At 41.0% G+C, this 144,179-nt stretch overlaps 2 protein-coding genes across 2 annotated transcripts; both read left to right on the forward strand.

Annotated features, from left to right (window-relative positions):
* Positions 1-18,997: 18,997 nt before the first annotated feature.
* Positions 18,998-59,850, forward strand: PTPRE (protein tyrosine phosphatase receptor type E; the record flags this gene model as incomplete). The annotated part of the gene is made up of 19 exons (XM_082002564.1): positions 18,998-19,100; positions 26,829-26,931; positions 27,194-27,267; positions 28,999-29,135; positions 33,454-33,544; positions 34,081-34,157; positions 34,281-34,317; positions 35,109-35,206; positions 36,693-36,812; positions 38,439-38,599; positions 41,698-41,833; positions 42,243-42,392; positions 44,657-44,750; positions 45,611-45,687; positions 46,664-46,798; positions 47,590-47,715; positions 49,539-49,699; positions 58,173-58,308; positions 59,776-59,850. 19 exons carry the CDS (start codon positions 18,998-19,000, stop codon positions 59,848-59,850), a joined length of 2,091 nt encoding a protein of 696 aa, XP_081858690.1.
* Positions 59,851-72,977: 13,127 nt separating this feature from the next.
* On the forward strand, positions 72,978-95,973 carry MKI67 (marker of proliferation Ki-67; the record flags this gene model as incomplete). Its single annotated transcript, XM_082002202.1, has 15 exons — positions 72,978-73,069; positions 74,703-74,784; positions 74,867-74,982; positions 75,481-75,550; positions 76,424-76,502; positions 78,467-79,981; positions 80,308-80,546; positions 81,266-81,689; positions 83,718-83,833; positions 84,066-84,237; positions 84,326-84,460; positions 88,375-89,651; positions 90,599-90,674; positions 91,242-94,280; positions 95,822-95,973. 15 exons carry the CDS (start codon positions 72,978-72,980, stop codon positions 95,971-95,973), a joined length of 7,584 nt encoding a protein of 2,527 aa, XP_081858328.1.
* Positions 95,974-144,179: the final 48,206 nt, after the last annotated feature.

The raw sequence follows: 144,179 nt of genomic DNA on the forward strand, positions 1-144,179 counted from the left end.
CATTAATTGAAAAAAAAAAAAATTGTTTTTAGATATCTTTTTTAGGATGGTTACTGCCATTGTGCTGTACTTGAACTGCTATACTTATGTACTTCTTAGATTACCTATACAAAACTGAAGAATGTCACCCGTTCCTTGCAGCGCTGTGGCATTTCTTGGCTGAGCCACAGGCTGGTGTGTGGGGAAGCCCTGCAGGTCTGCCTTGGCGGGGCTAGTTCCTGGGGGGGTTATCAGCAAGACCTGATGGCTTTTCACTTGCTGCCTGCACAGAAATCACCTCTTGGCTTGGGGTTTTCTTGCTGGTCATTCTTTTCTTTGAAGTGATTGATAGATTTTTAAAGGTATAATACTACATTAAAAAGCAGAATTTTAAGACTTGACTCCTGGTAATGATTCATGTTAATATAAGCAGCTGCAGGCTATGTGCTTCCCCTCAGAGATGTTGAAGTACTTTTTTTATTGGACTCTATTTTCTTTTTTTATCTTAACGGGGTTTATTTTTTATTTCCTTTTAAAACAGAGTTGACTTGATTTGTCCAGTGAGCTGAATCTGGAAAATATTCTCTGAGGTCCCACTTACTGAAATTTTTTTTTAAGAATGTGTGGCCAGCGTTATTAATTTTGAATGGTATGCAGGTGTTTTAAATGGAAATTCTAACATTTAAGTTGTGCCTTCCTGCCCTGTCCTTACTCCCTCATTTTTCTCATTCTATGAAAAAGATTAATTTTTGGCAGAGTGCTGGAGGGGAGCAGCTGCCCGGGCTCTGAGTATCACTCATGTCTCTGAGAGGATATCTTTCCAAAGAGATGAAAGTAATTTTATTTTCTATTTCAATATCTGTTTTAATACCTGTTTTAATAAATCATTAGATTTCTATTTTTCCAAATCCAGGCAAACTTAAAAGTTTGACAAGGCATCAGACTTTGAAGGATGCTCCAAGGACTTAGCCCAGGCCATACTGTTATATTGGGTTTCGTGTATTTTACCAGTCCAGTGCTAATCTGTGCTGAAAGGATGGAAAATTCACTGCATTCCTGCAGAGATGGTTTCAGTGGTGAATTGCCCTCGCGGTCTAGCGTCAGTGTTTTGCCATCAGAGTTGGCATTACGGGGAGGAGGTAGTTCTTGCTGTATCTAACCTCCCCAACTGCTGCAGGGCACAGGGTGTTAGAGAGCTTGTTACTAATGTAATTTTTCTATCTGGTGGCTTTTCCAGCCTGCATCAGCATTTTTCTCTTGGGATTAACTTTTTTTTTCCTAGTTGTGGTTCCTCTTTTACAGTACTAATTCTTCTTTTTCAGACTTGAGCAAAGATAAGTCTTCTCCTCCCTGCCAAGAAACCTTAATCCTCTGTATGCCCTGAAAAGTTGGAGATAGCTTATTCAGGAGGGATTTTCTCAGTGCAGAAGAAGGGCATGTGTTAACGCTTTCAGCACTGTTCGTGGCTGTGCTGAAGCTGTACCCGGGGCAGCGACCTGTGCTGCCGCAGCGACTCATTGGGGGATAAGGGGGAGTCCCAGGGATGCAGGCACTCAGCATCCCAGGGATGCTCCCCATGGCTTCTATGGACAGGCTTGAGCGCCTGCATCCCTGGGACTCAACATGGGCTCCGAGAGCTGCCTGCACAAACTGTGCTGCTGGCTTGGATTTTACATTTCTAATAACTCAGAGGCTTGCTAGGTTAATTTGAATGGTAAATGAATAGTTTCTGTTTATTTTTTGAATATCAAGGCTGTAAAGAACTTTACTATCCCTAGAAATTTGCATTGTTAACCATCTTTTTTTGAGATAAACGGCTTAGTAGCAGGCCTACAACTTAATAATGGATAAGAAAATCAGATGCATTTCATATCCCAAAGCCTTATTTCGAATTAAAGCTGCTGCTGTTGATATCATAAATTTAGTTATATAACGTAAATATATCTTCTAACTTAGTGAATGTCACAGGAAAAGAGAAACACCGAGCACTGCTGACGGGTGCCCCAGTATCTGTGTAACGCAGGCCCTGCTGTTGCTTTAGTTCCTAGTGCAGGGGAGCTGGAAGAGCAGAGAGCTGCCGTCTGTCCCTGAGACAGCAATGTCTTTCAAATAAATAGTGGGAGTATCAGGGTTTTGATGAATGCACAGCAAGCAACTAATATAAAAACAGATGTTACCCTTGATTCTCTCTGTGCGTTTCCGCATGCTGTTACTACGACACGACACCACTCACAAAACAGGTGTTACATGATATTAAGTGGGGTGTGAGTTCAACATCTGGCATAGCTTGCTTCATTAGTTTTGTAATTGTTTCTTAAGTGTTTAATTTGCCGTGTAGCCTGGCTGGGCAATGGGAAGTGCTTTTGGTTGGAAGGTGCAGGTTTTCACAGTAGCATGTGGCCATCTATTTCATTAACCTTTGATTTGGTTGCTGTTTTGCTGTGACTGCTGTTAGTCTCAGGAGACCATTAGATTTCAGGAAGGATAAATGTTGTGGGGTAAATTTAGTGGTTAAAATTTTAGTGCTTCTTTGTAAAAAAATTAGGTAGAGATATATATTCACACACATAAGTGGAAGCTGCAGAGGGAAAAAGGTTTGTAAACTGCAGTGTGTGCTGTTTTGAAGCTGATGCTTTCTGTGAGCCCCTGGGATGTACGAGGTGAGCATGGTCCTCTGCTTGCCTCGCGTGATGAGTGGCTTAGTTTGAACATCAAGAACTCCGTTGCTTTAGCTTTAAAAATAATCCCCAAAGTGACATTTACCGTGTTGCTCTCTTGTATTTTGAAAGATTCTGATTCATGCTCTTGTCAGTTTTTGGATACAGCTGGCTCAGCATGAGGAAGCTGTATCCAAACACCCCCATAGAGGGGTGCTTTCCTGGGACAGTGGGGGCTCCCGGCCGCGGGGGGTGCCCATGGCTCGGTGGCAGTCACTCTTGCCTGGCTGGCAGCTCGGGGTGTGGATGGTGTCTCGGTGCTGCTGACGCGGGGGTCTGCGTTGGCCAGGTCAGAGATATGGAGGATGTAGGTCATAACAGGAGTTGAGTATTTGCCACTGCTGCTCTGCGGTCCCTTGCCTGTGCCCGCTTTGTGGTACGTGGGCACTTCAGTTTCACTGGCTCAGCTGTTGGTTGGGCCCTGCTTGTGAGTTTGGTCATTACACTGGTTCAGATTTATGAAAGAAATAAGCCTTCCTTCCTTCTCCCCCCCCATTTTAGCCTGATTGGTTGGCAGTACGGTGTGTGGTTGTGTTGGTGTAAGTAGGAGCAAGCAGGGCAGTAGGAAGACAAAAGGTATAAGAACCTGTAAAGCCTTGTGCTGCCAAACCCTTTGTATTTTAGAGCAGCGTTATTAGTCAGAGGCTGATCCAGCCCCTCTGGCATTGCCTCTGAGCTGTGCCTGCGTGTGCTGGGAGGAGGAGGTTTCATAGAACGGTTTGGATTGGAAGGGACCTTTCAAGTCCATCTAGTTCAACCCTCCTGCACTGAGCAGGGACATGATCAGGTTGCTCAGAGCCCCATCCAGCCTGACCTGGGATGTTTCCAGGGATGGGGCATCTCCCACCTCTCTGGGCAACCTGGGCCAGGGTTTCACCACCCTTGTATGAAAAATTCCTTCATTTTGGTCGTGGCAGCTCTGTGTGCCAGTGAACCTGCTGGAGGAGGGTGTCAGCCACATGGAGATGTGGTGCAGAGCTGATGAGAGTAATTGTAAACCTTGAAACACATTGGTACCATTACTATTTCTCCAGTTTTACAGTTGCTAAAAATTTATATTGCTGTACATGGGAAACAGCAGAAGACTTAAAACCAAGAACTTACTCTACTCAAAGCACACAGCAGATGTGTTAACTGCAGAGCAGGGGAATCCCGGGAAAGTTGCTGAGCAGGGAGGAGGAGAGGAGGATGAGCAGGTTACCTGCAGCAGCTGGTCTGAGCAGCTCTGGAGCTATCTCCAGCAGTAAATCAGGGGAAGGAGCAGTTCTGAGCTGTCTTGAGCCATGGCAGCTTTGTGGTGGGTCTGGAGCTCCTGGCCTGTCTCACCAGTGAGTTGACCTGCCACACCAGCCAAGGAGAACCTTTACTATTAACTTTAATGTTGATAGTGTCCATTTCAATCTTCAGTTTTGAAAAAATATTTATATCTTTAAATTTTGCCAAGCGATGGAGTTGACCCTGAATAACATGCCCAAGGCTTGGTTGCTTACCTGTTCTTCATGGATAACAACTGGTCTGCCAGATCAGCTCTGAAGAGTGCCTCGTGTGCTGCCTCCTACCCGGAGGAGCTGTGGGGTTCACAGTGGGACACGGAACTCTTGGCCACCAAGCTACGAGGACCTGGTGTGGAGAGAGCTCAGGTCACGGTAGAGTTAGAGAAGCAGAAGGATCAGGAGTCGGCTTGTACACTGGCCATGTGTCATGGCCAATACTAATGATGGCACCGAAAGCAGTGTCTGAGTTCCCTGTGTCTGGACACACTGTCAAATCCACCTTTTAACTTGGGAGCTTGAGCATTGCTTTCACTGCAGGGACATTGTTTGGGTTTGAATTTCTGGCGTGCAAAGCCATGCTAGGACTTCAGGTATACCCATAAGGTTTCCTAGCCCTGCTGGGCTGAACAGCTGAAAGCTGTAACACTGCTACCTTCCTTTCAGTATTACACCTTCTTGATGTGTTACAAATGAATCCTCAAACATCCAGACGTCATGTTCTCCTTTTCTGCTTTGTCTGAATATGTAGACAGGGCACACACTTGTGCTTTAGTTTTTTCCCTTCCTCCCTTTTTCTCCTTCAGAATGAAATACTTTGCTGCTGAAACACAAGCGTCTAATCTGGCCATTGTGCAGCATATAATTCTGCTGTATGTATTTTCCATTGTGTATAATTAGCTTTCATTTTCAAGAAGCAATTTTAAATATTCATATAGATCTGTTACAAGGAAGCATCTGTATGATGATATGTTTTCTGCAACTGAAGAATAAAGGACCATTGGGACAGAACAAAAGGCAACTTCTCAAGTTAATTGTGAGATTTTATTGGTGTTTCACTCTGCTGCTCGAGGGTTTCTCCTGCGAATCAATCGCAGACTGCCTAATTTATGTATGGGCCCTGGTTGAAAGGCATCACAGATTGATTTGCTGACAATGCACAGGGAAAGGTGACCCTAATTTGTGACTTCAGTCTCCAGCACAAGCCTGTTGGGAGAGGGGGATACTGGAAACTTGCAAAAATGTAAATACAAATTCTTGTGTTTGCTTGAAAGGTTCTCCATACATATTCAGTAAAACGTAATTAATTTGGGGTATGGGTAGCAATTGGTTAGTATTATAAAGGATATTAACGAGACTTTAAAATCAGTCCAGGTGTTTTTCCCAAAATGTTTGTTCCTGAAAGATTTTATATAAGGAAGTCCTGGACTTTTTTGTTGGCCAGTGTTAAACTGTTTGATTAGTGCCCTGAAAATACTAGTCTGTTTGATAAGGCTCTTTTCGTTCTTCATGTTTCTGTGTTAATGAACTCACTCCTTTGGTGAGCTTGCAGGTAAAACAGTAAATAATTAAAAATAGAGCCTTGCTGCAGAGATCTTTCTTTATCTAAAATGAGACCAAGAAGGATAGGCAATGAATATTTATGCAGTGAGAGACACATTTGGATATGAAATGCAAATGTAAAATGGCTGTGACATAGACCTAATGATAGACAACATGTACTTTTAAAATAATCCTATGTTTTATCTTTCATTTTCACCATAATAATTTTCTGTGCTTTAATCTCAACTCAGCCTTTCATGGCTTGATCCTCCCCTTGGGAGTTGGGCAACTCTTCACGCTGGGGCTGCTGCGAGCATCCCCCAGGGACTGTGGCCACGCTGCGGCGGGCAGGGGCGTGGGTCTGCGGTTGTGGCACCCGTGGCCAGGAGTCACAGCTGCCCTGCGAGGTGGGCCACTGCCAACCCAGGGGTCACAACCGCTTCCTTTCTGCCTGCCTCTGCGGGCCACCGTGCCACGGGGGCGGTGGCAGTGGCTGGAGCGAGGGCTTCCTGCTGACTCAGCACCGGCATCCCGCCTGCGCTGCCCGTGCCACCACTGTCCCCCACCATGAGTTACAGCTTGTCCTTGTGACAGATTTGCCCAGGGCTTTTGACTTTGAAGTTGTAACTTACTATCTGGATGTAATTTCTGCTGTGCTGAGTATCAGTCTCTAAAGTGTCTTTTAGGATTTAGCCTCTGATCTAGAATTTCTAGAGATTTGGGATGGGAAGGGGATTGACGGGGCAAGTTGAGGTTAGCAGTGAGAGCCCGGGCAATTTATAAACCTCCTCTGCCAGGAATCAGATGAGGCCTTTTCTCCCGCACTTTCTTTGAATAAATTGGCTCCAGTTTGTGCACTCCAAAAGCTGGGGCTATTCAAGTGTTCGTCAAAACGCTGATGTAATGGTCTCCTGTGCCGGGGAACGGGGGCCAGGGGAGGGCTGGCTCCTCACTGATTGTAAGCTTTTCTATATATAAAATTGCGTGACTGGCTCATGATACCACTAACACGGTATGAAATATTCTACTGACTGCCATCAGCAGTGGTTAAAGCATATATTGCTTGCTTTCCGTAAGTTGTTTCGCTAATGACTAAGAGCAAGGCGTAGTTCTTAATTTTCACGCACGCAGCTCTGCATTGCAGAAACCGCTGCTGCAACTGGGCATGTTAGCAAAAAGGAAATGGTGAAAGTGGTCATAAAAAAAGGGAATAAGTCCAAGCCCAACTGCATGGTAGAAATAAGAAAACGGCAATAAACTGAAAATCGTTTGTTCTTCCTGTAAAAATGTCATACAGCAGAGATTAGAGCATTATCTGACGAGCCTGCAGAAATATTGCAATTTAAATACTACAGACAATTAATCAGCAATTCCGTTAGCTCAAGAAATACTTTTGCAGCAGCTTTGGGGCTTTGCGTGGAAGCGGTTAGTTGAGAATCGTGCCTGCGTATGGAGTCACCTGCCAGCGGCTGGTGTGTGACGCTGAGCATGGACCGCGGGTATGATGAGGTCATCGGGGTGGTGACACCGGCCCGTGTACAGGTGGAGTGATGGTGGCATTGAGCTCCAGGATCTGCTGTTCTGGTTTCCAGTTTCTGCCTCTTCTGCTCTGGCTGAAGCTGTTGTGCGCTGGAATTTGGGCTCAGACCTGGCATTTCAAGTCAAGGCTGTTACTGCAGCGAGGAGCGCTCTCCCCAGAGCTGCGCTTTGCTGTTCGGGGGCAAGACCGTGCATTGCAGTTGAGACACGAGGGAGAAGCGTCTCTTCCTGGGACCGAAAAGAGAAGAAACAACTTCTCGTGAATTTTCTGGCTTCTGAAGAGACTTCTGGTTTTGCGGAGTTGCTGTTGTTCTGCTCCTTTACAGCTCTACCTTCACGAGATGATGGCTAGTGGTTGGGCTTAAGTATCACTGAAAGACATGGTCCTTCAGGGGCTGCGTATGTGAATGCTAAAGGTAGGTGAAAGAACGTATGGAAGACAGGTGGCTTAGCTCTCCTCCCCGGCAGAGGATGCTCAGGGTGTCGGGCGCCTGCTCTGCCTGGGGACGAGCGGGGAACAGGCAACCAAAGCCACCAGGTGCCAGCGCCGCGTGGTAATGGGTGCAGGGCTGGGAACTCGGGCAGCGACAAGGACAGGACAGATTTGCATTCAGATGAAGTTCGGTATTTTCAAATTGGGTGGCCTGTGTAAAATCCTTGTCTGAGAACAGGCTGGAGCGATCTCCGGGTGGTTTGTGTTCGGGAGCTTGCGGGGACCCGGGGACACTGTGTGAGCGGGCAGAGGGCATTACGTGAGGCCACTTTTGGAAGGAGGTGAGGAGGAGCTGGAGATTTCGCAGACTGGTTAGCTTAACTCCGTTTTCAGGGAAAATACCAAGACTATTAAATATCAGTAACCCCTGGAAACTGTTGGAAAGATGTGTGAGGAGTGACGTGTCCCGCCAAATCAGGCTTTTTCCCATTGACAGTGTAACACGTTGCCTTACGGATTTCAGCAGAACCTGTAGATGTTGCAGTGGCGTTTTGATTCTGTCTCAAAGAGACGATGCTTTCTCAGAAGCATGTTAGGAAAAGATGGCTGTGATGAAACTGATGCTTTCAGAGCAGCTATTAATTGGAAAAACTCTACCCTGAAGAGTGCAGGCGTGTGGCCTTCACGGTAGCCTGGATGTTGTTATGTATTGTGTCTATGAATGGCTTGGCTTGCGTGGGAAGTATTGTAGTAATGGCATTCAAAGCAATCTTGACTAATCAGGGAAACTCTGCGGAGGGGACGGCACGCAGACTCAAAGCAGTTGCAAAGACTGAAGCAGGAGTCATCAGCTGCACCCTGCGAGTTGCTGAAGTAGTTTACCTCCACAGGAGAACTTAGGAAAGGACCTGTCTGATCCTTCCCATGTCACGATGCCTAAAATACATGAAACTATGAGAGAGTGAACTGGTCGTACCCCTGGTACGATCATCATTTTGGGCTGATGAGGCCTTATCCAGAGCACCAGGACTTCGGGAAGGATGTTGGGCTGAGAGAGTCCAGAAGACAGTAATGTGAATTGCTGGGGTGTAGAAGTGGTCTGTTGGGAGAGGCTGAAAGAACTGCTGCTGTTAATGAGTTTACAGAAGAGATGAAAGGGAGATGCCTGTCGTCAAGCATAGCAACCTCAAATGGGAATAGTTTGTAATCTGTCTCTCCGGATGGGGGGAGAAGGAGTGGTGGGCTTACTCTACATGGGGAAAATAAATTCAAAAAGTAAAAAGAAAATGCGAAGGACTGGAACACAGAGCTGAGGGATGCTGAAGAACTGGAGATTTGGATGCACACTTCAGACTAACATGTCAAGAGCGGGGTAGGTGTAGTCGGTCCAGCCTGTGGTGAGGGAATGGTCTCGGTGTCTTGTGAACGACCTTTTGCAAAGACGGCCCTTTTTGCTCCGCTGTATTATTGAGCACTTTACAGCTATATGGTTGGGTTTAGAATTAATCCTCTTGCCATTGTGTAAACACCTAAATAAAACATGACTCAATTAATTACACTGAAATCATGGGACTTTACACGTAGCTTTAGAGAGGAGTTATTTTAACTTCCTCCTTAACGAGTAAAGTCTCAGTTCATGACCTAACAGATATGACTCTTCTAAAAATACATTATTAAGGGACTTTTTAAATTAACATAAGTATTGGTGTTTGGGTGTTTTCTTGTAATGGAAGGAACAACAGGAATTTTGTTTAAATTTTCATGAATATTTAAACACTTTTCTGTACATCAGGTAAGAAAGTTGTGAAATAGTGTCCTCCATGCATTGACTTTGGAACTATAGCTCCCAGTGATAGCAGTCTGGGCTCGACAGACATCCATAGTGGTATTCATCACATCTGAAAATAATGCTGCATCTACAAATAGTGTTAGTCATTGCATCATCAGGTATGGGGCTATTTTATAAATTGTAATTTGCTTGATGGCTTCATTCCTGATTAATTATATTTCATTTATTCTGATTAGTGTGGACTGGCTTACCCTAGCTCAGTTTAAATCAGCATTGCTCTGAGCACTAGCCAGTGGAGGTGGATTATGACTGCTTCAGAAATGCACCTGCTGAGGTTGTGTTTTCCAGCAAAAGCTGGTCAGACAACTGCAAAAACTGGCAAGAGAGTTCTTTAAAAAGTGTTTGAGAATAAATGTACATCTGTGAGAGAGAGAAAGTATTAATCATCCTAACCTTTTTTATTGCCGCATGGAAATGCAGTTTTGAATTTGAAAATAATTTTAATGTCTCTTTCTTTCTTTCTGAAGTTGTAGTTCCTTCTCTTTTTTTGTGTGCTGTGTTCCTAATTTTGAATTTTTGTGGTATGAAAGCTAACTATTCCAAGTCTGACCCGTGTAGTTTTAGATACGCTGTCCCAAAATCTTCACAGCTATTGTATTGCTTCATTGAAAGCCACTCAGCACAGCATGGAAAAAATCTTTTTTTTTTTATTTTTTTTTTTTAATCCTTCATTTCCAGAACTACAGGGCTGCAGATGAGCCATATATGTAATACATGAGAGGGAAATATATATTTTTCAAAAATTAAGGCTGCAGTCAAAGTTTATTATGGTCCTGGTTTTAAACACATCTAGACCAATCCTTGGTTTGATACAATTTATCACATAACATGTCTTCATAACTGCTTTGAATCTAGTCCTGGTGAGCAATAGTACCGAAGAACCCAAGCAAATAGAAGAAAACAAATCACTGCTGCCTCCTGGTCCTGGGTGCATTTGTAGAATCAGATTGATTGAAAAAATCCTCACCGGTTTTAATGTGACAGATGTCACTTTGCAATGGTGGCATGTCAACCCCACTGTCAACACTGTCATTTAATCCTTTCAGAGCAGACCTGCTAATGCAGTGCTTAATCTGCTGGTGACAACCGGTGATTTATAATCACCGGAGGTCCCAGCATTGCTAATTGAAATGGATTTGAACTAGTGTTAGCCATGGTAGGCTGGGTTTTGAGACTTGCTGTGATGCTGAGAAAGACAGGTAGCACCAGCCATACCAGGTCAGTAGAACTTAAAAATTAGTGTTACAAAAGTGGTAATTTTTGCCTGTATTAAGGTATGTATCTTTAAACAGAACTTTTTTGAAACAGATAACGTATTTTCTCTGTAAACCCATGTTAAGCTGCAGGTAGTCCATGAATGCGTGTGCCGTGCAGGTCGCTAGTGTGCTTACCCGAGAAACTGCCCTCCGGCAGATCCGAAATCATCATTTCTCAACCCTGCTGTAACTTGTGGTCACAGACGTACTCTACGCTGCATATGTGGGCCTCTTATATGAAAGTGAAAGCAAATGTAATAATTTGTCTACCTGAATTAGAGACGAAGTGACTAAGCAAGTACGACAGTCTGTCAAGCTTGATTATTCTAAATGGGAATTCATTTTATTTGGTTGATGGGTACTTTACCTCACTCAATCTCTGATGTGTAAGTGATTATTCTAATTTGTATATCTTTAATCTATTTATTTCCATCTCCTTTAAATTATCTTTATGGCAGGTATTTGTCTGTAGTACATGAGGAATTGTTATTGTCAGACATAATTTTGTGAGTGGTTACATTAAATTATACATTATTTTAAATATTAGATATTTATGCCTTAAATTCTCTTGCTGTTCCTGAAGAGGTCAGAAACAAAGCTTGTATTTATATGTACAAAAAACCCAACAGTGAGTGTGCTGTAGACAGTCCCATAAAAAACACGTTTTTATGGTTAAATTTAACTTTTCATCATGGGGTGTTTTCTAGCTTGCCTCTGAGGAATGGCCGTGCATTAGACGGCATGGCTGACTTTTGAGGAACATTTCCCAAGCAGAGGGGTCCTTGCCCGAGTTTCTTGCTGCTTGCTGGGCTGCACGCTGAATGTATTCTCAATGAATATCTCGAGTCCTTTTCTTTTTTCCCCTCTGGATTTTAGGACATCCCAAGTCTCTGAGGCAGAATTACAGGGATTCACAAAAACAAAAAGGAAAGATACCTGATATATTAATTTTTTCTAAAGCTTCTAAATTTTAAAGCGGGTCAAAACATGTAACTCCTACCAAACTTCTCAAAATTTGATTTGGAGCTTAAGGTGTAACTCCAAGTAAAAAATTGTTGTTGAATGGTTACCCTGAATGAGAGGAACACCCAAGAGCTGTTTCCAGGTGATGCCCTGTGGAGCGGTGGGGTGCCGGGAGGGATGCGCATGCCCGTGGAGCTGAGTGCTGGAGCCTGAGGTCCTGCTGCTCTACAAGCTTTGATGCCAACTGCCCAAGGTGGGGATGGCAGCGGAGACCCTGGCCTTGCGGTTGGTGGCTGTGCCGGGACTCGGCGCTACCCTCCACTGTTTATTGAGCAGCCCAGAAGCCACCCGTGTCCTGGGCTGCCCCCCAAGCCGTGTGGCCAGCAGAGCGAGGGGGAGGGGGTTCTGTCCCTCTGCCCCGCTCTGGGGAGACCCCCCTGCAGTGCCGCGTCCAGCTCCGGAGCCCTCGGCACAGGAGAGACATGGACCTGCTGGAGCGGGGCCGGAGGAGGCCCCAGCAACGCTCCGAGGGCTGGAACCCCTCTGCTGGGAGGCCAGGCCGGGAGAGCTGGGGGGGCTCAGCCTGGAGCAGGGAAGGCTCCGGGGAGACCTTCCTGCAGCTGCCAGGGCTGAGGGGGGCTGAGGGGAAAGGTGGGGAGAGACTGTTTAGCAGGGCCTGTAGCGACAGGACAAGGGGTGATGGTTTTAAACTGTTAAAAAATCCAGGCAGATTTAGACTGGATCTAAGAAAGAAGTTTTTGGCAATGAGGGTGGTGAAACCCTGGCCCAGGTTGCCCAGAGAGGTGGGAGATGCCCCATCCCTGGAAACGCCCCAGGTCAGGTTGGACGGGGCTCTGAGCAACCTGCTCGAGTTGGGGATGTCCCTGCTCGCTACAGGGGGTTGGACTAGGTGACCTTTAAAGGTCCCTTCTGACCCAAAGGTTCTACGATTCTGTAAGTGTCTTTAATTCATCTTCATGCAAACTCCCCTTTCCCACTCATGGCTTTGGAATGGAAAGAAGCACTTTTTTTTTCTATTTATTGTGTAAAAACACAATTCAAATGAATAATTTTCTTTGAAATGCTGCGGTAATGCTTTCTTACCCGCCTTATGGCATAATAGTGCAATAAAGTCCAATCCAAAAATGAAGTCACGCAAGAGCTAGTCCAGTTAAACTATAACTCGGTGCTGCCTGGTGTGCTCAGGTGGGTCGACAGAGATGTAGTGGGGATGCCAGAGCCTCAGGAAGGAGAAAGTAGCTGTGGTCAGCCCGATGGGAGCTGAGAGCTGCTCCCGGTGGGGATGCCACCGCCCGGCTCGCCTGCTCCGGGTAGGGCAACCCCCCAGCCAGATGGAGAAAACAGGCGCTGAGGCTTAAGACTCTTCAGCGGGACCAACGGTGTTTTGGGGTTTTATGGCTGAAAAGCAGGAAGAGCAAAAGGAGAAAAGGTAAAGAAGGAGAGAGGGTGGTTTCCTCCTTTCCCTTTCTGGAGGCTGGGGTTGTTTGTGTTTTTTTTTTTTTTTAAACTATCAATCTTTCTGGGCAGGCACTTGCTCTTGGCATGGCCAACGTCCCAGGTGCCAACGCGTTTGTCAACCTACAGTGACGATGCTTTCATGTCTGTCACTTTTAATTATGTTTTCTGAATTGATGGTGCTTATCCTTTAGAATATTACTTTTTTAGCACTAAAAATCTGGGGCATAACCTGAGGTGCATGATAATAAAGCCCCGGGAGGGAAAAATGAACAAAACCCAACAGTCTGTCCACCATCCTGTGTGTTAGATGGGATGTTTTGCTCTTTCCTTTACACTTTAGGAGGATGCAGGGAATGGGTATCTATTAACCAGCTCTGAAGTAGCTTGTGCATCAGGCTTCGTGAAAAAAGCTGTAGCAACGCGGCGCAGCAGGACAAAGGTTTTATTAGCGTATTTTCTTAAAACCCAGGTTTTATTCTTAAGCTGTGGGGTCAGATGAGGATTCAGTTCTGCAGCAAAAGTAGAAATTAATCATGTGTACTAATCCAGTAATCCCTGAAAATAATGCCTTTTTCTCACGTTTTGTGGAGCTGGGCCATCCCCCGGTGGCGTCTCCTTGGGGCGTGCGGGAAGCGGTGGCAGCGATCCCAACACTGGGAATTGCTGTACAGGGGCCTCACGCGCTCCCCTGGTTGCTGAGCCGATCCTTACTGGATTGCATTTAGATTTCAAGTCTTCTGCCTCCTTGGCAGGGTTTGAGTTAGCTGTGCAATTTTACAGTGATTTTTTTTCTTTTTTTTGGTCACGGTATCAATTTCTCTGTTGGACACAGGAGCATTTATCTATAATGACGTAGACTTTTAAAACTGTGGTGGTAACAGGAATCTCTGGCACCTTTTTAAGGCTTCAGATAATCAGAAATAGCTAAGAACCTTCACTACAAAAAATAGTACTCCATGGAGTTAAAGTGCCTGAGCCATTTACCCTGAAATAAAGGCTGGAGGTAGTAGGATATATGTAGATAAAAACGCATTGTATGACTGTGCAGTTATGAAAGCAGTTCCTGTTTCTTTTTCCAGGTGAGGCAGCCGTTGCCTTACAGCAAAGCCATGTAATAATGACAGCGTATGTCTTTACCTGCATCTCTTCCTTTCCGATTTTGTCAACGAGAGGCTGCTTTTGCAGTACGCGGTTGTTCTTTCTTGTTCAGCAATGCTTTTCTACCTTGCCTTTTTAAAAAAACAAACAACCCAAACGAAAACCCGTATCATAACATTGTACCTTCTTGAGGGTGGAAAATGCTGCTGTGTCTATGGCAGTGGGGTTTTTTGCTTCCAAAAAATTATATCGTTGAGGTCCTGTATGTGAAGTACATAAATATACGGTAAAGCTTACAGTGTTTTTATGTTTTTGCAACTTGCTCACCTCCCCGTCCACCCCACTCTGCAGAGGAGTGCTGGCGACTTAGTCGTAGGTCGCGCTCAGTCGTGCTGAGCTCAGCCGCTTGCATTTGCCTCCGTGCTGCGGCACCTCCATTTGATATAAGTTTTAATCTGTCTTTAGCAAGCAGAAATACAAAGTGCTTCGGACAAAAACGAGATCCCAGAATTTGCCTGCTCTTCGTAGATGTGTTTATTTCTGACAAATTGTGGGGCATCGACTGCATACTCCAGTTACACTTGATCACGTTCAAGAGGACAGATATAAGATGCCTGGCGTGGTGTTCATAAAACCCTCGTAACAGTAATTTTGTGAGAAACGGTGGTGTTCCTTACGCTTCCCAGTCTTTCGGAAACCCGCCAGCAACTTTAAATTTTTTTTTTTTTTTTTTTCTCTAAAGAGCTGGATATATTTTAATGGTGAGCCAGTGAACTCAACGCTGCTCTGTAAAATCGTTCAGCAAAGCAGCTCGCTGTGACTGCCAGAATTGATCACCCTGAAGTCCAGTGGATTTTAGCAGCCTCTGCCGAGGGTGTAAAGCATTTAATTCAGTGGAGCGCAGCATTCAGCACCTCATTCCTGGCAATGCCAGCCTGTTCCCTATCGATTCCACTTCTCTTCTGGCTTTATTCCAGATTTTCAAATCCTCTTCCTTCCTTTCCCCTCCTCCCTTCAGTCTCCGTGAACTGCTGCTGTGTGTTTTGAGCTTCCAGCATACTATTGCTTCACAATTCTAACTTGTTAAAGTTTGGAAGTTTATGTATCTTGCGAAATACAATGTAGCCTTTCTGGATTTTTATAATACGGATTGCTTCCAAAATTACACCAAATTCCATTGGGAGAGTTTGTTTTGCTGAACAGAAAAATTCACGATGACTTGCAGGTTTTTAGGGCAGGTGATTGTCTTAAATTTGTTGTTATGTTTTTTAAATACAGCTTGGGTTTTTTTTCCTACAGCATCTAAATATTAACTTCTTGCATTTTCTCAGTCTTGTCTATCCATTGGAAGAGTCAAGTATTTGTTTAACACAGCCTGAGGAGCCTAGGTATAAAACTTCATATAGTTGATAGCAGTATGGAGCCTTACTATGGTGACTGTCGTACAAAACTATAAATGTTTTTGATTTTTATCTAGTTAGACCTGGCTAAAGTGATTTCTCAAAGCTGGAGGGTTTTGGAGTAAGAGGACAGGTCTCCTGCCGACAAAGCTGGGTCGCAGTTGTCAGACCAGGTCTGCATGCGATGGTAACGCTGATACGTTTTGCAATAAGCTATTATGCATAATTAGTTGTCTAATCCTAAAAATGGCTAGTTCAAGGTTAACCTGGCTCTTGACTGAGCCTGTTAATGTAAGACATCTAGTCTGCTTGAATTATAAACAATAGTAGAAGGAATTGAATGAGTAAATGTCAGCAGCAGGCTGGACCGGGGAGAGGGGGAGACATTTAAGGAAATAAAGTTTGATGCTAATAATATTTTGTATTATTCTTTCTTTACTCATTACGCTTGAGAAAAAAAATCAGCTAGATACATTGAGCTTCCGAACTGTAAGAAGGGGAGCAAGAATAAAGAAATGCTGTTAAGTGTGTGCTCCTATGTAAAAAAAGTTTTATACTTTAAAAAAAAAAAGTATATTTCATGTTAAATTTTTTTTTTTACTCCTATACTGTCATAACACTTGGAAGAATGTAACATAGCATCCTAGAGGCAATGGATGGAAAGCATCCTGCAGGCGGTGTTCCGGGGCCGGCCTGGTTCAATATCTTTGTCGATGACCTGGACGAGGGGACCGAGTGCTCCCTCAGTAAGTTTGCAGATGACACCAAGCTGGGTGGGAGTGTTGATCTGCTGGAGGGCAGGAGGGCTCTGCAGAGGGATCTAGACAGGCTGGATCGATGGGCCGAGGTCAACTGTATGAGGTTTAACAAGGCCAAGTGCCAGGTCCTGCACTTGGATCACAACAACCCCACGCAACGCTACAGGCTTGGGGAGGAGTGGCGGGAGAGCTGCCCGACGGAAAGGGACCTGGGGGTGCTGGTTGACAGCCGGCTGAACATGAGCCGGCAGTGTGCCCAGGTGGCCAAGAAAGCCAACAGCGTCCTGGCCTGTATCAGCAATGGTGTGGCCAGCAGGAGCAGGGCAGGGATCGTGCCCCTGTACTGGGCACTGGTGAGACCGCACCTCAAATCCTGTGTTCAGTGTTGGGCCCCTCACTAGAAGAAGGACGTTGAGGTGCTGGAGCGTGTCCAGAGAAGGGCGACGGAGCTGGGGAGGGGGCTGGAGCACAAGTCTGATGAGGAGCGGCTGAGGGAACTGGGGGTGTTCAGTCTGGAGAAGAGGAGGCTGAGGGGAGCCCTCATCGCTCTCTACAACTACCTGAAAGGGGGTTGTGGTGAGGTGGGGGTTGGTCTCTTCTCCCAAGTAACCAGCGATAGGACGAGAGGAAATGGCCTCAAGTTGCGCCAGGGGAGGTTTAGATTGGTTATTAGGAAAAATGTCTTTACGGAGAGAGTGGCCAAGCATTGGACCAGGCTGCCCAGGGAGATGGTGGAGTCACCATCACCGGAAGTGTTCAAAAAACGTATGGACATGGCAGTTGGGGACATGGTTTAGTGGGCATGGTGGTGTTAGGTTGATGGTTGGACTTGATGATCTTGAAGGTCTTTTCCAACCTTAATGATTCTGTGATTCTGTAATCCCTTCTGGAAGAGGTTACCTTGGTAAACTGGGCATGCTTTAAGTGCTTTCAGCAGGCAGAAGGGCTGCTCTGTACCTAACAGAGCCTTGGAAAAGAAAATAAGTAACAACCGGTAATACCGGTGGGATTAGGTGATGTCCTTCCTCAAGGGCTGCGTGCCCCCTGAGGCAGCCGCAGCTCCTGGTGCCCTCCGCTGTGCAGTGCCCGTGCTGGTAGCTCCTGTGCCCGGCGTGGCGAGAGCCGTGCTGCTGCTGTGACATCCCTTCAAAGCGCGAGAGAGTTCATTTTTGGGTCTGTTTCTTTTTTTTTTTAAAGAATACCAGCTGTGTGCTGAGTTTGAGTTTAGCCCAAGGTATAGAGGAGAGGCTGGGAACAAGGTTTGCTTCTGAGTAACACATGGGAGAGTGGTGAAAAGGTGGTGTGAAAGTTGTTGTTACAGAAGGGTTTTTTTATACCTTCGAACTTGGTGGATTACCCATTTTACATTGAAAGGAAGGATTTTCTAATGGTTATTCTAATGACTGCCAAGTTCCTGGATTTTTTTTGTCTGTTGTTAGACAGTACTATATAATATCCTGTGGAAACTGTAATATTAAATATATTATACTGAAACATTGGGTAGCTTTGTTGTGCAATATTATGTTGGTTATAATTTTAGTAATGGATGTAGAGCCACCATCTGGATGTGTTCTGCCATTTGTGAAACACAGAAAGTAATGTTTGTGTATTATGCCAAAGAAAATATTTTTAAATCGGGCAAGACTGGCTATTGGCTGAGATGGCAGCTTCTTTTGACTAATATGTTCATTAGGGACTGGGTAAATGTGCAGCAAATTAATAACAACGTTTATTTTTTCCACATAAACCGCGATTTAGAGGACTAGAGTATGTCTAGACCAGCTCATTTGTCTACAACTATCAGGTTCCCTGAATTTCTCTGTAGTCTTCAAAGCAGCAGCATGTTCTCATCACACCTTTTCTCTAACCTTCTCTACATTGGAAATTATTTTCTCATCTCACGACAGCTGAAATCCTCTGTGTTTGGAAGGCTTTGGTGAAATGCTTTATAGCTCGCAGGCTCATAGGTGTGGCACACAGGTTCTCCAAAGGGATGTATCTCTGAAGGACGGTATGTGTGTCTACAGGAAATGGAGGCGGGGTAAGGAAACTCTGAAAAGTGCGTGTTACAGGTACTTTAAACTTCATGGTTGTTAACAGGCCTGCTTGGTGGTAAAAGCTTTTCCTTTTTGTTTCGGTCTTCCGCCATCTGTGATGCCACAATTGTGTGTCGAAGTTCAACGGTGTATTGGTCTCATGGAGGAAGGTCACTTGGACCCTTAAGTCGGGCTCTGGCCCCGCTGGGGTTTTGGGCTGCTTTCCCCTCCCTGCAGCCCACACTGCTCCTACTGGTGCTCTTTGCAGAAGGAGATAATACATGCAATTCTGGCAGGAACCACTATAAATACGTGATTTTTGCATTTATTCTGAAGATCTGCCGTTATTCTCAGGATCCCAGCTGTTGGTACTGAGGAGTTTTCTTCTTACCTATAGAAAGTATTTCCAGACTCCTTGCCCCAGTGTCCTCAGCTGCTGTGTTTTACTGATGTAGAGAAGCTTTTCTGGCCTCATGTCTGTTGTCGTCTTTGAACACTGGCTGAGCATTATGTTCCTGTTCTTGGATTTAAAACGTTCTTGATAAATTAAAACTTTCCTCATCTAAAGTAAACACTGCTTTTTCTTTTAGCTTTGTTCTGACCTGAAGGGGAAAAAAGGTAATAGTAATTTCACCTGAAAATTTATCTTCTGCTTTCGTTTTTCTTTTAGGTCCAGGATGGAACATTCCTGCTCGCTCCTGCTGCTCTGTGTTAGTTTTCTGTTTGCACAAGCTTTACCACCCAATGGAACTGAGTTGCCAAAACCAACAACAACAACAAGTAAGGACATCACTTAATTTGTGGGGATGGGAGTGGCTGTGGAAAGGGACTTCTGTGAGGTCCCCCTGCTGACAAAACCTGGATGTTTTTCCAGGACTTTGACCCCACTAATGTGCTTCTGATCTTGCCAGATGACCTCTGTATTTGGTCTCCATGTGACTGGTGCTGTACACTTTACTTTCTCTTTCCCATCTGTCGGAAATGCACAGGATAGCTTCAGGAGAGGTGGAGAAGCACAGGATATCTCCTGCCTGGGCTGCAAGCTCTCCATGCCCCAGGAGCTGTCACTGTGGATCTGCAACGCGATGGGACCTGGACACCGATAATATGAAATAAAGAAATTATCAATTAGACAATAGGATGAACGTATTTAAACATCATGAGAAACTGCGGTCTTTATATGTGTTCTGTGTTTTCTAATGATACGAGGTGTCTAAAGCAAGACTTGAGGAGATGGATAATAGTGCAGGTGTCCTGCATAAGATGGGGGTCAGACGGAAAATAGAAAAGCCTTTTTCAAAGACTGGAGAGCAATCTTCTGCTCACCACAGCATCTTTTAATCATCCTTATTTCTGTTTTCGGAATTTCTTCCTGTTGCTTCAGGCCCTCCCACAACTACATCCTAACACATTACAGTCCTGGAGAGGGGCTCGTTCAGGTCAAATAAGGGTTTGTTGGGTTTTTGAATTTAAGGTACTGATTCTATTTTTATGTCCTGTGATGGGACAATGCGTTTTACTTGCACATTGCCCTTACCCTTCATAATCCTAGCTGGCTCTCTTCAAAATCCCTGCGCCGGTGAGTGGTGTTTGTCAGGCAGTGGTTCGCTGTTCGGGTGGTGGCAGTGAGTGACGTTGTGCTCACGTCAGAGAGGGATTTCCCAAGGGAGAGCTGCTCTGTGGACTTGGTTGAAGGGAAATAAAGCTGGTGATGTTCCATGTAAACAGTGTGGTGAAATCTCGATAAATTCTCAGGCGACTGTTGTTGACACCCAGTCTTTATGGGAGGGTGCTTTTGTGGTTTGGTTGGTTGGTTTTTAATCTGCCTGTGGACTTTACACCTGTACAGAAGGAGAGCCAAGCAAGAGCCAAATGCCAGACATGGCTGATGGCCACTTTGATCGTTTTGGTGCTTAGTTGCAGTAATTTAGGTGTTAGGCGTTTGCTTTCACCAAAATCTGAGCCTGGAGAGCAGCGGGGGTGCAGCTGAGCGCTGCGCTGCCTGGGCGCTCACAGACCTCCGCAGGGGAAGGGGAGGGTTAGGGCAGCAAGGGGCTCTACCATTAGAAAAGGCAATCTTAGTGTTGGTTTTGCTTAGGGCTTTCAAAATAAATAAACGGCTAATATAACTAAAAATTTAGCTAAGTATAAAATTGCTAATAAATGTCTCTGCTGAAATATTGTCAGGTAGTTGCCAGTGCCCTGTGTCTTGTCTGGCACTCGGAGCAGTAGAAGAACGAATTACTAATATTGTCTGAATATGTGAGAATATAGGAATTGGGAAAGGGAAGCAACTTGTTAATTGTATCACTTCCCAGAATTTTAATAAAATTAGTAAAAAGGGAGTTTCTTCATAGATGCTGTTCATGTTCAAAGCTTAATTCAAAATTGTGTTGAATTTAAGTATGATAATATGGGTAAGAGTAGTCTTACCATGTTTTAATTAAATCTTCTTCATTTCAGTGATACAATTTAGAAATTATTAGTTTTTAAAAAGCTAAAAACAGTAAACTGTTTTTTCCTAAATATCAAAGCCTTCATTACTTTGCAGTGAAAAGCAAAGAAGAGTTTTGTCTGGTAGACAAGAACAGGCACACTGAAAATACATTGCTGTATAGGAAGTTCCAAGGTAATAGGATTATCTAATACATTTTATAGCCATTGAACTAATACAATATTTTTTAATACAAAAATAAAGATTTTTGATTGAAGTATCAAGAACCCTCCATTTAAAAGAATATGGAAAGAACTGAAGGATGCTAAAAATAATCCAGCATTCCTTTTGCATGCTAATTTGATGAATGATCCAAAAAGATAAAATGCTTTTGATTCTGAAAGGAATGGTTAATATTTTATTGCATGTCGTTAGTTTAGCTGGCTTGATTTCTAAAACATTTGTTGAATTAAAATGTTGGGTTTATTCTTATTTTAAACATGGATACCTAGTGCGTATGGCTCGTTTTTTTGGTACTACTGCCATTTTGCTTCCTATGCGAGTACCATGAAATTCCCCTTTCATAAAATCAGGATATTCTGGGGTTTATTGCACTGCCATTTACTCAGAGTATTCCAATGTATTAAATAAATACAAACCAGTATTTATTTATTTGGATTTGCATAAATAAATCTATATTTCAAGTAGAAAAAACTTCATGCTATCAGATATGTGTGACAGACTGTACGTGATAGTGTCTATAGCATTCAAATAATTCCTGATTTCTCAAATATTAGTTATCCAGTATTAATCATAGTCAGGATTCTTTTAGTTCGTCTTTTATTTTTACTTTTTATGTAGTTTAAATGTGAAAGCAGCCTGGGAGTTGCAGTGGTAAAGCTTTTAAGTCCTTTCCAAATGTTTAAATTTCTTTAGTGTTTACTCGATGAATATTTCATGGGTTTCATGCCCATGTTTACAATTTCTTTCCGCTACCGATCTATTAACATGCAGAGGTAATGAATTTATCAGATATGAGTAGGAGGTTGAAAGGCAGCAAATGGTGCAGCTTCTGATGCCCTATTTATTGCTGGTTTAAACTGTCAAGAAGTTATTGGGTGTCTTTGAAGAGAACTGAAGCAATGTATAGAAAGAATGAAGCCTTGCTATACGGTAGCCAAAACGGGACCCAGAGATGGGGATTTTCACGCTAGACTCGTGGTGCTTCTTTCATGTAGAAGATAAAGCGTCATCAGAAAATTGGGTTTTGAAGAAGGAGGCTGGCTCAATTTACTTTAAAAAGTATTTTTAAATTTAAAAAAATTTTAAAAGCCAAAGGGTTGCTTTGCTGGTAGATACTCAATTTCAAGAGTTAGTTTGAAAAGCAGAACTTCAGAAATCGGTGGGTTTGGATTGGGGGTTGGACTAGATGACCTTTGAAAATCCCTTCCAACCCAAACTACTGTAGAATTCTATGATTGCGGTGGCAGGCGGGGCTGTGCTCGCTCCGGCTGTGTGGCATTCGGCTCTGGGATGGTCATTCCTGCGTTTGCTGCTGCTTGCCGCCTTGTATCCCGCAGGCTGTGGGCACTGGTTTGTCTTCCCTACCTGTGTTTTCCCTTTGCCCTTCTTTTATTTATTTATTTTTAATTTGAATTTGTTTTTCATACGTACCAAACACATCTCCTGGTTATCAGCTGCATATCTTCTTCTTCTCTGCAGTCAAGGCACGGTGAAACCCAGCGATTCTCTGCAGGGTTGGGGTTTTCTCTTCCAAAAATAGCATGAGAGGGTTTAGTCTGGACTTCGTGATATCCCTGTTGGCATGGGTGGACTTCTTCTGCCCAGTCATCGCAGCAGAAGTTCAGCCAGACCTCAAGGAGACAGGGTGGCTGGTGGCTAGATGAAAACTGACAGCAGAGGAGAGTTCTCCTTTTATTGAGTTAACTTGCGGGTTTTCAGTGTATAGAAAGCACGCACTGATATGTAAGAGGCTTAATTACAATAAATCAGTCACTATTAAATCTGAACAGAAAGTTCAGCTTACAGAAGTTTAGCACTTGCGGAACTTTTTACAGCAACAAAAAATAATTTAAATACTCTGCTATTAGCCCAATCTAGACGTTTCAAAAATGCTTACGTCCACAGAAAGTACTAAGGACTACCCAAAATATGTCACTTGAGTGTGTCTTCACCTTAGGATCAGCCCAGATGATGGCATGAGGACAGCCTGCACCACATGCGCATCTGCACGGTGAGTAGCATCCCGGTACCCCCAGCAAGACGATAACTGCTCCCTGCAGTTGTTCTTGGTGAATTTTGGGAGAGTTACCTGCTCCGAGGGGCACGTGAGGAGCATTGAAAGACTGTGGTAAAAACTGGAGCTGTTGCGTTGTCCTTTGAAATGTGAATGGATGAAGGAGTAATGTGGAAGATACTCAACACTCTCATGCATAATAGATTACCCGGTCTGAAATATCCCCTAAATTAATGTGGGAGGCCTTGCATGGCCACCAGGCAAGTTGGCTGCAGAAGTTGATGCAAGCTGGACTGAGCTCTTCAGCAGAGACACGTCTAAGAGCTCCTGTATCCTGCACGTGGGGGATGCTTTACTCTGACAGAAGTTTTAAGTACCAACATTGTGGTAAACTGGGAAGCATTGGGTTTTGTGCCTGCAGGTGATAAAACTAAAATTAAAATTTGACCCTCCAGAGGTGGAGGGTTAATTTCTCTTTTTTTTGAAAAGAGGTTCAGACCTGTGAATAAATAGAGCCTGTTGTGGGATTTCTCCTGTGCTCAGATAAACAACATTTGTCTCTTCTTTGTCAATTGTCAGAATAATTTCAGGTACCTGACTTGCTATCCAGGGCAAACCACGCTTTTATGGAGGGAGAAAAAAATGTTTTAATCACACTTTTATTCGTGGGCCATTTTACCATTCAGGTCCTACTTGCAAAGGGACTGATCCAGGGATGAAGAACACCAAAGCTTGGGCAAGAGTGTGGAGGGAGGATCACGGGGCAGCTACTGATGTGCATACACTGCTGTTAGTTCCCTTTTTTCTTGTGGGTGGTTTTGGTTTTGACACATACGGAAACTGGGAACATCATAACCCTGAAGGAAATGGTGATACATTTCCAGAAAGAGCCGTTGAGATGCCTGGGCCAGCAGCACAGGGAATGAAGCTGGGAAGAACCCGTGAGTCAACCTCGGTGGGTGGCAGGGGAAGCACGAGGGGTTGCCACAATCCTCCTGGCAATAATCATCCTCTCTTGTCAAGATGAAAGTCACTATTTCATTGTCTCTCTAAAAAAAAAAATACCCTCAGGATGATCTTTTTTGTGTGTCTGCGAACAGAAAGCCCTGTGGTTTTGGACCACAGCTCTCCTTGTGTTGGAACAGTGGAAATTTTCCCTGGCAGCGGCTGCAGTAGAGATGTGCTTTAGAGGGCATCAGCCTCTTCTACATGCATTTACTCATATTTCAGTTGCCAATTTTTGAAGGAGCACTGCTTAAAAATATTTCAGGTCTGTCTTTCAGTGTCCTCTTAAAATCCCACTTAATATGTAGACAGTTGTGTTGGCCAAAGATCTTTGAGCCTCAGAGTCCTCAACGGCCTAAGCCCAGTCGTAACATTTTCTTACAATTTTTGGGCTACGCTTATAAAATTACCAATGCCGATATTGAAGAAAATACAGGTAATAAATGAAGCTGTTTAAAACCACACCGTGCCTTACGCACGGGCTCTGCAAGCGGTGAAGCCATTGGTGTGACACTGCAAGGCTTCAAAAATAGATGTGCCCATGTACAAGGAAGAAGGGACTGTTCGTGGTTTGCGACCTAATTTCCTTCTGAAATGGTAGGAGGAGAGGTGAGATCTCGATGCAGAGAATTGCATCGGGCATGGCATGGCCGCTCTGTATGCGGTATGTCAGTTCTTCCGAAAGGAAGAGATGGGTGATTTTTTTGTGTGTGTGTAATGAACTGAAGGAAATTTTCATTCCCTCGTGACTCGAACTTGTTTTTCCCCCTCGTGTCATGAGTCTTGACACAGAGCCAGTGCTGAGAACTGACACAAAACTCCTAAATCCTGGAGGACTCCGAGATACTGAGTCTGAAATTTCTAAACTTTAAAAGCGGGATAAAGTGGCTCCTTTGTGCCTGTGAGGAGGAAAAAATAGATATTGTTAGTTTGTTTGTTTCTCTGTCAGACCTTGGTTTCAGTACAGGGTGCGGTATTGATAAATACCACACAGAAATGGTTAAGCTCTTTCTGGTGACGCACGTTCATCCTGACACTCTTCCAGTAGTGATTTTCTGAAACGCTGATCTGATGGTTTCTGATTGCAACTTTGTCATGCACTTTTATATACCATTTAAATGTCAGGTTTCATGCATTTTATTGCCTTCCCTTTCTTCCTACTACTGTGTTGACTTGAGATACCTTCTTGCCTTGTACGCCCCTAGTGCATCTATGCCTCCAAAGGAGGTTTTTCTGTGCCCTGATACCCTGTTTGAGCATCCAGAGAGTTGCCAGCTGCTCACAAGATACAAACCAACACTCCAGTGGTTTTGCAGCGATCGGTTCTGGACAGTTGGTTTATTCATATGAACTCTCTTCTTTAATATTGCAGGTGTTATAGGTATACTCCTATATATTTACTGTAATCCTGTGCTTTTATGATATTTTGTGTTGAGGATTGTGGCAAGATCGTTTCAAAAAGCCCTTGCTGCAAGTAAGTAAAAAGAAAGAATTTAGGGAATTGTGAACGCAAGAGGTGTTTGGAGAACCACTGTAGGAGTGGCGGAGGACTCTTTAAAAGTGTGTAAATGTCGTTTAAAAAGAAAAAACCCACACCAGCAGGAACAAAAATTGCCTTAATTTTGGAAGCATGTCTCTTGGTAAGATCTGTGAACAGTACAAATGAAGGAGGCTGAGCAAGGCTGGCGTAACGATGGAGAAACTGGGGGGTCCAGACCCCCAAGGAACGGTCCTGGTAGATGCCCGAAGTGAGTGCTGCTGCCTCGGGTGGCTCCTTTGGCTGTAACCAAGGAAAGATCGATCTCTTTCTGCATCCTATGGCGTAGGCAATTAATTCCAGGTGTGAACGCCTCATCCTTCCCACTTAGCGCGGTCTCTACCACTGCTGTTACACTGACTTGGATCTATTCGTCTGGTTGGAAAGAAAAACAGGTCGCAGGGTTGTATTTTGCTTGCTGAAGGCTAAGGCTAAGAGTTTCGCTTTCTTGAATAAAACGTGTTGGGTTTTTAGTGATGTATAATAGATTGAATTGTTCAGTAAAATAATGAAACTGAGCGTAAAGAGTCACAAACATAAAAACACCGTTAGCGGAAGGATGAGACTCGCAATTTATACTAGCTATAACAAAGATACATATTTTTTTTCATCTCCATTCTGAGTATTTGTTAAAAGTCTCACCATTCCTACTTGTTCTTATATTTATAAATAATATAATAAATATATTATATACAACATAAGCCGTAGAAGATGCTGCAGTTTGCAGTGTCCCCTGCCTTCCCCCTCCGTCAGGCTCAGCATGTGCTTTACAGCCTAGCCCAACCAGCAGCAGTGTTTTGGACTGTTAAATGAGATGTGTTTAAAACACACGTTGTGTCTCTCGAGTCAATGAAATCTGTAGAAAAGGTGTCATTCTTGGGTGATTTCTGTCTGGCTGAGAAAGAGCTGATGCACGTAAGGGTGCTACAGCAAACCTTTTGAATGGGCTTCAAATTTAGCTTAATGCCTCAGACCCATTAAACTTACTCTTAACTACAAGTAAATTCTTTTCTTAACCAGTCGTTCCAAAAAATATCCTTGATATTCTCAGCAGCAGGTAGTTTTGTTGTGCTTTTGAAGGGGAATAAAGAAAAATTAAAAACCTGAACTTTCAGTTTCAACTTTGCATATATTAAATAATTTGTGATGCTTTTGATAAGTACAAGCAGCTTATTGCATAGAGCCACAGATTTTTGGTGCACCAAGCACAGTTTCTGTACCAGATTAGGCAGTCCGTGCCTATAATGTTTTACATTTGCTGTGTTCAATCCGCAGACTCTACAGAGGAAAACAATTTACACAAGGACCTACTGACTTCAATGCTTATTCTGCTCCTGGTCTTCATCATTTTCATTCTGTTGGCTGGCTATTTTTTCAGGTAGGTCTGTGTGGAGCTCTGCATGCAGAACTAGCTTGGTCTTGTTTCGATATGATCTAACAAGGAAATGAAACGCGTACTTATGGTGAGGCAGGAGCCTCCATCGCGGCGTAGAGGAGGGTGCGCGGCAGTGGTGGCTCTCGCGCTGAAGATGAACAGAAAGAGTTCCTCCAGAATTACGTGGTTGGTAAAGACGGCTTTGGGAGAATGCTTGTTTCCTCTCAGCGTAGTTCCTCAGGTAAACCTGGTGTGTGTATTTCAGGTTCAGAAGACATAGGAAAGCTGTTGTGAACTCTGGGGACAAAAAGATGCCAAATGGGATCTTAGAAGAACAAGGTATGGAGAGATTTGCTTTCCTTCTCACTGTGAATTTTGTTTGTGTATGCACATGCTCGTTTGCTAATTAAGAATTCAGCTTTTCAGTTGTTGGCTTTTTATTTACAATATAAGTTACAGGATTGCTATTAAAGAGAAAATAGTTTTTTTTTTAAAAAAAGGTCCGTATTTAAGTGTGTGTCTATATAATCTTAACTTCCAGTTGTTGGTTTTAAAGAATTTTCACTTTCAAGTTGGGATACAGCAAATGTTTCTTTGAAAATATTTCTCATGCTCTTTATATGTGTTTTATTAGAATGCTAGCTGAAAGCCAGGCACTGTGATCTTTGTATTTAGAGAAAGAATTGCAATATTTCTTCTTAAAAGGGGAAAGAAGAGGGTCCTTAACTCGTTGTGAAATTATGGGCTGGTTCCTGAACGTAAAGAGAAACCAGGAAGGGGATGAGACAGGGCAGTATTGTAAGCCAGCGGCACTAAAATAAAACACTCTCGGGAGCTGAAGATGTTTTCCACTGGCTTTTTCAGTGTGCTGAGTTTCTTTCCGTTAGCGGGGAGCCCTTCGAGTGGGTTGCTCTGTGGGGCTCAGCTCAAACCTAGCAAACATGGAACGGGCTGTTCGTTTCTGGCTTACAAATTATTTTCGCCATAACAAAGAGAGAAACTTAATGATAAAAAGAATTACATCCTTCTGCCAGTTCCACATCGCTACGTATGAACTGAAGAGTGGGTTAACAAACACGGTGGCAGTCACAGAGAAAACCAAATCTCTAAATATACCCGGCAGCTTCCTGTTCGGTCAGTGCCCGTGCACAGGAGCCCCGGCGAGCGCGATTTGGGGATCCCCGCGGTGACCCGGCGCCGGGTAGCGCCCTTGGGCGATGAATGGTTGGTGCAGCCACCGGTGAGGTTTGGTTTGCAAGTGGAAATCACCCTGTCGTTATCGGAGCGTAGGGAAGTGGTCTGCCTTTCTGTTTGCCTTTGGTCATAAATAAAATGCGTCTTCACCAAACCGTGGGCTTCATCCCTCCCCTTCTTCCAGCCGTCCTGCCGGGTGGCCTGCGGGGATGCTCATTTCAGTTGCCAGGTGGCCAGTTGTGCTCCCGAGGGGCTACGAAGGCAGCAGGTGAAGGAGTCCTGGGGCTTTATTTCCCGAAGCGAGATGAGATCTGGGTGGCAAGAAGCACCGCAGCAATCCCCGTACCAAACGTGCTGCCGCAGAGCGATTGCGTCCCGGGGCTGGGCTGATGCTGGCGTGATCTGGGGCAACTGAGAGCAGCAGCAGCAGCTCATCTTGGGTGCCGAGTTTCTGTTATCTGCCAAGTTAAAGATGAATTAATCTAGCAGCATCTCTTTGGTGATAGATGCTAAAAGCTGTCCCTGCAGTCCCTGCCCTGTGGTAGAGCAGCTCTGGGTTGATAAGCTCTTTGTCATCAGAAGGAGCTTTCTCTTTTTCTAAATAAAATTTAGTCACATTTTAATCTGGTGTAAATACAGAAGTCGTTAATTTTACTAATAGTGGTTCTATTTGAATTTATTATGTTCTCAAGGCAACTACTTGGCCTGTGGTTTTGGTTTTTTATTTCATTTTAATCAGCTTTATCACCAACTGAAGTCTCATGCGAGAAGTATGTTTTGGCATCTTCCAGCATAAAAATTAATTTGTAGCTGGAAATGGCTTGTTATCTGTTGCCCTGGACATGCCTTTAACACGTACTTTCCTTGTACTGACAGAACAGCAACGGGTGATGCTGCTCAGTAGGTCTCCCTCGGGCCCAAAGAAGTATTTCCCTATTCCAGTAGAAAATCTGGAAGAGGAAATACGGATGCGATCAGCAGATGAAGGGAAGCTCTTCCGGGAGGAGTTTAATGTAAGTTCTCGGGTGTGGAGTGGACGGCTGCACGGCAAAAACCGGGGGGCACATCAAAACATCTGCAAGTGTTAATTCTTTTAAAAGTGTCTGGTGCATGAAGCTGGTATCTCAGAGCCTTAGCACTTGTTGTGCGAGTGTGCTCGTAACCCTTTATCTGGACAAAATCTGGAACGTTAACTGCTTTATGATCCGGTGATGCCAAATTGGTTATATATAAACTGTTTGACGCTTGCTAATATTTAAAGGAGGTCTATAGTGTTTTCCTGAAAGCTGGAGGAGAGGAAGACTGAATGTGAATCTCTTCAGCATTCATTTTCTTGGTGGTGGTGGAGGGTTTTTTGGGGAGTCTGAGTGTTTCACCGCTATGGGAAGTACTTGGAGGAGATGACAGTGTGGCCTTTAATACTGCCCTAGTGAGGTTTGACTTTTTTTTTTGGTAATTTGGCTTTTTGCTGTTTGCCATCCCATTGCTTCCCTATTTGCAGCAACCTGTGCCCTAGCACATATGTTTCTATGAAGTATCTCAGCTTTAAGGGATTTTGTTTAAAATGTTGCCTTGGTCAGAAAGGAGATCTTAATTTCTGCTCATAAGCCGAGTTTCAGTTGCATGTGGTCATATAGATGGAAGTTTGTGGCGAGCCGCTGCAAAGCTGGTTTGTACCGAGAAACCCAGCACCATGAGTCTGCTCTCACACGTCTGTGTTCGCAGGTCTTTTCCATACTTTTATTATTTCTTTTCACTTCCCTTAACAGCAGAAGCAGGTTGCACAGAGCAGCAGCTTAAATGTCAAATGCAGAGTTGTCAAAGCCGATGCACGTGTTGATGAGCCAGTCTGTTAAAGTTACCTTCTTAATTGGTAGCATATTTATATCTGCAATTTGTTTGATGATATATTTAAAACACATGATTTCTTTGCCTTATCAGAGAGCAAGCATTGTGGAGATATTTATCAAAGTCAACAAAATGAATGTGAAAACTAATTTGACAAGATGTGCGCTTGTGATTTTTGACTCTTCTGATTAATTGGTTCTGCAGTTAGGAGCAAAACAAGCCATCTATTTTTATTTTTAAAACCTGCTTTGCTTAGATCATTTTCTGCATCGTGCTGTGAGCATGTGAGTTTCTGTCTGCACACAAGTGCTGAGTCTGAAGACTGGGGTCCGGTGCCCGTAAGGGAGCAGTCTGAGCAGTGGTGGGGGGTGATGGTACAGAAAATTTACCTGATGCTTTATGTGGTTTGTTTTTTCCCCCCCCGCTGTATCTCCTGTGACTGCTTGCATGGATATATGAGCTGTTTGCTCGAGCCAGAGAGTGGAAGAAAGGCAGAAAGACAGCTGAAAATCAGAGTGATTGATACTGTAGCATAAACCAGGCAAGCTGACAAACAGGAGTCTGTTATTGCAGCACTGGAAGGAAAGGGGTTGAGCAATCGGGATTCTTCAGCACGAAGACATCTGTGTGGCAACCTCGCCCTCAGACCATCCCCCAGCATCACCTCCATCCTCCCACCAGCTGAGGTTACACCTGTACCTGCCCCTTGAAGCTGTAGCTGCCAAATCCTGCAGTTTTTGGATGGGTCAAAGCCATCCCCTCTGTGCAAGCTGTTGGGTGGGCGAGGCTGCGGGAGCTGCTGAGCCACGGACCCTGCCTGCAGCCCGGGGCTGGGGATGCTCAGCTGATGGGGATCTCTGCCTGCTGCAGTATTTCCTTCCCACAGCCTAACGTAACATGTCAGGGCCAAGAATCTCCAGGAACGCAGATACAGGGTCTCCATTGTGAATTTGAAATGGGTTTAGGCTTAAAAACAGCGTTTCGGCAGTCCTGTGAGCCAGCGGTGGCCAGCCATGTGCACCAGCCAAAGAAGTTACGTCCCAAGTGATTTTTCTGGTGAAAAGAAAACAAAGAAAATGCCAATAGAAGAAGACACGCGGTGGATAGAAAGGATTTTTGAGGACAGTTCTCTTAGGTTTCTGTGCCTAACAGTGTTCTTCAATATTTGTGATATTATCCTTAAATCCTGCATGACCCTTGAGAAGTACCTTACACTTGCTGCACTTACACACTAACTGAAATAGCAGAGGCTCCTTGTACCCTCAGCTGCTTCATTTTTTTTATTATTTGATTTCTTTGTTAGGGTAGAGCACTAGGAAGAGTGTGCTCTTTCAAAACAGAAGAAAAAGAATTAAAAAGCCCAAACAGACTCCATTCTGTATGGGCCCTTACCTCTATTTATCATCCATAACACAAGATGTGCTGGATGTTTGAAGTTGATAACGGCTGGTTTCTTGCCTTCATTTTCAGTTTAATGTCTGAAAACCTTCCTCTAAGAATTTACTTTTAAAATTTTAATTTCGACTTGATTAAGACATCCCTGTGGTTCATGCAGTGGAAAAAAGAGAGAAGATGCACCGATGCTGGGGGAGATCGAGCCCCTCGAAAGCGTCGGAGAGATTTTAGCATTCCTGTGAAGTGGGAGCAGATAAGACTGCGGTGGCAGCAGATGACCCAGCACCACCAAGACTCGTCAGCTCCTCGTGATGCACGGGGTGATGGAGAGGACATGGTGAAGTGCATCCTCCATGAATCACATCCTCCCTCTGAAGATGGGTGGGAGCAGCGAAATGGGCCGTGTCCTTTCAGCAGGTCCAGGACCCGCTCCAAGCAGGGCAGCGTGACATTAGGAGGTTTCTAGGGAGATGTCAGGGCCTTGCAGGGAGCAGGGAATGGAGAGATAATTTTGCCAGATATAATTACTTTCCATGTGTTTTTCACGTGAAGATGCAGAACTTATACGGCTGTTTATTGGGAATTTGTTGCCTGACTTTTGAAGTTTGAAGAAATTGTGTTTGAAGTGCTAATGATTTCTTTTTATGCAAAACATAAATTAAGTTTCTGTGTTTTCTAAATTGTAAATGTATTTTAATTAGCAAAAACATGGTCTTCATTCAAATAAGGAATTAAGCAGTTTGCTAAAAGCAGCTTTCTTTTTCAATTCTCTTTTTTTAACCTTCTCTCTCCTTTTTTTACTTACATTCGCAAATTGTAAGTTATATTAAAAAAACCCCACACCTAAACTCACAAATGCTTGTTGCTCTTTCTTCTGTGGTGGTGGTGAGGTCCTCCCCATACTCCCCTTTTATCCTATGTCACCCTGACAACACGAGTTGCTGCTTTTAAGGGCAAATTCCAAGCCCTGCTCTCTGCCAGGTAAGTGGGGATAGTTGCTTTAAGCTGTACAGTCACTTACCATTTTTTTTTTCCCTTCCCCTGCAAGATTCAGACTGGGCTGTGGGAGGTAGGAGGAGGGTGGGAGAAGGTGGTTGTGTGTTCCCAAAGCGCTGGGATTTTACCTCGGTGGGGTCCAACATGCTGTCGCTGGGTTTTTTAAGGGTTCAATACAAGAAACTTACTGAAACTCAGTTCTCACTCACAGCGTTTGCAGAGAGGGGGCAGCTAAAAGCGCAGGGCAGGAGCCTCGTGCCGCGTCCCTTGGTGAAGGGTGCCTGTTCTGACCCTCCCCTTGCCCCGGGCTCTCTGCCACAGCCCGAGCTTGGCCGCTTGGCCACGCTGGGGGTATCTCAGCAGCTTCTGCCGCGGCCATGGAGGGGCTGCACCGTGGGCACCTCCTTGTTTTCATCTTCACCCTTTTCCTCTCCACTGCTTCCTTCCATTTGATTGCTCTCAAGACTGGGGGGTATTTTTTCAAGCTTGACTAAATTTATTCACAGTCTTAGATCCTGCCGATCCTGTGCAGAATTTGACTTGTGCTCGTAGAGTGACTTTCAGCATAAGAGAATTGGGTTGGTTTTTTTCTTCCTCCGTTTCTGCCAGTATTGGCCCCTCACCTGTGGATCTCGGCAAGACATTTGATATTTAATGTTCTTAGCAGTGAGCTATTAACAATCAAACTCTATTCATGTTATTGAACCAACTGTTATTGCTAAAAGGAGCTGTCGGAGCCGAGCTCGAGGGAGAGGCGCATCCGCGCGGCTGGGTCACGGCGCTGTGAATCACCGCGGCAGATGGCAGCTTAAAGCAGCAGCTCGGAGTTGAACAATTTTCTAAATAACTGCGATCTCTGGTGGAAAAATTACTTATTTTTCCAAAACTGCTGAACTCATTTTCTGTAGTGAAATCTGCCAGGATGTGGTTTCCTGTTACAGAGTAATGAAAGTTATTGCAGAAGAAAATAAAATATGTTTAATTCTGTTGGATGCAAAGCAGTATGTATAAATGCAGATTTTTCCCTAAGCCATGTGCAGTCAACAGTTAGCTGTTTTCTAACACATTGATTTTCGCATCTTTTTTTTTCAGTCATTAACACCTGGATATGTGCAGGGAACATTTGAAATGGCAAATAAGGAAGAAAACAGGGAGAAAAACAGATATCCTAACATCCTGCCATGTAAGACATTACCTTTTCTTTCAAATCGGACAATTAACTCTGGCACTGAGCATGCTGGTAGTAGTCTACATTTGCTGAAAATATTCCAGTAGTATAATTTCACTGAGCGCAAATGTTCTTCATACGTTGTATGTGCAAAACCTGTCTATTTTGTGGCACGTTTCTAGTATTGATCTTCTCCTGTTGGGTTTTTCTGTGGCAGTTATCAGGTGCTGTGCTATAAAGCCTTACCTCTCACAGGGTTCTACCAAATTACGCTACATCAAGTGGATATTTTAGTGTCTCGGGTTAGTTTTGGGCAACCAAATATGGTGAAGTTTGGTCTTCCAGTATTGTAGAGCTGCAGTGACGGTGACCTTCAGGTGTGGGAGCAAAGCAAGACGTTTGTGGAGAAAGTTTCTTGATGAGAACTAGGAGCAATATGGGAGACTGCTGGTTTGGGAAGTGTGTGCTTAGCCTGGCCTCCTGCTTGCAAGAGCGTAACATATATCAGGTTGATTCATGTGCAAATGTGCTTGTAATGTGTTTTCTTCCAGATGATCACTCCAGAGTTATTTTGACCCAAATCGATGGAGTCCCACCTTCAGACTACATTAATGCATCATATATAGATGTAAGTTGACAGTCTTCCACTGTTGGCCAAACTATGAACTTTGACTGTGAATTAAATAAGTATTTTTCCGCTAGCATACATCGGCATTTCATCTTTTAACTGCTGTGGTATTTATTTCCATAGGGTTATAAAGAAAAGAATAAATTCATAGCAGCACAAGGTAATTTATTCTCATTTCTCTATTCTGTAATTCTTATGGCCGAATGTATTCAATTTTAGACATGTTGTAAAGGTTATTTTCAGCTGCAGATGGTAGCCAAATGTGAGGTGGGATTTTGAGGTTACAGTTTAAATGAAATTAAAGTGAGCGTGAGGTAACCCACTGCCTTTAGACCCGCAGATAGACCCGCAGGTAGTGCTTTGAGCGAAGAGACTCGCCTTCCCCCCGCCTCCACCCCTACTTTACTTCTCTTTTCTTTTTTTAATCTGCTTACTCAGGGGTTTGAAAAATTATGTTTCCTGATAATACAGTCTGTCTAAGTGATCTTGATACAGAAATTAGCATTTTCACTTGAATTCTTAGGCTGTAATCACAAATTTGGAGAACTTTGTCACTGCAATACCAGACACAACTCCTGTGCTGTAATGGCACGATGAGCAGCTCTCTGGCAGTTGTTAATTGTGGGCACAGGTAATGTTGGCCCTTGGCATGGAGGAGAGATGCAAAGTAGAAATCCTAAACAATGCTCCCGCTATAGCCCACTTAAAAGAGCATTAATAATATTTCAAGAGAGGAGGTATCTGCTAGAAATGTAGATTGGAGTGCATATGACTGTGTAAAAGAAAATACGATTTTTTTTAAGAAATACGTGTATATTCAAAACCTGAGCAGTCTGTAGAAAACACAGATCTGGGTGGGCACCCGGCGCACAGGGGCGAGGGGTTTTCCTGCGTACTGCAATATGCTGGTCTCTGTCCCCCCTCTTGAGCAGACCTGTATTCTGTCTGCAGGACCCAAGCAAGAAACAGTTAATGATTTCTGGAGGATGATATGGGAGCAGAAGTCGGCTGTGATCGTCATGTTAACCAACCTCAAAGAAAGAAAAGAGGTAACGAGCTTTCAGTTTGCTCTGGGATGTTTCTGTGAGAGCGTGCTTCAAAAGCAGTCGTGGCTGCTCAGCGTCTGGCCAGTCACCTTTCTGACCTCTTCCTTCTCCGGTCCCTGTTAGCATATCTGAGTTTCTGCTCATAAATGTACTTTTAGTTTCCAAAATACAAATCTATATGCGTAGATCTCAAAGAAAAATTTCTGATAGCTAATTTTGTCCTGCGTAGCCCACAGCCAAAGGCAAATTCTCGTGCCTGTGTTTTTATCGCAGCATAAGGCTGGGCGTGTGGGTGGGTTTGGTTAGAAATGAAGATAAAAGCTTTATTCATTTTTCTGAGAGTTAGGTTTCAAAATTCGTTCTGGCACATGCACCTAACAATTAAAAAAGCAACGCTTCTTTCTTGTGAGAGTGATGCTGTTCCTTCCTTTCCCCCATTCCTCCTCGTACGCGTCTTGCTCCTCTTGTTGTGTGAGACTTCCTGCGTGTACTGGCTGAACGCTGAGACACACACGACAAGTGTGAAACATTGAACTTCCAGCCCTGCTTCTCAGACTTGAGAAGCTAAGTTAAAACATGAAGGAAATGTGCCATCAGAAGCATAAAAGATGCTTTTTAATTCTTTGCTTTTCCCCAGGGGACAGTTTGCCACACTGAGCATGCTACATCCTTATTTGAAATACATATAAAGTCCTGAAAAACTTAGGCCTGAGGAAAAAAAAACCTTATTTCCCCAGTGGCTGGAGGAGAGGGAGGAGGCAGAAGCCACCCAGGGCCAGAGAGCTGGGCTTTTCTTGCCCACCGAGGGTGACGTCTCCTGCCAGTGGGGAAATACGGGGATAAGCAGCAATAGTTGGCCTTGGGAAGGTGGTGAGGATGCACTTGTGAGACATGATGTGCCGTATCACTGTGTGAAAGTTGGCCTTCGTACCTATTTTGTGCATTTTTTACAAAACCAAAAAGATAATTCAGATACTGTCAGCTCACCCCAGTTATTGAGGACGGGCATTCCTTGTCTGCCTCTTCACAGTGGTACTTAGGCTTTATTTTACTGCAATTGTAGTATTGCTTGATGAAGCTCAAACAGCAAAGGCACTCCCTAAGAAGAGCCCATTCCCAATATGAGAAGCCAGAACTGTTAAATCTGGTTGTTCGTGGTGACTCCAAATGAGGACTGCTTCACGTTTCTCACCGACTTCACCTAAAGCTTAGAAATAGTCAAGACGTCACAGTCCCAGCAGTTAGGCACCCCCTAACAAAAAAAACCAAACCAAAGCTGTTTAGGTCTGGCTAGGTTAAAAAACAACTTCAAAGCTGTTCTCACCTTCTCTGCATAAATTTAAGCATCAACAGCACTAGCAAAGTGTTAAAGCTGTGCTGTGCCAGATGAGAAGCTCTGCATACTCGTATGCATACCTACGTAGACTATTTTCAAGTAACTTCACTGCTTTATGAGCAGTGTTTTAAAGCTCACTGTATGTTTGTACAGGAAAAATGTTACCAGTATTGGCCTGACCAAGGGTGCTGGACTTACGGAAATATCCGTGTGTCAGTGGAAGATTGCATAGTTCTGGTGGACTACACCATCCGCAAGTTCTGCGTTCAGTCAGTAAGTAACAATAATGCTCTTGCTGGGTCTTCATTTTAATTTTTAAAGCAAATTGTTGCCATGTCAAATATTTGCTTAAAAGAAATTCAGGAAATTAATTAAATGTATTTGCAAATCAAGAAAGGTGTGGCACCTCTCCTAGGCAGGGAAGCAAGCTCTGCAGGTCAGCACGTACAGCGTGCTTTAATGGATTGCAAGAGGTCCTGCCCCGTTTCTTCTTGTCTGTAGCCAAGGGCCACAGAAAATCATTCCTTGTGACTGTCAGGGAGGGAGCATAGGAGCAGTGTCTTGTCCCTTTTTTGGGACAAATTGCATAGATAAATAAATGAGTGAATTTGGATATTTTGGGGCATTTCCAGTAGTGGATATTAGCTGGCCAACGTCAGCCAGCATTGCAGCTTGATTGCTTTTGTATCCTTGGTCTCTGGCACGAGTTAAAGGTTTAGATCACAAGAGAGGTGGTGGGGATGACTTCGCTCTTGTGCGCAGTGTGTAGCCGTGTATGGGAGCAAATTGCTAGAGATCCTCACCCCCTAAAGGGAGGGCTGCTGTGTTTGTAATGCAATCACTGTCTAATTCAGATTGAAGAATGAAGACAGTATGGGCTGGTGAGAGGTGATAAACCGCGTATGACTCTGTAGAACTACATGGAGAGCTCAGAACCCCTCAAAATATGGGTGGGTTCATTCAGCATTAGTGACAGATTCTGAACTGTGAAGCAGTCTCTGCTGATTTAGCATGGAGATCACTTTGGTATGACTAGTGATCGCTGATAAGGCATCGCTGATAAAAACGCTCAGAGGAACTGCGCAGAAAGCACAATGGGAGAGAAGGAACGGTGCAGAGTTGTACGTGCTGTGGATAAGCTGAAGGGCTGGGAAGTTAATGGACCCAGCGGCCTTTCACTTGTTGATCTCTGCCGAGTATGTGTTTGTAGGGTTTGGTTATCCATTGATGGAGACAAGGCAACCTTACAAAACCAGTTGGCTTTCTCCAGTGTGAAAGAAATGGCCTTGACCCTGGCTAACAGGCTGAAGGCTTGTGAGACAGATACGCTTTCTAATCTTAAGGGTAGGTTGTGGTTAGTGAATGCAGGTGAAACGATGCTGAGCGCTGCTGTCGTTGCTTCTGCAGTGTCTTCTCTTTTATTCTCGAGGAGTAGGCCAGATCATGAACCTGTCAGTGGTTGGCCTTTAGAGGTGCAGCTCTTCTTTCATTATTTGTATGTGATATGGCAAAAACTGGCATTTGGCGTCTGGGAGCGATGCAGATCCTGAATGTTTTGGATGAATTTTGTGAGTTTTGTCTGAGGCTGCTAAAAGAAGTGTGAAGATTTTGTAAGTGAAAAAGGACTTAGGATTTAATCCATTATCAACATAAGTTGGGAGTCTTACTCTTTGCAATTCTATCCTGGGATTATCCCAGTTTTCACTGCAAAGATGCATTTTAATAATATATGGTAATTTTACTCTGTGTTTGTATTTTATGTACAGTGTAAACTTCTAATCCTTGAGTCAGGCTCTAAGTGTTGCAGGAATTAAAGTTATTTATAACCAGAGCAGCTTGTTTATAAATCTTTACATGAAAAATGAAATGTCAGGCTCAGAGTCTGTGTGTTCCCCGCAGCTTCATGACGGTTGTAAAGCTCCGAGGCTCGTTACGCAGCTTCACTTCACCAGCTGGCCTGATTTCGGCGTGCCTTTCACACCTATCGGGATGCTGAAATTCCTGAAAAAAGTCAAAACATTGAATCCTGCCCATGCTGGACCAATTGTAGTTCACTGTAGGTATGTATGTGCTCTTCAAGCCATTCTCTTAGCTTGGCCTGATGTTACATGTAGAATATCGAGGCTAAATTTTATTCTGTTCATAAGCTACGAAGTTTGTGTGTGTGTGTGTGCGTGTGTGTGTGTGTGTGTGTGTATCTATATATGTAAAGGGCAATAATATGCTGAGGTTTTTGAGAGCCCAGGGTAAAAAGATTTCAAAAGATCTGTCTTCACTGTCACTTTAATAATTAAACATAAGTTGTTGTTTTGTTTTGTTTTGTTTTTATCCCTGAGTGATACCCAGTGTTCGGTATAAATATGTTCTTTGTCAGAAAAACAGACATGTAATACAAATCTGCAATCTTTGCCGCTAAATGCTCCTCTGAGAGTTCAACCCCCACTTCTCCCACAATAAAATTGCAGTTTGCTATGTAAATTACCTGTTAAATGCCCAGAAAGTTTTGAATAAAGGCTTGCATTTAAAAGACTTAAATGCTACAATTTTAAAAATGTACTACATACCAATACAGAGCGTAGTCCCACTCATTCGGTCACACACACATGAACTTCCTGCTATTAAAGGCTTGTGCTAAACTGTTTGAAATCTTATGTTAATGAAACCACAAACAAACTCCAAATCAGTTTTAAAAGAATAATTGCAATCTCCGTAGCAACTGTAAGCTGAGAACTGAGTAAGAAGTGTCTTTTCAGGAGCAATTATCATAGTGAGGTTAGAAAAAAAAGAATAGCAGCTTTGTCTTTCTGGGTTTTGTTTTTACGGAAATGCTTGTAGATTCATGTATTTGTTTCTTTTTCTCTTGCTTGTGTCAGACAACTAGAAATATTCTCCAAGAGTCCTTGAAGTGTGTACTATTGAAAAAGAGCGTGTTTGTCCTGACCAAACCAGCTTTTTTGTTTCTTCATTTCCATCCAGACCTTGCCTTGCTAGGATTCATCTCTTCCAGGTGTCATACACAGGAGGCTTAAAGAAAAGCATGAAATAGAAAAATAAGATTTGAATAGTCTCACGTAGTCTTTCCTTTGAGAAACCCACATTATTTTTGTAGCCTTTTGCCATGATGTTCTGTGGAGACTCTTATTGGTTTTGAGCTTCATTTTGTCCCAGCAGGAAATTCTGTACTTAGTTTAATCAGCAGAAGTAGAGATGAAATAAAGGACAATATAAAATATCGTAATAAAAATCTGCAGAGATTCAAATATAATGGTCCAACGGAACACAGTAACACTGTTATGTGTCAGTGCTGGGGGCTAGAGCAGTACTCCAGTCTGCATTAGAATTAAAGAGCAAGAGAAGTGACACTTAATTTCCGTTACAGTTCAGGATATGACACTATTGAATTGTTAAAAAAAGGAAAGGGAAACTCATCGATAGTGAGTAACCATCCACTTTTAGCGAGCTTTTGTAAAAACATCACCCAGTCATTCTGACAAAAACTGCTCAATCGGACTCTTTTGGAAGTTAATAAAACACTAATTTAGCATTTGGAAGTAAAGAAGAGCAGATAAATGGGGAGGGGGGAGCAGGATTTTCTGCCAATCCTTTTTCTTCAGAAGTTTTCAGAAATACACTTTTTTGGTGAGCAGAGCGCTGTGTTGAGAAATAGCTGAGTAAGGGATACCCCAGAGGAGGTTAAGGATGGATAAAAACAGGGAACTTCCAAGGCGCAAATGTGAAGGTTGATGGAATTACCAGCTTTAGCAGGAACGCGCAAGGATTGAATGAAGTGCTGATCTGAAGTAAGGTAACCTTGGGGCAGAGGCACGGGGAGGGAACAAGGACGTGTAAAAAGGGATTGTCTCTGCAAAGGGAAGAGACGTGAGGAAGCTGAGCGCGGGGCTCGATGGGTAAAAGCTCAGAGGACTGAGCGAAGAAGGACAAGCGTGACCTGGCGATGAGCAGCCCACGGTCAGAGGTGGTTTCCAGGCCACGTCAGGAAGAGGAAGGTCTCTCTAAACTGAGAGTCGAGACAGCAGGACTCGAGGTGGACTCGTCCGTGGTGGCAGAGGTCAAACACCAGTGAAAGGAAGCGAGAGGGCAGGGAGCCTTGGCCACCGTGGGGTGGAAGCTGCGGTGGCCAGTGGTCAATGGCCGCAGAGGGGCCAAGGGGACTGGGGGTGGGAGCACTGGACCGGGACGCGGCTGGGCACGGGGAGAGGGGTGCCTGCCAAACCGATGATTAAAGGCAAAGGCATTTGGAGACAGAAGGTTATAGTGGGCTTGTTGGCTGTGAAGGAAGTGGGTGAAGTTTTGGAGGAGGGCTGTGGTGCTCCATGGGTCTGCTGGTCTCGGTCATCCCATAGGAGGGTTTGGGGGCTTTGGTTACGTTTGGTGGCATTTGCTGTTGAAAGAATGTGTCTATGTATGAACTAAGTTGTATTACGCACGCAATATTTTTTTTTTTTCTGGCGTTACTTAATATCTAGTGTTTCCTGGCTGAAAATTGATCTGTATCTTTGGGCACGTCGGGATGGGGGGAGAGGTTTTTGTCGCGTTTCAGAAGGTGCTTGCAGACACCATGGCAGTTGCTGTAGAAAGTAAGCTCACAGAAGGCTAAAGGAGAGCTATTAGCGCTTAGCACAGGATGCCATGCCCTTTTCCTCTGAAAGGAAGAGCTGAAAGTCGCCGGAGTAGGTAATTTATAATGATCGTGCTCCCTCTCGCGGCTGTCGAATGATATAAAAAAAATACTTGGGCATGGCAGTGTTAAAAAGCGTAGAACTTGCAACAAGTAACTATTATCTAATTGGTATGCGACAGCAACCACGCAAAAAAAGAGCTAAAAACTAAGAAAAAAAAATTTTAAATGTTATCTTAGACTGAATTACTATAGCTGGCTAAGCACAATTTTTTTCCAAAGGTCTTTTCTAAGATAATCTTGATCTCATAATTTCTTGAGCTGTGAAGAGGTGACTTCTCATGTTAAGAACTTAGACTGCTTTTTGTTGCTATCATTGCTAAAATAAAAATTGAAATTTTGTGTTTCACGGTATTTCAGTCCAGTATAAACAGCATAAGTTCTACCTGTGTCATTGCTGTAGCAATTACTGTAATTCAACTGAGCTTTGTTTTGTTTGTTTTTTGTTTCCTTTTCAAGTGCTGGTGTGGGTCGCACGGGCACGTTTATCGTTATAGATGCCATAATAGACATGATGCACGCGGAACAGAAGGTTGATGTTTTTGAGTTTGTTTCAAGAATCCGTAATCAGCGTCCACAGATGGTTCAGACTGACGTAAGCAGACTTTAATCGGTTGAAATTACAACTTTTCGCAGTCAAAGAAGAATATGCTTCTGTATTTCCACTCTGATATGCAGCCCATTCTGTTGCACACCTGGATAATTGGCAAATGAACAAAGCCCAGTAGAAGGATGGGGTTGGGGAAGAGGATAGAGGCAAGTTAGGGCTGTGAAGACCACTGTAAGGCACGTTATCTTTGGGTATCATGTCCAGGTTTCCCCATGCACAAGAGAGTGGAGTTTTAGAGAATGTGAGTGATAGAACAGGAAAACTCTGTTTTAGCTTAAGGTATATTTTGATAATTAGTAAATTGTAGACCAAATGAGAGAGATGAAAGTGCCAGAATTCATAGTTGCACTTCCTTGCTTTGCAGTATGCTTACCTGCCTCTTTGGTCGTTGCAGATGCAATACTCCTTCATTTATCAAGCCTTACTTGAATACTACCTCTACGGTGACACGGAGCTAGATGTGTCATCCTTAGAAAAACATCTACAAACATCATACAACGCAGCACCAAACCTTGTCAAAATAGGGCTGGAAGAAGAATTTAAAGTAAGTATGAAAGTCCTTTGCCATAGGGTTTCTAAGTGTGGAAATGCTTAGGCCAAAAAGATACTTCAAAAGCGGGAAGAATATAGCCTTAAAAGAAAAGGTCCATCAAAACGGAACGACTTGTTTTATTTTGTGCTTGTTGTGAATGGGTCCTGCGGAGTCGGTGAATGGGGCCTTGCTTAACATCCTGTTCTGAAAACGCTCATTCAAAGCTACATCGTCTTACGGACCTTTTCCTATATGCGTTCTGTTTGTTTATAAAAGAAAAATGGAATTATTCTTTCGGTCTGGTACTAGATGCCAGATCTGATAATGCTGGAAGAGGGCACTGGATGACGTGCACCTAATTTTCATCTCAAGAGTGTTGTTAACTCTGTCACGACTGATGGCAGAGAGAATTGCAGAGAATTTCCACATCTTGTGCTGAATATCCAGACCTGTCAGGAACAAAAAAGGAAACAAAGCATTTCTGTTTAGTGGAGAAACCCCAAATGCAGAAAGCAACAACACGAGCTGTTTGTGATCATTGTTTAAAATAGGCGTTATTGTCCTGAGGAAACAGAACTTTTCTATGACTTTTGCTATGCTAAAATATTTATGCTATGTATAGGTCTGAAGCATTGAATGATGTATAAGCGTTAGAGTGGAGTTCTCTCTTTCCTTTAAAGGATTACTTTAATTAGAAATTGGTAACTGGGAAAAGAAAATGATGTAAAAATAAGTCTGATATAGCAATAAGTTCAGAAATCAAAAGTATTGGTCTGTTTGAGAGAAGGAAGCGAAGGAAAACATCGGGTAGTCTACTTTTTCTGGAATTCCTAAGGGTTTTTTTTGCTGTCTACCATGCCAGCAAGACTGCATTACAGTGCAGAGAGCGATGTTTAGTTCTGCCATGTATTCTGAAAAGCATTTAGATGGCCCGGGAGCACTGAGCCCACCTGCAGCAAGAAGAGAGTAGAGCTATGTTGTAACTGGTATGGGAGTCTCTGACAGAAAGCCTATTGAACACAGCATTACAGAGTAGCTGAAAAGTGATTTCTCAGAGGTTGGGGTTTCTTTTTAATAGTTTGTTGCCAATACTAGAAATTTTATTGGAATTGAGAACTGCTCCTGAATTTCAGTACCTGGCAAATACAGCTAAGTGCCTGAAAATGCGCTTGTAGTTTGAAAATTAAATTAATTGTGATGTAAACTGAATTTATATTAAAATGTTGCTGAAATGCAACCGTGTAACTATGATCATTATCCGGTAAGTCCCACCCTGGCAGAAGCAGCTTATTGTTCTTGTGTTGTCTTGCGCAGTCTTGAGGGGGTGTAAATAAAATGTTGGGGAAAGCGCAGTGTTTGTCTTCTGTGTCCCGGGAATGCTGTCAGCACAAACTTAATAAATAATAAGGGATATTGGTCCCTTCATTAGCAAAAGCTTGAAAATGTATAGAGCCAAGTTGCAGGATCTCTTGGCGTGCCGCAGGGAGAGCACGGGCCAGAACTAAAGGACCAGGGTTTTAATACTCTGAACAGGATTGTAGTAATAGTAATATGAGTGAAGTTAATATGAATATGAATTCCGGTCATGTTTTGATCATAAAGGAAGTTAAATCTATAAAAGAGAAGTTTTTCAGTACTTGAGAGCAATGTGGAAATGAAAAGCCTGTTACTGGAGTGCCCGTTGGCAGCGCTCCTCGTCGGGCGCTGCTGCTGGAGATAAATGGTGGCCGGTGTGCTGGTCAGTCTGCCTCTGCTTACCTGGAGGCTGGAAAGAGGAAAAGAAAATTAATTTTGATAAAATGGTATGCAGATCTTTTTATTAAAAGGTATTTTCAAAAGTGGCTAATTTTATGAAACTAAATTTCCAAATGTCAAATTTAAGAAACTTAGAGCTTTTCAAAGGGAATAGGTACTCTGTGCTTCTGAAAGCCACACCCAGACCGTCCAAAAGTGTTTTAAAAGAATACAAAACCCAGACCCAAAAGGTTAAAATCTGCTGTTGTTTTACAGCCCTCTAATCTTTATTGATGTGCCTTGGGAGTATGTTCGGATTCTTAAATATTTATCAGTATGAAAAAATGACATTACTGTTGCTCTTAATTCATTTTTATAGATGGGACAATGAAATGGCCTTTGTGAAAAGCCAGTCTTGCTTCGACTGTTGGTGTTTTGTACCTGATAAAGGCACTTAGGAACCCTCTGAGTACAGGATATGGTGAGCGAGAACCGCTTCTCTTCCAATGAGTTCTCATCCTCCTTCGTGTGTTTTATTACAGAAGTTAACAAATGTTCGAATAATGAAAGAAAACATGAGAACTGGCAATCTTCCAGCAAACATGAAGAAAGCTAGAGTCATCCAGATTATCCCATGTAAGAGATCATCTTTTTACATAGAGAAACAAGTGCTAGAAATAACGTGATTATCCTAAGGCTGTCGTGAGTGCACGCTACGTCTATATGTTGACAGCAACCCAGCTCATACCAGAATACAGCTCTGTTGGGATAACTCAAGAATAGAGGTCCTGCCCGAATTTGGAAAATGGAATTGTGCAAATAATTACTGCCTGTGTCTTAGAGGAAAATTTTATCTTCTCTGTCTGTGAAATTCAAATGCTCTCAAAGCCTATTGTACTGTTTGGAGTGGTAGTTTTTGGGTTTGCTTCCTTTTTAGCTAGAACACATTTTTTTGGGTCTTTCTGTTAGCCATCCCCTCAGTTTTGTCATCCTTTTTGCAGGTATGTCTGCTCTTAAGTTTCTAAAGAAGTTACTGATACGATCAGCACTATCCTTTCCTTATGAAGTGTAATGCCTTTATGAAGTGTCTGCAAACAATTTAATGAATTGTTTTTTACTTTATCAATGTAAAATATATTACAACCAGATATTTTTCAGAACTGAATTAAATAATTGAGCAGTTCCACCTTTTAAACCAACACACTTTCTGTGTGATTCTTTGCATAGTCTGGAGCAGCACTGTAATGTCTGCACCTGAAAGTGAGAGTTTCAGACCTCGCTGGCCACGTCCTGTGTGAGTGGCAAAACAACAGCATGAAAACTGGTGCCTTACTCCACACACTTACTGAATCCTGGATAAGGATTTATAGTATCTTTATTAGCCCTAAATAGAATCTTTGAGACACTCTTTGGCTTTCAGAGAAAAAATTTAGTTGGTTTTGTTCATTCAATGTGCAGTTAGCAAAAGTAAGACTAGACTTTTTTTTTTTCCCCAGATGATTTTAACAGAGTGATTCTTTCCATGAAAAGAGGGCAAGAGTATACAGACTACATCAATGCTTCCTTCATAGATGTATGTATAAAAACTTTTCCTGTATTTAAATTGCAAGTCAAATATTTTGCTGTTGCTGATACATCTTTTTAAAGAGATGCAATCAACTTGGCTTATGAAGAACATTAGCTTTTTTGTTTGGCTTCGGCTTATGAGAGTTTCCAAATACATTTCTTATCTGATGTTTTCAATTTCAGTTTAAATGGTTGTGTAATTTAAACATTCTGGTGGTCGTTAGACTTATAAATTAAGGTTTTTATTAAATTCTAATGAACAGGCAGCGAAACAAACTGGCTGTACAACTAACATCCAACAGTTCCATTATCTGTGTTCAGGTTAACGGATGTACGTATGTGCTCTTCTGAGGCAAGGAAAAAGAGAAGTCCATAGTTAGCATGGGGAAAGGCTGTCATAGTGTTTGGGAGCCAGGATTTACCTGAGCAGACCTGTGTTACTTCCTAACTTTGTCCCTGGCTTCCTACTGGAAACTGGACAACACCTTCCACCATGTCTTATTTTTATTTAACTATGACAATTAATTAATATTCTTAAGCAGTAAAACCCCATTAGTGATTGAGGATTGTGGATACTACAGCTGTGAAGATCACCTCAGTTTGTAAATAGAACTGTAGCTCAAAAATTGAGTTAAAAGTTAACAACTGCAGCTATCAGCATTACTACAGAACTACGATAATCTCATTGTGAAATCCTTCAGTTACTTGCAGAGTTTCATCCCTTCAGTCATAACTGCAAGAAAGTCTTAAAATACAACTCGGGATTGTGAATTTGGGGGATTTTTTCCTGTGTTTCTGGCAACGAGCAAGAATCAGGTGGTCTCAGTGTCGCCGGATTTGCAGTACCCATCACATTGTCAAGCAGCAGGGCTCACGGGAAGCCCCAGATGAAGTAGTGATCTCCTCTCCGACCGTCACCTGCCGTCCCTCTTCCCTTGTACTCGCGTGTCACGACATAAGCGGATCCTGGTCTTTCTCCGCAGGGCTATCGCCAGAAGGATTACTTCATTGCCACCCAGGGTCCGCTTCAGCACACGGTGGAGGATTTCTGGCGGATGGTGTGGGAGTGGAAGTGCCACACCATCGTTATGCTCACAGAAGTTCAGGAGAGGGAGCAGGTATGTGTCCCGCAGCTGCCAGCTCCACAGCAAAGCAGTTGCTGTTCGCACCTGTAAAATAATGAGCATTACTATTAGATAAACTATTTGTTGCCTACAAATCGTAGCGATACGAGATTTTTTTGCCTTTCCTGAGATGAGCTCTTGCTTCACGGTTTGGTGTGGGACGCTGTTGCTGCTTTTGCTTGAATTGTCGGAAAACCCACCAAAACTATGGAAACTATGGTTTGTGGAAGCGCCCAGGTCACACTAAAAGCACAAAACGTACAGGGATGCCTGACATGGAAGAGCAGTTGGGATTTGAAACAGCTGGACAAAGCTTTTGTGAAAGCTTCCCTCCCTGTTCTGCCAGTATGAGCCCCAGTGGCTTATTCTGACCCTCTCCTAGTACATCATTCATTAATGAAGAGAGTCCCATATACCTTCGTGTGCTGCAGTTTGAAGACTCGGTGTTCAGTGCTGCAACCGGGGTGTTTTGGTGCTGTGAAATGTTTTTTGTTGGTGGTTTTGGGAGGCTTTTTAACAGCGTTGCATTGCTTCCAGGAGTCACTTTATTCTGATTTGTTTTAAAGTAATATTTGCCATCTATGACTTCTAAGTCCTTTTCATCTTAATAGTTTGTATTATAGAAATACTTTATTATGTATTCTTGGTTATTAGACTTTCCATTACAAAGAGTTTAGAACACGTTTCTTATGCTGTATGTCATATCCTATAGGAGAGATTCATGATGGTGTAGGTAACTGGAAAGAATTTCAAAGAACATTTATAATTCTCTCTCAATTTTGCAGGAAAAATGCTGCCAGTACTGGCCATCAGAGGGCTCTGTAACTCACGGAGAGATAACCGTAGAAATAAAGAATGACAGTCTGTTAGATGCCATAAGTGTAAGGGACTTCATAGTTACATACAATCAGGTAATGTTTTTAAAGTACATGAGGGGTTTATTTTGCATTTGAAGGCATTTACAAATCTGATTATGTAACTTAAATGCTGGAATTTCTATCTAAAGATGAAGGTGGTTGGTTAATCATTCCACAGTGTATAAGTCAAGAGGATGCTTATATGAGATGTTTTTGCATAAAGCCGTATGAAAATACTGGTCAGTAAAACATGTCCTTGGTCAAAGTGGGGTGTGAGGTTTTAGTTTTTGGGTTTTTAATGTGCTGTTGTTGTTGCTCTTATTCTTGTATTTTCTCCCATCTCCCACATTTCTATGAAAGAGTATTTGATTCAGTATTTTTGAATCTTATGAAGCATGTTAACAGCACATGTACTCGCCTCTGCCTACCAGCTCTTCCTCTTTTCCTGTTGCTCTGCTACAGGCACTCAGAACCTGATTTTGATCTTTTGGGCATGCATCTCTTCACTGACAGCATCATTTCTTTAGGATCTGATTTGCATTGCTGCTTTTGAAAAACAACAAAAAGAAAAATCTTCAGGATATGGTTTAGTGGTCATGGTGGTGTTGGGTTGATGGTTGGACTTAATCATCTTAAAGGTCTTTTCCAACCTTAATGATTCTGTGGTTCTGTGAATTACTTGCCGTTAAGAATATAATTCATTTAACTACTTATTGCATTGCATGTAATTTATGCACTTAAATAGTTGGCACCTGCAAAGCAAAAGGACTTTAGGCTGTATTTCCTTAAGGAGGAGAGTGGTGGATTAGGCGTGAATACACACCGTGCTTCACAAAGCAGAAAGCCCTCGTCAATGTGTTGACGTCTGTCACATTGGAAAGTATTTAAAACTCGAGTAACAGCGTTTTAGGTAATACCCAAACAGCAACGTTCTTGCGCTACAATCCAGCGTCTTTACAAGTGTTTGCTGTGGCAGATCTAAGAAATCTGAGCAACTCCTGTGTTGTGCCTGAGTCCAGCTAGACTACATCGATGATATTTGAAGCAGTGTTATGTTAAAAGATCTCCCGCAGAGCTGGGAGGAAAGAGGATTGACCAAGCTTTTTTCCTCATAATAGAGAAGCTTCCAGGCTTCCAATCCAAAACAGGGTCCTGAGACTTTCCATCAAACTCATTCACCAGGTGTCCCCTATAGTGGACACGTTGAAAGCACCTAGCATCAGCAGAGACCTAGTGTTTTCAACTCCCTGTGGCTTGCAAGAGTTGATGATATGCAATAAAATAGCCAGAATATTAATGCTGCATCCATGTGCTACAATAATGCGTCATGGGAAAGAGCAAGCAAAAATTTCAGGGTAGTTAAAGTGAAGAGCTTTTGTGCATCCAAACCTGCCTGGAGCTAACTGCCTTAGCATGGTATTAATACCTGTTTGAACTTCTAGTGTGCTTTTAATCAGCGAGCATAAAGACAAGGCAAATAATTGTTAAGTTTCAAGGTAGCAGGTAGCGTTGTGCAAAGATGAGTGCATTTCATGAATTATTGGGTTGTTTTAATGACACTTTGGATTTGGCCTGTGCATGATGAAAGCTTTCGACCATTGGTACTCAGGATGAATAATCTTTAAGTGTATCCTTAGTACTACCCAGGTGAAGCAGCTGTGCAAATCAAAAGGAAAATTCTAGGGGTAAATTATCAGCATAGTAAATGGGGAATTTAGAAACTATCAGGTCTGCATGACCAATATATTTTGGACCAGGTTGCAAATAGCCCCCTCCACTATAGTGGTACAAAATTGATGCTATGAATATTTAAGGTGAGAAGTGTGTTTCCATTTTGAAGTAACAACCGGATAAATCTGTTGGTTTCCTGCATGCAGGGTAACCAGGAGAAGCAAAGCAGGCTTGTTCGGCAGTTCCATTTCCATGGGTGGCCAGAAATCGGGATTCCTGCAGAAGGAAAAGGGATGATCGACCTGATTGCAGCTGTCCAAAAGCAGCAGCAGCAAACAGGCAATCACCCGATTACGGTGCACTGCAGGTAAGACTCACCTCTTCTTCCCACCATTAGCTAAGGAACCGGCTGGCTTTTTCTCCAGTCTGGTTGCTGCTACAGCAGCTTTCCTTCGTGAGGGAGTAGACTGCATCCTTTAAAAGAATAAATAAAGAACTACGAGAAAAAGATAGGCAAAAAGAAAATGTAGGATTACATAAAGGATTTGTCTTTTGCTGAATTAGCAACGTGGATACCTTAATGGTATCCTTAATGGCTGGAATTAAGCAAGTGCATTATTAAATTGTGTTATTGTAGTCTTGCAGCTGAGTTTTGTGAAACACTGTGATTAGGAAAGTAAAGCTGTAGGTTTATCGTAGTGGTGTGTAATACACCCCACCGATATAATAGTGCTCAAAATGCTTCTGGTTTTTTACAGACTATCAGGAGAATAAAGTACATCCCTAATCTAAGTGGAAGGCAAAATGTACTCCTGTCCTTGAAAGCAGATATGAGTGGTGGGAGGACAGAGAAAACAATGTTTACATTAAAGCTAAGAGGTAGCTTGTGTATGACTTGAGACATGATAATGAGAATTTATCTTTGTCCTGTGCCAGATATTCACTTTGTGGTGGGTTTTTTTTTTTCATTGTAAATTTTTATTGCAGCATCTTTTTTGTTTTTTCTTTTTAAAAGGTATACATTGGGCTTTTCCTCTGTTTTTTCAAATTATATTTTTTAGAGTGTGGGTTTTTTATCAGTCTTTTAAACTTGTCTTTTCTCTTTCTGTATGACATCTCTGATTTAAAAAAAAAAAGTAGTAAAACTAGTATTCTGCCTTTTCCTAATTCAGAAATCTTACCTTGCTTTTAAAATATTTTAAATGTTATAAATCAATTAAGTCTTTTCTGTTTTCTGGTCAATACAAAGTCAAGCTCACAGGGACAGGGTCAGCAGGGCTTCAGAGCCCCTAGAAGAGAAGTTCCTATGTTTTCTTTTGTTCTTTTTAAATAAGAAGCTATTAACCTTAAGAGGTCACCCTTTGACGCTACACCTCAAATACTGTGTTCAATTTTGTGCTCCTCACTGCAAGAAGGACGTTGAGGTGCTGGAGCGTGTTCAGAGAAGGGCAATGAAGCTGGTGAGGTGTCTGGAGCACAAGTCTGATGAGGAGCGGCTGAGGGAACTGGGGTTGTTCAATCTGGAGAAGAGGAGGCTGAGGGGAGCCCTCATCGCTCTCTACAACTGCCTGAAAGGGGGTTGTGGTGAGGTGGGGGTTGGTCTCTTCTCCCAAGTAACCAGCGATAGGACGAGAGGAAATGGCCTCAAGTTGCGCCAGGGGAGGTTTAGATTGGATATTGGGAAAAATGTCTTTATGGAGAGAGTGGTCAAACATTGGCACAGGCTGCCCAGGGAGGTGGTGGAGTCACCATCACTGGAGGTGTTCAAAAAACATGTAGACGTTGCACTTCAGGACATGGTTTAGGGGACATGGTGGTGTTGGGTTGACGGTTGGCTTGATGATCTTGAAGGTCTTTTCCAACCTTAATGATTCTGTGATTCTATGACATGAACCTCTTTACTGCTGTGGACTGCTCCAACCTATTCTGAGAGATGCACTGACTGACTCCCAGCTGCTCTTACCCAGCATGAACGTTTTCAGAGGCCACGTCGCTCTGTAGCGTGTTCATGTAAGACCCGTGCAGAAGAGTGTCTCTTCTGATTGAAGCTCGCAGGCTCAACCACAACATAAAAAACAATCGCTGTGTTGTCTCTGACTACCCTGAAAATCCATTATTTAATTCTTGCTAAATACTGGCCTTTTAAATCTCTTGGGCAAGGTAAACTGGTTTTGCTGGACCATTTTTTGATTGAACCCAAATTTTGAATTTTGGGTTTTTTGACCACGGAGCGGTTTACATGGCACCGGGCCTCCTCGCAGCTGATGGAGTGCAACTGACGCCAAGGGGCAAAAGGATTCTTGCTCAGGAGCTGGCAGGCCTCACTGAGAGGGCTTTAAACTAGATTTGGAGGGGGGAGGGGATAAAACCGGGCTCGCTAGAGTTGAACCTAGGGGTAGGTTCAACGTGCCAGAGTTGAAATCGATAGCCCGGCTCAGGTGCATCTACACCAATGCACGCAGCATGGGCACCAAACAGGAGGAGCTGGAAGCCATTGTGCAGCGCGACAGCTATGACGTGGTTGCCATCACAGAAACATGGTGGGGTGCTTCTCATGACTGGAGTGCTGCAATGGATGTCTATAAGCTCTTCCGAAGGGATAGGCAGGGAAGGAGAGGTGGTGGGGTGGCTCTGTATGGTAGGGAGTGTTTTGATTGCATAGAAATCGAAGATTGTGAAGACCAAGTAGAGTGCTTATGGGTAAGGATGAGGGGGAAGGCCAACGAGGCAGATATCCTGCTGGGAGTCTGTTACAGACCACCCAACCAGGATGAAGACACAGATGAGACATTCTATAAGCGACTGGCGGAGGTCTCGCATTTGCTGGCCCTTGTTCTTGTGGGGGACTTCAACCTACCGGACATCTGCTGGAAGTATAACACGGCAGAGAGGAAACAGTCTAGGAGGTTCCTGGAGTGTGTGGAGGAGAACTTCCTGACGCAGCTCGTGAGTGAGCCCACCAGGGGAGGTGCCTTACTGGACCTGCTGTTTACAAACAGAGAAGGACTGGTGAGAGATGTGGTGGTCGGAGGCCGTCTTGGGCTTAGCGACCACGACATGATAGAATTCTCGGTTGTGAGGGAAGTAAGGAGAGGGGTCAGCAAAACTGCTATCATGGACTTCCGGAGGGCAGACTTTGGCCTGTTCAGGTCACTGGTTGAGAGAGTCCCTTGGGAGACAGTCCTGAAGGACAAAGGGGTCCAGGAAGGCTGGACAGCCTTCAAGAAGGAAATCTTAAAGGCGCAGGAGCAGGCGGTCCCCATGTGCCGTAAGAAGAGCTGGCGGGGAAGGCGACCGGCCTGGCTGAACAGGGAGATTCTGCTGGGCCTCAGGGAAAAGAGGAGAGTTTATCATCTCTGGAAGAAGGGCCAGGCAACTCACGAAGAGTACAAGGATCTCGTTAGGTCAAGCAGGGACAAAATTAGAAAGGCAAAAGCCCAGCTAGAGCTCAGTCTGGCCACAGTCGTAAAGGATAATAAAAAATGTTTTTACAAATATATTAACAACAAAAAGAGAGGCAAGGAGAATCTCCATCCCTTACTGGATATGGCGGGGAACATTGTCTCCAAGGACGAGGACAAGGCTGAGGTACTTAATGCCTTCTTTGCCTCAGTCTTTAATAGCCAGTCCAGGTATCCACAGGGTATTCAGCCCCCTGAGCTGGAAGACGGGGATGGAGAGCACAATGTACTCCTCATAATCGAGGAGGAAGCAGTCAAGGACATGCTAAGCCACCTGGACACCCACAAGTCTATGGGGCCTGATGGGATCCACCCGAGAGTACTGAGAGAGCTGGCGGAGGAGCTTGCCAAGCCACTCTCCATCATTTATCAGCAGTCCTGGTTAACAGGGGAGGTCCCAGAAGACTGGAGGCTTGCCAATGTGACGCCCGACTACAAGAAAGGCCGGAAGGAGGATCCTGGGAACTACAGGCCTGTCAGCCTGACCTCTGTACCGGGGAAGATTATGGAGCGGTTGGTCTTGAGAGTGCTCACAGAGCATCTGCAGGACAACCAAGGGCTCAGGCCCAGCCAGCATGGGTTCATGAAAGGCAGGTCCTGCTTGACCAACCTGATCTCCTTCTATGACCAGGTGACCCGCCTAGTGGATGAGGGAAAGACTGTGGACGTTGTCTACCTGGACTTTAGTAAAGCCTTTGACAGCGTCTCCCACAGCATTCTCCTGGAGAAACTGGCGGCTCGAGGCTTAGACGGGTTTACTCTTCGCTGGGTGAGGAACTGGCTGGATGGCCGAGCCCAGAGAGTTGTGGTGAACGGCGTTAAATCCGGCTGGTGGCCGGTCACAAGCGGTGTTCCCCAGGGCTCGGTTCTGGGGCCGGTCTTGTTCAATATCTTTATTGATGATCTGGATGAGGGAATCGAGTGCTCCCTCAGAAAGTTTGCAGATGACACCAAGTGGGGTGGGAGTGTTGATCTGCTGGAGGGCAGGAGGGCTCTGCAGAGGGATCTGGACAGGCTGGATCGATGGGCAGAGCTCAACTGTATGAGGTTTAATAAGGCCAAGTGCAGGGTCCTGCACTTCGGCCACAACAACCCCATGCAACGCTACAGGCTTAGGGAGGAGTGGCTGGAGAGCAGCCCAGCGGAAAGGGACCTGGGGGTGCTGGTTGACAGCCGGCTGAACGTGAGCCGGCAGTGTGCCCAGGTGGCCAAGAAGGCCAACAGCGTCCTGGCCTGTATCAACAATGGTGTAGCCAGCAGGAGTAGGGAAGTGATCATGCCCCTGTACTCGGCACTGGTGCGGCCGCACCTCGAATCCTGTGTTCAGTGTTGGGCCCCTCACTGCAAGAAGGATGTTGAGGTGCTGGAGCTTGTCCAGAGAAGGGCAACGGAGCTGGGGAGGGGTCTGGAGCACAAGTCTGATGAGGAGCGGCTGAGGGAACTGGGGTTGTTCAGTCTGGAGAAGAGGAGGCTGAGGGGAGACCTCATCGCTCTCTACAACTACCTGAGAGGGGATTGTGGCGACGAGGGTGTTGGTCTCTTCTCCCAAGTAACCAGTGATAGGACAAGAGGAAATGGCCTCAAGTTGCACCGGGGGAGGTTTAGATTGGATATTAGGACAAATTTCTTCACTGAGAGGGTGGTCAGGCATTGGCACAGGCTGCCCAGGGAGGTGGTGGAGTCGCCATCTCTGGAAGTGTTCAAAAAACGTGTGGATGTGGCGCTTCAGGACATGGTTTAGGGGACATGGTGGCGCTGGATTAATGGTTGGACTTGATGATCTTAAAGGTCCTTTCCAACCTAGTGGTTCTGTGATTCTGTGATTGGTTGTCATCTAGCAATACATGGAGGTCAGCTCCTGACATCTTTATATCTAACAACGTGTGTTACATTAATTGTGATATTTTCTCTACCTGTCTATGATCCCACTACTGAGAAATGCTCGGCACCTACCCTGTGATAGAGAACCCCCTATGACTGACTAGTGCATGGATAAGCTGCTCCAACCTTCTGTCAGTGAGCTAGATAATATGGTGCTGCTTCTGGATTTTTCCTGCATTTTGGAGAGTATCCATCTGGTTTTGAATTATTAACTGAGTATTATTTTCTTCTGAAAAAAAAAAAAAAACTATATTGATTTTTGTGACACTGAAATTGTTCTTGTAGCATTATCTACAGGGAAGTAGACTCACAGACCATTGGGGAGTATTTTGATAGAAGAACCTGTCTGCCTGCTACTGGAGTTAGAAATAGGAATGGGCATATTAACAGCTGTTCTCTGCAGAGTACACTGACTTTTCTTTTGCTCTGATTTGAGTTTCAGAGGTCCTGTCTCAGTCTCTGAGAACTATGGTTTGTGTTTGGCTGTCTGCAGTGTCACCTGTATTGTTCATGCACTGTTGAAGCAAAGAGATCCTGGGAGCTTGAGGCAGGACGTGGGTTTGTTGGTCTTTTGGGACACGATCTTGTACCAATGCATATTCATTGCTCAGATTTTTCTCCTCCTTGTTTCAGAAGTGTTTTGCTCTTCACCATTCTCCTACATTTTCTTTAGGAGACTGTGGGTTTCTTCCCCTCCATGGTGGCTGCACTCAGTGGTGGTGATGACATTTTGTGTTTGATTCTGCAATTTGACAAATTTTAACAGCGACTTCTTTTGAAAAGCTAGGGGGTTAAAAATCTGAATGATAATTGAAGTGGGTAAAATATCAAGGAGTTCTTTCCAGTAAAATAAGAGATAAAAACTAATGTCTTAGTTCTTATGCACTTATGCATATCAATCTGAGGTATATATTGCTTCTACTTTTTCAAACTTTTAGACCTGCAGCCTCTCTTAAGCCTTAGCTTAATCATTTGGCATGCATTTTTCATAGATTTTTTTAAAAACCTACTGCAATCCTTTTGAAATGGATTAAACAGCAAAATAAAACGCAAACCACACAATGTATTCTAGGATTTTTAGCATTGAGAATTCTCTCCTGTCCCTACTTGGACAGCCTGTACATCACAGCTTTTGAGTTACTTGAACTTCTTTGTGAAGTCATACTGGGGTCTTCAAATATAAATGAATGTAACTTTATGAATAAGTAAGCACATTTCAAGTCTCAGACTGATTTTCCAGAGTGTTCACTGAACTTGTGAAAACTTCTGTTCATTTTTTTCCAACTATTTACAAACAATTTAAGAAGCTGCTAAGAAAGTTAATTCTTAAGTAGAATCAAGACATAACCCTAAATAGTTTAGAAGGGTTTTGCTAACTAGGTTGCCAACTGAATGCAAAGCCAATCTGTTCTAAATCGTAACTCCCTCCTCTGCCGGCGTGTCTGCAGCTGCCTTCTCTTTAGTTCATGGCTGCCTAAGCTTTCTGCGTCTTCACCATCTCCTTTCCACACTAATAAACTATGCAAGACTGCTGTGTTTTTTAGAGACACTTTACTTCTGCCTTTTGGCTGGTCTTCGCCCATTCTGCATGTCCTTTGCCTTTGAGCTTAGTCTCAGGAAATGAAGTTTGTGTCAAATTTAAAAGTTACCTTTCTTAACTTTTTTTTTTAAGGGAATTGCAGAAAGAGAAGTGAGTATGCAAAGAGTAGTGCTGTGTTCCCATGAGACAATACATATTTTTCTCCTGCATTTCAAACGCAGTTTAGATTTTCATGCATCTCTACTAAAAATTCTTAAATTAATAAAAAAAAAAAAACCCCAAGCTTGTATGGGCTTTAAGGTTTTGCTAAAAGCATGTTTTCAGAAGAAAAGAGAGTGAGCCTAGCACAGGGAGCGTTAAACACGAGGTGCACAGCAATGCACGTCTACCTCTTCTCGGCATAAATGAATAAGCAATGTGTGTGATAATGCGTGTGTACAGGTTTACTTTATATCTTCATGTCCTCATCTTTTGATAGTTGTAGACCTGTTCATAGTGCATCGCTCACGGGTTACTCTAGAAACCACAGATGGCTACCAGAGATTAGCTAATTACAAATAAATCTGAACCCTTTTAGATTTTGTATTTGTCTTTAATCTGATAGAAGTAATTGTCTGAAGGAAATAACACATCTAATACATTGTACCTGTTCTTTTTTCCTCCAGTGAGGCGTTTAATGTATCCAGCTGAGGATACGGGCATTTGCACTTAATCTTTTCATAAGGCTTGTGCTTATCAAATTTTTTTGTGTTTGATAGAAATAAGGTAGTAGCAATGACACATGATTATAATTCACCAATTTTATGGTTAAAACACCTGAAAAATGTTAAATTTAGTAAAGTATTTTGTGATTACGTTTATTCGGTAATCCAGTGAACCTTCCACTCCATCTTACCGCTGACTGCCAATTTCCCAATCCCAACCTGTTTTTAGTAACTCTTCCCTATCAAAGTTATTAGCATTCCAGTGCACAGGCACTGTTTTGTTGGTGTCAAATAGTCTTTAATTAGTGTGATTAGGAGAAAGCAAGCAATCTTTTTAAAAACTTAATTTTTTTTGGCTCTAGAGTTAGGCATAACAAATCAGATGGCAGCTCCTGGAATATATTTTGGTTCCATGGAATCGTGATCTGAAACAGATGTAAGGACAAAATATACTGAGTCAAACATACTGAAACAAAAGAAACCACAGTTACTTTGGAGTACAGTAGATGCTTATTGTAGTCAAGATAGAGGCAGAACAGTGGATTTTAGTTTCTTGTATGTACTATAGCCTCATATGTAGTCTTGCTTTAGTTTGTACTTACATTAATACATCTGTTTAAGAAATGGCTTAGATTGTAAGTCATTAAAATCATTACATTTTCCATCAAATTGCTTTGGAATAGTAATAATGATAATAAAACAATAACAACTTCTTCTTTCATCTCTGTCCACCGTGCATTAGTATAATTCACAACCTAACAGCAAAATGTGGGTTTGATCGCACAACGCTGCTTCGCCTTATAACCACGTTTTGCAGCTGGAGGTCTAACGGCTGCGTTCTGCCCCATCAAAAGTAAAACCGAAAGCAGAGTGTGGGAGCACCAGAAGCTGTCTCTGCTGAAGACGGATGCGGATTTGAGTAAGCAGCTTTGCCAGCTCATTGGCGGAGTCTCGGGCTTCGGCTGGGGGTGAACACGTGCTGCCGCAGCCAGCTCGGGGTCTCCCACCGCAGCCAGCTCGGGGTCTCCCACCGTCGCACAGAAGCTGTCAGGAACGAACCTTCACGGGTTCCAGCCCGGCTCCCAGTTAACTCCGTTAATTCCAGCTCCCCTGTAGCATAGCCGAGGTGACAAACTAAGCACAAAAAAAATGAGTAGAAGTTGGCTAACAGTATTTGGCTCGTCTGTATCACTATTCCTTCTCTTTCAACATTTTTATCCTACTGTATGTCAAGCAAATATGTTTACGTTGCAGTGCTGGCGCTGGAAGAACAGGTACGTTCATAGCACTCAGCAATATTCTGGAGCGAGTGAAGGCTGAAGGGCTCTTAGATGTGTTTCAAGCTGTGAAGAGCTTAAGACTGCAAAGGCCACATATGGTGCAAACACTGGTACGATATTTAACAATCCATATCTTTGTCAAAGGATGTATGTTTGTAAATATTCTTGTGGGAGGAGAACAAAGGTTTTTTTTGCAGGTTGAAATAAATTACATATGATGGCTGTGTATGTACAAGGTTTTATAGTAAATCTGTATTTTTACAGATTTTTTTTCTAAAAATACAACTTGGCTAAACATTCTGTGTCTTTTAGGAACTGGACACAGTTAAACCAAAATCCTTTGAGTGTTGCAGGTGACAAAACATATGAAGTAAATGCCTTTTAAGCTATGTATCAGTTGTTCTTTCTTACCTTAAAATGTCTGGGCTTAAACTGGCTTGCCGTTGATCACTGAAAGGGAGAAACATCTTTGATTTTTTTTAAAGTCATCCACAAGTAATATGTGAAGCTAGGTCCAGACACTTCTCCCTATTCAATAAACATGACAAAGTTTTTTTTGAGACTTTTTTTTGGAAAATATATAAAAATGCTGATATTTTGTATTTTGATAGCAGCATCCATTCCGTGATTTGAAACGTCTTTAGAGACAATAACCTCAAAACACCTTTTTTAGGCAGGTGCTTTCTCCATACTACAGATAGGAAGAAAGGGGTTGAAGAAGTGGAATTGGATTATCCACAGTCACGCTGAGACAGGGATGAAATATTTCTTTTGGGGTTCTGGCTCTGTGGTTTAATAATGTTAGTTAGGGGTGTAATTGCCACAGATAGTCCCAGCTGAGCCTGCGGAAAGGCTTTTGCTAAACTCTGCTTTCCAGCAGGAGCGAATTCAGATGCCAGTTCCATTTACTATCGGTGTTGTTAAAGATTTTCTAATCCAGCAAATCTTGTTGAAGGCAAATCAGCATGCCTGGAAGATCAGGATGTGTCCCATCTTTAGGATGCAGAGGACTAGCCAGCAGGCTAACGCCGGCAGCGGCTAAACAGACAGCCTTTGCAAGGGGAACTCCATTTCAGAAAAATGAACTCATGAGGTTTTTAACGTTCTATATGTTTAAAGTTACATTGTCACTTAGTTTCTGCTGTAAAGCTGGGAAGATGGAGCCCAAAGTTAAACAGCCAGGCCCCCTGGGGAAGGCAGAGGAGGAGTTACCTGCTTTAGCGTGAGCTGGGTGACAGTGAGCTGTGCAATTTAAATGAGAAGAAGGGCCTGAGAATTCATTCATTTGAAGGACTACCACCTAGAAAGCTTAAAGAAACCATTTTAACTGACAAGCAACAGTGAGCCTGTATTTGACAAAAGAGCAAGGCACCATTGCTTTTATTTTTAAAATTTTATTTTTAAATTTAAAATCTTTCCAAAATCAGAACAGACCAGTCCTCAGCTACTGGTCCAAGCAATGGTCCCAGTTAGAAAGCATTGCATTTACCACTAGGATTTGCACAGGTGTGATTTTCTCCAATGTAATCGTACGATGCAACCGAAGCACATTTTGATACCTTTTTATTGTTTTTCAGGAACAGTATGAATTCTGCTACAGAGTGGTACAAGATTTCATCGATATATTTTCTGATTATGCTAATTTCAAATGAAAATTCCTGCCTTATTTTTTAATTTGTCTGTATAAATAGTTGTATATTCTGTTAATTTATTCCATGTCATCTTGATTGTTGACTTTACTGTAAATATGACCTTATGTTTGCTCTAAAAGTTGCATTTGCTGTATAAAGTTATTTCTTAAATATAAATACCTTCTAAAGAGAAGTATAATGTTCATATACAGTATATCACTATAAGATGGTATAGAAATCTTTATTCTAAAGAACAGTAATTCTTAAGGGTCTATTTCTTTGAATTTTTCCACTTATAAATATTTATCAGTAATGTTATCTCCCAATTCTTGAAACTTTACCCAGGTGATTTACATTTCATACCAAAAAAACGTGAATTGTGGTACACATGTTTAAACTAAACATGATTTGGCCATAAACCTTTCTTCACTATGAAAATAGACATTTATTTGGGGACATGTTCTGATAATCTGCTCAGGCTTACTTGTAATTTATTTCACAACTAGTCTCGTTGAAGGCAAAGAGACAGTTCGAGTGAAGTGCTATTAATGATAAAGGTATCAGAATATGGGCCTTTGGGTGTAATAATGTACAGTCCAACTGAAAAACTGAACTGCTTTTAAGGTCTGTTTTTAAGAACCTCCACGTTGATGACAGTTCTATTTTTAGTCTTACTGTCAATACGATATAATCAGTATAGATAACAGATTTGAATTTTTGATTTAATACAGCTTTCAAAATCCATTTATTTTGTTCTTTCCTAAATATTACACCAGCTTAAATCAATTTAGAAAAACAGTAATGTCAGTTTACCACTGTTTTGAAAATATTTTACATATCAGAAGAGTATATCTTGCAGCACCTGAACTTGTCTACTTGAAGGAGCTCTATAGCCATTGTCAGAAATGGATATAAAGCTTCTCTGTATACACGTGCATAATTTCCCACTTAGAAAAAATGCGAAAGAGATGAACTCTTATTCTCTGATTAGACTCAACAGAATAATTAACAGTATTTGCTAAAATTTTGAAAAAAACACTTGATTAATAGTGTCATGCTAGCAACGTTAAGCATTGTAGCAAAAAGCTCCTCTATGTTTTTACCCTCCCGTATGTATAATCAAAAAAGGAATGCTTCCTTTATCTGAAAGGCGTGTATGATTGTGTATATAGATATATTTTTAATGAAAGTAACTACTGATAATATAATTGGTGAAATAAAGTTTAAAAGTCTTTATCATAGCCCTGAACAGGATATGCTTGGGGGTAAGAAAATCCAAAAATCACAGGGCATCCGAATGTTGAATAATTTAGAAGTATATCTTTTCCACTCTTTAAAATGCACCTATGAATTAATGAGCACAAAGTATGCGAATATGTACTTTAATTACATAACTAATATGCAATAGTTCTGTCTTGTCCAGTTGGTTGGGTTTTTTCAATGCAAACATAAAAGCCTTATTTAAAATAAGCAACTTGCGCTAATCATTTCAATTGTTGCACTATTTTATTACATGACCATTTTTCATTTCTGATAGCGAATAACATTATTCTCTGTAACAATGCAAGGAAACAGGAGGGTGTTCATACCTCTCCTTTCATGTCATACTGAATGGAAAAGGTGCAGTTTAGAAATGTCTAAGCACACTGTTCTGAACACTGCCATTTACCGCTTCTTGTCTTCCCATCAATGCACTTCTGTATTTATTTGTACAGCAAATTATGCACTTAAAGATTGTTTAAAGACTAAACCTTTGTTGTGAGTTGCTGTGAGAAGATGCACTCGAGCTGCAGATGGAGTTGAGGAACAAAAACGAATGCTAAGTAATTTTACATTACTACCGCATGCTAAAATCTTATCAAATTTTCAAAAGCCATCAAATAAATTCACTATTGAAACCAATACAGTGAGGTTTTCAGTATGATCATTTGTAGTACAGGGAGACTCAGAGAGGTTAAATGATGACAGAAAAAAATAATGCAAACAAATTCCCACCGTTTTCCAAAGCAGCATGTTTTATAGTCCTAGTAGATCCCAATGTCTGGATCTTTCCAAACATTTAGCCTACAATGGAAAAAAAATTTGTCTGTTGGACAGCCTTTTGGGTCCCTTAAATAAAAGCTTGGGTTAAGAGTTGCCACGTGAAGCAAAACCCTTGAGCTCAATGGCAGAGGGGTGTGATGTTAGCGGGGAGCTGCGGCAGAACTCCGCCTGCTCGCGGGCTTTACTATGGGGATCGTTCCTCAGGGCACAGGCAGCTCGTCGTAGTTACAGCAGGTAGCTGGACGGAGTTGAGCGGAAACATCAAATACTAAGTGGGTACTCAGATTTTAGTTGCTAACTATATTAAGATATCTAGGAGGAAACAGAAATACCTACATTGCAGAAGTCACAAATATAGCTACATAATGACTTTTTTTATAATTTGAAAAGCTTTGCTTTCCAGTTCTTGTGTATAGTCAATAGACTGCTCCTTGCAGCAGCCTAGTAACTGGGGAGCTGTGTCTTGGTATCTATAGATAAGAATTTTCCTTTAAAATTCTCCCGTGTTGCATGGAATTACTTTAAAATGCCAAATAGTTGATTAGAAGTTGTACATTCTGATCTGTATATGGTTTTGGTCACTATGTGACTTGACTGTCTTTTCACGTGTTAACATAGGTTCCAGTTCACCTAAGCATTTAAGCATTTGCTTTATGACATCTCTATTCCACAAAACATTTAAGTACCATAGGTCCTTTGTTCCTGAAGCAATCCCTTAAGTGCTTTGCTGAATTGGGCCTTAATGAAGAATGCATACTGTAATTACCAGTGTTTTTTAGGGTATTTTTATGTATCAGTTTTTTAAACTTTTAAAATGAGCCTGACCACCTGTGTTCAGTATTTTGAAATGTTTTCATTTCCTTAGTACCATTTTTAATGTAAAGTTGTCGAAACTTTTCTGTATAAGCAAATTGTATTTAATTTGTCAAATCTTTATAATATATGTCTGTATTATACAGTTTCAGCTACTATTATTTTCTTTTATTACATTTATAATTTGATCTTGCTGTGTTTTTAATGCCGGTGAATGTTGCTGAATTATTTGTATATGCAAATTGCAAGATCTAATACATTCTGATGCAAGAACAAAGCTTCGTTTTTATTCTCAAACTGTATTACTTTCTTTAAATCTTTTAATTTCATTCCTGTACCGTGTGTTCATTTAAATTAAGTATTCTAAAGGAGTTGAAATCCATTATCTAGATAAATAATTTTTCAGGCGTCACCTGCAGCTATTTGGAAGTAATATTGAGATTCCTGTCGGAACTGAAGCATTGTGCATGTAAAGTGCAGATAAACTCATGACAGCAATCGAAAGGCCAGGTCTTCCCAAACTGTACACACTATAGAGCTTTGAGATGACTCGTCCCATTGCAGGTTTTCCTTATGACTATACGTGTGATGGTGCAAAGTCTGAGCCTGCAGTACCTCAACAGCTGTTACTCCTCCGGCATGTTCATACAGCACCTGGCAGGATGGCTCTGTGCTCAAGCCCAGCGCCGTTTTGCATTGCAGGCCACACAGTGGGAGGTAGGAGCGGGTTTTGGTCCCTGAGGGATTTCAGAAAATGGGAAGGTTGGCGAGAAGGGAGAGAGCTTGCTCACAGCATACGAGACCTTTCTGTTCTTCTCTGAGTATGTCTTAATGGTACTGTGGTACACTACAGTATCATACCGAGATAAAAATAGCACCTTAACTTTCAACTGTCGCCCATTATTAATTGAAAGCCTGCTCTAGTTAACAGCCATTCCTTCACTGATTTCAACAGGCTTTGAATGGGACCTCGTGCCAAAAACAATCAGGATGGCCCACTGTTGTAACAGGCGTCAGGGGAGATTCATGTAAACCGGGAGTAACTACGCCGAAAGATTACAATCCTAATGTCAAGCTAAATAGCACTAAGATTTATTCTTCAAGTATGATTTAATGAAGCAATATTCATGCGTTTGACCCTTTAGCCCTGTTTCATCTGGTACACTGACACCTAACATTTGGGAAGTACCTTTTACAGTGTAGGTCATTTTCTGAAGATTTTTTCCAAACTTGTTTGGAAGAACTTTTAGTTTGCATGTTTTTCTTGTCCACTGCTCTAATGTTTAAGTCTTTGCATTTAGTAATCCCGCAGCTTTCAACACAAATTGAACCACCCAGGAATAACTGTAGCAATGCGTTTGCCAGTAGTAACTTAAGTATTGCTCTCTAAAGAGAGCACGCATGTTCATCCCAAAGAGATGTCTTTGCTTCATCAAAAAGATAGATTTACTAATCAAGAATTTGCCTGCAGAGTTTTAAATACAGGGATATACCACACTGATACGAGCCTTTAGGAAATTAGTGTTCAGGAAGATATTGCTGTTTCTTACTGTGACACTAAATACTACCAAGTTAAGAGTAATCTTTTTCATTACATTTAAGAGCTTTTTTTTTTTTTTTTTTTAATAATTCCAGATGAGCTGATAAAACATTTTGTGTGCTTGGATTGTACACTCTTAGCACATATCAAGATGCACAGCTTGTGAGCCCACTGAAAGTTAACTTTAAGAACAGACAGATGCCTTTGTGTGGTTTCAGAAAATAGAAGAATCTCAAGTATTAATCAGTTATTAATTCATCATTAGGTAATTTAAATAACTATTGATAATCATAACTATTGATTACTAAAGATCTGCTCAATTTCTAGTATAATAAGGTTCTGTGTAGCAGTATAGTAGAATTACCGCTTTTAGATTATTCAAGCTAATTACAGGGCTTACAAACTATGAGATTACTTTCTCCCTGTGCTCATCTTGGTGGGCATCTGTTGGTCTGTTTCTGTATTAAAGATCAACAATAAAAAGCATCTTTGCTAACATACAGCCAGTCATAGTGTTTTTATTAACAACAAATCCAAAGTTGTAGAAAGGACTTGGAATCACTTGGTCCTCAGCTCCGTAAAGCAGCTAACTTACGGCTGTTTAGATACTGTATTGATAATTAAATTTCCATATTTGCCTCTAATGTCCCGTAAAAATGAGAAGTGAGAAGGTGACAGTGTAGTTAAGATCCAATGAGTGGAAGTGTTCTTCTCACAACAGATGCCCTCTGTTCTCTACTATGTCCCATTTTAATGACAAATCTGTAACAAACAGAAGAATCATAAGACTTCACTGGTCTATAGAAATAACATAGGTTTCACACTTCCTGTATCCGTTGTATGTTTTGCAATGTTGTTTATATATACAGATTTTATTTAATGACATGTAAGAACTAAATTTTATCATTGTGCACTTCTCCAGCGATTAATTTTTCTCGGCACATCTGATGAGAATGTGCACTTTTTTTCCTACTTCTAAACATTACAAAGAAATACCATAAAGACCTTGTGGTTTTTTATTGGGTTTTTGCATTTTACATCTGGTGATGCTGAAGATGGTTCTTTTTAGAAACTCAGCTTTTAGAAAAGACACACTTTCATTGTAAACCATTCATGAAATATATTTATTTTAATAAGTTATTTAAACAATATAAACTAAGCAAGATCAAAGATATGTTTGTTCTGTATAGGGCATATATGTCAAGTCTAAGGTATGCCTTCCTTAATACAGAAATTATTCATTGCATGTCAGAATTTTTCAAGCAATTGAACTTCACTGTGAACGTTCTTCATCTTAGGTATTAAAGGATTATGTTGTAATTTAGATAGTTTAATAAGAGCTTTCTTCTAATGACTTTTATACATTTTCTGTGCTACTTTGCACAGAGTAGGAGATTTAGTAAATTATTAAGCAAGTTGACTTTGCCAAGGAAGTTCTTTTCACAAATAATCATTTTTTTTCTTTCACCTCTTTCCATGGCATTAGAAATCCTTCCAGTGTTTTCCTGAATGTCACACTCAAACTATTTATAAACGTTGAACAGAAGATATAAGTTGTGACTTTATGCCAGTTGGGTAGACATAAAGAAAGCAAAACTATACCAGTCTGGAAGAGCTTGAGAAGTAATTATTTAGCACAGTTGCAATAGTATCAGATGATGAAGCTCACCATGTGTTCGTGGTGGCAGTGATCCAATACCAGCAGACAGGGTGCAGCAGAATAGGCTGTGGGCCTCATCTTTTATGCTTCGGTACAACAGGCCGCAATTGAGCAGCCAGAGGGCTGTCTCTGTCCTGTTCTCTGCAAGAGAAGATTATGTTCCTATCTTCTTGCAGACACCAATACTGTCTTAGTCTCTATGAAAGATACAATTTTTTTTTTTGCTTTTATGTTATTTTGCTTCAAAATTTTATACGAGTATCTTCTAGTTGAGATTTATATGGCAACCATGTGGTAGCCTATGGATCAAGTACAAGCTGTTTCCAAGGAAGCAGCACATGGAATAGCTTTCCTCCCTCCTTCCTTCTTAGAGTGCTGCATACTTGCATAGAGGTTGATGAGATTCACTGGATACGGTGGAATCTTGCCCCGGTCATCATAAAGAAGTGTACAAATCACTAACCCTTAGACAAATAGCAGATGTGCTAAAGGACTGAATGGGCAGTGCAAAGTCCCTCTAACAGTCACCTTCAGGATTAAACGTGATCTGTTGAACTTAATGGCAAAATTTCCTGGAGTAAGAATTTTGTTCCCAGATTAGAGGGTTTTCACTGTTTTAGTGTCCAGAGTTGTCCATGATACATTGCTTGGTCAGCAGTACACTTATGTATTCCCTGACCAGCTCTGTAACTTTGTAATTGGCCAGTCCGTTACACAGACACAGAACAAAGACATGCCCAGTCCCAGATATGGACTACATAGTATTAATTTACTTTTAAAAAATGATAAATTTCACCACAACATTGTGTAGTTTGCTTTCCCGTCATGTCTCATGGCTTTGAAGGCTTTATGTGAAAACAACCTGCTAGAAAGCTCGTTTTCAAGATCAACTTTAATTCTGCGAAATACACAAGTGTCTGCTTAAAGGTATTAGTGCTTCACATCATATATGGAAGTTTGATCTTTTGCAATTTCTTTCCCTCAGTAGTTCATTACGCTGTATTCTTTCACCATTTAAAACAAGAATAAATATATTATTTCAAAGTATTTATTAAATTTCAATAGAAACCATTTTGGAAAACATATCCCATTTGTTCATAAACTCACACATTCCTCACACATAAAATAATTTATCAAAATTAGGTTCTGCATATGAATACATGCATTCAAAAAAATCTTGGGTGCAGGCAGTCTTGGGTGTCTCAGTGTAATAAACGATCATTTTAGGAGAGGACGCTTATTGCAAAATATTAAATTTTCAGAGATTCATCATACAATAATTTACTAATCTCTGACTTTGCTTTACATAGTGTGAATAGCTTGAGGTACACATTTTTTCAGTGCACAGTAAAAATTTGTAAATTAAGTTGAGAACTTACCTGTGATGACAGTGCAACTGAATTCATGCTAATCACATCTACATTAACACTTCTTTGTTAGAAGTTAGCAGTTTAATCATCACTTACCAGGTATAATTCTGTCTGAACTTTTTTAGTTTTGGCAATTCTGGAAGCTTGTGCCTCTGTTCATTTGCCTGCTGTGTCTTCTGGATATACTGGCCAAATTACAGCTGCATTGAGAGAGTACGAGTGTATTCAATGGTAACTTTTCTAAAAATGTGAGCTGGTTAGTGGTGATGGCCTTTCACTAATACTAAAGTTGCTGCCTGAATTTAGTCTGTTATTTACCTAATACCTATATACCTTAGTATAGCCCTAATCCAGTAAAAGCTTTAACCAAAACTTGGGCAATAAGATGCTGATTTTTCTACTTCTCTTTATTTTGTTGTTGTTCTTGTGCTTTTGGCTCAAGACTCCAGCCCCAGTATGCTTTAGTGATTAGGGGCCTTTTTGTATCATTGGGCCACTATCTTCCACTGATAAACCTGATCATTATGTCCTGAAAAGGTTTACAGATCCATACTGATGGATCTCAGTGAAGTAGCTTTTTCCTATTACCTGTTGATCGGTCGAGTAAGTTAAAAATGTCTAAAGAACTAGCAAGGAGATTCAAGGACTGATTTAAAACAAAGTACTTTTCAACACATTTTTGGAAGTTAAGTTTTACTTCAACACGTATGCAGATGTATTTGTCAGCTTGTACTCCTAGTAAATTAAATGTTCACAGATACAAATGAACCCAACAGAAAATTTAAACCTTGAAGAAAATGTCTTTTTTCCCCTCCTATAGAGCTACTTTTGCAAATATTTGTATATATGCTATTTAAGAGAGCACTGCTGCTCTTGAAGACAGATTTAAAAGCACACTTAAAACCTTTATTATAATTTGCCTTTTCCTCTAAGTATTGCTGTGTTCGCAAAGACATTTATCACAAAGGATGTGACAGGCTTCTGTGCGGTAAGTGCGCTAATAAACCACAGCATTGTCATGCCAGAATATACAATTATTGGCATACTGCAGATTTGGGGGTTTTTTTGTAATGTCACCAAAGCCCTTGTCAACATGACAATGCCCATGTAACGATAGCAGTACAATTGCTGTTTTGCTGTCCAGCTCAGTTTTACCAGATGTGGGCTAGTAGAGACTGTAATGAATGAGGCTTTTAGAGAGTTTTACTGATATAAACCGGTTGGTTTAGATAAATTGTTCAGGTATAAATAGACCTGTAAAGACTCCCCAGGAAGGATCTCACTTTAATATCAGTTTATTGGCAATGATACCCAGTATTAGAACCCTGATTTTGTCTGCGTGCTTTACATCTAAATACAGGATTGTCCAGTAGCAAAGAGCTATCATGACAAGCTGAAGGTATGACAATAAGGTCATGACTTAATATGCTGAACAAAATTAAAACCCCACCAAAGCTTATGGACTAGACTTCAGAGTAACTTTAATTCAGAGGAAAAAAATAACATTTTAAAAGCTGCTTACATCTAACTGTATCACGTCTAAAGAACCCTAAAGTGATCATACCACATAAAATAGTGTTTCAGGCAAACTAGATAATTAAATAAAATAGTAGTAATATCAAAAGGAGTTCTGCTTTGTGAAAGATCTGAAGGGTAGAATTTTATCCCTTGAAGCACAAAAGACCTTGTAAAAGGACTTTCTCCCTTTGTACCTCTTTCCCCCACCCATGCATGCATAGAACTTTTAACTTGGAATTAAGGTCACCACATTCCATCTCTCTCTAATGCATATGTATTGTAAAAATAAAAAAAATACCAAGCATCACTCAACAAAGTGTCTGTTTTCCCTTGGAGTTTCCCCAGCCATCCAGGGGGGAACTGTAAAAGCATGATGTTGGTAGAAAGAAAGGAATTGAGCCATCATTGCTCTAAATTAATTGTGGTAAAAATAAGGTTTGCTTTTTGAAGGAGTCTGGGAATTGAAATGTTTCAGCTTTATATGTCTTTGATAATATGGTGCTTATCAAAAATACTGTGCAAGCTGGAACCCACACTGCTCCTTCAGGATGTTTTTCCTGTGGTCATCTTAAAAGATAACCACCAGGTTTAAGTATTAGTTACCAGTTAATGTTTGGTGGGTAGGAAGTAGAGGGGAAAAATATCAGAAATTCAAACTTACTTATGTATGTTATACAGAGTATATTTTAAATATAATCTGTAAGAGTAAATTGCTCTCCCTTTTTTTTTGTCCATATTATTCAGAATTTCTGTGTTTATTTTAAATTTCTTTTCTATTTACTTCTCCAACAGAGAGGTTGATTTGGCTTAGATTTTTGTGGAACCACAGATTGAAAATGAGGTTTCAGACAGTCTGAGCAAACTGATGCCAAAGAACAGTCTTGCTCCCTGTTCCCCTCAATATTGGCCACCAGAGAGGGGAAGAGTGTTAAGTCACCCGAATCTTCCTGTGCTGCCTGGCAAATTTCTGTTCCCTTGTTTTTTAAGTACTTTCCTATACTGTTTCACAGAGGTGGAAAGAGCACCTTCCCATCTCTTTACTACAAGTCCAAAAGCTTTCATGACTCCCTTGGACATTAAAAAGAATGAGAAAGAAAATAGGTAGCTTGCTTTTAAAAATTAATATTGTGCATCGCATAGAGGAGACTCCAGAGAATCAAATGACATGGTTGGGGCCTGTATGTTGTAATTTCAGACCACTGGTGCAAATGTTCAGACTACATGAAGAACTGAACTTTATGATGGAAGTTCCATAGTCTCAGCATAATCTGCATTTTTCTGCACAAATTTTTAAAAGCATTTTATAGAGGTATCTTGTGTATTCTGGAGAGGGCTCTCTGTGGTTAAGAGCCTTTCCAATCTGAAAAATGTCTCTGCTCTGAGATTATATTCAAAAGACACAACAGTACCTTCCTCTCCTTGGCTATTTTCAAATAAGGGTTTCTTCTCCTTTTCAATACCTGGAGACTATCTCATTTATCAGAGATTAGTTTTTAAGTTTATACAAACATATCATAGCAATATAAAAAATATAAGCTTGATCAAGGATGAGGACAGTGATATTGGATTTGCCTAGGAACAGCTCTTTCTACCTTTGTGTGACTGAACTAAATTCTGGTTACTTACTTGCCAGGTTTGTGGGGTTTTTTTTCCCTTCCATCTTCAAATAGAGAGCAGCACAAATGTGTTTGTCTTGATTCTTGATTGTTTGTCTTCCAGATTCTCAAACTCAAGTCATAGTAATGGATTCCTATTAGGGAGCAGAGATGGGAATCAGTTTTTGTAGATAAATGAAGGTAACTAAATAGCTGATTAAAATGCTAGTTTGATTTTCACTGATGCTTTCTCCCTCCCATCCTGGCTCCCACTTTTTTTTCTTCTTCTTTAAAGCCCCTTAGTTTTATGGTTAAGAATATTTTACTCTAATTACTAAAAGACCAGTACAGAAAGCAGATACATATGCTTAAATTAGTTTAGAAACCCTAAATTAAGCTGAAGGGATATAAACTGGTTCTGGACCTTTTTGTACTGACCTGAGGAGTTCTTACAAGACTCAAGCAACATTAGTAGCTAAAAAGGTGCATATCAGGGACTCGGCCGAGTCGCCTCTGAATCCCTCTCCCTCATAGAGGCGCTGAAAGAAACAGCCCCAGGTGCGGGAGTCTCTCACCCCGCGGAAGGCCGCTGGCAGGGCTGAGGGAGGAGAAGGGTTTTAAACCGGCAGCGCGGGCGGGAGGAGCCGTGCTGAGGCGGGGAACGGCTCCCGGGGCGGTGCCCCAGGCCTGCGCCTCCATTCGAAATCAAACCGCCTCCGCGCTTCCGATTGGGTTCGCCGCGCCTTCACGTGACCACCCTTCCACCAATCGAGGGTTGTCGCGCGTCTTTTCGAAAACATCGCCTGGTAAGTTGAACGACACTTTTCTCCTTCCGCCAAGCCGGTGTTAGTTAAGGCTAAAAGAGTCCGGCCGCCGAGGGGCGCCTGTTCCAGCCGGCCGGGCTCGGTGTGTCCCCCCTCAGCTATGGCGGCTGTCAGCAGGTGAGGGTCGTGGCGGCGGTTCCGGGGCTTGTCTGCACGGCGCCCGTGTTCTGTGTCGGCGCGGCGCAGGGATACAACCGCGGGGCGCTGGGGGTGCGAGGGTCCGGCGCGGCCGATGCTGGCGCGCGCGGGAAGTCTCAGTCGTCGCCGCGCGGTGACAGGAGGGACGGGGGGGGCGGGCAGCGCCGGCGCCGCCGCATCGGCCCCTGAGCGGGGCCGCCGCAGGTAGGAAGGTCCGGGCCGCCGCCGCGCTGGGGGCTGCGGGGCACGGCGGCGGGCGCCCGCGCGCGGCTTCGTGGGGAGGAAGGGCCGTCCCGGGCGTGAGGGGTGGGCGATCGGGCCGGGCGGACGCGGCTTTGGGGCTCAGGGCGGTGGGGGGAGGAGTTGGGCCGGGCTGCTCCTTTCGGCGGCCCTCTGTTTCCCGGCGGCCGCTCCGTCCTGCCAGCGGGAGCCGGGACGCACCGGCCCCGGCCGCGCCGGTGGCTGTGGCCGCCCCGCTTGGAGACGCGGTCTCACGGAACCTGTGCTCGCCGCCGTGGCGTAAACTTGGGCTTCTGCAGCTGGTGTGGCGTTTTTTGCTTGTAGGAGTTGGTGGAAACTGCGAACAGGGCACTTTGGGTAAGGAAAACGGAAGATTGCCGTTTCCTGTAACGTATAGGTAAAGTGTTTTCTTAAGGGTACTGTCACATTTGCCCTAAGGTGTGTTTTGTTGGTTGGTTTTTTCAACAAGTGTTTTATCCTATGAAACTCGGCAAAAAAGTTCAGGCGTGTCGCTGTTAACTACGTTAGGTCCCTTGTTTTTAGCTTGCCACTTTCAAACATACGATGTCTGATAGAGTATTTTATATATCCTTTTTTGAAGTTTGCTCGTACTTCGTAGCACACTCACATTTATATATGAAAGGAAGAGCCTGTCTGGTTGTGCAAACGCTGTGGGTTTGGTGTTTTTTTTTTTTTTTTCAAGTTAAGCGCCGTTCCTGCTGCTTTCTCTGCTCGCAGAGATGCACTTGGCACCGTTTCCGTCGTATCGGCAGCCTATCACGAGATCACAGCAACAGCTAAACTTTCAGGCTCCTGTTCAGCTATCTCCATGCGAGTGCTCCTTCGTGGTAACGCCACCATCTCCTCCTTTTTCAGGAGGATAAAACTATAGACAATTGGTCTCTGTTTACTTTAAAATCAAGAATTATCATGCAGATAAGAGAACGTGTAATATCTAGATTTAGGTGAGGAGGTGTGAGTGTTTACATGAACATACTTTTAAGTTGCATGTAGGATGAAAGAGTATGTGTTGGCCCTGAATCTTTGCGAAGGCTGTGACGGATAGCAAATACCTATTGTGTATGTAAAAGCAATATAACGAGTTTATGTGAATGTGTGATGACTGCTCTGGCCACTCTGTATAAGCATCAGTTTCTCCAGATACATAGTGCCTTCAACTTCACGTGCGTGATTACAGTGGTTGCTCACAATAAAGAGTTCCCAGTTTTCTACACAGGCAAGGACATGTAAACGGCACTGAGATTCTTCTGCTGTACATTGTGAAATGTCTCTTGAACAGAAGTTAGAAAAAATAATTGCACTGATTTTCTTTAATAAATATGTAAACCATTATTTGCATGAGTAATTTTGATGTTTCTTTACAGATAAGATTCCTTACATTTGAAGATGCCGCTCTTTGGGAATATTGTTGTAATTAAACGGAATGGGACTGATGGAATTAGTTTTCCACTCACTGCAAGCTCGTGTTTATTCGGAAGGTGAGAATTAGTTGAGTACTCGCCTACATTAAAATAATATTACTGTTATTTTTCCTGCAGATTATACCTTTTAATACTTCTTTGCAAAAATAAGTGTTTGTTTATTTATGAATTATGTACAAGGGAGGGAAGGTGATATTGGACTAAGGTTAATTGTAAGACTAGAAAGCTGAACTTAATTTTTGTTACTGTTTTTCGTCCATTCCTTGCCAGAACTCTTTTTTAAAGTTTCTGACCAAAGGAAATCTGTGGAATGGATTGGAAGTAATACACAATTGACAAGCAACTTCTTTTATCTAGAGGCAGTGTCCAGATAATTGACTAGAGAAGAGAAGTGAGGTACATAGCTTGTATTTGACCATCTTCATTACATCAATGCTCTTTTCTTTTTTTTTTTTTTTTTTTCCCCCGGGTTCTCCAAAACCTCAGTAATGGAGTACATTAGCCAATATCTAGAATTAATATTAAAAATTAATGAGAAGTTATAGCGCCTCTAATCTTGAAACTCACTTTGACTCATACAGTTTAGTGATAGTGGGTCTTGAGCTTGATCCAGCTATTTTACATTAAAAGATAAGATCAATATACCTGAATGGTACGTGTGAAGACTTGACTAGATGATCTTATTATAAACAGGCTTCAAAATAAAATGTTTTTACTTCGCTTAAATGAGGTCTGTTCAGCACTTTACTGACTGATAGATCGTAGAATCACATCTTAAATAACCATAATTATTGAGTCCAGAATCAGATTCCATAGTGAAAGTCTTTGGGAAGCACTCTAGTGTCAATTACCGTTCTTTGGCTTCAGCAGAGCTGCCCAGACAGATGATATTTAATGGTACAAACATTAATTTCTGCCAGCTGCATCAGTAAGAGGTATCAGGTACTTCTGTGAACAGTACGTCTGCTATGATAGCTGGTATGTTTGCTGCCTAAGACCTACAGCATGTCAAAAGCATTAGAGATTAGCATAAAAAAAAAAAAAGTCTGTACATTTAGAAACAGAGCTTTCACTTACTAACAACTTTTAAGAAGGTAGAAGTAGCTATCCAGCTGGGACCGAAGGTCTGTCTACCCAATATTCTGTCTCTGAGGGTGATCAGTAACAACTGCCCTAAGAGTGAGCTTAAGAGTGTGTGCTGGTATTTTCCAAAAATCACAGGTAAGGACAAGGTTGGAAAAGACCTTTAAGATCATAAAGTCTGACAATCAACCCAACACCACCATGCCCACCAAACCACGTCCTGAAGTGCCACATCCACAGGGACCTTGAGATGTTCCACAAGTCTTTGACAACCCGCAAATCAGGAAACCAGTAATCTCAAGCCACCAGACATCTGTTATAGACAGGTCTTTTGGCTTGCTGTGAACTGCTTTTTTCAGAATTTGGATATTTCACATACATTTTTTGATACGGATTCTCTGATATTGTGGAAGTGAGAACTCCTGTTATTTTTCGCCACAGTTGAAAGACTTGGGTAGTTACTTTCTTAAATTCGGCAACATAAAGAAAATCATCATGCTGCTGTACAATTATTAGCCGAAAAGTTGGGAAATCACCTAGTTCTAGAGTAGTCAGATTTTTGTGTCTTGAGTGTGTCCTGAAGCTCAGATTGTATTTTTACCCACAGGAGGACAGAATGTGATATTCGCATCCAACTGCCTCAGGTCTCAAAAGAACATTGTAAAATTGAAGTAAATGAAAACAAGGAGGTGAGATACACATATTTTTAATGACATATATATTGCATTGTTGTATCTCATCAGGCTACTGAAATGTTTGTTTTGGTTTTAGGCAATATTGACTAATTTAAGTACAGTAAATCCTACGCAGCTGAATGGTGGTTGTTTTCATCAACCTGTACCTCTGAAGCATGGAGATGTGCTAACTATTATTGATCGTTCTTTCAGGTAAGTGCCAATGACAAACTGTGAATGTCTCGATCCTAGAATGTGTTCTGCAGGCAGACAATGCAGAGAGCTTTTGGGGACTGCTGTATGAAGATACAGAAGATGGCTCTAGATAAATGGGGAAAATTAAAAACTCCTTTTACCATCTTCAGAAACATAAATTAATCTAGTTTATTTCATATTTCTTTACCAAGTCTTATAGGCTTTCTTCAGAAGGCAGGATTGCTTACAGAGATTTTTTTTTTTTAATCACTTTTATATTGTGTTAAGCTAAAACAATAAAGATAGAATTGTCTAGAGATATCATTTTGCTTTTGTTTTGAGGGTAGTCAGTTTTAGGGGAAGATTTTGAAGTATTTTGATGTAGCTAAAGCCTTTAAAAGTGATATGTGTGTATTGTTGGAAGTGAACAACTGTTGGTTATCTTAATAATGGGAATTTAGTCATCAGCTATTTGACAAAAAATGGTTGTCTTTGCTTTTTAACTATTTCTTCCAGATTTGAATATCCTCTCCAATCAACTCCAAGAAAGAGGCGTTCCAGGTCTCCAAAAGATGAAACACTGCAGGTAATTTTGTGGCCATAGGCTTATTTGTTACAAGTACATTAATATTAATAGTGATATGGTATTGTATTTCCTTGTTCTGTTTTCTTATTAGGAATAATTTTTCAGCCATAGACTACTTGTCTGTTTGAAAATAAAAATAAGCTCTTTCAGAGAAATACTTTTTTAAAAAAATAATAAGTTATTAATTTTAGACTTGTCAGTCTTTGGTAATAGATACTTGATAATCTATGATGTTACTAATACAGGTAAGTAATTAAAAACTAATCCTTTTTTGAAGTGAGGATGGGATGCAGGAAATGCAGAGTAGGGCATTGGATATCCTTGTACTTTAAATGGGGAGGTTTGCCTGGGGAGAATAAGCATTCTTTTCAAAAATAATCTGTTGCTCTATGTGCTAGTACAGTAATGTATTGTTGGAATTTATAAATATCAAACTATGTTTGTCTTTTAATAATTTATTTTCATTAGTTTCCTTTTTTTGTTCTCAGCAAGCTTTTCTCCCTTAAAGGGGATAGTGTCAGTTTGTGAGTAGTGTGGCTATTGAAAGATTTTTTTTTTTTTTAATGTTAATAGTTCTCTTATTTAAATAAAAATGTTCCACTAGGCCTGATAAGAAGGTGAGATTCAAATGTGCTTGTATATATTCTTATGCTTTTAAAGCTAATAATTTTCATGATAAAATAAGATTTAAACTCTTGCTATATAGGGCCTTCAGTGAGTATTGGTCAATGTTCTTAAATTTCATTTGATTTTCATTCACTTTTTTAGTAAACAATACATATACTTTTATAAATCTTGTGTTTTTCAGTGTACGGTTGAAAACTAAACTGTGAAATATTTGTTGCTCTGCTGTAATATTGTGCAAATTCACAGGTTCTTCATGTTCAGCAGGTGGCAGAAGTGGAATTATTACTCAAACAAACTTCAGGACCTAAAAGTCTTCATGTTTCAGGTTGGTACCTGTTTTATGGGGACTTTGTTTTATTCTTCCACCTTCACTGCATTTATTCTTGTCGTAAGAGGAAAAACAAGGTTGAAAAGAGCAAAAGAAGTGTATTTTAAGTCTTTTCAATCTGAATACAATACACCTTGCTATGTCAGTGTATTATCACATCATACTTAGATGCTGTGATTTACCAACGCTAAGTTCTGCCAAGAGAAATCAGTTTAACTGCATCCTGACAAACAGGCAGTAACAGTTAGCCTGGAATTGGCAAAATCCATATATATTGCTTTAAGTGATTTATGCAAATCCAGTTAATGAAGATTATAGCTAACAAGGGATTTCAGTACACCAGCTTTGCAAATGCAATCCAAATGTGAAACAATTTGCCTATTACATTTTACTTTTCAGCGGCATCAAACAAGTACAACTTGGCAAATTCACCTTTGTGATTAAAACTTAACTTGCGGTTCTCTGCTGATCTATAGTACAGCTGGATCCCTTTTGAGCGAATATTGCATTATCTCACATATTCTTTCCTAATAAGAAATTGAAACAGATATAATTTTGGAGATATATTGGAAGCATTAATTTTGCTGATTGAAATAATAGTTTACAATAGTTGTTTCTTGTAGTAAAGTAAAAATCTTCTTGTAGAAGTAAAAATCTTCTAGAGCTATGAAGTCTAATTATAGACCATGGACTGGTTAAATGCCAGGACTTCATTTTCCCATCCTTCTTGTCTTAAGTACTTTCATGGGAAGATACAAGCTTTATTAGGTGAAGGCTATTTATCTACAGGCAGGTTTGATTTTTGTGATAAGTGTTTGTTCCAGTGCAAAAAACCCCAGGCTGTTTCAAAGGGTTCCATTTCAGTGGGTTGTTGTGAGCGTATCTATATTTACAGGATTTGGGTGATAGGTTCCCCAGCAGTGACCTGTGATACAACAGTCTTTGCTTCACTGTTCTATCAACATTAAGGGAATAACTTGTCAGCTAAATAAAAAAACCCACCTGATGTACTTGTCTGCAGCTGGGTAAAAGCTTTCACAGAAATATCCAATTTTCTGTTCTTTTCCATGTTTCTTTTTCCCCCTCCCTCCTTTTCCCCTTTCCCAGATGATAATTGATAGGCTTTTCCTTGCTTGTCAGAGTCTCTACCTTCATCCTCACATGGATTACTTCCCATCACAATTAAGGAAAGTTAACATGTATCAGCACTTGTTTCAGCAAAGCATTCATGCTGACGTAAAATAGTGTTGGGAAATAGACCTTGTAGATGTATAGATGTACACGAGGTCTCAGATTCTTGTGGCTTAAAAGGCACCTTTTACCACATGAGCTCTGTTAGCTTGCATGTACCCCTTGCACGTGGAAAACGCGAAGTGAGGCATGCTACCTCAAGCTTCCTTGGATACAGTTTGCAGATTGCAGTGGAATGGCAGCACACATGCAGTCACTTGCTGTGTCTCATCTGGGAAGTGGCAGCTCAGCTTTATTGTCTGTCTTTACCCTAAAGAAGCATTACCACAGTTCAAGCAATATAGCACCTATGTAAATGAAGGACGAAAACCAGACTGAATTGTGGTAAGCTGATCTAAATGGTTGTTTAATTCTATGCTCATAGATCTGTCTTGTAGCAGCCCTGAAAGATGTATATGAGCCATTGATTCTGAAGAAAAGCAAAAATGTGAAATACCAAGTGCCTTACCTGATTATGGGACAAATTCCAGATTGCAGCTTAGAATTTATGTTAACTATTTAGATAACTAATGCTTTTATTATGTGAGAAATTCTTACTGTTAACAGAGCTTTATTTATGGTACTGTATCCTGGATGCTGGTTGACCGTCTTGGGAGGGGAAAGGCAGGAATTTTTATCTGTATTTATGGAACTCATATCTGTAGTTCTGCAATTTTTAAGTTTATTCTGCATCTGTAATTTCTTATTGTTTTGCTTTGCTTACTTTGTAGATAATGCTGAGTGTGAAGAAAAAAATGCCAATGAAAATAAACAAAGTACAGAGGAAAATATTTCCAAAGCTTTACCCTTCAAGCTACAAACGCCCAAATCTTCACACAGAATACATCAATCTAGTAAAAAGCAAAATGAAATGTCTCCCTTTAGTAAACTCTATGAAAAACTGAAACATGAGATTAAAGTGAAAAAACCTCTGCAAGAGGGAAATGTATCTCAACAAGCTGAAAAAGAAGATGGTAAGAGTGTTCTGCTAGAACCAAGTGCTCAAATTTCATCATCGGGTTGTGTTTATGATTTTGGAAGCCTGGCTGAAGAAAAAGAAATAGACAGAAGTGAAAATATTGAAGAATGTAAGATAAAAATAAAGCAAGAAGTAATCAGTTCAGAATTTAATGAGATCTCAGCTGTAGGAAGTGCTACGAAGAAGAGTTTTACCAGAAGTTCTCGAACTTCTGTTTCAAAGGAGATGTCAAGAGATACTGGTAAAGGAAGTCACTTGCAGGATCATAAGGAACTAAGTACAGCAGGCAAATCTAAAGGTACTGAAGTTACCACCAAACCCAGTAAGGAGAATGATGGAAATGCAGTATTTTCACTGCAGCCGTGCTCTATAGAACGCTTGGATTGTGCAGATAAAATGAAAATACACAGCTCTGCAATAGCAGTAGATAAACTAGCACAAACAACTAACATGACAAATGTTTCTGAAGTCGATAAATATGTTCTGTCTACACCAACACCCAGAAGGAAGAGTCCTCAGTCTCATTTCATATTGCCTACAGAAGAAGCCAGTGGAATGAACCCTGAAAATACTGATACTCCAACATCTCGACGACACGTGTCATTGAAACGTAAGTGTTTTTCAGAAATTTCATCTGAAATTCAAGGGGAAGGTTCAGTGTGCAGAAATGATAGCCTCAAACAACTGCCTTTGGCAGAAAATAAATGCTTAAAACAAAGACGAAATAGTAAACAACATACACCAGGAAAACCTGTAGAAGAAGAAGTGCTGCAAGAACAATGTGGTCAGACAAACTTTGTTAGATCAAAAGAGGGGCGTTCTGAAACTCCTGCATCTTTTTCTAATTCCAAGAGTCCCAGAAGAAATAACAGGCAAAGTAAAGAATTATCCAGCAAAAGTGTCCATTCAGAGACACTGGTTTCAGAAGAGTTAACATCAGAATTGGCATCTCCTGCTAGTCAGAAATCTGACTCTGTAAGAAAAAGGGGTAGGCCAAGGACCTCTGGGCTGCTAACTGAAAAAGCGTCGGAGACAACTGCCGTTGAAGAACATTGCGATAAGACTACAGACAGAAAAGACAGCGGAACTAAAGAAGAGCTGGCCACAAAAGGCTATCATCAGAAACAAGATTTGGAAGATGCCAGTGTTAGAAGACCTCGTAGATTGTCATCAAAGAGAAGGTCTTCTGGAAGTGCTACTGTACTGAAAGACAATGAGGCTGACTCAGAAATGAGTATTTCTGGCCTGTTGGCTGGAGAAGAATCAGGTAAATATGTGTAATCCAATGCCTCGTTTTTGTATTTGAGAAATTCTTGTAGCATTTTTATGAGAATTTTTCCACTTACATAAAATGTAGAACTCATTGGTGACACGTTAGTTCTAAAACATTTATCATGTAGTTATATTTGACCATAAAAATGCACAATAATATGTATAAAAGTTACTCAATTGGATCTGTTCCTTTTTAAGGTAAGTTACCTTCTGATACGTTTCCAATTTTAAAATGCACATGTAAGCACTGTTTTCTGTGCTGGTTTAACTACTGACTTGGATTCTTAGGTATACAGAAATATTTTCAATTGTTATTTTTAGGCAAGACAAAAAGGATATCTCAGAAGAGGAAAAGTGGTGATTTGTTACTTCAGCCTTTAGGAAAAAGGAAGAGAGTGTCTTTTGGTGGTCATCTAAGTCCAGAACTTTTTGATAAAAGTTTGCCTCCCAACTCACCCCTTAAAAGAGGTGCAATTCCTGCCAGACTGAGCTTACCATCTGGAAACTCACCACGTGCAGTTCTGAAAAAGGCTGAGGGATTGAAGCACTTTGCAGTCCAGGTAAACATTAAGACTAATCAGCTTCCTAAGACAATTAATGTGAACAGAATTTATAAATTCAAATACTTCTAAAATTAATTGAAAGTTAGTAGTAAACCTTGTTATATGTATGTTGGGAAGTGGAAATTATAATTGGAAATTAAAATGGTATTTGAAATCAGCAAATTTTAATCTGCAGTTTTTAATTTCTCCATTGTAGGGGAAGGCTCAGCTTACCCTTTATAGCTGCCTGTCTGTATACAGGAGGTGTGTTTTCATTCACCTCGCATGCTATTGCTCATTCTCCTGCATATGCCCGAGTATATTTCTGTATGTTTGTGCCTAGCAGCGGTGTTTACAAGCTCCAGTTTACCATAAATAACAGAAGACAGAACAGTAATTTGCTGGCAGACTGTGCAAGCTGCTGCCACAGGGTTTGGCTAGAAGTTTGAAAACATTTGCTGTTGATTTAAACTAGTTGAGATGTGTGCAGCGTACTTGATGTGAACAAAACTTTTGAATAAAGTAGAAAACTAAATCAGTTTACTCTGTTGAATTTGCATGTGTCTTTTGAGCCTGTTTTGAAATTGTTAGTTTGTTTTCAGAGAGTAACGCTTAAGGCTTTTTCAAATGATCAGATGATATTTTATACTATTGTAATTTACTTGTCAGAGATGTAGATAAGCATTTGTGGTTCAGCTACATGTAGTAACATTTTATGTACTTTTTTTCTCTACCAGGAACTTTCTGAACATTTGCAGAAAGAGAAAATGTCATCAAAAAATTTGCTAGCCCAAAAGGCCCCAGCTGCCTCATCCCCTGTCTCTGGGAGAGCAACACTTAAATTTACTTTAGGCTCTCCAGCACCTTATACAAAAGGACGTTTCTCTGTTTCTCACATCACGACACCATCACCGATTGCAGAAGAGAAGGACGCTGTTGCAGAAGACATGAATACAAAGGAGAAAAATGGTGCCCAAGTGAAATCAGCTAAATCTTCTCGTGTCAACCAAGATGATAAAACCTTTGTAACAACTACACCTGACAAAGTAACAAGAAGTGCACAGCTTGCTTTGAAGGTCATGCCCATGAAGAGGAGAAGTGGGGCTGTAGCAGTTTTCAATGCAAAAAGAAGAAGTGGTGCCTCTAATGCCAATTTACTAGGTTTGTTTCAGCGGTTAATTTTTAATATTAATTTTAATGCTTTAAAATACAGGAGGAAAACTGAATTAGGCCTATTATTTTGTTATGCAGAGACCACCAAATCATTGGCATATCTTCTGACAGTTGTTGGAATTGTTGGAAACAACTGGGAATTGCCAAGTGTTACATTCTCCTATATTGATAAAGCAAATCACTAAAGCATATATAAAACCATATTTAGAACACAAATCTTAATGTTCAGAAGTTGAAAAATGGTAGAATTAAGGTTCTTTTTGCAAGGTTAGTTGCAATAGTGATCCTTCAAGTTCAAGTACTATTGAACTAAATCAAATTGTATCAATTACATTAATTTTGCTTTGACAATATGCACTTGATAGCAATCTAGCTTCAGTTTATTTTCTTTGTGCCTTTTTTTATAGACAGTTCACAGCCTTTGTCTGGACTGCACTTAACAGTTGACAGTGGTATATAACAGATAAAATTTAAATAGGATTATAACTAGGTGTTGATTTGAGTATTTTCAAGCTAAACATTTGAATTTGAATGTCGAACAGTGGTTTGAAATAGTTTGGACAGCATTGGAAACATTATGATGGGAGACTCTGGTTCTTTAAATTTTTGTCTTTTGTCGTCTGTGTTTGTAAATTAAATCAAGTTGACCCTTTCAAAGTAAAATTTAAAGCTTCCCACCAATACCACTATTCACCCAGGAATTTTTATTACTCTTTACTATCTCTATTTTTTGTGTCATTTTAACATACTGCATACAATGTCCCAATAGTGGTCTTATCTCATCATGTAACAACGGTAATAATGATAAAAACACAGTCCTTCACAGTACTTCCTGGTTAATACAGCTGAATGTGGTAGTAGTCTTTTAGTGAAGTAGTTTGTTTTTCAGTGGCTTTGGTTGTTCCATTAATTTTCATAGCAGCAGAGTACTTAACAAGTATTAATGACATACCATTTTTCATCACCTCTCTGTAATGTGTAGGTGGATTTTAATATCAGTACATCTGTTTCTTCTGTAATAGAAGAACGCCACAGTTCTTAAAAATTTTGGATGTCTGCTTTGTATCCAAAATAAAACTCTTTGTGTTCCTGGTGCTTTTTCAGATAATTTCCTGCATGCTTAGCATTTTTCTACGTAATCTGAACACCCTAGCAATGACAGCTAGTTCTTTTTATTTATAGACTTTACCCAATTTGCACAGCAATTCTAACAAGAAAATAACAATATCCTTTTCTTTGGAATTGGCATTCCCCTTTTTATCTCTACTTAAAAAAAAAAAAAAAAAAATTCTTTTACATGATCCCTGCCTGCTCATAGCCTGTTCCTGAAGTAAATGAGGCAGATGTGCTTACAACTTCATTTATTACACAGCTGTAACTAATTCCCTGATTCCTCCGCTGTGTATAGAATGATGCTGTGATAAAAGATAATCTTGCTTTGGGAATTTTCAGAGTATGTTATAAGGATAAGGTGATGTAAGAAAAATTATGGAAACTCTGTGTTATGGAAATGCTGTAAGCAATGTAAATAAATAATTTCCTGATTATGAAATTCCTTGGGAAGGTGGTGAAAGAAAAGCTGGATGTTTTTCACCGAGAAGCCATTTCTCCAATGTTAAATCTCATTTCCCACCAGGGAGAAGTTCAGGTACAGTAATGAACAAGACTGAAAGGTTCATGGCAAGTTTCTGTTGGGGGAGGGAAATTATTTCCTTACAGAAAGAGTGAGGGTGGAATTGGGTCAGCATTCAGTTCTAGGCACTGAATGAAGCTTCTTGTTGTTTTGTTGTGGAAAGCCATACTAGGTACTTGGACACCTGTTAAACTTCAGCTGAAATTGGATCTTCCAACTGAAAGTGTTTCACCAAGAACTTTAGTATAGGTGTTGTCAGATGATACAGCAACCGCTTTCCTATGCCCAACTGCAGAAATTCCACTGGAATCATAAAGAAATAATTGTGAACTTCCACTTACACAGCTGAGAATTAAAATGGTTATTTCTCTTTTGCTTTCTAGTTGCAAAATCTTGGGCAGAAGTGGTAAAATCAGGTGTTGCAAGACCACAGTCAAGGACTCTTAAAAAAAGTGTCCGAAAAGGAAGATTCCTAAAGAAGATAAGCCGATCACCGAAGGTATTCTTTTCCTTGTTTTAATGATTTTTTTTTTTCCCCAGTCTTTTTTTTGCATAACCACAAAACAGCTTGTAGCTATTTTGCTACAGAAGCTGGAAGCTTTTCAGCTTTTAATATGGTGTATATGGGTGTTGGTGTCTTTGTCACAGCATGCAAGAAATGTAGATTTTTATATAAAAGGGATCTTTGTTTACTAACTTTTTTTTTTTGGTTTTTTCCTCCCCTGCTGCAGACTCCAGAAAGAAAAATAAAAGGTCATTTTAGTACAGGTCATGCAGAGTCACCTGCTACAATAGTTGTAGGTAGAGCTTATTCCACCACAGTCAGAATGGCTGGACAGGTTCCTAAAGTGGTAAAAAATCCTACCTTGAAGCTAAACATGGATATGGACGAAAGCTTCACAGGTCAGTTTTTAAAGTCTGTTGCTCACCCTGCCCCCTGTGTAGTTCTTTTGTGAAAGCATATGCTCATTTCTCTGAATATAATTTATAGGAGTGACTGAAATGTTTCAAACTCCAGAAAATAAGAGTGGAAAAACGTTACCTTTGGCCACTGTTCAGAAGGCTGATTTTACACCAACATGTACTGCAGTGGACATTTCTGAATTGCATACTCCTGAAGAATGTGGTATGTTATTTGAAAAGAAAGGGAACATTCACATATATTTAGTCTGCTTGAGACAGTGAGTGGTTTCAGCCTAGGCAGACTTGATGTATTGAGCTGAAGCATCTGGCAACCCATAAGAGGAACCATTGGTTTTTATCATGTATTAAAAGACATTTTTGTAGTTCCAGTTAATTTTTGAGTAGGTGTTATTTTCTTACTTGTTCTGTTTTAGTATGAAACTTCAAAATGTTGAAGTATTGTTTCTGGCAAATCTTGTGCTGAAGCATGGCACTTTCTTAATCAGTTGTCTGTGGATACATCTAAATCCAGTGACAAAGTTTAATGGCAGGGAGAGGCTATTGTGCAATCTTGCAGAAGAAGTCTATTTACTTTTTTTTTTTTTAAGTGTCGGGTTAGAAAGATTTGTATTAAGATTATACTTTGTTGTGCATCTTTTGCTAATAACCTTGTATAGCAGTCATTTTGTCCCTGTATAACTCAGAATTCTTGAAATTAAAATTTTGTTTTCTTGAGAATTTAGCAAAACTGAACATCTACTGAAACACCAACATCATCATCATAATCATAATAATGGGTGAAATATATTTTGCTTTATTTCAGATGTTGTGGAAGATAGGTCTAGCTATAACAAACCTTTTTATAACTTCAGAAGGGAGTCCAGTAAAAAGTGTTTTCTTTGAAAAGAAAAACTTGTAGAGTGATCTTCATCCATTTGACGATGTCTGTTATCAGTTGTTATTTATCCTGTTATTTAGTGCTTTCCTGAAATCTGTGGGCAAACCCATAATCTTAGATTCTATATGCATCAATCCTTTTGTATATCATGAATGCTTTAGTTTCATAATTTAGGGATTATGGATTGAAAAAAAAAAAAAAAACAAACCAGTTTATTTCTTAATCCTGCTGGACCAGGAATTTGGAAGGACTTGAACATCTTATGATTAGAACTTGACAGGGCAGGAAATATGAAGGCAAGTTATTGCTAGATCCTGCAAGCCTTGATTTAAAAACTGACACCAGCAGACATGTGTACTTTATTTCCAGTTTGAAGATGAGGATTATGTTTTTAAAATGAATAGAGAGATATTTTTAAGATTGAGGTTATAGTTGTATTTAAGGGTAAGGTATTCTTAGAGTTAGCCTGTTCCTCCAGCCTGCAGTATTCTTAATCGTTACTGGCCTGCAGGTAGAGAATAACTGCAACTGTCTGAGCCTGATCATCCAACTAATTCTTTATTCAGACAGTTGCCTGTTTATCTATCCTGTGATGTTCTTGTTTGGATACTAAAATATTGTGGGAAACAGTGTTGAAAACCTTGTCAAAGTCGCATTAAATAATAGCTACTGCTCTCTTTTCTACCATAAATATGTTCCTTTTTATCATAAAAGGTAATTGGTCAGGTATGATTTTCCTCTGATAAATTCATGCTGACTGTTCCCAATCACCCTGTTGTTCCTTGTGCCCAGAAGTGTGTTTCAAGAGGACCTGCTCCACTATTTTTCCAGGGACACAAGCGAGGCTAGACTTTCAATATTCAAGGCTTGGTTTTGAGTATGTTTTTCTGGAAATAACATTTCTGGCACTATAAATTTGGTCTAAATTGTGTTTCAGGAAGAAAAAACAACTTCCCCTCGCATATTCTATGAATTGTTCCAACCAGACTTTTTTCCATAACCTTTCTTCTGCTCCAGTACTTTTTACTAGCGGGAGCAATGATGGATGCTTCTATTGAGCAACAGCATGGTTAGGCTTGTTTTAATGCTCATGCTTACCACACTAGGAAATAGCGAAGGAAAATAAACAGTTGGCACTAAACAGCCAGAGAAATTCACTTACGTTTTTTTCCAAGCTTTCCTCTTCATTATCCTTTTCTGCTATGCATAAGAAGCAGGATGCAAAAGAATCAAAGAAATCCAAACTTCAGTGCCTCTACAGGTACCATAACGAGTATTTTTGAAAAGTGTCTTTCCAGGTACAAGCCACATGCAAACTGAGTGTAGCTGGCTGGTGTTATTGCAAGACCTCTGTCCATTATTTTTCAGTGGTCTTGGGAGTCTGGAGAGGTCACAGTTGACTGAAAGCTGGCAAATGTTGTCCCAGTTTTCAAGATGGGTAAGAAGGAAGGCCCTGGTAATTACAAGCCTGTCAGTCTCACTTCAGTGCCTGGTAAAATTATGGAGAAGGTTATTCTGGGAGTTACTGAAAAACGCTTGAGAGACAACGCAGTCATTGGTCATAGCGAGCACGGGTTTATGAGAGGAAGGTCCTGCTTAACCACCTTAATTTCCTTTTATGACAAGGTCACCCATGTGGTTGATCAAAAGAAGCCAGCAGATGTGGTGGTTTTGGATTTTAGTAAAGCTTTTCATAGTGTCTCTCACAGTATCCTTCTGGATAAAATGTCCAGCACACAGATAGCAAGGTAATAATATGCTGACTGAGTAATTGGCTGAAGGGTTGGGCTCAAAATGTTAAAGTAAATCGGGTTACATTAGGTTGGTGGCCAGTCACCAGTGGGATCCTCCAGGGCTCAATTTTAAGGCCAATGCTCTTTAACATTTTTATAAGTTATCTGGATGCAGACATTGCATGCACATTAAGTTAAGTTTGCTGATGGTACTAAACTAGGAGGAGCTGTGGACTCCCTTAAGGGTAAAGAGGCCTTACAGAGAGAGCTTGATAGACAAGAGAGCTCAGCAGTCGCCAAATGAATGAAATTTAATGAGATCAAGTGCTGGATTCTCCACCTGGGGTAGAGTGATTATGGTTACACTTAAAAATTTGAGCATGAGAGGCTGGAGAGCAGCCCTGCGGAAAGAGATGTCGGGGTTTGTGTTGATGGCAAATGAGTTGGGTTGAATATGAGTCAACAGTGTGCCCTGGCAGCCAAAAGGGCCGACACTGTCCTGGGGTGCAACAAGCACATCATAGCTAGCTGGTCAAGGGAAGTGATTGTCCCACTCCGCATCGCACTGGTGCGGCCTCACCTCAAGTACTGTGTGCAGTTTTGGGCACCTCTATATAAGAATGACATCAAACTATTAGAGTGTGTCCAGAGGAGGGTGACCAAGATGGTGAAAGGCCTCGAGGGCAAGATTTACGAGGAGCAGCTGAGGTCACTTGGCTTGTTTGGCTTGGAGAAGAGAAGCCTGAGGGGTGCCCTCATTGCAGTCTACACCTTCCTCAAGGGGGGCAGTGGAGGGGGAAGGTGCTGGTCTCTCTCTTGTGACCAGCAATAGGACACGAGAAAATAAAATGAAGCTGTGTCAGGAGAAGTTCAGACTGTACATTAGGAAAAGGTTCTTCACCAAGAGGGTGGTCGGTCACTGGAATGGGCTCTCCAGGGAAGTGGCCACAGCACCAAGCCTGTCGGAGTTCAAGGGAGTGTCTGAAAGACATTTAGTCATATGGTTTAGTTTTAGGTAGTCCTGCGAGGAGCAGGGAGTTAGACTTGATGATCCTTATGGATCCCTTCTGAATTGAGATATTCTATCATTCTATGATAAAAATTTTACAAAAATCTCATCAGTTTTTTTCTTCCTTGGTGTTGGAAAGGTCAAATGTATGTTCTACAATGTGAAAATTTCTGATTTATCTCTAGTATTGCTTCAGAACACAAAGGAAATCATAATACAAAACTTGTACTGCAAGAAATTTTAGAGATAACAGAAAATACTTTTTTTTATCAGATTAAGTAAAAAAAAATAAAAGAAATTTAATAGGAAGTTTTTAAAATGTGTGCTGTGCCTTGTAGAAGCTAATTACCCTATCAATTGTTGATGCACATTTTTGGATTTTGGTTTGTAAAATGCTCTGGCTGTTTGAATCCACTTTACTTAGTTATACAATTAAAATGTTTGGATTTTCTGCTTAATTTTTTTTCCAAATTACATAAATCTACTACTTATTTCAGGAGAGATGATGGTGTCACCATTAAATAGTTCAGATGCTTCGGAACAGAAACAAGATAGTCCAGGCATTTGTCACTTTCTGAGAGAGAAGGAGTCTCTAAAGTCTATGTTTGATGCAATATCCACAAAAACTCCTGAAAAAAGAAAAGCTAAGCTGGAAGAAAATATTAGTGTGGATAGTTTGTCAATAATTCCAGAAAAAGAAGCATCTTGGGTGAAATCAGGAAGTAAAAGGAGGACTCCAAAGCAGAAGTTGGAGCCACTTGAGGTTTTGTCAGGCTTCAAGCAGCTTTTAAGGACCCCAAAGCAAAGGTCGGAACCAGTAGTGATGTTGTCAGGCATCAAGGAGCTCATGAAGACCCCAAAGCAGAAGTCAGAGCCTGTAGAGGCCTTGTCGGGCATCGAGCGGCTCATGAGAACCCCAAAGCAGAAGTTGGAGCCTGTAGAGGCCTTGTCGGGCATCGAGCGGCTCATGAGAACCCCAAAGCAGAAGTCGGAGCCTGTAGAGGCCTTGTCGGGCATCGAGCGGCTCATGAGAACCCCAAAGCAGAAGTTGGAGCCTGCAGAGGTCTTGTCGGGCATCGAGCGGCTCATGAGAACTCCAAAGCAGAAGTCAGAGCCTGCAGAGGTCTTGTCGGGCATCGAGCGGCTCATGAGAACTCCAAAGCAGAAGTCGGAGCCTGCAGAGGCCTTGTCGGGCATCGAGTGGCTCATGAGAACCCCAGAGCAAAAGTCAGAGCCAGTTGAGGATGTATCAGGCATCAAGCAGCTCATGAGAACCCCACAGCGTAAGCCACAGCCAGTCGAGGTCCTATCAGGCATCAGGCGGCTCTTGAGAACCCCACAGCGGAAGCCAGAGCCAGCTGAGGTCTTGTCAGGCATCAAGCAGCTCTTGAGGACCCCACAGCAAGAGTTGGAACCTATCACAGATGAAATTGCCTTTAAAAGATTGCTGAAGACTCCAGTACAAAAAAGAGAAGCAGTAAAAGATGTGTCAGGTATTACTTTAATCAAGAAAACTCCAAAGCTGAAATATCAACCAGTAGAAGACATGATTGGGGTCAGCCGTATTTTCAAGACACCAAAGGAAAAAGTTGAACCCATAGAAGATATGCTTGGTATTAGTAGACTAGTGAAGACTCCGAGAGAGAAATATCAACCAGTTGATGATTTTGTGGGTCTGCAACGGCTTATGTCAGAACCCAGGCAGAAATGTTCCGATTTTGAAGTGGACTATGTTGGAGTTACGGAAATGTTTGACATACCAGAGGAAATTAAGGTAAATACTTTCATTAGCTTTTGGAAAGAACTAATTTAGACTTTGAAGCCTGTGCTTGAAATGAATTCTTAGGCCTCCTAGTATGACATCTTGTATGTTACAGCACTTCAAATATGTCATGCCTGTAACCTCTGGAGGAAAAGATACCTTCTAGAAAAGCCCCTCAGGTTGATTTGAAAACTGTAAAAGATGGCAGTCTTTATTCCTTGGTAGCTTTGTCCCGGTGAATGTCCCCCTGCTCGATGATGTAGCTTGTTACAAAGTTTAATCTGAGCACTATTTTTTTTCCTGTTTTTGTCTCTTGTTCCTGTTATGTTTAAAGAAGCGGAATGGATGCCTATTTTATAGAGAAAGCTGTATCATTGTACATTTGCCTGTGTTAATACGTATTTTCTTTGAAGGAACCCTAAGTAGTTATTGAGGTTGCTCTGGGTTACCATTCTGACCTTATAATTCACAGCTTCATCACTTTTGTCATTTGTGAAATTTATTAGTATTGATATTTATTTTCATTCCCAGATCCATAGGTAAAATGCTGAGTATCACTGGGCTTAGTGCTCCTCAGTGTAGAACTACAGTAAAACACTACAAAATGCTTAAATGATTTGGCTTCAATACCCCGAATTCCTTTTGAGGACTCATTTAGACACTTTTCAGCCAATTTAATTAATACCTTTTTATCTCTATGCAATGTTTGTTATCTTTCACTTTAAAAACTGCTACACTAGCTCAGATGGCAAGTATTAAGTTTGGTATGTGTGTGTGCACCAATATCAAAAACATGGATGCAGTTAAAACACTAAGTTGGTTTCCTTTTTAGAGAGAAGTATTTGACAAGATTCTTTTCAAGTATTGCTATTCATGAATTTTATATTGGTTAGCTCCATTATACCATGACCTGTCAGACATGCATTTATTGACTATTTATTTATTATTTATTCCCTTAGGTCAGATCAGTAAATGTTCTAGATTCTAAGCAAGAAGTTACTGCACCTCCTTGTACTAATTCCAGTCATAAATATCGTAAGTACAAATACTTTAACTAGAGGAATAATGAATATACAAGGTAATATATGTAATATATTATTATGAAGTTTTAACATTTGTTTTAAAAATTCCAAAATACACAGTGCAAAGCATACATAGTTCGTGGAATCTGTGCAATCATCCCTAAGGAGCACCAGGTGCTGGAATTCTGTAGGTGTAGATGTAACATTGTCGTAGTTTGTTGGTGTGGTAATGTTGGCATCTCCAAACACACCAATGTAAAAAACCTGATGTTAAGGTGTCTGCTTAAAATCGCCCGTCTTTGCAAAGACTTTCAAGAACATAGTTGAAACCTATGAATTCTACCTACCACATAAACCAAACATCTTTGGTCAGAAGCCTGACCTTTAATCTAGGAATTGGTTAAAATCTTTATTTATTTTTAGATTAAGAATATTAAGTAGGATTTGTTAGACCAAGATGACTCTTAGGAAAATCGACACACAGATACTTTGATCAGGCATAGTAATGTATAACTTCTGTTTGTGCTCTTTTCTATGTAAAACCTTTGAATGTGGGGGGAAAAAAACGCACCTGTTTTAGAAGGTAAAGGAAATATTTCACAAGGTGAAGGCTCTCAACAGAAGGAGTTGACTAGTGAAGACCAGTCTACCCAGAGACCAACAAGGAGCAGATCAAGGAAGACAGTACATTCAGCAAAACAATGTGAAAAGGATTTGAATTTAAAAGAATTGCAAAGTCTGGAAAGAAAGAACACCCAAGAGGAGACGGGAAAGATCAGTCCTTTAACTTCAGTAGCTAAAAACGAAGGAAAAGGAAAGGGAACAAACCATTGCATACAAGTAGAAATTGTTTCAAAGTACCCTGATCAGGAAAAAGTTGAAACTGTTTATTTTGTGGAACCACATGGAGCTACTCAGAGACCAGGAAGAGGTAAAAGGAAAGAAGTGAAGGAGTTAAAACATCCAAGTGAGAATTTTGAGCCTTGTGGCAAAGATTCTTCAGTGCTACAGAAAGAACCTGCAAATATGAAACAGACTTTGCAGGAGTATGGCGTCCAAAATGAAAATTGTCAACTGCAAACAGGTTTTAAAAAAACTAAAAACAAATCTAATGAAGGTGGTATAGAAGACAGTGGAGAAATGCATCTGTCACCTGGGAGGAGGTCTAGAGGAGTAAAAAAAGAAGAAAACACAGAACCACTGATTCCACCTAAAAGAGGAAGAAGAGCTAGAAATGATCAAGTTAAACAAGCTTCTTCAGACATTCATGGGACAACGAGGAAGCTTCAAAAAGACTCATCGGCAGAGAAGATACAAAGAGTTGAACAGACTTTTGACAAAGATTCTGAGAATGCCACAGCAGAAGAATCTGAAAATGGAACTACACTTGAAATAAAGATAACAGAGAAAAGAGTTAAGTCTCTAAGAAGTGCTAGAAAGCAGTCAACTGAAGTAAAAGTGGAAGTTTGTGGGATAGCACTTGAAAATATACAAGACATTGAGAAAACCAAGGAAACTTCAACTGGAACTGATACTGAAACACAATCACACATCAAAAATGAGATGAAAGTATCTCCGGGAGATGAAACAGAAAATGCTCAGGAAAATACAGCAGAGACATCTCAGAGACTAAAGACACAGTCACCTTCCGGAGAGACAAACAAAATGCCAGTTACTGTTCTGAACTTGGAAGCAAACAGAAGTGCAGTACAGGAAACAAACAGAACTAGTCACAGGAGAGGCAAAAAAGACTCTTTGGAGAAAAAGACTGATGAATTTTCCGAAGATGTAAACAGCCTGGAACTAATTACTCCCAAATTAAAGTCAGAAACAGAAATAGATGAATCTTCTCTCAAAGATTCTTTGGGCTCTGTTTGTGTCAAGAATACATACCAAGCCACAAAGAACCAGAACAACCCAGCTGCCACATCAATACCTGCTGCAAATAGTGACAGTCTTGCTCACAGCCGTCAAAAGCGGACAAGAAATGAACAGGGAATGCTTAAACCAAAGCAAACTGAAATCCTGCAAGAGAATCAAGCACAAAAACATGGAATGGCATGTAGAAGAGGTAGAGGTAGAAAAGTTAATTTTGAATTTGAAGAAGCCAGTTCCAAAGCAGCTGGAGAAAAAAGGAGTTTACCTGGGGTTGAAAAAGGAATGACTTACAAAGATGGTCAGCATGAGACTTCAGAAAATCCTCCTTCACAAGTAAGGAGGACCAGAAGAAAGCAAGTTGATTCCATTGCACAAATAGCTTGTTCTACCTTTATGGAAAAACAAACATTAATTGAAGATCATAGTAAAGATGAGGCTTTTGTAAAAGAGCAAGACTCAGCTTTGGAAGCTAATCCTTCTTCAACAGAAGACAATCCACTGAGACGAGGGAAAAGACGAGAGGTTGCTGCAGCATCGCAAACATCTAGGTCTCTTTCTATGAGAAAAAGATGTGGGTTGCTCGAAGGTGATGATAAAAAGATGACTGTGAGAGAAGACGGAAATCCAGCTTTGGGAAATAAAACTTTGCAGGCAAAGGCAAATGCATCAGCAAGGGACAAAAGAAAAAAGACTGATCTAGCAGCAGAGGTAGAAAGTTCATCATCTCTCCAGAGAAAATGTGGCTTGTCAGAAACTGATGAAAAAGAGGAGGGTACTAATGAAGAACAAAATATGCTTTTGGAAACAGTGTCCTGTGCAAAAGAGAAGCCATCAGGAAGGGGCAGAAGGAAAGAAACTGCTCTGACATCACACACAACTAGTTACATTTCTCTTAGAAGAAAACGCGGCTTGCCAGCAGATAATGGTAGAGAAGAAGATGCTAAAGAAGATCAAAACATTCCATTAGAAACTTTTGATTCATCTGTAAAAGAAAATCGACTGAGAAAAGTCAGAAGGAAAGAAATTGCCCTTTTGTTGGAAGCCACAAGTTCTACTTCTGTTCGGGGAAAACGCGGCTTATCAAAAGAACATGCTAGCAAGAATAATCATAGGGAAGCAAAACAGCTGATTTTGGAAAATTCTACTTTCCAAGAAAAAATGGATCTTTCAAAAGGGAACTCAAGGCAAACATTCACTTCACTGGCTCTTAGTTCCACCTCACTTCAAGGTTTAGCAGGAGATGGTAAGAATGAAACTCCTGAAGAACAACAGAGCATACTTTTGGAAGTAGCTCCATCTGCAAAAGAAAATCCAGCAAGAGTGGGCAGAAAGAAAACAATTTCTTCCAAATCTGAAGAATCTAGTTTCACTGTTCTCAGGGAAAATCCTGGCTTGCCCAAAGATAGAGGTCAAAAGAGGTTTCTTACAGAAGGTGAAGATATATCTCTAGAAAATAATTCATCCCAGGAAAAAACAAGGCAATTGAGGAATAAAAGGAAAAAGGTAGAATTCAAATCAGAGGCAGATACTTCTACTTCTCTCCGTAAAAATGTCAACTTGCCAGAAAATGGAAACACTTTGGGAACTCAAAATGTGTGTTTGACATCTGCTGGTTCTGAAAAAAATAATCAGTCTGGAAAAGGAAAAGAGGTTAACCCTGTACAACAGGCAACTTCTACTTCTCGCAGAAGAAAATGTCAGTTGCCAGCAGATGACTTGGCATCCAAAAAATTAAAATCAGGTGAGGCAAGAATCTGCTTTCTCTTTTCTAAAGATAGCTAAGTTATGTGTAGATATAAGAATAATGTGTACAAAATTCTAATGACTGTGGGCTGCCATGCTCTAATGTAGATAGAGAGTAGGTCTTCAATATAGCAACAAGTTTTAAGTAAATAGGGTCTGTGTTATCTTAGATAAACAAGATGTTTTTCCTAAGTAGAAGGGGTTGATTTTATGGGATATGACATGTATTCTTCCTCTGTTGGGGTGTTCAAATAAATGTCTTCTTCAAATGTGCTCTTCTGTAATACATTCTCTCTCAATCCATAACTATAAATTGTAGTTTAGAGTAAATATAGTGACTAACTTACATGCAGAAGAAGGTGGTAATGACAGAACCTGATAATCACGTTTGTTCATCTTGTTTTCTCCTAAATACCATCCAAACTCCTGCTTTTATATGTCTAGGTTTTGGAGGACCTTTACTAGTCATCAGCTGTTTTTTGAAGGTGATGCTAGAAGGGCATGAAGCTGTAGCTGAGCTAAAAAAACAGCAAAAGTTGCATGCGCCTCCCATTACTTCCTTTACTGGTTTGCATTCCCCAAGCTGATAGAACTCTTTCTGCAGACATCTAATATATTCCCTGTAATTTTCATCTTGATATGACGTAACTTAAAAACTAGAAAATACTATCAAATAAATGTATGCAACTAGAAAATATTATCAAATAAATGTAAGCAAATGGAAATAACAATGAATCTTTAGCGCTACATATTGAGGGATTTCCTGCCAGATTGTGTTAAAAACCTTATTGTAGTTTGACCGTGCCCTTTGTTTCATCTCTGTTCGTCTCTTTCCGTTTTCTATTGCACTTGCTTATCCTCGTACAACATGTACATCTCTTTTGCCATGTGTCTGTCTTGGATTATTGAGTTGTCTTTTGTTTCCCTTTACACACTTGCTAGTTGCTGCTTCCTGATCCTGCTCTATGTACTTGCCAAGTGATTGATGTCTTCTGATGCTTTACTACCTGCCTGGCTAGTTTCTCTTCCGGGGAGGTCATCTTTCCCCACATGGATTTTAGTGCTTGGGTTGATGCTTATGTCTTCAAGCAGCTTAACTTTTCTGTGCTATCTAGATACTTACAGAGCTGTCTGGTCTTTTGTTTACAGTTAAAAGCCTGACTTTTCAGCTCTATCTGGACAAAACAGTTACTATACATTCATTTTTGCAGGATTTTTCTTCAGTGTTGGATATGTTTTACTTTTACATATCAATAGAAGAAATTTTAGCTAAAATGGCAACTAATTGGTTTTGGTGCTCTCATTAATGTTAACCTACTTTCAGAAATAGCTGTGAGTCCTCAGGGATCTATCTTAAAGGATGACGGATGTGCAGAAGTATGGGGTTTGTAACTGGTTTGTTGAATTCATAGATGCAATCTTTGGAATTTAGTAATTAGGGACGTTTCCTTTAAAAACAATGTAACTGAAGATTGAATTTTGTATGAAATGTTTGATTTATGATACAAATTTACAGTTAACTTTTTTGTGTACTAATAGAGAATGATGAAAATAGTTCGCTACGAAAAGGAAAAAGAAACAAAACTAAAGAAGAACTTGGCGAAGAGGGTGTAAGGGCTACTCGGACTGCTGGAGGGACAGACAGGAAGACAAGATCAAGCACAAGAACAAGTGCAAGAACAAGAAAATAGTCTTAACAGTTGCAGAATCAGTTTTTAAATCAACTCAGTAACTGAAATTGCAGGGTTTTAATGTGAATTGATTTGCACTCAGATTTTAAGTTCAGATCTTTGTAAAGCCATCACTGAATTATGATATTATCAAAATATATTTCTTAATATAGTTAGATATCTGTTTTAATAGAGTTGTCTATGTGTAGTGGTTCCTAAACCATGGGGTGCTTGTGCAAAACTGCAAACATAAGTATAAATTTTTTTTGTAACAGTATTTATCCGCCTTTTTCTGTTGATCAGTATAGCAGTCAGGAAGCCATATTGCTTTACTGCCAGTTTAATTGTAAGCTATTTTCTGCTTAAATTTTCATGTGTTTAAGTCTTATTTTTCATTACAGTTCTGTAAATATTCTTTTAAAAACTATAGATGTATTAGCAGAACTATTATGCTGAAATTTTGATAATTTTTTTTAAAAAAAGCTTAAGTTCATTGTACTAAAAAGTGCAGATTTCTAAGTGATTAAATTTATAAACAATTTGGGACTTGTGTGTTTTCTGTTTTTAAGAACAGTTAATGTGTAATTACTACTGTCCTCTTACAAACGTATTTCAAAGATTCTTTCTAGCTGCATGACATGTTTTTGAAAGTGTCCCGCGGGTCTTCTGCAGCGCAGACACTTCTCTTGTGAACATGGCCACACCATGCAGCACTTCTGTGTGTAAGTGAGCGCTGGTAAGAGAGATGGGAGTAGTGAGCGTATGAAGTTGTGATGTTGCCCCTTTTCACAGAGTTGCAATTAATGTGGAGTAGCTACTGTGGTTTGGAGACTGTTTTTCGAGATCGGTGTCTGCAGTGTGTGGGTAATAGCAGTGTGCATTTGTCTTCAAGGCTGATGGCTTCCTGTTGCTGTATTAAATGCAGAAAAGGAGAAAATTCATCTCGGGCATCTAACTTTTGTGCGGTTTTAAGACCAGAATTAAAAGCCTACATTTTTATGTAGTCTGTGAGGAGTTACAGATGCTTCTACAGTTGGATGCTACGTTCGGATGTTCTTGCCAAGCTCTTCTTTTTGATAATGAGTGGCCCTTTCTTCAGGTGAGTTCATGTTTGTGAAGTCTGTTGTTCTCTTTCTTCAAAATCCAAAATAGGTTAAGTAAGGAATGCGTTGGATGCTGTGAGGCATTCAGAGCTCAGATGTGTTATGATATGAAGATTTTTTTAAATTTGGGGGGGGGGGGGTTAGTATGTGGAATGTACTGTGTCCATATCCATGGTTTTGGGGTTTTTTTAAATGCTTTTGTCATTTTATCTTGTTAAAATGCACTTATTTTTGCTATACTTCAATTCTAGTGTGTAGATTTTTAAGTGTAACATACTGTAGGTCTAGTCATATTTTCGATTAGCTCTATTGTTCCCTGCATGTGTTTGCTTACACTTACACGCTTTCCACTGATCAAGACCAGTGGATGGTCTATTTCTCTCGAAATCATAGCAACCCCCAAGCCTTTTTGTGATTAGAGTCAGCTCTTGGTGATGGTTATCGCTTTAGGATAGAGGAGTCTTTTCTCCAGCATTGATTTCAGCCTTCCAGATGTGAAGAATATTTTTACCCAAATTGTTTAATTGCATCTATGGTGCAGGATTTGCAATCTTCCTAAATTTCAGGTCATGTAGCTTCGTTCATCTTGTCACAGCAACAACTGAAACAGTAGGTCTGGACTGCTACTCTCAAGATGTTTTCAGTATTGTACCTGTTTTATTCGATCTATATTAAGTTCCAGCAAGGCTGAGCAACTTCTCCAGTTTCCTCTCACCCTATGAAAAGGTCTGTGATTCTGTGATTCATGGCTCAAAGTCTACCTAACTGCAAAGCACACGGCTCCAAAACTCCACTGCTTGATCAGCCCCTACTCACTGCTGTTTGGAAGTATCCCCCACTGTTTTCAGGGAAGCCCACAGACCGTAACCATCGACTGCTTCACAGAAGAGAAAGAGGACAAAGTAACCCGGCATGTGTAACCCCGTGCAGTTAATGTATATGGGATCACTTCGTCAGAAACCCATTATCGCTATGGTGCACATTAGGAGGTTAAAACACCCTGCAACACCTAAGTGTTGCAGACACTGCTGTAGGTTTAAATCCCTAAGCTATGCTATTATTTGAAAGTTGTGCTAAAAACTATTTATTGTTAGCTTTGATGTATCTCATTTCTTACCCTACATTTCGGAACATCTGACATTCTAATGGAAAAGAGGGTCATTGTTGTCTGCTAGCTGAATTTTTTGCAGAAGGTGGCTATATCTCAGCAGAGAACAAAGGGACGAATTAGCGATGCACAGTAATAAGTGACAACGTGTGGAGAAAATTAAATGCTGAACTTGGTATCAAGGTAACTGTTGGAGAGAGCACTGCTGTGCTATACTTATGTATGTGCCATCGTATTAATCTATGTACCTTATCTTCCAGAGGATATTTCTTTTTGGAGTAGTCTCATTTTCCTTGGCATTCTATTCAAGAAATCGTTTATGCGCTGGTGGTATCCTGTCCGCTCTTTGATCCTTCATTTGAATGAAGGTTTCTGCCCAGAACTTGGCGTTTCTGCCCAACTGCTGCTCAGCTTTCACACCTACATTTCACTGAGCCGTAAAGAGCTTTTCCTGCTGCCTATCCCAGTTGCATAAACACAGCAAGCTCTCCTTATTTTGGCTCGGTAGCCTTCACTATGAAAGATGGCTATAAAGAGGAAATACAGTAATGCTTTAATCTCTTGAAGCTTTTGATGGCAAGTACCCTTCCACGTGAGCCCCACAGGCTTGGCTGTTTTTTGAGCTCATATCTGCAAATTTTCTCCTCTCTTCTCATAGAAGAGAACCAAGTGTTTGCAAGTGGCTGTGCCTCTCTTCTCTTTTCAGTCTTTAATATCATGTGGTTATTCAAGACAGTAATTTCTGGTCTAATGATAAATCGAAATCTTAAGGCAGAGGCCAAGACTGTTTTTCCAGAACAACAGAAAACGGTGCTGAAGGCTATTGCTCTGTGAGAAAATGCTCCATTTTTAATTGTATAACGGTTTCTTAATATTATAATGGGTCACACCATCTTCTTTACTTTGGATATAAGAGTTCAGCGGTGAAGCATCCTCCATACCAAAGGAGAACTAAGCCTTGGGCGGGTACGTTGCGGTATACTGGCAGAGGAAGAATGCTGGGCAAGTTTCCACCGCTGCCACGAAGTAGTTGCATTGTTTTTCATTTCAGCCCTGCTGCCACAGCGGTAAACCATGGCGTCTTGGCAACTTGGGCTGGTGAACTACTGCATATAATTCTGAATATCAATGTATCTATTGCACATTCAGCGTAAAAACTAGCGGTGATTCATTAGAGGTGCCTGAGCAGCTCTGGTACGGCGGGTTAAAGCGTAGAGAGTACTTGAGAGTACTTTGCAGTTAAACGCCGGTTCTTGAACTCTTAGCTGGAAATAGGGTACAAGAGGGCATGTTGGACATTTTGTGCAGAATTGTGCATAGTAATAGATTGTCGGCGAGATGAGCAAACCAGTGTATTCACCGAGTGGCCTTATAAGATAGGCAAGAAAGAGTATGTACACCTGCATATGGAGATACATCCAGTGCACGGGAGGATAAAGACCAAAAACTTTCCAACGCACTAGATACTTCACAGCAATGTCAGAATATGTTCAGTCTCAACTGTATTTTCATCTAAGCCTGCACTGGCACTCAACTCTTCAGATAGATAGATGAGAAATGGCTGTCCTGCTCTTGATTAGCCACAACTACTGGATTTGATGCTTCCCTTCAGAGGGAACTTAGAATCAACTCCCCGTTATTGGGGTAATGGCAGTTGGGGGTATTTTTGGTAATGGAAAAAAATGAGGTAGTTCGGACACTGAAGCCGCTCAGTGACAGCTGGCTCTTGCAGATCCATTCAGAGGACTGTATCTCCTAGTGCTTTTGAGGTGGTGCTCAGAGCTGAGCTGGCTCTCTGCATCATTCTCCAATCTGCAGGCTTACAGTCCCAAGCTTTGAGTGTTGTGACGATACCTATCTGAGCAATTCCGCTGCGGTTGGCACATGTCTGCTGATGAGTTTAGAGCTAAGAAGCCGTGCTAGAATCCAGACTGTTGCTGTGCGTGTGCTTAACAGCACAGTGGTGTGGTGTCCGAGCTTGCTCCGCACGCAGCCAACAAATCCGCAAGAAAGTAACTGCTCTGTGTTTGTTTTCTCTTGAGCAGCTAATGCCCACTCTAACTAAATGGACTTTAAATACCTAAGTAATAATGAAAAAATAGTCCATAAATAGCAGCTGGCTGTGTCGGCTGAGAAACCAGGGAAGACAACGTCTCTCTCAACAGAGTAAGTCCTAATGGCCTGTTCAGGCAGTCCAAGAAATTCCCTCCAAGAGATGATTGCTGGTTTTGTCCTTGCTCTTACTATAAAAGCCAAGCTAGTCCTACCCGACACTAAGAGAAAGAATGCCTTACTTTTTTGAGGCATATATGCTTCAGAGCAGATTTAAGACGATACCTGTGATTGTTTCATGTCACAGAACCAGTGATTCTGTGTGTCACAGTCAAGGCTTTAAAGATGATTTTAAACTCGAGTGTTTTGTGGGTCGGATTTGTTTCGAAGTTGTTTTCTTCAAAACTAGTAAGCTGAGAAATATTTTGGGTTTTGTGTAGGATTTGAAGATCAGCAACCTATGCATTTCCTTCTCATAAGGAGCGGAAACGGTGATCTGAATTGGAGTAAATCACATCTATTTAACACAGAGGGGGGGAGGGAAAAATGACCCAAGCAATATAAATGTCATGAGAAGTGGAATATGGGGCTTTGGTAGGTTTTTTAAACTGTTTCCCAAACATGGCACCCAAAAGACTTTAGGCCTAGAATCTCAGAGGAAAGCAAAGTCCTACCATCACACTTAAAATGAAAACGGTCTCCTCTGCGTAAGCACGCATGAAAAGTATATGACATGGTTGAGAAATACAGGTGAACAATGAGGAATATTTCTCTGATACTAATGAGTCGTCTTTTTTCCCCAGTGACTCTGTTTGATATGTCGTTTTTTGTGTGTGGTCATAGTCCGAAATCTAACAGGGGGCCGGATCAGATGAAATGACCGCGAATCCTCCTCCATGGCTGATGTTTCTACCCTTCCAGCCAAAACTGTCATTCAGGAATTGTCTACTTCTCTCGGTCCTACTTTCACAGGCTACCTCACTGTTAGATGGATTTGGTCTAAAGACCAATAAGGAATTCTAGTGCCAATCTTCTCTGAGGTAGGCAGTAGAGACTGTCCTTAAGGAATGTACCCCCATTGCTTTTCTAGAAGGAATAGACATCTCTAAAGTTAGATCCTGGTGTAAGACTAACTGCTTGTTTGGTTGTAGCGCTAGGAATACACATATCCTCTGAAGATCTGTGGAAGTCCAGATCTGTTTCATGAAGAGATGAATGAGACAGGATGGGAAGTCCCTAATGGCAACAAAGTTAGTCTGCAGAAGTCTTTTAGTAAGTGATGTCATACCGGTTGTAGAAATGTTCTTGGCAAACCAGGAAAAATAGCATGAGGATAAGAGAACTGGCCGACATATTTTATTGTATAAATATGTTTTTAATTGTGAAAGTCCTATATGCACAGAGACTAGTGCTTTGCTCTCTATTCAGAACATTTCCAAAGTAGATTCACTTTGTGCTCTTGTGTAGAACTCGTATTTTACTTGAATTCACATTGACTCAAATTCTATAAAGGTGTATTTTGTTTGTAACTACAATTCCACTCGAAAAATTTGAAATTGCAAGTCTACTTCAAATGTACCTCCAAAGTTTTGTTAATTAATTTCCCAGGAAGAATTGAGACAAAGCTTTAAACTGAGGGTTGACCAAAGGAATAAGTCTTCTCTTTCCTCTCAAAAATTGCTTCCCTAGAAAATTTTCAAATTGCCTTATCTCTCTGTGTTCTATATTGACACTTCATCATTGCTAGTAGTGAGCCAACACAAGCTTAAAAAAAGGAAACATAGTAGAAAAAATTCATTGCTAACTTTTCTGTACCGTCAAAGACCAGCATTATATATTCTTCAGAAACCTAACCACTCTAAAACCTCTTCTTTTTGTTTTTTAATCTGAGCTGATTACTTATAATGAAATACAGAAAAGAATGGAACATAAAATAAAGAAGTCAGGAAGCAGAGGCTGTCATGCTCTACTGAAGAATTCAAAGGCAGTAACTTTTCTGGGCATTTCTTTTGTACCTCGGGAGGATGCTGTCAGTATAAGTTAAAGCTGCTTCACCGCAGTAAATGGTATTTCTGAAGTTGGGTGATTAACACAAAGGGAGTTTAAGATTGGTGATTACGTCTCATTCTCCAGCTTCCATTGCCAGAATTTTGAACGATCAAAGCAACCATCTTCACCTTCCTACATCCTCAGTATCTACCTTATTCATGTTCTTTTTAATGGAAATGGTGAACTATTCTGGTGTGATTGGTATTTAAATATGTTTGATTTCATCATTAGAGGCTGTGCACTTCATTGGTGCTACAGATCATTAGAGCTTTTTGAATAAAGGATGTGAGATCGCTGCAGAATAACTCATTCAACCATCCCAAACCCACCATCAGCCTCGAATCCCTTAAACCCTTTCTATTTTCTATGCATATATGAAGTATGATTATCAATGTTATATATTTAATATAAATTTTTTTTCAGTGTAGAAAGAAGTTCAGATTCTGCCTTGCTGATATATAGAGAACATTTCCTTCATTGTATGTTAATTATTTATTTACAGTGATTTAACTCATAGGGCAGTTATCAGAGGGAGGAAAGGTTGCTTTCTGCCCAAATTCTGCCTGGACGTGTCCAGGGACCAGCAACAATTCTCAAGTCAGATAGGGGCACTCTATAGACCTCTGGGAGAAGCGTTAGAACCTGCAATCTAGATTAAGTGTTGAGTTTATGAATCTTAAGAAGTCCTTGGAGGATTGCTTTGAGTCAATGTGTATGTGACCTCAGGGAGAAAATAGTTAAATAAGGATATACATTCCCATGTCAAGATTCCCTTCAATGAAAGCAATACTCAACGTTAAATACAAATTTAGATAGATTATAGTTGTGGGTTAGATTCCAAGCTATGAGCTATTAAATATTTTATAGCTGTTTTCTTGCTGAATTAAATGCAGCTGAATAAAACTCACTTTTTACAGCTGAGTTACAGTTCAAGTAATAGTTAACCATTGTTTTCTGTTACTTCAGTTGACCTGTTTCTAAATATACTAACTGTGTAATTAATACTTGATATACGTTTAATGTCTCTGTGGCAGTGAACTTATTTATTACTTTTACCATAATGTTTATTTGGAGTTAAGCATGAGGAAAGAAATACTGGTATTCGGTTCCTAACTGAGTGGTGATCCGTGGACCAAGACTGCTACACCCATCTCCCGGCTGCTGGGAGTCTAGTACATGCTCAAGGATACTAAGAGGTAACACAGCTTTACTTCGTTTATTTGCACGGGACATTCTGGGAGCTGGTAATGGAAAATGTCAGTTTTGAGGGACCATCTCACTACGACAAGTATGAGCTGTAGCATCAGAGTAATTCAGGTGGACAGAGAGGAAATGCCTTAATCTTGTGAGCCTCACAGTTTGTAACACGGGAAAATACAAAACCTAGAATTATTTTCTGTAAGAAAGCACACAAAAATTATCTGGCCATTTGCTCTCAAGTATAGATAAGTGTCTTAAGTTAATCTTCCCTCAAACACGTTACTGGCAAACACATATTGTCTGAATGTGTGGTTGTCATCCCCTGCCGTGTGTCATTTGTTGTCTCTTGAATTTACACCCATAGTTCCTTTCAGGAAACTGTTGATATTTCCAAAATATATACCCTCTGTAATTATAAATGCTACTAACGGCCAGATATTTCTGCCTATTCAGGAAATTGAATGCCTCGTTTAAAAAACCCTGTAGAACTGCCTAACGGCTGACAAAGTAATTCCCAAACTGTCACACTTCTGTTTCGCTCTTTCCTTCTAAAAGTTGTTTCTGGTAGGCTTTTGGCCTTCTCTGAATCATCCCGACAAAAGATTAAATCAGCCGGAGAGATACAGAAACCAGGTAAAGCACTTGTGACTTTTTCTTTTCTAATGAAACTCTTTGGGAATCAGAAGATGAACCCCAAAGAGGTGGTGGGGTCTTTAAAAGATACAAATCGCAGTTGTTTAACTTTACCAAAATGCCTTCTAAAAAATGGGCTGTTATTCTAAGTCTTATTGCAAGTAAATATTCTAGGGAAAAACAAGGGTCCCTATGCAGAACTTCTGGACACAAAATATAGCAAAAGTTAAACTACGTTAAAAGAGTTCAAAGAAGATATAATGCTTATACCCGGTAAGGTATATATACCTGATATAAACTGTACAATATCCTGTGAGGAGTTACTCCTAATTATCAACTTCAACTATCAACAATTTGTTTACCCTGTGGGACGTAAGTTTACAGTGTCATTTTCTATCCCAAAGTATAAGCTATAAATGATTACAGCAAAGATGCAACTGATTTTTAGTGGACTGTTGGAAGAACATAGTTTGTCTTTCATTTAAAGAGAGGCATAATCTGAAAATCAAAGATGGATAAACAGTTGACCTCTACTGTTGGAAGAGGTTTTGCAATTCTTAAGATGAGGAGGGATGAAAAGTGTCAGGCAGATGTTGTCATAATGTGTCTGTCTACAGTAGAGCACTCTTATCGCAGATAATGCATTCATTATCAACCCAACTAGGATGTTTTGATTGTGAATTTTGAATGCTTTTAATGCCTTGGTCCTAGAAAGCTTTTGTTTGATGACAGTAAAAAAAATTACTTTAATTTTAATATTTTTTATCATGACTTTGTGTGGTAGGGATGATAAAAATATGCTTAGAGTTATCCATGGCTGGGTTTGCATTTACATCTTTCTGTATCTTTCTCTCTCTCTCTCTCTCTCTTTTTATATCTACAAATCTTTCTAAAAGATAATTTTACATGGGAAAGGACAATAGAGAATAAACAGTAAGTAATGGTGGTGAAGAGTGGCAGTGAACATCCATGGTCAGGTAACATAAAATTTCATCATCAGCAAGTTTACTTTAGACCAAAGAGGGGGGAAAAAAAAACCAATGTAAGAAAATAAGCGGTGCCAAATAGTGCACAGGACTTTTTTTTTCAGTTTGTTATATCTGAATATTACATTATGGAAGACTAAGCCAAATGCATTTTTTTCTGTCCCAAAGAGACAATAATATTCTAGAAATACCAAGAAGTATGTTAATATATGATCAACAAATTTTTCAGGAATGATATAATATATCTCCTTTAAAAGGATGTTACGTTGTATTACTTTTAAAGAAAAAGTTACATGGATATAGTAAGACAGTGAATACACAAACAGAATATTTCTTGTTTGTTTTTGTGTTTAAGAGCGTGGTCACACCTTATTAAATGTGGTCACAAAACTATTACCTTCTAAGGCTGGGCTTTTAGTCAACTCAGTATTCAGATTTCTTAAGTGATTTTGAACCAGTAGTAAAGAAGAAATAAATATTTTAAACCTTGTTTTCAACAGAGCGAGCTGACCGTTGGTGATATTTAGAATCACAGAATCATTTCGTTTGGAAAAGACCTTTAAGATTATCGAGTCCAACTGTATACCTAACACTGCCAAGTCCACCGCTAAACCGTGGCCCCAAGTGCCACATCTACACGTCTTTTAAATACCCCCAGGGTATTTATTAGTTAAGCATGAGACGTTATCTTTCTTGGAGTGTTAGTATGAACAACCTTTTGATGGCATTTTCGCTACTGTGCAAAAATGTTGATTGTCAACGGTCTACATTAGCTCCCTGGGAACCTATGTATACACTCGGAATGTAATTGCCTCACTTATTAAGAATATATGGACTTTTTACTTCTGTTACATAAATAAAGTTGAAAAAGCAACTTGATTGTCAGGGTTTAAAAACCTTCAAAAAATTCCTAAAAACAAAACTGGATTTTAATATTTCAAACCTGCATTATAATCAATGCTACGATGTTTGTTCTTGACATTCTCTTTCCCATCCAATATCCTTCCTGAATACTGTAAGTTCTTCTCCTAAAAGAGTTTCTTCACAGCAAGATCAGCCGCTTAATTACATGCGGTGTGGAAAGAAAACTTGGTTTGAATTTTCCACCTTTTAATTTGTATCTTTCCGTGGCATTCCTCTCCTGACTTGACACTAAGGTGCAATGCTATTTTGAGAGAACAGTGTGATTGTAGTTGTTAACCTTGATGCCGAGTTGTAAACACTATCAGGTTTGATAATTTCCCAAAGGCTGAGATTTGATGGAGGCTATTCTCAAAGATTAAAAGATATCAGGTAATTGACGATCTTTGAGGATGTTGTCTCCATAGATTCCCACTTCAGCTTCCTTTCCCGTTTCTTTAGAATATAATTTGTGGCTGGTACTCAGAGGAGGTTGCGAAAAAAACGGAGACAGGTGGGACTCGCACCCTTTTTAAAAATTGCATGTGAGGTTATGCAACTCCAAAAGTCATTATTAGTGAATATTCTCAGGCTTGCTACTAGAGGTGCCTGCACGTCAAAGGTTTTAATTTGTGGAAGCAATAAATTTGAAGAACATCTCATGAAGTAACCTTTTATAGTACTAAAAAAGGTAACGAAAACCCAACTAGAATTTTAACTGTCAGGTGTATTGGGTCATCTGCTAGCTTTTTATGGTACTCAAGACAGATACTAATATGTTTTCATGGTTCGCGTGAGTACCTATGCCTAGCAGGTATCTTAGTACCTGTCAATCTGTGGCTAGCACTGTCTCATTACTTTTCCTCACTAAGTCATCTGTATGATAAAGAAAATAGCAATAGGTATTAACACCAAAAATTGGAAAAACATCAGTGTATTGGAAAACTCAAGAAAAAATAGAGATCTGATCTTCAGTATTATAAATTCAAATTTTTTTAAATGAGTTTAAGAGAGTTCTCCATATTAATGTAGTACAGTTTTTTGAAGAAGGAATTTTAAAATTCCAGTAGAATGCAGGATAGCGTGTGGCTAAAATAAACCCGTGTAGTCCAAAGCTGATGTTTGGTAGCCACAGTTTCTGCACTGTGGATGGCAGAAGTAGTAATGAGTAGCTTTCACTGTAAAGTATCGGTTTTAACAAAAAACGGGTATAAAGTCTTTCAGTATCTAACCAGTTTTAATAGAAGGATTTTAAACCTGTTGCACATGCAATGATAAGCTATTACAAACTTGTAATATGTGATTAAACCACGACAAAACTACAGTTGCTTATATGTCTTTCAGGCGTAAGCATGCAGGTTATGGCAACCTCATTGGAGCTGGCACACAGTTTGCACCATCATTTTATCAACTGGGGAAAGAACTCGGTAAAAAACGAGACGATGCAGTGGAAAGCAAGGTTCATACCTAGTTTGGGCTGGGGAGGGTGGGTGTCATTCTTGTCTCTGGTCTCTCTGCGCTCTCTGCACACTTGGGAAAAGGTGGCCGTACCCTCATTTAAAAACTGTGCTATGTGATACCTACACAAAGGCAGGCCTGTATCCTTTCAAAAGTCTTACACTGCATATTTTGTACTTACAAAAGAAAAATGTACTATTTAAGAGTGTAGCAAGTGGGTTGAAAATTATATTCCCTGCTAGGTGCCTTATGAACTCAGAAACCGACAGTCAGGGTTCAGAATTAAGGGTAGGCGTACCGTATAAACACAGGGAGAGGACAAAAATACTTCAATACCCAGTCACGTCTGATTTTTTGAATGTCATAATTCAGGATCTCCTTGTTCAGGTCACTCTAGATTGTATGGAAATATTTCAGCCAAAGCCAGAAGAAATCTAAGCAGTGTGAGACAAATATTCCTGTGTCTATGTATGTTAAGGAAAAAACATTGGCAATAAAGCAGCATTTTTGACACTACTTTTAATGCTACTATTAGAATTGCGTGAATAAAATGACTACATTTTAAAGCTTGTAGTACAATACTAAGATCAAGTAATAAAAAAAAAAGCTTGGCAGAAAATACCTCATGGCTTGTTTTACCTCCTTAAGGTGTATGGATATTTAAAACAAAAACTGTGATAGAAGTTTCACTTTTAAGTGTTCTTTTAGGAATTAAAAAAAACTATTCTGACTTCTGAACAGCGGTTTAAAATATGCTGCTGATATAAATCCTTGAACACAAATCACCAAGCATTAGGAGAGATCTGGGCTCACTGAACTGCAACGCTTTGAAAGAGAAGTCTAGTCAAGTTTGAATGCTTGAACAGACACAATATTTTGTTGGATTGTTGTGGTTTTAACAGACACACAGAGTTTTTCCACTGCAAGAGAAACTCCTTAACAATAAAGGCGTGGTAAAGAAACTCATTAAACAAAAAATTTGTGTGTGATTTCCAGAAATGTACCATTTGTTGCCATTGATGGTAGGAGATAAAAGGACTGCACAGATTTGCAGCTGTCTGAGAAGTATTTCTAAATATAATTTTATTTCTAATAAAACAATTTAATTTTAATATTTAGCTTTTATATTTCTTTTTCTTAGTATTATTTCCTTCAGTGAGAGGATCACATTTTCTAGGAAAAGACATAGTTTTAGAAGTGCTAGCGTGGTGGACTGGAAATTGGGATGTTGTGCAATTAAGAACCTTTTCCAGGCTGCCGTGTAGGTATGGAAGAATATAAGGGAATCTAAATGGCTACTGTATGGCATAGAAATGAGCTCATGATCTTCTTTTCTGCTAGTTTCAGAGGGAGTTACATACACATCTTTATCTAATATACTTAGTTTTGTAACTCTAGGTTTTTTAAAGGCATTTTAAAATGCAGTGTTTATGAATACCAGGAAAAGATGTACGTTTTATTGCCCCTAAGAAGGTCAAACAAATTTTCCTAAAAATCAACAAATTAGAGATGGAAATTATATTTAAAGACTGGGCTCTTCTTCACTACCTAAGAACATTTACCATCTAAATCTCTGAAGTGAAGAACACACTGTGGTAAATCCTTGCTTTGTTTTGAGAGAGAAGATATTCCACAAGCTAACCAAAACTGTGTTGTGTGAACTTTGTAATTAATATTTTGTATGTGTTCATAAAGCTCTGAATGACCTGTTTTTTAAATAATGGAAAAGGAGAAAACCCTCCAGGGGGGCCAACCGGATCATTGTGTCAGAAATCATACTTAAGAAAAGGGCCAAATTCATTTCAGTTGAACCCACCAGGGCATGTTTTCAGTCAAAGCCTGCAACTAAGTTTAAAACTGAAGACTAAGACTTCCATCAGTCTAATTTGGTGGCTGGACCAGGTAAAAAAACAACCAACTTTTATCTGTTGGACTTCAAGTTTGTCAATTTATCAAGATAAAACTGTATAATCGGTTTTTTTATATAAGTATGTGTGTGTATATATACATTGTAGTGTCTTTTGGAGCGTGTGCGTTCCTTTGTAGCCCTCCTCTTAAAACGTGTGTGAATACGATCAGCAAAGTCAAGACCACCAATTAGCACCAGCTAATTTTTCTCCTTTTCCAGTGTGTGCTTCCTTTGTTACGGTATACATTGTTCATTAGCTGGTGTACCTAATGCCAATTAGGGAACGAGGCAGGCACAAAGACTAATTTGATCATCCGGAGACTTGCCTCCCAAGATCCCTGTGCAGTCAGCAGAGACACAGCAGTTCCTCCAGGGCACTTAAGCTTGGCTTTCTGCTCTCCTTCGCCCTCTAGAGAAGCCCGCTTCTTTCCATTAACTAAAGGGAAAGCCTAGCATCCCCAGGCAAAGGTGGCCCTTCTCAACCACGCTCCCGTTTTAATAAAGGAAGTCACAGACCGAGTTTGACTTTTGAGTTTCAGGGCAAAGGCTGCTCGTCTGCCGCAGTGAGAAGTCACCCGATGAAATATGGACGCCACCTTCCCGCTCCACCTCTCCCAGCTTGTTTTTGTCCCTAAGCGTACAGTGCTGGTCCGTAGGATCGGAATTGTCCGTAAGACTGAGTAGTTCCTTCTTGGCAAGCTAGTGTCTTTTCTCAGGACACCACTGATCTCACCAACGCAAGGTCAGGGAGGAACGGGAGAGTGATGAACCTTTCACATGAGTTTAAATTGTTAAGTGATGTTGGATGGGGCATCTACATCATAGAATCGTTTAGGTTGGAAAAGACCTTTAAGGTCACCGAATCCAACCAAAAGACTTATTTCAAAGACCTATTCCTTGCTATAATTATAAATGTAACCTTTGGAAGTGTCACTTAAATTGCCTGTAAGGAAAAAAACCACCTTTGCACTGCACACTGTTATTCCCCTTTTAATGGCAACTTTTAAAATGTCAAATCCTCCTGCACTGTGATAGGATACCGAAGCAGATCTTGTCTGTCTCTTAGAAGACACAACATACTGCGCTGTAAAATGAGGTGTGTCCTCCAGAAAGGTTTGGGCGAGCCCGCATGGACTGCATCCTTCCTCCTTAGCCTTTGACCCGTAATACAGCTGTAAAGAGAGACAGCGAGTAAGCGGATTTAATGCCTTTTCATATTTAAAATTGCCTTGTCATTTGAGTAATGAGTTCTCTGTGCTTTATGATGGAAAAGATTACAACTGAGTTTTATTTTAGGTAGGGTAGCTGACTAATTTGCTAAACCACTTTGGCAGCCCAGGTGTGTTGCTAACTGAACCAAAATTATTAACCTTAATACAATTTTTAAACAATTATTAAGCTAATCGGATGCAAATTAAACAAAATGAACCTATAAATATATGTGTTTTTCAAATTAGTAATTGGATTTTTTGATGATCTTTGGCTTGACATTGATAAGCTGCTTCTCATAACAGTCTAATTAGGCAATATGTAAACTTTGGCATTCGGTTCTGTCCTAGTGGCTTTTTCAAATGATGTTTGTAAAATTTGCAATTTCATATTACAGATTAAAAATTAAAAACTGCAGGAGGCTAACATTAAAATGAGAATTCATTTCATGGAAAGCCCTGTAGACAAAATTCACCCTAATAGAATTGTGCATAAGGGGCTGCAAATCATGATCTATAGTTACACAGGGGAAGGCTTGTCAAAACCAGTATTGTTGGCCTGTAGTTCTATTCACAGTATTAAACCCATCAGTGAAGTCACTTTGGGGAAAATGCGAACATTATCAAAGAACAGTAAATTAGCAAGAAATTAAAGCATATACCCTTGCATTTCCAAAACAAAAGATCCCTTCATTAAAAACCTTTCATCAGTGGTTTAATATTCATAGCAGTAATTTGCATAACTAAATCAGTTTTCACTGATGAGAGACGACCAAAGTTTTTTCACTAATTTCTTTTTTGAATGAGCTCTCTAGTTTTTTGATTAAAATTTCACACCAGTAGTTGAGCAGAATTGAATACATGACTTAACCGTATTTGTGAGCATCATCTTTTAAAACGCCAGGTTAAATGTTGCTACCGCACAAAAAAGAAATGGCTCAGACCGCTTTGTTTACCTTCACAGCATATATCCCTCCCACGCCTCCAGTCCTGGAGTCCGTGTTAAACGCCAAACCAAAAAGATAGGGGTTGGTTGGCTTTTATTACCTTTTTCATGTTCTTATACCTGTACCTACACACAGAACAAAAAGATGACATGGATGATCTAGTAATTAAGGAAAGTCATTAGAGTACACATGTTAAGAACTTTCCAATATCTCTCAAATGATATCCTTTTTCCAGGTCCGTTTTTCTTTTTAATATTTTGAAAAGGCTAGTTCCCTTGTGAAAAGCAGGAAGGAAAGAGGAAATACATTTGCCTTGGGAAATGAAGACAGAAGAGCCTTTTTCAGTGGGCAAAATACTCATATATTCTGCTGGCGCAGGACCACACAATAGCCCTTACTAGAAATTATTTTAAACAGCGTGTTTGAGAAATAATGAGAGTTAATTCTAAGTCACAGAGAGATGCAGTGGGTAACCAGGCATGCAATATTTACGTGTAGGTACTCTGTGCAATGATTTGTTACGCTGAAATAATTTAATTCATTTGAATCCTGATGTGGCCTCATTCACACAATAACTGCATTGAGAACGGGACACTTATAGATGCAGTTTTAGTGTTTTTCTTGCATAACCTCATTTCGAGTAAATTAGTTTCAAACGAATAAATGTCCGTGTTCAGAAAAGATAGGTAGGCTGATTAACAGTTACTATTTTTTACCCGTTTTGTTTTTAATTGGCTGACACTGAAACTTAAATTAAAACCCAAAAAGATGAGTGAAAATGAAGAGTTCCGCTCATATGCGGAGAAACAGAAAACAACTCTAGTAACAGTTAACGAAGTCTTAATTTCTCCTTTTCTCCTCCGAATTTTTTGTCTTGTTATAATCAGAACTGGACAGTGCTACTTTAAAATGTTTAACGTTCACCAGTGCCTCCTGTGCGCACCATTGTTCAAAGGTGTGATCTTCCAAACTGTTTCTGCTTAACCACTAACTATATTTCATGCAGTTATGGTATTTTAGATGTACCCACGTTCCTTCCGAACGAAGTGCACAGCAGGTCTCATTACAGGTGTTTCTCCACTGCCATGGCACTCCCTGATCATCACTAGGAAGAAGTTATCAACCTTGGTAAGTTTTTATGCCATTTCTCTGCTACCCCTGCGTCGTACACGGTGGGGAACGTGCTGGCTGGCAGCCTCGGCCAAAACTTCTTGTATCTGCTCTGTTACTTTTTGTTTGCTTTTTTGCATATACCATACCTGACGGAGCCCTTATTAGAAGAGGCAATTTTTGGCAGACTGGGAGACTCCAAAAGTTGCATGCCGGCACGTACCGTGCTGCAAGCAGAGCTCCTGCCGTTTCTGACTGTAGGTTGCAAAGCTCTGACAAGGGGAGCTCAGTGTTCTGTTCAACGTGCGTCGTGCTCAGAGGCTACGGTAATGCTGCCGAGGTAGAAACGTAGAAGAAACTTTTCATACTCACTCAGTTGTGTTGACAAAGTCATTGGAGGTCTCCCCATAGGGACGAGCACTGGAGAGAAAGCCATTCAGGATTTTCTACCATTCACATAGAACCTGGTCAAATATTTCTGACTAGTTGCTTTTCTTATATATATATATATATAAAAAAAAAAGTCACAACTTTATGAGGTCTTATTTCACTGGAATAAACAAGAATGAAACACATCAGTAAATAGACATTCTGGACTTTATAGCCTGGTGCTCTTCTACATTTAACGTAATCAAAACTGTCTCTCTTCAGATAAAAGCTTGCATGCAGATCAAAAACAAATTGGCAACCTGCCTCAGGAGTTGGGACTGTACAGGCGAGAGGTCTTCATTTTTTCAGGGTCCCCTTTGACTTTTTGAATTCCAAAACAAACAATATTGATGCAGACGCTGACAGGCCCTTCCAACTTTATGTCCCCTTTTTGGAGAAAGACTTAGTCAATTCCTTGGCAGAGTACTTTTTAGATTTATTTCAAGGGTCTTGAGATTCACTCTGATATTTAAGTGTAGTGGTGTGAAGTGGATATGGGGCATTTTGCTTCTGTACCTTGTTGCTGTCTGTCCGCAGTTTTCTCCCGTGCACCAAGGTGGTAACCCATCATGCAACCCACCTAGTATCACGTCTTACATTACTGTTAAAAATTACACTTTTGAAGCCAACCTTTCTGGCCTTGTTTAATAATGTAGCTCTAAGCTTTGTCATCCTTGTTTCCTGAAGTGTTTTTTCTAATTTCTTTCTAATTCCATGTACATATTTTGTATCATTGAAAGGGCTGTAAGCAGACTGCTGAAGTGATGCAAAGAGGATCTGAAAGAAGATGAGAATAAGCACCTCTAATTAGTTTTCATGCCACTGATGTTATGAATTTTACAAATTTTGTAAACACTTGGAGATTTTTTTTCTTCCTGGAAGTAAATTTATGGTTAGTGAAAAACACCAGGGTGTCCCTGAGGGGTAAAGGGAGAAGGAACTTGTCTCCACAGTAGCAAAGGTGGATATTTCTTGGGTTTTTGTATTCTTCTGTCATTTCTTTGACTGATCCATTCCATTAGAAGAACTATTTTGTCATTTTCTTTTGCTCCCTAGTGAGCGATAATGAAGCATCCAACTGTGAAGGAATGAAAGGTGTCAGGATAAACATGGTTGGTTGTTGTTTACATTAATCCAATCTACTTGTACGAATACCGAAGTGTCTCCTTTGCTGTTTCAAAAGGCATGACAATAATGAATGTAAGGGTGCTTTACATGCTAGTAATTTTGCATTGTTATTAATAGTTCCTTAAAAAAAAAAATGGCAAGTGAACCCCTCTAAAATAAAGAGACCTCAATATCTCTGCAAAGATACAAGGAAAACTTGTATCCCGTTCTTTGACTCAGCCCACATCTAGAACGTGTAATGTCAGTTCATATAATACCTTGTCCCGTGTGATAACCTGGATATGTCTGGAATTGATAGCAATATTTTATCATTCTGTTAAAGAGGAGGCTTGAGTCTTGGTCTTGATGCTCCAAGAATTTCAGCTGAATATATTAAGGTTATATTTTTAATACCTTTCATGAAACTGTAGTGAGGAAGTTTCCGTGGGAGCAAACCCACTAAATTGCCACCCCGTGGGCTAAATGCTTCCCAGCGTGCCCTGCTGCCAGGGAGTGCGTTTGCACGTAAACCTCATCGCCTTCGGTCTAAGCACGAGATTCATTTCTTCAGCCTTGCCCATTTTAACATCGGTTCTCTACAGTCTGTGTGTGAGGCGACTAGGAGTGAACTTGAGCTAAATAGCCCACCAACCTCCAAATGATTATTAAAGCCTCCATTTAAAAAAACAACCTAACTTCCATCAACATGTTCCCTGTTAGTCTTCTAAAGGAGAAGGCGGAAGAACAAAAACAGGACAGAAAGATTCGGTTTTTTGCTTAATTATGCAATTTTAATAAACGTGGATAATATAAGGATGACTGTAGTTTAAGGATCTATATCATAATGATAAAGACTGAAATTTTCCTATTAAAATATCATTGACTTATTACAGACTAAAATACAGATTTTGCTAAAAGTGTAAGGCCTCCATCTGTTACTGTCTTTTCATAGTAATTATTTGTTGAAGTGTAGAATTGTAAAGTGGAAGCTGAGACATTTGGGGAGGTAAGTTTACAATGTATAAGTGACTGGGTAAAATCAACTTTGTTATATATATGTAAATGTTCTTATCGATTTTGCAGTGCTGTTTGTGCTGTTATTGTAGTACCTAAGTAAGTATTGTGCGTAACTAGCCAAAATTTTCCATGCAAAACTTTTTTGTGGTTTGAATTTTTTTTAATATAATATCATCTGGATTTCTAAAGAAATCCTAGTGGTAGCCCCTGACCCAAATGTACATCAAGTGCTGTTCCCCTATGGCCCTGGCCTATTTATTGCTTTTCTAACTACTTGAGTTCAAATAGGAGCTCAGAACAAAATTGAAAATGAGCTTGGGGTCTTTTTCTAGTCCCAATTTGTTCACATCCAAAACCACTACTCAATTTAGCACAATTGGCAGCGTCTGCTCAAGAGAGGGCAAAGGCTGGAATAACAGGGATGCAGAAGGGCAGGACTGAAGTGTACTGGCAAAACAGCATGGAAGAGCTTTTCCAGCACTACGACGCCTGATGTAATTTCTCAGCTGTACGAGCGCGACGATTAACATGCAAAACTGAAGAAGGCAAAAAGGAAGGTTTTTTTTCTTTCCTAGTGCCTACTCAAAATATGCGTTATTTGAGTGTGCAATATAGTCTGCCAGCAAGGCAACTAAATCATTGCTCATGACTAAATATCAAAGCACTGCTCTTTATCAAAGGTGCCACTGTATCACGGAGGTGGAAAAGAGCTGATAAGCAAGCGGTATTGCATGCTATCAGAAGAAACCTTTCTGTTTTCATTTGTCCCTAATGTAGGAGGACGTACCTGTCATGGATGTAATTGGTAGGTGCTTTACTGCCCAGAGAAAAGGTTTGTGGATGAAACAGCAAGGTGCTGGGCGCCTTTATTGCCTGCTGAAATTGGTGAGAGTTGACTGCCCAGCACCTTGCACAGCTGTGGTTCTGGTTTGGAGATTAACTAGTTGCCCAGAATCGAAGCATTTATTTTATTTTTATACAGAGGCATGACTTCCTTTGAAAGGTTTACATGAATGCCTTTTCAGAATGAAAAGAAACCATGTTAAGATAGGTGAGCAAGTATTTGTCTGTTAAGAAGGCTGGAAATGTGAGTGAGAAGTACAAGAAATAGATCTCATCCTTGTCCTAGTGAAAAATCTTGAAAAGAAAATATAGCATTAGATTACTTAAAGTACTGCTCTTAGATTAATCTCTTTAGTAACCTTCGTTTACCAGGACTCACCTTTCTCCTGCCTCAGGTTATTTTCTGGCATCAGCAGTTGCTATGTGTCGTCTGCACGTGATTTTGTAAATACCCGACTATTAGCTGTTTATATATATATATTAGCAGTTTAATTGCTTTTGGATGTACAATAGGCATACACAAAAACTGTCCTGCTATAAACTAGTAGTAAAATCAACTACTTAAAACCAAAAAACAAAGTAAGAGAAGTAGTAAAATCAAAGACAAAAATTAAAAACAAAATTCAAACAAGCTTTTTGGTTTGCTTGAGGTATTGATGGAGTGGCAAAAGAAAACACACACAGACGTTTGTCTATAGCCATTTCTTTAGATTATATTGCTGTTCTCCTGACATTTTTTTCCCTTAGCTTCACGTGTATTCGATGTCAAGAGACACCCATCACTCAGCAACGCAGATGCTCAGTCTAGGCAGAAATAGAATCAAACCTTTCATAAGTTTGCTTTTGAAATATTGAGATGATCTTATTTTATCTGTGCTTTTAAGGTACACTTATTAAAAATACATGTACTTGGATCTGTGATTTATATAGCTAGCATGGGAAACGGACTTCCTCCTGCAATTAATTATGCCTACAGCTGCCTCAACGAGAAGGGTTTGCTCTTGTCAGGCAAAAAAAATCTCTCCTGCCCACATATAGATATAGATATATATAGAGAGAGATATATATATATATAAAATTTAAAAAAGACTGTAATAGGAGGATAGGAGGAAAGGCTTCTTTTCAAGGATTCGGTATGAACTATATTGACAGATTTTTGCTAGTGTAAGTGCATTAACTATGGATTTGGCTTTAGAAAAGATGAAGTAGTTAATTTGTGAATGGGGTATTTGTTATAGTACTTTTAATCTTCTTACAAAATTGTAGGATATGAGTCTTCTTAGACTCTCTCACCTTGCTCTTTCTGGGCAAGAAGCCCTTAGCTATTACAGGCATTTACACATTAAGATTAAGAACAATCAAGCGCTTATAGCTCCTTTCCCTTCTTCTGAAGTCCTTCTCTCACTGGCATCAGCCTCCAGAAAATGTGTGCCTTTTTCTCCCTGCCCTGTCATTTCTTTCTGGTAAACTCCCGTTTTATAACAGATATTTTTGTTCTTAGTCCAGTTCTTTTAGCATGGTGGGATGAGGACTGCCAGCTGCCTTTGGCCAAGTCCATTAGTGCCAGCACAATTCCCGTGCTTTCCTCGTATGTAACTTTGCCCTACCCTGGTCCCCAGTATCCTTTTTCAGTGAAAGGGGAAACACTCTTTCCTATCTTCAGAAATCCACCCATGGAGTTTCTGCATCTGGAAATAGGTTTTCTGGCCTCTTTGTTGAGTATTTCATATGAGCACCAAATGATATTTTGAGCCTTATCAGTTCCATTTATAACGTATTGGGTAAAGCTTTTCAGTTCCGAAGTTGCATCAGTTTATGCAGTAAATTGACTTGAACTTTGGTAGAGGTGGAAGCGGTAGAAACATCAGTCAAGTTTTGTGGTGAACATACCTAAAAATGATACCTGTATGTAAACCCAGAATTAAAAACAGGGTTAAAATTACAAATCTTTGTAATTTAACAGATTTCAAAATAGAAATATACCCGATTTTGGAAACCCAAGTTAGCTGACAATGAACAGTGTTTTCCATAAGAAAAGCACTGTCTGCAATAAAGATGGACAAATTTTACTATTTGGCAGGAATTTTCCTCTCGCAAGCTTTAAAGGGCTTTTTGTCACCTTGCTGGAAAAGGAAAGAAGCTGATTTGGCCACCAGAGGCCACCAGGCAGCACAGAGCGATGGGGCAAGCTCACCCCTGGGTAACACTGTCAGCATCAGGCAAACAAAAGTGGGCCGAGCCTGCAATATAGAGATTTATGGTTAAAAATTAATAAGCAGCTGAGCAGATGCTAACGTTGGTAATGTTCAAACAAAGTATGTTCCCTCTTTTATATTAAGATCTAGATAAACATACTCTTCATCATCAAAACCCAGGCTTTATTATCTGAATTCTTTTTCTTGCAGAAAAATAAATGAAAATTCAGAACATTGCTAAATAGTGAGCCAGGACAGAGCTCAATTCTAGATATTGAGCGTTTGGTTTCTTGTGACTCCTCTCTCCACATATTCTCAACTTGGGAAAAGGGTTTGGGGTTTTTTGGAACACCCTTTTAAGTTATTTCTTCCCCAGAGGTTCAGTTGAGCCCAGAGCAGAAGTTTCATTCAGCTAATGCCAGGAATGTTGTTTCATGAGTCTGTGAAAGCCAAGAGCCAGCAGGACTTTCAGAGCTACCGAAGAGGACAGTTGTTCCCCAGGCTCTTATCACTCCAGTGCAAGGCGGGGCTGGGCTGGCTACTGTCAGTATCTCAGTAAGTAGGCAGGTAAGACACATTGGTAGCCCTTGTTCATCTTCTCCAGCTGAGCAGGCATTGGGCTTTCCACCCAGCCTTTTCATCATTGAGCCCTTCTGATGGTTGTACGACCACCCATCAACTGTTTGGAAACATCATGCATCTCCAAGGCCATACAGTTATCTTCAGTGATGCTGTTCAGCATAAAGCACCTGGTTTGGGAAGCAGGTTGACTATGTTTCTTTTTTTTTCTCCTCCTGTAGCATGGGAAGAGTTGACAAGATTTCCCTCTGCTCAGAAGAAAATGAAAGAAAACAGCAGGGAAGCCTGAGCCTGGTTATTTCTTCTTCATGTAGTTGTCTACACATGCTCCCCTCATTTTGTTTATTGTTTATTATTATTTTTTAATGCTGCATGCACAGGAGTTTAGATTTCTGCAGCACAAATTCCTGCCTATGCCATCTCTTAGTTTTAAGATCATTCTATTGCTGAATCAGTTTCTTATTTTTTGTTGCAGGAAACATCCCCAGCACTGACAAGAGTCTAAAATATTAAACTCAGTCTTCAAAGTGCAGCCTCGACTCTGAGAGTGTCCTTATCGTGAGTACCTTCAAGAGCAGGGGATATGGGTAGTTCTTAGCACCATGTCCATGTTGGCAGAGGTTCTGAGAGTCAGAGGTGACTGAATGTCACCATACCAGAGCCATTCAGAGCACCACTCTGAGCACGGTTCTCACTTCACAGGCGCTGTATGGCACAGATCCCGCACCCCAGGAGACACTCACCCTCCCGTAGCAATATTCCAGTCTTTTCATAATCTCCACAGAGTGCAGAGGACTCTCTTCCTTCTTGCACTTTTCTTCCACGATGAACAGTAAATTGGGATTTGAATGAAGTAGGAAATATGTGGAAAACATCCCAGAGGGAAAGGGAATGAATACAGTCTCAAAGAGAGACTGACAAGAGAGTGAAAAGCAGGTTTTTGACAAGTATCGGTCTTACCTGGGTACTGGTACCAAATTGGTTGGTAGTAACCATTCGATTTCCGAAGAAATTAGAGAGACGAGATTTGGCCAGACTCATTTTCAAGTCTTCAGATTTACTTAATCTAGTTGCTTTCGAGAATCTTTTGACTTTTGAGGAACAGAGCATGTTTTAAAGCATCATAAGCTCGTAAGGAGAACAGTGGGGAGCAATGCAGAGACTTCTGGAAAGTAAATTTCCAGCTGCCTTGCACAAGGAATGAAGACAAGTATGTGTGTCTGTGTGATGAATTAACTTGCCAAAAACACCTCACAATAATTCTCATCGTGACACAATCCATATGCCTTTGAACAGGCTGACAGTCCAGCCTGGTGAAGTTTCCGTGCTCTTGCACAGTTCTAGCTGAGAGGGGAGACCGATATCCAAGAACAGTGTTGACCACTGCACCTCAGGTCCTGAATTATAGAGTGGTCAAACTACATCATCTACAGCTCTATCGGGAGCAGAAATCTGTGCAATTACCTATGGGAAGATGAGCTGGGGTTCCACTAGAGATCCTATCCTTCTTAATATAATGTCCTTGAAATAAAATATGTTTTCTGCCAGCGATGACTGTCGTAGCAGATATCTTAATTGGAAGTTGGGAACTTTAAGTTTGTTAATTACTGCCATCTTGCAACAGAAAGCTCACATTAAGTACTCCCAGGGGCCAGCAGAATTCCCCTGACACGATGTCCCTGTAGGTGCTTTCACTGACATACTACAGCAATGAGTAGAAACTGAAGGAACAAGGTCGTCACTTTGATGCTAGAATAGGATTCGTCTGTGGACTTGATATATTCAATTTTACATCACATCTCAAATGCCATCCTTTCTGAATTTCCAAAACACGCCCCAGAGTAAGTCCTTTCTGTAGAACGGTTTCTCAGTCCCTCTGTCCTAGAAATGCTGCACAAGCAGAAACTTTTGTTCATCACTTTCCAATACAAGTGCCAACAGATCTTCTCCAGGGAGAAAGCAAATCCAGGCTTGCTGCCAAATGCTTTTACCCTGTCTTAGGCCCTGGCATTGTTTTACGTCTTCTTTCCAGTTCTTATAATCTCTAGGACCATTGGGAGGCTCACGCGGGTCTCAGGCCACATCATTTTCATAACCCAGCTTGGGATGAACAGTACTGATTCTAAAAGTGACAAATTTCTTGGACAATCGACTCATCATCCTTTCATTCTTTTCCAAACTCCCATGACAGCACACTACAGACAGATATTACACCCTGAACCCCACTTCTAGACACTTAGCTTGAATCTTTGCCAGAGACCGTTCAGGAGAGAGAACGAAGAGTCAGCCAAGACATAGGATATCCATATGGTAGGGCTTCCTTTCTTAGCTTTACTTAAGTGGTGAAGAAATTCATCATGTGGCTCAGCTTAGCCACTTTCTAAAGGGGTATCAGTAATTCGTAGCTGTTTAAAATCTCTCTAACCATCTTGTCTTTTTTATGAGCATGGTCTAGCTGTATTTAATATCTTTATACTGTATATGTATCTATCATATACATTTCTGTCTATCGGTAAATCATCTTTGTCACCCAGAGGTTCAACACTCACATACAGATTCAGATTTTTGCACGTTGCAATCATTTTTCCTACATAGTTTTCGTAATCATCGCTGTATGCGTACAGTGTGCTGACATCTTACTCGTTTTTATACTGGACAGTGATATATTACAAAGTGCCTGCCTCGTGCCCTGTTCCCTCTGAAATGCCCAGCAAAGAGAGAAAACACTGAAAATTACTAGCTGGTAATGTTGTTTTTTCTCTCCTAGTCCTATCCGTGTCCTCGTTATTACCTCCTTTATGATTATTTTTATCTCCTTTAAGATATTTTGTCCGCATATGGTCTTTCCCTACCTTTGACTCAAATGGGCCAAAGCTTTGAAGTTGTTTTGGCATGGATCTTTAGCTTTTCGAGTAATACTGGTGATGTCCAGGTATGTGCTTTATTTGAGGCGTACATAATTTGATCAGATGAATACATAAGGTTGCTTATTCCTAGCAGGTTTTTCATTCAGGACTAGTTTTGGGAGAAAGCTGAGAGCTTCACTGTGAAGCCAGGCACCCTTAGAGCCCAATTCCAAGTCTGGTTCATCCAGGTCAAAGCAAACCATAAGTTCTTCAGGGGAGGTTTGTTGTGTTTCTCTGGGGAGATACCAGGTACCCTGTCTACAGTTCAGCCTAGGTTAGAGTTTAGAGAAAAAGAAAACCCAGAGCTGTTGTTGAATGGGGTTTCTAATACCGTTTTTCCTCTCTATCTTTTATCCCTGCTAAATGGAATTTCTGCCAGCAGGTTTCTATTTTGGTAGCAGGGGATTGAAGGACAGCTGCAGTGGCCCCTCCCTAGCCTTGCTTTTATCAGTCAATAAAGGTTGAAGACTATCAGCTACAGTCACAGTGGGCATGGGTATTCATAAAGAGTCTGATCTCTGTGTTTCTGGGGCAAAGGATCACTTAGAAGAAAAATAAATTCTGTGAAGAGCATGATGACTTTGGGGAAGTTAGAAGGAAGAGGTGTGTTTGTCAGGCTTGGCAAATAACCACATCCTTAATTTTGCTTGCAGAGGTTTCTTAACTCCATTGCTCTTCCTTGAGGACTTGTGCGGAGGGTGGAATGATCGGAAAAAGCAGTTACACGTTCAGGAGCCAAAGGGTAAGTAGACATCAGCTGCAATCTTGGAAAGCCAATGTGAAGATGGGGTCCCGTCACTGGAGTTCTCCTGTTTCTCTCAACGCGAGTCGATTGTTCTCTCTCCATTGCTCCTTGTTTGTCAATATTTGCAAATGTTTGACCTTTTAAAGTACAAATACATAATGAATTGGTTTACTTAAATGTAAAACCTACCTCACTTTCCCTATGGTATTTATTTTTTAACTAGATAGGCAAGGGATAAATGAAGTAATGATGACATACACAGTGTTTTCAGGCTACAGAGTTTTTTCAGAGAACAGTTGTAATTTAAAATGACTTTATACTAGAAAATGATCTTGAATATTGTCAGTCTGTGATGCAGACTATGCATTCTTTGCTATTAAAAAAAAATTAAATAGTCAAGTCAGTTTTGAAAAGTGGCTGCTGTGAATAGGGAGTTACTGTATTTTATCAAAAATGTAATCAGTTTAATGTATATAGTTACACAACACTCAAGTGGCTCTTCAGATTAAAGCCTGCCCAAAATGCACGTTGACACAATAGACTGTAGCTGTTCCAGTCCGGTCCATCACTGCAATGCACTACAAATTGATCCTGAGCACATATTGAGTACACATCTCCAGAGAGCTGCACTTTGCTGCTTGTTCAAAAGCAGTAGCAGAAAAAAAGTGTGGTACTTTCTGTGGGCAGAACTTAATTTTTGACCACTTTGTTTTATCTACAAGCTATGTTTCTTTAAATATTCAAAAATATTTTTCATCCATGAATGTCAGTACAAAGTGTAATATTAAAAAATCTGGTTTAGTTGTTTTGTGCTCCAAAGAGCACTTCAGGTGTTTTCAGTGTTTTCACATTCGCCTAAATGAGAATTAGACCAGATGACTTAAAAGTCTTTGTAGCTATACAAAATGATTGGTCAATGAGGAGTCGGTCCAAGGTTTTACCACCATAACTGGGGACTGTTATAGAGATGTTTCTGTTCCTATGTATTGCATCTAAGCAGATGATGTAGTGGTGACTTATGAAGAAGTCGCTAAACTAGACACCACGTGGCTTTGAGAAGGATGCCCCAAAGTGCTGCCCAGAAAGAAATGGGAGACAAAAGCTGGGTCAAGGTTGAGATCATTTACAGCACAGACTCACCGCCAGCTGTGTTCTCCTCAGCATAATTAAAACATCTCCCTCTGCAATATTTCTCCCCTCCTTGTGTTTCATCAGCTCACTGTTCTTCCTGCCCTCCTACACTTTGGCATTGCCATTTAACGCTTTGTGCTCGTTTTGTGATTCCTTGGTCCTTGGGTCTTGAATCTTGTGCTTTATCTAGCAAGCTTGAACCTACAAAATGCTGTTATATGGCACTCCAGTGTTTGGAGATGGCAGGAGATAAAGCAAGGTCTGGAGAAAAAGGGTTCTACAGCGTGAAAAGATAAATGGAGGGAAGTACCTAGATCTGTCTAAAGAGATCTCTCCAAGCTGCTATATATGTGAATCTGCCAAGATCTTCGTCTGACGTTTTAAAGAACAATTTAGATAGCTTGAGCTACAAAAATAATGTTGATATAATGGTCAGTGAATAAGCTCATTTTTCATAGCATTAATTTTTTTGTAAGTGTGTGCTGTCAGGGAACTCCTGAATAATATGTCATGCTTGGTAGGGTTGTTACAGTAGATAGAAGTAAATATTTTTTATTTTATTATTTTATTTTTATTTTATTTTTTATTTAAGAGTGGAAAAATGTATGTGCTACAGTGCTGTGCACTAAAACGTTGCCACATAAGCATGTGTTTTAGTGGTGTGGTAGAACTAAGTTGGAGTCTGGTCTAGGTCAACGTGATTGTGTTGTTCCACTTGCAGTGGTGGGTCTATGTTAATTTATATTGGATGAAGTCTCATCTTAAGTCTGTGAAATGTTGTGCAGCTGGATTATTTTAGTGTATTAACCGTTAGATCTGTGGCCTGAGTGTTACAGAGTTTATTGATGTTTCAAGAAAATACTATACTGTTCAACTTTATCGGTATTTTCCACTAATCCCGAGCAATCCTATTAAAAAATAGTAGCAGACCTTGATGAACACTTTTTACTATCTTCAGAATAGCTTGTGAGTACTGGAAAGTGATACTTCGGGATTATGTTCAAAGAAACACTGAGTGAAAACATGTTTTTCCAGGGGCCAACCCACAGTAAGAGTTGGTGCTTTAGGTCAAGATGAGTTTAATTCAAAGCGATATGGAGTCAACGGATAGACTTCCGGCAGGCTTTGTACTAGACTCATAAAATCCCAGTGCATGCCACAGCAGAAAGAGTGAATAAAGACATTTGTTTCATGGGGACCCTGTAATATAGACTAGTGTTTGTAACAGCCTTCTAAATATGCATTTATGTGCAGTCAGGCTCATAACTTTTTGTGTGTGTACTTTGTATTTGTACAGTTTGGAGTAGAATTCTTGCAGCATTAGCAACAATGTCTGTTTTGCTGAACTTTTACTATTATACATCACGTGGTTTTCAGCCACCCATGAATCTTCTAACTTTCCACTGAAGGAAAACTTTTGCCCAAAGAAACAAATCACCTTGTCCATTTGTTAGTGAGGCTGCTTGTGAAGAGTCCCCCAGAAAGACAGTTTGGTTCTCCGTCTGACTTGGGAGCTTTGCTGTATTAAATAAAATCTTGGTTATCAATAGAGGTAAATGCTTTTGTAAACCTCTGTACAAACACAGGTGCCCAGAAAAGTTAGAAAATATTGTTGACTTATTCCATTATGCCAGGTGACAATCAAATTTGATCAAATTCATTGCTGCACACAGACCAGGCAGCTGTGCAAGGACTGGTGCCTGCATGGCCCAGTGGTTTGATCTTAGCTTAGCATAAGAAAGCTAGGTCTTTTTTCAGAATCTCCCAGGTGAAAAGAGCTTTGAACAATCTTACAGATCTAAAATGCAGGAATAGGACCTGTAGATAAATTTTCCTACCTCAAAATATGGCACACTCTGTGATAAAACTATGCAGAAAATAGCAAAAGCAGAGCAGCTTCGGGACATCAAAGGAATACATGGAGTAAAAGTGGTAGCTGGCTTCTAACGTAATAAATATCTACAGTGAAGCTGTCATCACTGTTCCTCTGCATGGCTGTGAGACCTGGACGGTTACAGTCATTAAATTATGCTCTGAAGTTGTTTCCATATGTAGTGTCTTCATGCCCTCGTATAAAATGAGATCCTGGTAATATATCCTGATAAATAAGATGAGATACAGAACAGCATCGTGTTAGAGCATCGCCTACAAGTCAGCCTCAAAACTGTGTTTGTCCTGCTTCAGCTGTATTGTTCTAAACATCTGGTTTACGTGTCAGGAGGCCACCAGCAGTCATTCATTATGGCTAGTTAAAACACACCAGGAATAACTGAAATGCTACCAAGGCACGCGCAGCGCTCAGCATCACTCATGTGGCATCACTTCCATAGCACGGGAGAGTAAGGCACAACTCTCAAATGGGGCAAAACCTGTGCCCCAGGGCCATGCTGCCCTGTGGAAAAAGCCATTACTGTAGATGTTCAACATCAAAAGTGTTTGAAAAAAATTGCAAGAAACACAGAAAGTTATACTGACTTTTTGGTGGCTGTTGACCTGTGACAAGAAAACGCTTCTTCCTCATCAAAGAACCTCCTAAAAGCAAGTATTTCAGGTTTTTCTTTCATCATTCCCAACTTAGTTCAAACGTAACAAAATTGTGATACTATGAACAGACATTTCCAAGGTAAACTCCAAACTGTCCGCCTACTGTTTGCATTTTTTAGGCTACCCCAGTGAAAATAATTTTACACAAATATGGCTAGGAAGTACAATTTATGAAGTTGTTTCCTGTGTACATGTTGATGAACCATTATGGTCATATTATATTATTTACCAAAGGATTTGTGATATCAAGAGAGACTATATATGGTAGAGGCAATTAAAAAAAAAAAAAGATGGTTCTAGTAGAATCTTACTTCTGCAATTCCTGACCATTGACTGGCTATTTTTTAAAACTGTAAAGACAGTTATATGCTTTTGTTTCTAATTAAAGAGAGAACTGAAAATTAACACTGAAGCTTTTAGAGCTGTTTGGTTTGATATTGCTGAAACTTCAGTTCCCTGTGACCAACCTCTCTTGAGTACCCAGGAAATCTCTTAATCTTTATTTGTCAATGTGTATTTAAAGGTTGGATAATTTCTGCTTATTTAATACCTGGTTAACTCCTTGGCACTAGCTAAACACATTTCCATTAAGTAAAATTTGCGATTGTGCTGGTCCAATTAACGAACAGTCTTACTCTTTCAGTGTCATTTAAGCTTCATCTATTTCCTAGGGGATGTCTCCTTAGTATAAAATTCAGTTCAGCAGGGTTTACTGCAAGAAAACTTTCTAGGAAAGTTTAGCACAATGTCATTTTGCATTTTAACCGTCTTTTTGTTTCCTCTTTGCTACCCATTACAAAGGAAACTGGTTGGACACGACCATGTCTGGGAGGGGAGAGTGGCAGCCCACTGATGTGCAGGATGCTGCCCAACAACTGTCAATAAAGGTAAATAAATAAATTTAGAGGAGAACAGGAGGATAGTTCTACAGACCCCTTCTACAAAACACACCATGTGCTTCCCAGTGCCGATGGAGCTGGAAAGGCTTTGGTCTGTATGGTGGTCTCTGGCAAATGTACCGACTTCACTGTAGGTAATCTGGTCTGTCTAGTTGGAGATGAAGACTGATCTCGCCCTGCAAAAGATGCAGTAAAACTGTGGTAGTATTTCCTACTTCTCCTTCCTTTGGTTGTTATTTGAAAGGCCTAAATTTTTGTCTGTTTTAGCATAAGCAGCAATTTAAGTGAATTTCTGAATAAACAGTGCTCACAGATGTGATCTAAATCAAAGTCCTAGCTGAAAATCCAATATTGCAAATGAACTTTCTGACCAAATTTGTGAGAATCGGGGTTCCCAATCTAGAAAGATAATTTCCTTCAAATTTTATTTGTTCCTCAGAGCCATTAATGTCTAGGAAATGGTTGAAAATATTTGCCACTGAACTGGCATGTGAACATTCCTTGGTTGCGGGACTAAAGCAAACTTTCTTGTATACATTTGCAGGGAGCAAAACAGGTTCTGTTGACTCTTTCAGGAGCTAACTCTTTGCCTCTGGGCGGAGATCAAACATGGAAAATTTCAACCCCACAGGAATTTCAGAAAAACTCAGAGCAACGGGGTTAGGAGGACTATAACCACCATTGGGGTTCGGCTCGAGCCGCCGCCGTTGCGGCAACCTGTGCAACGTGGTACCAGATGCTCCTGCGAAAGCGTGAGGACTCTAGTATGCTTTAGCTATGAAAACAAAACTGGGCATGAAGCCCACCATAAAACGGGGTAAAACCGCAATAGTTGCTTGCCACCCGATGTCGGGTTTGGCGTTGAATCCCGCCACTGTGCGACAAGTGGGGACGGGGACCTCGAGGCTCATGGGCACAGAGGTGGGCGCTGCTCTCTGTCCCCATCGGCTTGTATGACAAATGTGTCAATAATGTGGAAAACATTTATTATTTAAAGCTGCAGCAAGCTGTGTGACGGAGGCTCAGACTCTTCTGAACGAGTCTCTCTCGGCTTGCAAAGTCACTGCCATTTGCCTTTTAGGCTTGGGTGAAATGCAGATTTGAGAGGTGCCGGTGTCTGTGTGTGATTCACAGTGGGACTGGGATGAGAGAGACAGAAAGTGTCTGTCCCTGCGAAAACAACCACCAAAAAAGTCATCTGGTATTTTTCCCAAGCTCTCACAATGTTCACATTAAAACAAAAAGTGATACTTAGCCCATTTCTAATCAGAATTATGAATCAGGGTCTGCTGGGAATGCTGGCTTGCACACCTATGAAATTGGAATTTGTGCAGACTTGAAAATAAGCTTGCTTGTAATACTTTCCTTGTTTTCCTTTTCCTAAAATCTAAAGAGAAAGGTCTTGCCTGCATGTAAAAATTGCAGTGTTATAAATAATTTGTTCTTTGCCTTCCGAGACTGACTGTAAAAATGGAAATGTTTGCTTTCAACCCAGCTTGTTTTCTGTTGACTTAATTTGATAGCTGTCCAGATAAAAATATTAGCTAATATATTTTGACATATTTACTTAGAAGGTGTGTGACATCAGCTAGCTGTTACTATCTTAGGAAATGTCAGAGTGATGTCATGCAGTCACTTTATTTTAGATGAATTAAAGATGAAATATGACTTTGTTACACAAAGTGTAGGGTACATGAAGCTATACAGCCAAATTCATTTTGTATGAGCTTACAAGTATTTCAAGTTTTGTTGCAATAGCAGAAATACGGATCTGGTATCTAATAGATGGGAGAAATAAAGTACAATTCAAAGCCGGATCTTCTTCAAGATATTTATCATTGCACGCTTTATAATTTTAATTTATATTTGCTGTCTAACCTGTTTTTCTACAGTCTTGACATTCACGAATACAGCCATCGACTCTTTATATGACTGATTCATGGAAGAGTATAAATTACCAAATTAATGCCTCCGCATATTTTCTGCACTTAAGCTAATAGTAGGGGGATTTGCATAGGTGACCTCAGCGCCTTAAAACCTGACATAAATATAAAATAATGCAAGTGATCTCACTCCTTTATAGATATACCCAATTCGTATTGGGAGTGTGCTTACCATTCCCCGTTTGTCCAGCTCTTAATTACCAGGTAATAAAGTTATTCATTAGTTGAAATAACAGTAATATTGGCTGGTTCGGACAGGTCAGAGGGGTACCTGGGTACAAACAAAACCGACCGAAAATTCATGCCAAACCGATCACATTCATGTGTGATCCCCTGTCAGTGAGGTCACAGATTGCAAAAGGCTTCAACCCGAAGTCACACATAGGCTTCAAAGAACTCAAAATGACCCAATGGTGAGACGAGAGTGGTGGTCCCTGGCTTTACTAGGTGCTGCTTAGCTTTCCTTCGGCCACCTTCCACAGCCCGAGCTCTGAGGCAAGCCGCGCTACCGTATCGCCGACACAGGGCCGCAAGCCTCACGCTTATTTGGATATAATACTCCTAATTTCATCGACTTCAAAGAAATCAGTGACAGTTTGCTCCAGATTTTTTTTTTTTTCATTCTTTTGCTTTTATTTCAGCTGCTAATCCCTCACCCACAGCAAACGATTAGTAAAAATTACACAGGGTAAGGAGTTTCTCACCTAAAACTCAGATTTTGCTGTGAATGTTTTTTTGCTATCTACAGCCATCACCCACGAGGCACTTGGGTTGAATTAGGATGTTCCTAGCCCTAAGGGTAAGAACATCATTGGTCCTGGGCCTCCATTCAGGTCAAGCAGAAGGGAAGTCCACCAGTTAAGCTCAAGGCTGGAGTTACTGAGTGTCTGGTTAAGACACAGCTCTGCAGGTGGTGGTGGGAGCCACCTGCAGTTCAGGCCATGGTCTCCCCAAATTCCCCGTCTGTCCGTGCTCTGCAGAACTGATGATCTCGGGAGGTTTGCCTTCAGGTGGCCAGGACTGATGGTTCAGTTGTTCCCATTTGGGGCCTTCCTCTTTGCCACTAGCAATTAAATTCTGCCTCTGTAGGCCTGCTTAGTTCTGGTTTGGTATTTGTTTGCCTGCACAGCTGCAAATGTTAATCACTTCAAAAGAGGCCAAACAAAACCAAACAGAAAAGTCTCATCAGGCCAAGAGGCTTTTACCTCCGCGTGCTCTAAGTCAGTCTGCTAATGATTGATCCACCACCTTCTGCTCATTGACTTTCCTATTGGACCTTAAAAGTCCACTCAGAAAAGCGTACAATAGCAACAGCAGCGTAAGATGTATCTCTAAATATTTATGGTGGTAGACACTTCCCTCTTGATTTGTAGTGGTGCAATCGCTTATTTAATGGAGACTTTAATTAGACTCTGAGACAGAAGCAGTGACCACATGGATGCACTTCCAGAACTAACAGAAAGGCTGGCAAAGAAGACAACCCCCCATTTTTTTCAGCATCATCATGAAGATGTGGTAAAGGAGAACTCTTTCAGTAGGTGCCGTAAGGTATCTATAGGCATGGTGTGAAATAGGAGTTCTCAGTAGGACGGGAGAAGAGTCCTCTTCAATTTATTTTGTTATCCAAGGTTAACTGGGGAACAAACTACTTGAGCTTTGCTAGAAATAACTGCATAAGACTGGGGAGTTCTTTATAAATCTAAACTCCAATTAAGAGCTTGAATTCATTTTTTTAAATTAATCACTTTCTGATCACTTGCTTTTTGCTCCAAAATGGAAAGAGAACAGACCTAAATGTAAATAACTGAATGTTCTCAAAGAGAAGAAAACCAACCAAGTATGTAATGTTCTTGTAGGAACAGTAGGACGTGCTACGGAGACTGTTTTTACTTGTTGCACTAAGCAAGATCTAACGTCCTTCAGCAGAATTGTGTCTTTCTGAAGACTTCTCAGCTCAGCTGATGAGTAAGGACAGCAGCCGAGGACCACGAACACTTTGGGCGAGGTAGGAGCCGTCTCCGCTCCTGACGGTTTTTGCAAACGTTGCCCCAAAAGCTGATGTCGACCTGCAGAGGTGCTGGGCTACGCGGGGGCCCGGCTGCAGGCAGGAGTCCGGGCAGCAGGTGCTGGAGGGGGCTGCGTCGCAGAGGACAGCCACGGGGGCTATCGATGAGCCCGAGGCAACAAGAAGGCGGCTGTCACCTCGTCGCGCGTGGAACAGCCCTCCGTGCCCTTCCAGACCGCGCTGGTGGGGAGGTGATCCCAAGAACCCCTTGGAAAACACTTATTTTTGTGGAAACATCCCACTGCATCCCATTGAAATATTTATAGTGCGCGGTTCTGTTTTATCATTCCTACATCAATATTGAAGTTTAATGTCAATATTAGTATGAAGTGTCTGTAAGGGTTTGGAAAATAAGAATCAGAAAGATCAAATATTTTATTTATGTGCAGTAAATTTTTAAAGTCTCCCTTGTGTTTTGATCGAAAATGCATATTACTGAACAATTTAGTTTCAAAAGTCTTTCTCTGATGTAAGATTTATTAGGTATCTGTGGTGATCTGATTGAAATATCTGAAAAGTCAGTGTTACCCTCACCTGCACCCCGGTATCACGGCTCCAGGTTTTTGGCTTTTTGCAGGGGATCTGGTAATAAGGGGGCAGATAGTCGCAGGTGACTTGCAGATGCTGTTGCAGAGGCCACTGTGAAACAAACTCCGTGAAAAGGACCCGGCACGGCAGATTTCTGCTAGGCAGTTATTTAATTGTAGTGCACTGGAAGAGTACCCATAGATGCATATATTAATGCCACAGCGGAGTTCTGAAATGTTTTCAGACAGACGTCAGCTCCCTGGAAAATTATTATAATTATGATGATACACATATATGGCACCGAGCATTTTTTTTTTTTTTAAAGTTACTAATGGGTAATAAATATATCCTAGGCTTTTATTTCTAAGGCACCGTTTTTCCTCTTTTTCCTTTGAAATAAACTGTTGTAAGTCAGAATAATACTGTAAAAAAGAAATAAAACTCCCTTTGGAGACAAATCTTGTTGATTCTTGGTAATCTTTTTCATTTTACTGGCAAATAAACATGTTTGCCTTTAATTACTAATTACTGTCAAATAACATTCCCTTCACCTCCAGATGAAGGTTGCAACACGAGTTACAAGAGGCTTACTATCTTTGGCGGTCATCATTTATATAAATAATCTCTTGAAAATACTGCAGTGGTTACTGTTAAATCCTGGTACGTTGCAGTTTATTATATTTTTTCAAATTTCTGAGTATTTAAGAGGTATGTTGTATCTATTTCTTCTTGAAACTATAGTTGATGATAGCGTTTTTTTACTGAAGGAAGGACGATAGATGCTTGCTGTTTTCCCTCTTTACACCCCTGCTTCCATATTTAGTTTCATGCGTTCAGAAACTAAGCCAAATTCTGGTGAAACCTCATCGCGTTCGGCTAATGTTTCCATTGTGGGTCTGGTGGTGACTGCTGTCATAGCAGTGCCATTCCTGCCTGAAAATCTGCTTTGTGTAGAATACTTAAAAGGATTATTATGGTTTTATATGTGTGTATATACATGTATAGATATGAAAATGTATTTGCATTTGTGTGCCTGTGTGTATATAAATGTAACTCTTCAAATATATATGAGATCCTTTTCCTCTTCTAGGATACTGCTCAGTCTTCCCGAGCGTGGCCAGCGATGAAGTTCTTGCTTGAATCACCCCATCTGGCTGAGGATCCTGTTCTTAACTGAAAACTAAAGGATAAGCCTTTTGGCCGCAGCGAAAAATTACGACTCCGATTCTCTCTACAAAGCGAAAAGCGAGAAGGTGAGTACCGAGCGCCCGCGTCCCGGGACGGAGCTGCCGCGGTCGGCTGCGTGGGGCAGCGTGGGGCTGGGGCTGGCCCCGCGAGCCCCGCCGCTGAGGTTCGAAGGGCTGGGGGTTAGCAGCGCGATTGTCCCTCAGACCCCGCGTTGAGATGCAGACCCTTCCAGAAGTGTCCCTCCCCTTGGGTGGCTTCACGGGTGTCGGCGGTGAGCCGGTCCGCCCACGCGGGACGGGGGCTTACAGCTCGTGTCTTCGTCGGGGGACGCTGCCGCTGTCTGGTTTGTGCAGAACCAAGCGTATTGTCGTCGGTAAATAAATGAGCTAATAATAGACTAATTCTGGGCAGACAGACAAGTATTGCTGGTTCTTACCACCCCGTACGACAGCAGTGGGCTTTGCAGTCACGTATGACCTTCCCCTCACCGCGTTCACGTCGCTTCTCCTTTTCATCATAAGTAGCTATAACCAGTGCGAACAACTCGGTCAGTATAATTTTCACCACTTCAATATAAAATGCTTTAAAGCTGGCCTTCAACGACACCTCTTTTATTTTTTAACTTAGCAATGAGTTTTTTTGGCACGGAAAGCACCACTATTAGTTTATTCCTTTGCTCAAACACGTGGCCCCGAAGCATACGTATCGGCTTAAACGTACCGCGTGTGCCCTTTTCTGCCAAGGTTGTTTATCGGCATATAGAGAAACGCTTTGTGATTAATCAAAGTGTTCATTATAGCCGTTTATTTTACACGGGAGCCCCACATAGGTATTTACTGGAGGTGGTGGCGACATTGTGTGATCAGGATCCCTGTCCGAGGGCTGGAGTATAATTATAGAACTGCTATCATTTGCATATTGCCAGGATGCTGCCAGTAAATATTAATGGATTACTTTTTATTCATTTAGCCTGTGTTTTTGAAAGATGCCTAAAAACAAAAAGATCATATCTGTATGTTGTTTTTTAATTTATTTTCACCTTTTTGTCTCCTTTGGAGACCCCTAGTGTATCAGCACTTTGTTTACCACAAATTAAACCTTAGCTGATTGTTTACCAGACTGAAGACCCTTGTGCATTACTCCAGCTCTTTCCCTTTTTTTAATAATCACAACCTGGGATTCATTTGCAAGAGGCCCTAATCTGCATGAGAATTATACAATTAACTTTTGATTAACCGCCTAGTTCTTTTCGAAACCGCAGTGTATAGGATACTCTGCATTTAAATAATTTTCCTTAAATTGGGAGCAGGCCTTTCATTAAACTGGTGAGTTTGACTAAACAACAACATTTGGAGATAATCAGGGTCAAAACAATAGGCAAGGCTGCAAGGCTAGAATGTCATCTTTAAATATAACAGCTGAGATAAAGGCACCCAGATTGCGCCTTATCGAAACACAAAAAATCAAAGCTCGCTCTTGTCTGTGGCAAAATACCAGGCCCCAGTGTTTAGGGCGACCATTGTTTGGGCCTATAAGTGTTGCAGGATTTGCATTCAGAGAGCCGGGTCTAACACACATTACATCACGTAGGGTACTTATCTCAGAGTCTGACAATAATTATCAGGAAGAATATACTCAGAATGACTTTTTTTGTGATTTTTATGCATCCCCAACACAAGGAAGGGGAGATAACAGCATTATGAAAAAGGGGAGAGTCTCCAAAGGCTCTCCCTGGAGCTGCGTTCTTCGATTAAATTTGTTATGCCACTCTGGTGTGCTGAACAAGTGGAAAGAAAGACTATGAGGCTTTTATAGAGGGTAATAATAGTCCTGAACACAGCCCTTACCAAAAGATAAGATCCATTGTCAAAACAAACAAAAGAAGCGGTATTAAACACCACTTGAAGAATATATATGAGCAAAGTTTTAAATCCTTGGCTTTTTCCATACCTTGAACCCGGTTCTGTCGCATGGCCGTGTCCTAACCAGGCACCTTTGCAAGCGCGGAGGCTTTCACCATGCCTTCTCCCTCCGTCCTGCCCCGGGGGGGTTGTGATGGGGTCTGTCTGTGGTCCCAGGCAAGGCAGAGAAGACACTTAAACCATAACAGCCCAATTTTGGTCTCTGGGTTTTTTGACTTATTTACTGATGATCCAGTATTTTGTTCATACAATGCCTTTGCTGAAGGGTGCTATAGTACTTTATCGCTCGTTTTTCACAAGATGACCGCGTTCTTGCATCAAAGTTCAGCTACAGCTCAGCACAAGACAGCTGAGTGTGATGTACACCTGGGCACTAATGGCTCGGTCCGGCAAAGCTCGGATGGCAACGTGGTAATTCCCAGAGATGCCCTTTGGCACCGGGTCAGTCTCTCCCCGGCTCCAACCATTCCCAGCCTGCTGCTGGCTTTGATTTTGATGGAAATATGAGTGTCCCTTTCTCTCTAATAGACATAGATTTGACCTGCAAATTAGGCAACCCAGGTGCACTCTTCCCCAAAAGTGCAAGGATGATGATGATGAGGAGGAGGTGTAAAGGGAATGTACGCAAGGATATAAAACCTTGGGAGAAATCATGGCCACAAGGTACAAATCATAAATCTCTATTCCCCCCCTGCCATGCTTATGATTACTGGGTTAGGAATAGGCATTTGACAGCAAGAATGGCATATGGAGAAACAAATGTATAGATAAATGATATGCTAATTAAAGCAGGGCTGAATTTGAATACAAAATCTGACTACCACCAGACATTTAAGAAAGTGAAAACTGCTTAAAATAACAGATACATTCTGCCTGTTACTTGTACTTAAATTTGAAGTTTCCTTCTGCATTTCGATCTTTGAGTTGCGTAAGTTATTTCACCCTTCCATCATAACCTGCTGTTGGTGTTGCCTCGCTGTCCATCCACCTTGCTTCTGCTCACCAGCCGCCAGTGCAGCCGCGGAGGAGCGCAGAGAGGAGCCGCTTGCTCCTACACCAGCTCTCAAACTTCCTTCCGCCGATGTGGGAGGCTGCCAAATCGCAGCTAGGCTGTCTGTGATACAGTCAGTGCTGGCAAACCCATCGGAAAACAGAATCAAAGGATTCCCCCCCAACAAGGCTCCCCAGCTAACGTGTGCGGGGTGCCACGGACGCTTTGCTGCGTGCCTGTGGCTGTTAGCACAGTAGCAAAACTGATGCTGTACCCTTAAAAAACTAGTGATAGAATGAGGGGAAATGGCCTCAAGTTGCACCAGAGGAGGTTTAGACTAGATATTAGGAAAAATTTCTTTACTGAGAGAGTGGTCAAGCATTGGAACAGGCTGCCCAGGGAGCTGGCGGAGTCGCCATCACCGGAGGTGCTCAAAAAATGTGTAAATGTGGCACTTCAGGACATGGTTTAGTGGTCATGGTGGTGTTGGGTTGATGGTTGGACTTGCTCTTAAAGATCTTTTCCAAACTTAATGATTCTGTGATTCTGTGAAATGCTTTTTCCTATGGCACAGTGTATGAAGGACCAAAAATACAATTTAAGAAATGTAAACGACATGTGAAGGAGAGGGGGAGGAGAGGTTTTCAGGGCCCTCAGTGCAATGACCGCCAACAATGCTTTTGGAAACTGTAATCCTGGTGGCTGAATGAAACTGAAAATGGGAGCTCAGAGGTATGGTCTGTTTTAAATGAAAATTCGCTTACAATGTTTATGAAGAAAATCAGTCATTATCCAAGGTCAGAGGATATGCTAAGGTAGGATGTGGTCAGTACAGCTTCCAAGGATCAAGAACTTTTGATACCACTGAAGAAGACATTTATTCAAGGAAAACAGAAGGTGTTGATGTTGGATTATTTAAGAATGACCCCAAGCCATCAGGGAAACTTGGTAAGGTTATTAGAGACAACCCCTGGCAAAGAGAAACACACCCAAAGGTGTTTCTGAAAAGAAGAGCTGATATTTGCTATCGCTTTTATCTCTGTATCTGCCAAATAACCACTAACAGTATGCTCATCTCAGAAACTGGTACGTGCCGTTCAGAGGTGGGACTGATGGGGGAATTTTGCCAGCATCATACCAAGTGCATGCGAGAACTTTTTCTGATACCGTGCCTTTTGCATGAATTATCCCACGTGCTTTTAGAATGTGTGGGTGCGTGTAGGACGTTTTTAGGAGCAGCAGAGGCAGGCAGTGCCATCTCTCTTAAATATACTGCGTCTGCTGGCGCGGCGGGGGCTGCGCAGGTTTCCGCTCAGCCGCGGCACCTGCTTCTCCTTCCAGCCGCCGGCTCGGGCCCGCCCCTGCCCCCCCGGGCCGCTCCCGCGGTGCCCCCGCGCGGGGGGAGCCCTGCCGGTGGGGGAAGCTGAGTCACAGCTCCCTGGCCTGGGGACCCGTAAACTTGGTTTGGAGCGTGATCAGCGGGGGAGGGCTGGGGAGGAGGAGGGGGGAGCATGGGGACGGGGTTGGAGTCTGGGGAAGTGAATGGCTGATTTTGTACGTCAGAAAGTTCAGAAGTTCAGTCTTGACAAAGCTTTGGTGGTTCAGGTAAGTATCTGTTTATAAAGGTGTGACCCTTTCAAAGCTTTGTTTCAACCTTCTCTTTTTTTTTTTCTTTTCCCCTTTTTCTCTTTACTCTTTTTCCTTAGCTTTTATTTCCTTCAGGGGAACCCTTTCTTCTCCTAAATTGAATCCGGGACCTTGCTTCTGTTCCCTTCCTGCTTGTTTCACCCTTTTTGCCCCTCAGCAAACTGTGTACCTTTTTGTTACTGCGTTGCCAAGCCACTTGTGGTGATCAGTTCTTTATAATGTGCTATATATGCCAACGATGGAGCGTGTCTCACAATGCACAAGCAATCCCAAGCATTCGGGAACTGAAGTGACTCCCCCAGATCATGTCATTTGGCTTAAGAATAAGATTGTAAAAAGAAAAATGTCATTGGCCTCCCTGTATTTGACTTCTGTTTTTTTTTAACCTTACGGGTACTTAAAGAAAAAAAAAAAGGAAAAAGCAAGGAATCTGAGATGTACAAAAGCGCAGCTTTGTGAATAACGCCAAGTATCATGGGGCTTGTGATTAAATCTGTATATAACATTTGAATGGAGCAAGAGAAGATACTTTATTTCCTAAGTAAATCAAAGTGCTTCGAACCGCAGGCATGTATTTATACACCGCTCTCCCCTGCTCTTGTAGAACATCACACCCACTCCAGGGCATACCAGCAACCGGCGGCAGCCCTGGTGCAACCAAACAGAAGGAATTCTTAAGCACACAAAGTAGATGTCTGATTTTAAGCTGCAGCAATTAAGAGCCCTGTAGCACTGCCGGGTACCGACAAAATAAGGCCCTGCCTTGGGAGCCGAGGTCCTGCCGCGGCAGGCGTGCTCCGCTGCTAGGACGGAGGGGACGAGCCTTCGGGGGAAGCCGAGGAGGAGGGAGGGTGACGGCTGCTTGTCCTCCGTTCTAGGCAACGGTGGCATTGGCCCTTCCTCAGCAGGTTTGTGCTGCCCGTGCTCGCAGGGAGGTGAGCCAGAGGGATGTGAAGGGAAGACCTGGGGCTGCTGCGGGTGAGGCTGCCTCAAGGTGTGAGGCCATTGCTTTTAACACAGGTTTCACCAAAAATAGGTGTAAAGCAAGTTGCTGCTAAAAGGCTGCGAGGCAGATCTCTTACTGGCACAGCGCAGTATTGCCTCAGGGCAGGCAGTTCCCTCTTCTTTGACTTTCGCTTTTGGGTTTCTTGTTTTGATGATTGACCTCATATTGGTTCTCAAACTGTTTACTTAGATGCTTCTCACAAGTTTTACGAGTGATGCCACAGCTTTTGTGTGTACATTTTTTGATTTATGGAAAGATGACAAACAGGCATTCTTTTGCCTCGACGATGGCTGTTGCTTCAGCCCAGATCCAGCAGACCAGGCATGGATGGGCTAAATCCATGAGGGCCATTTCTTGCCTCTGACAACCTGGTACAGCCTCTGCTGCAGGCTGACCATAGCTAGTACACTGGGTGTGACTTGAATTATTTTTATTTCTGCATTTATTTATTTTTTAATATGAATAGATTGTCACTTTGACAGGAACATTCAATAGTAAGATGTGCTGATGATGAGGTGATCTTACCAGGACTATGGAAAAGACATATGTGTGCAACACTAATAGCAATACACGTTTAGAGAAGTCTAGCAAATTAGTACAGATATTAGCTGGAGGAAGTTATGTATTCAAGTTGCTTTATTTTATTATTTATGCCTCCTTGAGCTGGCCTGCCTGGAATTGTTTTGCTGCCTTTTCTCTTTTGCCCTGGTAAAGGCTCACCTGCAAGAAAAGCCCAAACTTCCGATTTTGATAAAACTTCTATGCATCTCAATTTCAGGATGAAATTCATGTTGAAGATATGAGAGTGCAAAAATAGCAATGTAGTCAGATTATTCACCTTGGATGTAGGAAATGTCACCTGTACCAGGCAGATCACAGGGACAGACTCGAGTTTGTCCCAGATGGACGTCCCAATCTTTTAGCAACAGACAATGCGGGGATTTCTCTTTTTGTAAAAAATATGAAAAACCTTGCTTTTATTTGCACTGGCAACATTGCTGGAAGCCCAAGTCAGTCTTTGCTTGGAAAAGATTGTTCAGCTCTACTGTCAATTTTCCTTTATGTTGTCTAGGAAGATCTACTTTCTTTTTATCCAAGCATCCAGAATCATCCAGAATTTCAAGATGCATTTACATGGAGTTAGATGAGCCAGCTTCGGTTGTATAAGACTTTAATTTGTCTGATCTATGTTACGTATCTTTGCAAGACTGAAACAGCCTCTGCAAAACTGCTGTTAGTGATTTCATGCTTGTCATGAACTTTGAACACTCTTCTCTGAACCAAAGTACAACTCAGCCAGCACAACTTTAGTCAAACAGCTGCAAGACCTGGCAGACAGCGGAGCGTATGCTTTTTCCATTTCAAGACAATGCTTTAGTTTGTTCTAGAACTTAAATAAATAAATAAATAACAAAGTTAGAAGACAACATCTTGCACAGAAACAAGATGCTCACTTATTTCCTGACAGAGTGGAGAAGCCTTTGGGGGAATCTTGAAAGCATCTACAGCCAGAAGGCATGTGTGAGGTGCAGCAGGACGACAGCCTTGCAGCAGGAGGAGAGGCTTGTAGCTTCTCCACATGACAGAGTCTGGCAGTCAAAGTCAGTAATTATTATGTTTAAAAAACTGTTGTAGCAAGTAGGAAGAGAAGCATAAAACCTTAGAGATATTAGAGTATCTGTGATTTTTTAAAAATATATGAGAGTTTTCACAAGAATTTCTGCTCCTTAACCTGCAGTAATAACCAGGAACACAACTGTTGTTGCATGTGGGAGGACAGTGGCAGGACTTCAGAGGCTAGCATCCGTCCTGCGAGTCCTTCCACCAGTTTCCTTCCGTGGAAAGAGCTACATCTTGGTCTCATCTTGTTTGATATTCCCTCTGCCTCACTTCGCTGATTTATTAGTTTTTCTTTTCCCTCTCTCTGTCTGACAACACCACATGGGCATGGATCAGGGAAAAACATGCTGACTGCTGAGATCCTGCGGTGCGTGAACAGATGCTCTGCTGATGGACGCGGCGCTGAGCTGTCCGGCAAGGTCTGTACCTGAGCTGTACTGATACCGGTACTGATGCTCCCTGCAAACCAGTATAACCAGGCGGGTCCTGGCTGACAGTATTGGTGTTAATTTAATATCGTGGAAGCACATATATGACCTTGATTGGGTCCCTGTTGCTGTAGGGTGTATAAATTTACAGGAGTTTCATTCTCACCCGTAATACAGCGTGGAACTTATTTCCTCTGTAACACCTTTCTGGGCTGGAAAGTGTTAGATGTACATGTGGGTATTCTGAATGCATTGCCTTTCGAAAAGCCCAAACCTGACACTTAAACTGTTATGTTTCATCTTGTAAACCGTCCATTAGCATTCTCTCCTAGTTAGGGATGTTTTTTTAAGATTTTCTTGCTAATACTTGACTTTTTTTCCCAGAGAATTTACAGAAAATCTCTAACACTTTCAAAGTTTTATTTCCAGATTTTAGATGTAACACGTCCAGGTATAAGGCTACGCATCTGTATTAAGATAACACTTTTTACTGATAAAAATCAAAGTTCACCGATACATTTACAAATAACAGCACAGATACTCATTATCTTCATAGCTCTGTCATTCTAGTCACCATTAATTGGCTAAAATATTAAAGGTAGGATGTCATCACCGATGACCACTTAATTTACAGTTATGAATGACAGGAAAGATGAGAGTATTGACAGGGCTGACAGTGAATTCGGGGAGGAGGGTGTCTTAAGAAGAAAGATCAGGAGTCCAATTTTCATCATTTTAAATTAGAATTTTCATGGAGACTTTCAGGAATAGGCATCAAAAGAGAGAGTGAAAGACAAGGCTGAATGAAACGAGACAAATTGTGACTGGAGAGGTAGATTTGAGAGTTAGTTGTATAAAAATGGACATTAAACTCTCAGTGTGGATAAGCTGCTCAGCCATTGACCTTGTTGTCAAGAGAAGTAGGACGCCTATTGTAGGATGTTATGCAGAAGATGATGAAGAGGGCAAAAGAGGAAAGGGAAAACTGAAGGGGAAGAATAAGAGAAGCAGAAACTTCCAGAAAGGCCTTGGGATTCAGTCAAATAAGAGTAGAGGTTGCTGAAATAGGATTGAAACAAAGATGAAAATTGTTGACAGAATTAGACATCTGACCTTAATTTCCCCGAGAAAGGAGATCTTCTCACTGGCGTATTGCAAGATTGTCCTGTCTTGAGCCATTCTGGGCTATATTTCAGGTTAACTAACAGGCAAATGTATTATGCAGTTTTATTATATGGGAATGGAAACTTCAAACTGTTGCTCTGGGTGGATTAGACCACCTCCAGAGATCCTTTCCAGCCTCAATTATTGTGTGAATCTTACAGATACCAATAATACAAGTGTATGGTGAGGCTATTTGAAATACTCGGCAGCTTCTGAGCCATGCTCATACAGCTTTTTTTTTTTTTTTTTTTTATTATTATTTAAGGAAAACTAGCTTTTACTGCAGGAAAAGGTTATATCTGTATTATATCATACCGAAGAGGGTTCAGAAAAGGCTCTTTAGCACACTGTTGAAAGATAATCTGTGTTGCCCATCCCAGCACAAAGGTGAGGGGTGAGGAATTATTATTGTCCTAATTGTACAGCTAGGGAAATTGGATGAGGAAAGTGAGAAGCTCAAGGTCACATCGAAAGTCTGTGACAGAGCTGGAAACAGAATCCAGGCTCTTTACTCCAATCAATACATTAATAACGTCAATAACCATCTCTCTTACCTCCTTTTCCCTTGCACATTACCTCAGCGAGAACCTTGCTACTCTCTTAAAAACCTTGTGAGATTAATCAGTACTGCTGAAAACATAACGGCAGTTGCAACAGCACCGTTTTGCAATTATAGTTTAATTCTGCCTAAAGTTTAAGGTGATGAGTGGTGCTGATGGCATTAAGAAAATGCTCTGTGAGGAGGCAAGGTGCGATTGAGTCATATTGCATGCTCTCTCTACTTTAAGCTGTCTTGCCTGACCCTAGGAAAGCCAGCAGCAGAGAGCAGGTGATGTATTTCTGATTGCTGCCTTTTAGTTTTGCAAAATAACTCCTAAAGCCAATTTGGAATTGTTACAGGACCATCACTTACGGTGGAGATGCTGCCAGCGCGAGCAAACAATAGCAGATATGATAATAAATGATTTTAAAGGATCTGTTTTGCACAGATTCTAATCTAGCAGGAGAGAAAAACAAATGGGTCGACAGATTTGCTGCTGAGCAAAAGTTATTGGTAAGTAGTTGAATTCACGGGGCTCGTTTCTTTTTGCAATGCATTTTACATCAAGCTCATTTTTGACTTCTCAAGTCAGAAGAGCCTCATTCTTTTGCTGGCGCTGAGTGAAAACTCTACAGTTACATGCTAGCAATGTTAGAGTAAGGCTTCTTGCACATTATCACATTTTTTTTGCTATCAGTTCAAGGAAGTGGACACTTGATTCATCTTCTCGCATATATTGATTCAATCCTCCTTTTAATTTAGCACTGGAGAAGGCTATTAGGCTCCATTCACATTTAGAATAAGATAATATAACCTGATAGCTGTTCTCCCAATCCATTATGGAAGAGGGATAAAATAGTTTTGTTTCTGTATGTAAGGATCTATTGACTTATTCTCCTCAGCCGCATTTATAGCAGTTGCTGTTCTCAGTACTGTATGTCTTAATAGCGTTTCGCCTAGGTGGAGTATTGATGAAAGCTCCCTCTGAAGAGCAGAGATAAAGGCATGGGTAATGCCTTTCACTCTAAAAAGGAATCCAGTTTTTCCCCTTGAATTTCTATTAGCTGTATTAAGGACCGTGCAAAACAAACACCGTCTCCACCATCACCATTAATCATTCTTTCACAATTCTCAGACTGCAAACCTGAGTAAGTCTTCTCCTGACAGCATCCCTCACTCCATCAGCATCACCCGAGATGCCTCTAGACCGGCCTTCAGCCGCATCACCCACATCCGAGCTCCAGCACAGCTCACTGTCTGCGCACCAGATGCTTGATCAGACCATCCAGACTGACTTGTGGACTTGAGAACCGCTCATTTATTTCATGTAGTACGGCAAGCCTGTCTTGTCTCACCCCAACACGCAGCTGTTGCCTTGGGGAGCTCCGTGGCCTCAGCCCGAGCACGCTTCCTCCGTGCCCCCGCTCTGTTGCTGGCATCATTACTCACAGGTTAGTCACACCAAGATCTTTAAAGAAGCAATTCCTAGGCACGTCCTCGAGAACTCTTTCATTCACAAACCAGTGGTTTTCTTTCAATTCTTAGTTTGGGACAGTCTTTTGAAGAGTAGGCACTGTGCCCTGCTGCCGTAACTGCAAGCCGTGATGGCTAGAGGGGTAGTTTCACTGCTATTTAAAAGCGGGAGGGAGGAAGGGAAGAGAAAATCTCAGAGGTTTTGCTAAAGGAGTATGAAAACCAAATGTATTCTGCTATGCTACGTGCAGAAGCGTTGGGTTGTCTCTCTGTTTTAGGCTGCATGGAAGCCCTGTGGGGTGGTCAGGAGTAAGAGTATTCTGCAAGAGAAAAGCCAGCGCAGGGGGGTGGCTGCATTTCGCTGCTGCGGCTTCACCCATGCTTGTGTCTGACAGGGAGCTCAAACACGCTGCTGGGTCTTTGTCAGCCCTTTTATGCTCAATTACCAAAACACCTCAACAGCCAGTAACAAACATTACGTCCATCTGTACTCTCCTATGACTGCCCATAAACTAGTAATTAATTTGCAAAGTGGAAAATGAGGTGTACACAGTGGACAATTTAAAAAAAAATATTGCCCCAGACTTGCCTTTACTTGTAATACAGTGGCAGTGATCCATTTCCTATTTATTTCTGTTTTAATTTCTCATACA

The sequence above is a fragment of the Phaethon aethereus genome (assembly GCF_964289735.1).
Source record: "Phaethon aethereus genome assembly, chromosome: 7".
Taxonomy (NCBI): domain Eukaryota; kingdom Metazoa; phylum Chordata; class Aves; order Phaethontiformes; family Phaethontidae; genus Phaethon; species Phaethon aethereus.